At 46.9% G+C, this 136,409-nt stretch overlaps 7 protein-coding genes across 7 annotated transcripts in view; 2 read left to right on the plus strand and 5 right to left on the minus strand.

Moving 5' to 3' along the window:
* Positions 1-789, minus strand: part of LOC129327862 (uncharacterized) — a 23,056-nt gene extending 22,267 nt beyond the window's left edge. Inside the window, exon 1 of the mRNA XM_054976612.1 lies at positions 723-789. The gene's annotated coding sequence lies outside the window, so the exon portion shown is untranslated. The remainder of the gene's footprint in view (positions 1-722) is intronic.
* A 5,067-nt stretch (positions 790-5,856) lies between these two features.
* Positions 5,857-22,534, minus strand: LOC129327863 (gastrula zinc finger protein XlCGF57.1-like). Its single transcript, XM_054976613.1, has 5 exons — positions 22,456-22,534; positions 19,532-20,748; positions 19,168-19,294; positions 15,250-16,288; positions 5,857-6,775 (listed from the first exon to the last, which is right to left on the minus strand). Exons 3-5 carry the CDS (start codon positions 19,199-19,201, stop codon positions 5,857-5,859), a joined length of 1,992 nt encoding a protein of 663 aa, XP_054832588.1. The 5' UTR covers positions 19,202-19,294; positions 19,532-20,748; positions 22,456-22,534.
* Positions 22,535-32,043: 9,509 nt separating this feature from the next.
* LOC129327864 (zinc finger protein 436-like) lies at positions 32,044-36,279 on the minus strand. Its single transcript, XM_054976614.1, has 5 exons — positions 36,232-36,279; positions 36,022-36,148; positions 33,885-33,983; positions 32,270-32,662; positions 32,044-32,099 (listed from the first exon to the last, which is right to left on the minus strand). The coding sequence occupies exons 1-5, from the start codon at positions 36,277-36,279 to the stop codon at positions 32,044-32,046; spliced, it is 723 nt and encodes a 240-aa protein (XP_054832589.1).
* Positions 36,280-44,703: 8,424 nt separating this feature from the next.
* LOC129327084 (zinc finger protein 154-like) lies at positions 44,704-53,073 on the minus strand. The gene is made up of 5 exons (XM_054975520.1): positions 52,944-53,073; positions 49,094-50,123; positions 48,719-48,937; positions 47,966-48,040; positions 44,704-46,712 (listed from the first exon to the last, which is right to left on the minus strand). The coding sequence occupies exons 2-5, from the start codon at positions 49,182-49,184 to the stop codon at positions 45,454-45,456; spliced, it is 1,644 nt and encodes a 547-aa protein (XP_054831495.1). The 5' UTR covers positions 49,185-50,123; positions 52,944-53,073; the 3' UTR covers positions 44,704-45,453.
* An 18,008-nt stretch (positions 53,074-71,081) lies between these two features.
* LOC129327070 (zinc finger and SCAN domain-containing protein 31-like) lies at positions 71,082-78,905 on the plus strand. Its single transcript, XM_054975495.1, has 4 exons — positions 71,082-71,168; positions 73,357-74,129; positions 74,930-75,053; positions 76,755-78,905. The coding sequence occupies exons 2-4, from the start codon at positions 73,392-73,394 to the stop codon at positions 77,810-77,812; spliced, it is 1,920 nt and encodes a 639-aa protein (XP_054831470.1). The 5' UTR covers positions 71,082-71,168; positions 73,357-73,391; the 3' UTR covers positions 77,813-78,905.
* A 10,530-nt stretch (positions 78,906-89,435) lies between these two features.
* Positions 89,436-121,670, minus strand: LOC129327865 (uncharacterized). Its single transcript, XM_054976617.1, has 15 exons — positions 121,395-121,670; positions 119,763-120,229; positions 119,475-119,589; positions 111,206-111,288; positions 110,776-110,902; positions 109,232-110,621; positions 104,223-104,247; positions 103,164-103,304; positions 101,467-101,967; positions 101,157-101,274; positions 98,605-99,068; positions 98,364-98,469; positions 94,801-94,883; positions 94,392-94,518; positions 89,436-91,707 (listed from the first exon to the last, which is right to left on the minus strand). Exons 2-15 carry the CDS (start codon positions 120,171-120,173, stop codon positions 90,470-90,472), a joined length of 4,929 nt encoding a protein of 1,642 aa, XP_054832592.1. The 5' UTR covers positions 120,174-120,229; positions 121,395-121,670; the 3' UTR covers positions 89,436-90,469.
* A 6,856-nt stretch (positions 121,671-128,526) lies between these two features.
* LOC129327062 (zinc finger protein ZFP2-like) overlaps positions 128,527-136,409 on the plus strand; it is an 11,764-nt gene continuing 3,881 nt past the window's right edge. Inside the window, exons 1-5 of the mRNA XM_054975482.1 lie at positions 128,527-128,601; positions 131,853-132,364; positions 132,516-132,564; positions 134,020-134,099; positions 135,369-135,495. Coding sequence (XP_054831457.1) covers positions 131,951-132,364; positions 132,516-132,564; positions 134,020-134,099; positions 135,369-135,495 — 670 coding nt within the window. The 5' untranslated portion in view covers positions 128,527-128,601; positions 131,853-131,950. The remainder of the gene's footprint in view (positions 128,602-131,852; positions 132,365-132,515; positions 132,565-134,019; positions 134,100-135,368; positions 135,496-136,409) is intronic.

Genomic DNA, 136,409 nt, shown 5'->3' on the forward strand with positions numbered 1-136,409 from the left:
TTCCTTGCCAACCAGCAATTCACAGCCTTTAGTACCACATTTATTTATTTCATTTATACTTTGCCTTTCTTCCCAATGGGGACCAACGAGCATACTTTATTCTCCTCTTCTCCTTTTATCCTCACAACAACCCTTTGAGGTAGGTTAAGCTGAGACTGTATGACTGGCTCAAGATCAGCCAGCAAGCTTCCATGGCAGTGGAGATTCAGATCTGGTTCTCCCAAAACCTAGTTTAGCATCATACTGGCTTTCACATGACACATTCCTTCACCTCCTTGGAACTTCTTCCAAGAAGTTCATAATAGCGTATGGAGGATATAATCTGGATTTCCTCACCCTCTCACACCAACCTTGCAAGGCAGGTAATTATGAGAGATGAGAACAAGCCCAGGGGGTACCCCGGTGCTTTGTGGCCCAAGCTGGGATTTGAACTCAGGTCTCCCAAACCCAAGTATAACTCTCTCTCTACCAGTTACACCACACTAGAGAAAAGCCAGCGTACAGATCTATCGCATGAAGTATTCACCGCCCTGTCCAGCCACCTCACCTATCCAAGACTTCAGAGTCTTGGATAGCATATGCTCAGTTTCCAAGCAACGGGCCTTTTCTCCTCTCCCAAACTCTCCCAGCAACACTTGCAACACAGTGCTCTGCAGAAACCCTCGCCTGTGACTCCAGCTTGCTTGTGGCTTCCATGCAACACCACGCCAAAGTGTATTTACCCAGTCCGGACAGCAAGATCCTTGGAAGGAGCCTAGGAAACCAGGAGGCCAAACTCCCCTCTTAGCCACAAAGGAAAGGAAGAGGAAATGACCTCCTCCATTAGCAGGCACATTCTTCTTCCAATGGCTTCTCTGGTCTGCTCTGGGAAGCTATGCTCTGTCAGTTTAACCCTTTAGAGCACCTCTCCGATACAAACAAAGTGCATTTCTTGAGGAATCCATAGCGAGCACCTGTTGGGTCCTATTTCCTGTCCTCCACATTTTCTTTTCATGGTCTTTGTGCATTTAACAGCTCCATAACAGAAGAAAGTTTAACAGCAAATGAGTTACGGCATCAGACTAGGATCTAGGAGACCCAGGTTCGAATTCCCACTATGCCATGGAAGCTCACTGGGTGACTTTGTGCCAGTCACATTCTCAGCCTAACCTACCTTATAGGGTTGGTGTGAGGATAAAATGGAGGGGAGGAGAATGGTATAAGCTGCTTTGCGTCCCCACTGGAGACAAACGTGGGATATATGTGAAGGAAGGAAGTTTTGACTGGGGCAGGCTGTATTTGTTTTCCTCTCTTCCTTAGAGGGCTGGAGTGCATGCTACTCGCAATCTTTAAAGCAACCAATGCACCAGGAAATGTACCAGGCCCGCTGTAATTCAGTAATTCTATTCACACTGGAGACTTAGCCCTTTTGAAAACAGTGTGGCTTCTTTCGGATAAACATGCATGGGGCTGCGTTGAGTGATTGCCAACTCTTTCTTTCTTTCAGAGCTCCAGTGCTTTCCCTAGCCAGAGCACTGAAGGTACGTGAAATCACAGAATCAGAGTTGGAAGGGGCTAAACAGACCTTCCAGTCCAACCCCCTGCTCAATGCAGGATGAGTCTAAAGCATCCCTGACAAATATTCATCCTGCCTCTTCTTGAAAACTGCCAGTGAAGAAGAGCTCACCACCTCCCTAGGCAGCTGATTACACCTTTGAACTACTCTGACGGTGAAAAAGTTTTTCCTAATATCCAGTCGGTACCTTTGTGCATGTAGTTTTAGCCCATTGCTTCAGGTCCTACCCTCTGCTGCCAACGGGAACAGCTCCTTGCCCTCCTCCAAATGACAGCCTTTCAAATATTTAAAGAGAGCAATCATGTCCCCCCTCAACCTCCTCTTCTCCAAACTAAACACTCCCAAGGGCCTCAGCCTTTCCTTGTAGGGCTCAGTCTCCAGACCCCTGATCATCCTCGTCACTCTCCTTGAGATGAAAGCATAGAAAATTTTGCTGTTGCAGTGAGAGGAACTGGTGTACTGGACTCTTTGGTTTTTCGTCCTGTTCATTTAAGTTGCATTTTGCTTAAGGTGTTTGTTTATTGAAACTGTCATTTTGGCATTTTTGTCAGCCTCTTTAGGTCCTCCTTGGGGAAGATAGTGGGATACAAATGCAAAATAAATAAAATAATTGTTACAGTTACCTCTCCCACTCAGCAGTTTCTGAACACATGACAAGTGTTCATGGGATTTACTTTCCTGAAGAGACTAAAGAAGCACACATTAACATGTTGAAGAAGCCATATGACTTCCAGGAGACCTCTCCTCACTACATCACCACCAGAGCGGTCTTGAAGATAAAGAGGTGCCATCTATTGTGAGAAAGTCAGAGGGAATGCACTTTGCAGCATCTGCAACGGCCAAATGAACCCCAGAATCAGCTAAAGCCAAAATTACCGAAGTCTTGCAAAGACACGATCAGATGTTTTCTACTTAGTCCCAGGGACCTACTTTGGCCAGACCCAAAACTCAAATAGGGGATTGTGCCCTTATTAAAATCAAGATTCAAGTCCAATAGCACCTTAAAAACCAATAAGATATAATAATCATAACATAACAGCAACAACAACATTTGATTTATATACTGCCCTTCAGGACAACTTAACACCACACTCAGAGCAGTTTACAAATGGTGTAATTATTATCCTCACAACAATCACCCTGTGAGGTGGGTGGGGCTGACAGAGCTCTGAGAGAGCTGTGACTGACCCACGGTCACCCAGCTGGCTTCAAGTGGAGAAGAGGGGAATCAAACCCTGTTCTCCAGATTAGAGTCCTGCCGCTCTTAACCACTACACCAAACTGATCCAAATATCCAGAGTATAAGCTCTTCTAGCACAGAGCAGTGTCGACCTTGGTTAGGAACTGGATGGGAGACTTCCAATGAAGACCAGGGTTGCAGATACAGGCAATAGCAAACCACCTCTGTTAGTTTCTTGCCATGGAAACCCCACCAGGGGTAGCCATAAGTCAGCTATGACTTGACAGCACTCTCTGCCAGCACAGGGCGCCCTTCCCAGCCCACTTTCTCCGGCATCAGCAGATAAATGAAACTCTTCCCTCTCTAAAGATCCTTTTCCCCTTTGACTCTTTTCTCTCCGAGTTATTTTGTTTCTCTCTCCTCATGGTTCAGTTTCACCTGGTTTGAGGACCACATTAGCACCGGTAAATGTCAGGGATGCTCCCACCGCTTTCTATTCCTTTTTGCTCATTAAATACTGTTTTAAAACCGCTCTGGTGTTTAAAGCCTCAATGGGCCAGTTCAGGCGAGGTTCAGGTGGAACCTACCTCACTGGGAGGGCTTGCCCAGGCCCTAAACGGACCCCAAGGTGCAGCAGACCCAAGCCCTTCCTCTGAACACCACGGCCGCATGCTGGGAGCCCACAGCCTTGTCTGTGAACATGGCTGAAAGCAAGCCCAATGTGGAAGGCACAACTGAAAAGATATGTGCCCCAAAATAAAGGACCTCCAAATTTTGTGGGGAATTGGAAAGAAGGCTCCAAACATAGCTATGTCTACATCTGTCTACTGAAAAAATCTTACTTTTTAAACATCACCCATAACAACGTGTGTTTGTTGTGTTCTTCTGCTGTCAAAATCTCCAAAAATCACAACATTGAAAGACAGAACCTTGTCAAAGAGCTACCCACTTGGTTCTGAGATTCAGAAAAAGAAAATCTCTAAACTGAAATACAAAATGGCCTTGCAACAGTCACTATTCTTCAGGCCTGCGGTGCAAATCAAAGGATGTAAATACTTTAAATACATTATTATCAGTGTGAGGTTTTGTGTCTGACTCCGTCTCCTCCGGCAGCCATTTTGTGGTTGGCTCCTCATCTTCTGCGCACACCACACTGTCAGAATTCCAAAGTTGCCCGCAGGCCTGAAAAGGTTGGGGATATCTGGGTTAGAGTGACAGACTTGAATCTGGGAGACCCAGGTTTGAATCCCTGTTCTGCCATGAAAGCTTGCTGGGTGACCTTGGGCCAAACATGCACACCCTGAGAGCCAAAGGAAACATGATGGAGAACTCATGGCTGACACAGACTCTGTGGTTGCCATTTTAAAGCATTTTTAAAATGCCATGCAGGTCTGAGCATAGAACTCTTTCCTCTCCACCCCACACCTGTTAAAATGCTGAAAAACAGCCATGGGGGAGGGGCACATACACATGCAGGGCCACAAGTTTTCCCTCACATTTAGTTTGACCCTCAGTCATACCTACATCACCGGGTTGTTATGACAACAAAATGGAGGATAGGAGAATGAAGTAAGCCGCTTTAGGTCCCCCTTGGGGAGAAAAGTGGAGTATAAATGAAGTAAACAAACACTGTGAAAGAGGCAGGGCTAAGTTTATTTATTAAAGCTGTTTTTAACCCTGTCTTTCCATCCAAAGACAATGAAACAATGCTCATTAAAATGATGTAACACAAAATAGTACCATTATTACATTATAAAAGCAACGAAAGACACTAGAACCCATAGAGCAGAATGGAGAAGCTACAGGAGGCAGTGTGGTTGGGCAGTTGGCTCTCTCGAACGATTGAGTCTTCAGTGCTTGCTGGAAGGCAAGGAGTGATGAGACCAGGCAGGCTTCCCTTAGGAGGGCATTTCACAGATTTGAGGGGCCACAACCAGAAAGGTCCCACATCATGTGCCCACTTGCTGAGTGCCTCAGAAGGGACATTTGTAGCAGAACATTAAGGATTCACTGCCCACACACACACACGCACAAAATTGTAGGAAGAACTTCATGTTATGAAACCTCTCATAACTAAGTTACAGAGGACAGAAGAGCTGCTGGCATACCAGTGTTCTTCCAGCATTCAGTCCTTGCTGACATCTCCAACTAGGAGGGCTAGAGGAAGAGGGACAAGCCCTGAATGTCCGATCCTCGGCTAACCAGCTTTGGATGAGAAACAAAATCTCTGGCAAGGAAACTGCTCACCAGAGGAATACGCTGGGAACCCAATCCTTGTGGGGCCCTAAGCCAGCCACATTCACCAAAACTATCAGGAAATACTCTCAGCACTCAAGAGAATATCCATTGCCACCAGCTAGTAGCATGTATGTGCAAAACAGAAATGTCCAGGAGGGCATCTATTATAAAGATAATGTGGCTGCCATTTTAATTGCCTGTGAAACTGTTAGGCAGTTTCCTTTTTTCCTCCCCTTTCATACTGCAGCCTGAATTAGATGTATTATACCGTCTTTCATTGTTCTCTTATTGTGACATCCAGTTTACTGGATAGAACAAGGTTCATATCCAATAGTATCTAAGACCAATAAGATTTCCAGCTTTCAAGAGTCAAATGTCCCTCCATCAGATACTAGATGTATCACATTATTTTTATTTCATCATTATTTAAGAGAGTGATCCAGGCTTTGGGGGATGTTATTTAATATTTGTATTATACCGATCTTGAATTTAGTTTTTTTATAATCCTGTAAAGCAGCTTGAGTTTCGATAACAAAGGCAGATGGATAAATGAAGACAATGCATAAATAAGATAAGATTCAATGAACAACCCTTGCTGGTGGGATTTAGCCAAACCACCTTCACAACTACCGCTGGCACAAAATTTTGTCACTGTGACCGGAGATGGGGAGGAGAATTTCCTGTCTGCAGTTCCTTCCCTTTAATAATATAAATGAAGTTTTTTATTATTTAATAATAATAGAAATAATTTCTATTATTCAGTAATAAACATTACATAATAATTATTAAATAACAATAGTAGAAATAAAATAATAATAAGTCTGTTGTAGCATACAATACATTTTAAGACACCATCAAACAAAAACAATGCTGGACCACTCTTTCAGCAGTGGGACTGAACAGCACATAGTGCGCTTTGCCTGAAGCTGTCTACACATTCCAGAGACTTATGTGCATTTCCTCCTGTGTGGACTCTTTGATGCACAGTGAGATTTGTGCTTCGGTTGAAGCATTTCCCGCACTCTGAACATTTAAACGGTTTCTCTCCAGTGTGGATTCTTTGATGGGAAGTAAGAACTGACCTGCTCCGGAAGCTCTTTCCACACTCTAAACACTTGTATGGTTTCTCCCCTGTGTGGATTCTTTGATGTGTAGTAAGTTGCTCGCTCTGACTGAAACGCTTCCCACACTCTGAGCATTTGAAAGGTCTCTCCCCTGTGTGGAGCCGCTGATGTCTGAGGAGGTTTGATGCACTGCAAAAGCTTTCTTCACATTCTGAACATTTGTAGGCCTTCTCCCCTGTGTGGATTCTCAGGTGTTTTTTAAGGCTTGATTTATCACAAAAGCTCATGATGCAGTCTGAGCATTTAAATGGTTTCTCTCCTGTATGGATCCTTTGGTGTGAACTAAGACTTGTGCTCCGACTGAAACTAATTCCACACTCTAGGCACTTAAATGGTCTGTCTCCTGTGTGGATTCTTTGATGGCAAGCAAGTTCATCTTTCTGACTGAAACTTTTTCCACATTCTAAGCAAGTATATGGCTTCTCTCCCACATGGGTCCTTTGATGTCTAATGAGGGTGATCCTCTGACAGAAACTCTTCCCACACTCTGAGCAGGTGAACGGTTTCTCCCCTGTGTGAATTCTTTGATGGCAAATAAGGTTTGTGCTTTTAATGAAGCTTTTCCCACACTCCAGGCATTTATAAGGTTTCTCTCCTGTGTGGATTCTTTGATGTGAAGTTAGGTGTGAACTTTGAATGAAGCTCTTTCCACACAGAGAGCATTCATACAGATTCTCTCTCGTGTGGATTTTCAAGTGAGCATTAAGACTTGATTTCCAGCCAAAGCTTTTCCCACACAAATGGCATTTGTTCCTCTCCTTCCCTTTGACTATTTTCCCCTGGACTGGGATTTCATGGATGTCACTGTCTTGAGATGCGGAGGATTCCTTCCTTGTTTTCTGCCCTATTCCACTTTTCCATTTCTCCTCCTTTCTTTCTGTATGTCTGGAATCTTCCTGTGACAACTCATGTGTTTTTTCCTCAGATGTGCTTTTCCATATTTCATCTGCTAGAATAAAGAGAGAAAACTAGTAGGATCCTAAAAGAATAAAAGGTAAAGTGTGCCATCGCGTCAGAACTGACTTGACTCACAGCAGCCCTATGAAGTTCCACTTTGTGGGTTATTAAAGGCAAGAGAAGAGTAGGGGTGGTTTGCCATTGCATGTCTCTGCTTAGTGACCTTCGGCTCCCTGGGTGGTCTCCCATCCAAATACTAAACAGGGCCAACTCTGCTTAGCTTCTGAGACCTGATGAGATCTATCCTGGGCCAACCATGCCAGGGTAAATTGTGAGTCATCGAGTTGCAGATGGCTTATGGTGACCCTGAGACAAAGGGGGTTTTCAAGGCAATATAAGCAGAGGTGGTTTTGCCATTGTCTTTCTCTGCATAGCAACTCTAGACTACTAGGGCTTTTTATCTGTGAAAACAGCCTTTTAACTGCTGCTAAAAATGAAATAATAGGATAAGACTGCTAAGTGAGATTGATTTCTGCCCTGTGTTTATAAGGTATAAGCCAATGTAGTTTACTTGTAGTTACTTGGACTATAACCTAGGAGACATAGGGTTCAGTTCTATAACTCCACCATAAAGCTCACTGGAGGGAACTTAGGGCAGTGACTTTCCCTCAGCCTAACCTACCTCACAGGGTTGTTGTGAGGAGAAAATGGAGGAGATCATGTACAGTGCCTACTCTGAGCTCCTTGGAGAAAATGTAACATTTTAAAAAAAACTAATAGGTTAAAAAGGCAGGATTCTTTGAAGGGCAGTAAAGATGTGCCTGCCATTGGAAGCTCTTTTCAGCGTGTGGGCATTTTAAAAGGTGGATTCTTAGATGTGAAGTAAAGTGTGAACTCTGAATGAAGGTCCTTCCACAAATCGAGCATTCACAGAGATTCTCCCCTGTGCGGATTCCCCATTGAACATTAAAGCTTCAGTTTACAATGGTAGTTTTCCCCCTCACACAGCGCACTTGCGTCTTTCCTTTCCCTTGACTATTTTTACTTGGATTGGGATTTCAGGAAACTCACCACACTGAGAATCAGATTTATTCTCTCTTTCTTCTTTTATTTCACTTTTCCATGGATACTCTTCTTCTGCACATCTTGCTTCTTCCAGCGACATCTGCCATGTTTCTCCTTCAGTTCTGCTCTCATGACCTGCTGTAATAAGAAAGAAAATTGGTTAAGATCCTAAGGCAGAAGCAGGGCCTCCTGTTAGGGAATACACACAGCTAACAGCTATTAGAATGTACAGAAATAAAAAGCTCTCCTGAAACAGAGTTCTGTCCTGGATGGGTTCTTTGATGGGCAGTAAAGTTCAGCGTGCAATAGAAACTATTTCCTCACTGTGAGCATTTAAATGGTTTATTCCACTCAAGTGAGAATGAAAACTTAGTTTATATTCCAAACTTTTCAGTTTCACCACCCAGGGCACTTACTCTTTTCCCTTCCTGTTTCTCTTTTTTCTTGGACTGGGACTTCCTGGAAGTTGCCATCCTGCAAAGCAGAGGATCCAGTCCCCGTTTCCTGTTTTATTTCAGATTTCCACACTGGCTCCTCTTCTGAGCATCTAGTTCCTTCCAATGACACCTCGTGTAATTCTCCCTTATTCTTGGTCTCCCAAACATCTGCTGAAATAGAGAAAGCTGGTAAGATCTTTTACCTGGGACCAAAACCATTTGTTTTGTTTTATTGACTTCATTTATACCTGTTCTTCCTTCCCAAGGAGGACCCAAAGCAGCTTGCATCATTCACATCATCTCCTTTTTTATCCTCACAAGAACCCTGTGAGGTAGGTTGGGCTGATAGAGAGCATGCACATGACTGGCCCAAGGTCACCCAGCAAGCTTCTATGGCAGATTAAGGATTCCACCCTGATTCTCCTTGGTCCTAGTCCACCACTTAACCTCTGAATCAGACCAGACTAACTGCTGTTAAGAATGAATATAGGGCATTAAACGGCAATAACTTCTGCCCTATGTGGCTTCTTTTATGGGCAGTGAGGTTGTGCTTGAAATCGAGGCTCCTTTTTAACTCTTTGCATTAAAGGCTGTTTGCATTAAAGACCGATTCACAGCTGCAGTTTTACACACACATACACGTGGCACTTACTCGTTTCTTCTCCTTCATCTGTTTTTTCCTGGATTGTAAGTGCATGGAAGCTGCTCCTCTGAGAAGCCGAGGATTCAGTCTCAGCTTCCTGCTTTATTTCAATTTTCCATGTCTGCTCTTGTCTTTCTAGGCGTCCCATACCTTCCAAGGAGACCTTGTGTGGTTCTTCCTCAGTCTTAATCTCCCATCTATCACCTTTTGGAATAAAGAGAGGAAAATGGTAAGATCTTAACTGGTAGAGTTTCCTATCTAGGAAAAAAAACCCTGGCCGCCTGCTGTTTTATGTTCTTATGCCATAGTGAGTAAAGGAAACCTCCATATTCAGAGGCAGTCTACCTCTGAAACACAGTGCAAGAAGGCAGCAGCAGGTATGCCTCTGTGCTCTGTCGTTGGCCCTCCAGGACAACTTGCTGGCCACTGTGAGACAGGATGCTGAACTAGATGGGCTACTGGCCTGATCAGGCAGGGCTCTTCTCAGGTTATTTTGCTATTCTGAATAGAAAATTCTAGGGATTTTCTTATTGGATAACAGAGGTTGCCTCCTGAAATGAAACACATTTTTTTTAATTGTGGGAAAAACTGGAGATATGCATCTCCCTCACAAAGACTCAGCTCTTGGATTTCCTAGTATGCTCAAAGGAAAGATGCAGGCTGAAATCTTCTCCCTTAACACGTACCCAGCAAGGTAGTCTCATGGCCAGCCTCCTGCTTGATGCCTGGGAATGGTGGCCACCCTCTGGTGTCCAGTGGAGCCTTCTCTGCCACAGGAAAATTGCTGGCAACTTCTGCTAGAGGATCCTGCCCCTGAAAGAGCAACGAAGGTCTCAAATAGAAAGGGGGAATGAAAAAGGTTTTGTGATCTCTCTTCTTCAACAATGGTCAGATACATTTGGACAACTGGAACGGGTATTCGGATATTCCTCCCCGCATCAGTGACCCCTTGGATGAATCCGCTCTCACCTGCTGGTCCTGATACTTCTCCTCTGCCTGGCTCAGGAGGAAGCCTTCTGCCAGGGCCACTGCCTGGGAACTCGTCTCTGGTCCACATTCCCTGACCCAGCTCTCCATCTCCGGGGGCAGGATGGCCAGAAACTGCTCCAGGATCACCAGGTCCAGGATCTCCTCCTTGCTGTGCCTTTCTGGCTTCAGCCACTGGTGGCAAAGAACATGGAGGCAGCTGCAAGTCTCTCGGGGCCCCTCAGCTGCCTGATAGCGGAAGTGCCTGAATTGCTGGCGCTGCAAATCTGAGCTGGTGGTTTCTTCACCAAAGATCTTCTGCGCAGTTCTTTCCCCGAATTCCCCCCTGCTTCCAGCCTCAGCGGCACCAGAATCTCTTCTCACTTCAAGGCTACCTGTGCCTGCTTCTTTCATCTTCCCTCCTTCTTCCAAGGCAGCATCCAAAAGAGGCAAAGGAGCCACTTCCTTCCCCCCTCGATTTTCCCCCCTAAGACAACGGCTGCCCTGCTTACTGGAGCTTCCAAATCCCTGCAAAGCCAACACAATGTTGATCAGTTTCCACTTCCAAGGCAGGAGGACATTTATAATCACAGAAAATCCTGTCTAAAATCTTATCCTGCAGAAAAGTAGATTTGCATTGGAACTGCAGGGCTCTGCCCCTAAGAACCGTGGTCCCCTTCTTCGCTCTTCCTCTCTCTCTGCCTTCCTTTACTCATTTAGGTAATTACGACCCTTTTTTTCTGCCCGATGTGGACTCAAAGCGACTTCACAACATCGTTCCCTATTTTATCTTCAAAACAACAACCCTGCGAGGCAGGATAGACTGAAAGCAACTAGCCCAAAGTCACCCAGCAAACTTCCATGGCAGATGAGGGGATTAGAATCTGGGTCTCTCAGATCCTAGTCCGACACTCTAACCACTACACACTGGCTCCCTTGAGGCCTCTCTCCCCAAAACACATCTGTTTCTCTCTGAGTTATTAAACTGGCTAATCAGTGCTTTGCGCTTTATAAAATCACAGCTTCACGTTTTCTAAAGAGATACTCATAAATGATGCCATTTAATTCATTCTTTGAAATGTTAAAGCACAGCAGAGGCGAGCATGTTGGTTTTGGACCTGGGACACCCAGATTCAAATTCCCCCTTGCCATAAAATTCATAGAGCAACCTTTGCCGCACCTACCTTACAGGGTTGTTAGGAGGATAAAAACGGAGGTGGAGAGAGAGAGCCATGTAGGCCACTCTGCTGTGGGGACAGCTGCTCCTAAAAAAGGAAATGATGCTCCCCCACCAAAGTTTTCAGGACTGGCAATCCCCCAGAATTACAGCTGATCTCCAGCCTACAGAGATCGATCCCCTGGAGAAAATGACTGCTTTGGAGGGTGGACTTTATGGCATTATACCCCATAGAGCTCCCTTCCTTCCCCAAACCATGCTTTCTTCAGGTTCCACCCCCAAATCTCCAGGAATTTCCCAACTGAAGTTGGCAACCCTATTTGCAGAAGATAAAAGAAGTGAGTGAGCTAAAGTTCAAAATGGGTTAGCTGCACAGGTGCCACCTCCCCTTTCATGGCTGGGAGAGAACAGCAGAGAAGGCAGCAGCTGCCTTCTCCCACTCTCCGCTCTCCGCACTGTGGCCCAAGGGGGAGCACATTGGAGGGGAGATTCTCCCATCTTTGTTATGGTGCAGAGGTGATGCAGAGTCTGATGAGGACACAGCTGGGAGAGGGCTGTCAAGATGGGGGGGGGAGCTTCCCTCTGACCCCGCCTTGCAAGAATTCACCCAAATGGACTCACCAGATCCCTGAAGGAGCCACTGATGCTGCTGCTGGGAAAGGGGAGGGGGGTACAGTCTCTCTCTCTCACACACACACCCATGCTTCTTGCCTCTCTAGGAATTCAGATTCTCTGATTTTAACCCTTAGCTTGTTTCTCAGTTTCAAGTAAAGATGACATCGGCTACTTTTATTCATTTGGTAATTAAAAAAAATAATAATTCCAACCTTTCCTCTAAGGACCCCAAGGCAGCGTATAATCTTCTGCATTACGGCATGCCTTAGAACACTTTTTCTACCCTATCCAAGAACGTAAGAAGAGCCCAGCCAGATCAGACTGGTGGGCCATCTCGTCCAGCACCCCATCTCACACAGCGGCCAACCAGTTACTCCAAAGGGCCAACAGAAGGGCCTGCTCTGGAGGCCGAGGCCTTTTCCTGATGCTGCCTCCTGGCCACTGGCATTCCGAGGTTGACTGCCTCTGAACGTGGAGGTTCCCCTTTAGGCACCATGGCGAGTAGCCGCTGATAGACCTCTCCTCCATGAATCTGTCAAGTCCCCTTTTAAAGTTGTCTATGTCTATGGCTCTTACTACATTCTCCGGCAGTGAATTCCCACTTCTGTAATCCGCATCCTACTGTGTTTTTACTAGCTGTCTTGTGCTCTCTAACTGAATCTTTTATTATTATTATTTTTTTAAAAATGTTATCCATCTGGAGTCTCCGTGAGAAAGGTGGGCCATAACAAAGTAAGAAAGGAAAGGGGAAAAAAAGAGTTCAGGAGACCCTTCTCTCCTTGGGCAGGAAGCTTACTTCTCCATGGGTCTAGGTTGGTCGAATTAAGGTGCTAGAATGGGGAGAATCTCTGAATTGAAGGTGAATTGGGGGAAGTTGGTTCATGGCTCAGGTGAGGTTTCGATTGGGCCCTTACATACATATTAACCAGGATCCCACCTCCCACCCCTCTGGAGTGAGCCCTCGGCCCTTCCCAAGTTATCTCTCTCATACATCATTTCCCTTGCCTGTCCTTCAAGGTAGCACCCTTGTTGTTCCACAACCACCCTATAAGGTAGGGCAGGGCAACAGCTCTGTGAGGCAGGCTTTTCTACTCTTCTGGCTGTGCTTTCCAAATAGACCAGGCTCAAAACAGTCAATGGGAATCAACAGGGTTATAGGAGACCCAGCATTGCTGATTGAGAAGCAAGTTAATGCAACTTCTCCCCCCGCCCCCTTACAACTCAGTTTAATCCAGATGATGGCCTCCAACCTGGACATAGACAATCTGGCCACCTGGATCCATGTCACCGTAACATCAATACTGAGCTATTGTAATGCACTCTATATGGGTCTCCCCTCAAAGTCAGCTCAGAGACTCCAGTTGGTGCAGGACACCACTGCTTGGCTACTAGCAGGAGCTGGTCAGAGCATGCATACTACTGCCATTCTGTAACCACTCCGTTGGCTGCAGTTCCACGCTGAATGTAATGTACCTGCTATCACATTCAAGGACCTTCATGGACTTGGTCCCTCTTTCCGTTTGACCACCTGTCCCCCTATGCTCCGCCACAACACTTTTGCTCATCTGAGCAGGGCCTTCTGCAGATACCAATGCAAATAGGCAAAATCCACACACACATTCTCTGTGTTGGCCCCCACCTTGTGGAATGGCCTACCTGAAGAGGTCAAGAAAGTTCTCACTCTCCTGGCTTTCCCCAAACTATACAAAATTATTTAGTTGGGCAGTTTTACCAAAATAATGGAATAGTTCAGAACGATACTTTGGTAAAGGGATAGGAACTGTGGCCTATACTACTGTATGCAGCCTATTGCTGTATATAGGATCCTACAATGTAATTTCTGCACTGTTTGACATGAAAATTCTTAAGCTTTGTTTCAGCTCTGTTCAGATTTCTGGTTGGTTTCAGGTTTCTGCAATCCAAATCTTATAGCATGGTTCATTGGATGTCCCATCCTGCAGACTGCATTGGCCTGCTCTCTGTAATGGACCTTGAACTTTACTGAGGAAGGCAGACTATAAATGATGTAAATACATTTTTAAAAGAAACTGTCAGGGAGGGAGGGGCTTGTTTCTTTTTCCCCTGAGAGGAAAAGCAGTAGAGAGGACAAAAATCAGGAAAACCAATTTTTTAAAAAGATCAGTGAAGAGATCAGTGAAGAGATCAATCGTCTCTTCTCAACTCTGAGGAAAATACCCACTTTTGCTTCCAGATCCCTTTAAGGCCTGGTCCACTCAAAACACCTGCATACACATGGAGCTGCCTTCTGCTGAGTCAGGTCAAGGATTGCCTACTCTGACTGGCAGCAACTGTCTGGGATCTCAGGCAGAAATCTTTCACATCACCTATGACCTGAGAAACTTTTATCTGCAGATGCCAAGGATTGAACCTGCAACCTTCTGCACGCCAAGCAGATGCTTTACCACTGAGCCACAGTCCCTTCCCAGAGTGTGGTGGTGAAATGGGCTGTACCACTTCTGATTTCAGGAGTGGTCAAGAGTGTCACAAGTACAGATTCCTTGAGGTGGGAAACACCATTAGCACACCAGGGCAAATGGTTCTGGCCACAGCCTTAACATTCTGTGCTAATTGTCCACTTACAGAGAATTGCTGGCAGAAGGGAAAGTTTGAAAGAGTACACGCTCCCCTGAAGCCTGAAGTGGTACAGTCCATTCTGCCCCTGCAGCAGTCCACATCTTTCTCAAGCATGTGAGACCAGGCTTAAGAAAGACAGATCCAGTATATGCATAAATTGGGGTTAGAAAGCAGCCCTTTCTCGTGGGATCCTGCCCAGACCATCTTCACAGACCACCACCGGACAATTTGTGGTCATGACGGTGTGGCAAAGAGGGAGCCAAGAGAAGTTCAGTGCCCATTTAAAAAAAATAATAGAACGCATCCCTTTTTGCGCTGTTGCATGTAATACTTTTATTTGAGTGAATCAGCAAACTAAATGTTTACAAAGTATGTGCAGGCTTGTAAAGAATTTTGCTGCACTCTGCCACTGTTGGACAAATAAGGTGTGAATTGTTTTTTGGTCACAGGACTGTAGAATTCAGTGTGTTGAAACTGAAGGGCTGCGCACACGCCATGGATCTGCATGCACACATGAAGCTGCCGCATACTTAATCAGACCATCAGCACTTCAAGGCCAGTGTTGCCAGCAGCTCTCAGGTGGAGGTCTTTCCCATCACCACCCACTTGATATTTTCAGCTGGGGATTGAACCGGAGACCTTCTGCATGCCAAGCAGATGCTCTTGCACTGAGCCACGGCCCCTCCCGGCACTGGCTGCTGCATGCACTCTTTGATGTGCTGTAAGGTTTGTGCTCCTGTTGAAGCGCTTTCCACACTCGGAGCATTTAAAAGGTTTCTCCCCGGTGTGAATTCTCAGGTGATTCCTGAGACTGGATTTATCACAGAAGCTCTTGCTGCAGCTAGAGCACTGATACGGTTTCTCCCCTGTGTGGATTCTTTGATGCGTAGTAAGGTATTCACTCCGACAGAAGCTCTTCCCACACTCCGAACATTTGTACGGTTTCTCCCCTGTGTGGGTCCTCTGATGTCTGAGGAGGTTTGATGCGCTGCAAAAGCTCTCTTCGCAATCTGAGCATTTGTATGGTTTCTCCCCTGTGTGGATCCTCTGATGTCTGAGGAGGTTGGATGCGCTGCAAAAGCTGTCTTCGCAATCTGAGCATTTGTAGGGTTTCTCCCCCGTCTGCGTATTTTGATGTGAAATAAGTCTTGCACTGCAACTGAAACCCTTCCCATATTCTGAGCATTCAAATGCTTTCTCTCCCATATGAATTATCTCGTGGTTTCTAAGGCTTGACTGATCACAAAAGGTCACACTGCAGTTCGAGCATTTAAAGGGCTCCTCTGCTGTGTGGATTCTTTGATTGCAAGTAAGTTCCTGTCTGTGACAGAAATTCTTTCCACACTCCAAGCAAGTTTTTGGTTGCTCTCCCATGTGGGTTCTTTGGTGTCTTATTAAGGTGATCCTCTGACAGAAACCCTTCCCACAGTCAGAGCAAGTGAACGGTTTCTCTCCGGTGTGGATTCTTTGATGACATATGAGGTTTGTACTCTTAATGAAGCTCTTTCCACACTCCAGACATTTATAAGGTTTCTCCCCTGTGTGGATTCTCCAGTGAGCATTAAGGCTTGATTTAGAACTGAAGCTTTTCCCACACAAATGACATACATTCTTTTGCTTTCTTTCATCTATTTTTTCTTGGATTGGGTTTTGGAAGTCCATTCCCAGCCAAACAAATGATTCGGTCATCAACTTTTCTTTGACTTCGGTTTTTGCCACCTGCTCACCCTTTTTGTGGCCATCTCTTTCGAAGGACAGCTCACATTGTTCTCCCTCACTTTCCCACCAATCAGATGCTGTGGAGGGATCAAAAAAGAACATTTTGAAGATAGTGAAGGGAGGGAAATTGAGCCTGGACTCTAACATAGATGGACATTCACTTACAGAAAGTATGACACAAAGCTCCATTCAAGCTCTGTTCAAGCAAGAGGCAGGAGGGAAGGATTCTGTCCTCTTCCTGCTCCCCTGCACTCCACTTTCCACTCCAAACCCATATGGCTATTACTCCACCGTGTTCCTGTAAGCTCAGGAATATATTTTTTTTGCAAATGGCTGCTGGAGGGGAAGGGAGAACTGGAAGACCTGCAGGCGTTGGGCATTTTCAGCTGACACATCCCGGTATGGTGGAACAGTCTGAACTTGGATTATGGAGACTCAAGATTCAGCCACCAGCTAAGCCGCAGAGCTCATTTGTTGGCCCTTCAGCCAGTTGTCCATAAATTACAGTGAACACACGTACAATCTGTCTGGAGTATACAATGTATTATTTTTATGTGCATTCAGAAATTCCCATGTTACCTTCCATGCACGTACAGTTGAGCGTGGCACTGTAATATGCCAAATGTGGGGCTGCCTTTGAATACCGTTCAGAAACTTCAATTGGTCCCAAATGTGGGGGCCAGGCTGCTGTCCAGGGTTGGTTACAAGGATGTGCTGAAAGATCTGCACTGGTTACCCCTCCATTTAAGGGCACAATTCAAACTGCTGGTTCTAACCTTTAAGGTCCAAAACAGCTTGGGCCAGGGCACCTGAAGGGCTAGCACATCTCATACTATCCAGCCCACTAGTTCTGATGATCTGCCACTCAAGCCCTGCCGCCTGCTCTCCTTCCTTCAGAGAGCAGGCGGCAACTAGAAATAGGTCATGTCTTGTGGTGGCATCTCACCTTTGGAACACCTTCCCCCTTGAAACTCACCTGGCATCTACTTTCTTTTAGGTGCCAGGCCAAAATACATCTTTTTACCCAGGCTATTAATTAGGGGCTTTCGCTTGCCAGCTTTTTAACGGTCTTCTTCTGTTTTATGGATAGTTTTTGTGCGGCTTATTATGCCCAATGGCTTGTGTTTTAATGCTGTGGTTTTTAATTGTAAGCCAGGATTCTGAAGAGGTGGCATAGAAATATGCTAAATTAATAAAGAAATCCAGGTACTGGACCCTTGTTTCATTTTGTAGAGTGAGCACTTGCTAGCTCTTATAGATCAGTGTATGCACATACAGGCAGGATGTACGAGGGTTCACTGTAACATGTGAGCAGGGCTTCAAGCTAACCTATCTGAAATGATTCTATTAACAATCTGTTGTGGCACAAATAAAATAAGAGTTTAGCATTTTAGTGACTGATGAAATTTGCTCCAGCATAAGCTTTCGTGAATCAGAGATTGTTTTGTTGAATGCGCTAGACTGCTCATCCGTTAAGCAGGTATGTTTATACTTAATACCACAACCAAGAAAGAGCATCACGAAGTTAGGCCTGTTTAAAACAAGATCCAATCCAACAAGTAAACCTGCCATAAAATCAAATCCAAAGAAGGAAAGGACTCGGTGAAACTAAGCAGATACAATTAAATAAAATTATAAAAGAGCTAAAGGTTCTCGGAAATGGAGTTGGGTATACTGCATATACGACTTTGAGACATGCAGACATTTGCGGCAGACGATTCTGTGCTGTGTTCATATAACAGAGAACCATTATGCTGGAGTCCAGACATTTGTTCCAATCTAAGGACATGAGAGAGATGTGTCATTTTGCTACTCATAATAGCTTGCCTTTCACAATATGACTTACAATATTCCTTTCCATGATCAGGTCTGCTCCCCTAAAAAAACTTACAATGAAAAGTCATCATTTTAGTCACTAGATGGTATTAATAATAATGGGTGATGGTTGTTGTGGGTTTTCCGGGCTGTATTGCCGTGGTCTTGGCATTGTAGTTCCTGACGTTTCGCCAGCAGCTGTGGCTGGCATCTTCAGAGGTGTAGCACCAAAAGACAGAGATCTCTCAGTGTCACTCAGTGTCTCAGTGTCACTGAGAGATCTCTGTCTTTTGGTGCTACACCTCTGAAGATGCCAGCCACAGCTGCTGGCGAAACGTCAGGAACTACAATGCCAAGACCACGGCAATACAGCCCGGAAAACCCACAACAACCATCGTTCTCCGGCCGTGAAAGCCTTCGACAATACAATAATGGGTGAGGTTGAGAGAGCTCTAAGAGAGCTGTGATTGACCCAAGATCCCCCAGCTGGCTTCCAGTGGAGGAGTGGGGAATCAAACCCGATTCTCCAGATTAGAGTCCCACTGCTCTTAACCACTACACCAAACTGGCTCTCAAAGTGTCAGAGCCAAGTTCAAATCCTCACTGTGCCCTGGAAGCTCACTGGGTGGCCTTCAGCCAGTCACACCTTTGCTGCCTAACCTACCCCGCAGGGTTGTTGTGAGGATAAAATTGAAGCAAGGAGAATGATATAAGCCGCTTTGGGGTCCCTATTGGGAAAAGCTGAAGTGGAAATGAAGTAAATAATAATTACATGAGGCAGCCTTATAACGAATCAGACCCTCACCCTATCAAGGTCAGGGTTGACTCCTCTGACTGGCAGCAGCTCTGCAGAGTCTTACGGAGAGGTCCTTTCACATCACCGACTACCCAGTCCCTTTAACTGGAGCTATGGGGAATTGAACCTCAGACCTTCTGCATACCAATTTCCCAGAGTTGAAACCCTCTCTGTAATCCTAGTCCTACTGCATTGTTACTGGAGGTCTTGTCCCGTTTGATTGAATTGCTGTTTGTATTTTGGAATCCACCTTGAGTCTCAGCAAAAAAGGTGATTTGAAAACACGGCAGAGAAAGGGAGTTTCTAAGTCAATAAATAAGTAAATGAAGATGGGTCCTTCCTTACCCAGAGAGGCCACATTCTGGCAGTTCTCCTCCATAACTTCCCTGTACAAGGCTCTTTGGCCCAGATCCAAGAGATTCCACTCCTCCTCAGTAAAATATAGACACACCTCCTCCAACGCCACCAGACCCTGGAAGGGCAAAAACAAAGAACACACACACACACCTTCGCCTCGAGCCCATTACAGAAGAGTCACTGAGGCCAGTTGATTGGGGGAGACTTTGGATCCTAAGGGGTGGCCATCAAAACCTTGGAAAGGAAGATTTGACGGAAGCAAAGTGAAAGAGAGGGATCCTCTCTGGTTCAGGGAGATGCCAAGTGATGATGGAATCACAACTGCTCGTCTCCCCGGCGGTCCCTTGCTTACCTGCCCCAGCTCTGTTTGATCCACCACTACCACTTCTGGTTCATCCCAAGGAAGCGATGGCACGGAATTGACTGTCGCTGTCTTCACACAGCCTGCAAGGTGACACAGAACCGGCGGGAAGATCAGTCATCCCTTCATACCCCATTTTTATATTTGGTGTGCATTTTAACACCAAATAGTGGTGCATTTGAAAAGGCATCTCTCCACTCCTGGCCACAACGCCAAAAGCCCTTTTGGACATTCTTACCGAAGGAGCTAAAAAAAGTTTTAAACAAACAAACGAGCGACTCTGAGGACAATTGTCTCCTGCATGCAGCCCCAGGTTCTGGAGCTTTACTCGGGTCCAAAGAAGTTCCATGTCTCCTTACTCCACAAGGGGCCATGCTGGTCAGGCTCCGGCACGAGCTCCACGAAGAGCAGCCCCTGTCCGACCATCTCTCCTTCTGGGGGCACAGCAGGAACGTCTATTGACAGGTTCTGTGTCTGAAACATCAATGAAGATCCCAAAGAAGGAACAGGGAAAAGGCCTGGGGGACAGAAAAGAGGAGTGGCCAAAGAAAGATTGGGGGGGGGCACAACCCATCCACCCACAGGGGATTATTAGGATATCCTCACTCGCACTCTCAACTCCTTGGAGAAAGCCCCCTCACCTGTCCTCCTTGCTTCTTCTCCTCTGCCTGGCTCAGGAGGAAGCCTTCTGCCAGGGCCACCGCCTGGGAACTGGTCTCCGGCCCACATTCCCTGACCCAGCTCTCCATCTCCGGGGGCAGGACAGCCAGGAACTGCTCCAGGAGCACCAGGTCCAGCATCTCCCTCTTGCTGTGCCTTTCAGGCTTCAGCCACTGGAGACACAAATGGTGGAGTCGGCTGCAAACCTCTCGGGGCCCCTCGGCATCCTGGTAGCGGAAGTGCCTGAAGTGCTGGCGCTGGGCATCTGAGCCACTGGCTTTCTCTCCCAAGTTCTTCTGCCTCATTCTTTCCCAGAATTCCCCTCTGCTTCCAGCCTCACTAGTATCAGGGCCTTTTCTTGCTTCAGGGTCACCTAGAGCTTCCATCTTCTTCCTCACAGCTCTTTCCCCAAATTCTTCTCTGCGTCCAGCCACAATGGCATTTGGACCAACCAAGTTTTCCATCTTCAGCTCGGGTACCAAGGCAGCCTTCAGCAGGGGCAGGTGGCCTTGCTTTGCTGTCAATGGTTCCCCCTAAGGCCTAAACTCCTGCAAAGTGAAAACACTGTACAGTTGGAAGAGCTGTTGAAGAAGGAATATGGGCAACCCCTATAAGGGACCATGGCATTTCCCGACAGGAACTTGGGAGACACAAAGAGACATTACAGACACTTGAGAAAATCCCACAGTTCATTTACTGATTGAATTAAAACATTTCTATGCCACCTTTCCACCCAAATCAGGCTCCCAAGGCACTGAACAACAAACATTAAAGTCTTTCAACACATTCAGCATCCTGTGATGCTGGGAGCAGTCCCTAACAACTCCACCTGCCCACAATTCTTCTTTCCCTTGACCTCCCACCCCCCAACGCAGCCTCTGCTTCACCCCTTTTCCTCTCCCACACCCCTCAATCAGACCCACTTTCTTGTCCTCTTTCTTGTCTTCCTATAAGCAAAGGAAACCATTTCAGTGATCAGCCCAGATCTCAGTGAGAGACAGGCAAGTTTCAGGGCTCAAGAAGACATGGGGAAGGGCATATGAGTTGAAAGCTATTTTTGTCTTTGGGCTGAGGGAAAGGTACATGACCAGAGTATTTCACATGTCTTGGGTGGAGGGGAGGGAAAACTGAAGTGCTTTATAAGCTACAAAAGAATCAAGGCATACACTATAATGTTCTGTGGAACTCTGAAGCTTACATCCTCCTTCCCAATTTAAACAAATTTCATTATCTCTGCACTGGGGCAGCTGGTGGAAAAGGAAGGATAATCCAAGTTCACTTTCTTTGTAAACAATACAAGGCAGGAAAGACCCCCTTCTAGCTGCCTAATGCAACAGTGTTTCATAGTGGTTAGAGCATCACACCAGGATCTGGGACAACCAGGTTCAAATCCTCATTCTGGCATGGAAGCTTGCTGGGTGACGTTGGGGCCATTCACACAGTTTCAGCCTAGGCTTCCTCACAGGATTTTTGTGAACATAAAATGGAGAAGAATGACATCAGATGCTTTGGATCCTCCACTTGGTAGAGAGCCAGTTTGGTGTAGTGGTTAAGAGTGCAGGACTCTAATCTGGAGAACTGGGTTTGATTCCCCACTCCTCCACTTGAAGCCAGCTGGGTGACCTTGGGTCAGTCACAGCTCTCTCAAAGCTCTCTCAGCCCCACCCACCTCACAGGGTGATTGTTGTGGGGAATAATAATGACATACTTTGTAAACTGCTCTGAGTGGGTGTTAAGTTGTCTTGAAGGATGGTATATAAATCAAATGCTGTTGTTGTTGTTATAGACAGGTGTGGGTTAAATGAAGTAAATAAAATAAAACACAAACACCCTAATATACGAGACTCCATAAAAATCCATAAAGGTTCAGGGATCTCCATTCTTAATTGTGTCTGAAGAAGGGAGCGCCGACTCTCGCAAGCTTACCCTCTGAAAACGTTGGTGTCTAAGGTGCCACCGGACTCAAACCCTGCCATAAAAGCCCAGCCTGTCTCCAGCAGAGGGTCAGCAAGAGGAAGAGGCCTTCCTATCAACCCCTTTTCATCTTTTAAAATCTCTCTTCAAAGGACCAGGAAACAGGGTCCTTTATTTGGGTCTGGGGCTGGAGATGTGCCTGCCAATAGAAGGCTCCCTTCTCAACCCTCCAAAGCCCCGCATGCTTTTTGACCTCTGGCTCTGGCAGGGGGGTTTGAGGGTGGCCTGTGGCCATCTCCCATTGGGGGCTCGCCGCCCCCTCCTCGCTTTCCCGCACCCACCTGCAGCCTTCTCAGTACGCGAAAACTCACCAGGCTGGGCTGCAGATGCTGCGCGCGTGGGAAAATCGAAGCATTCTTTCTCACGGCGGAACAGGAAACGGGGCTTCCTGTTGACAGTCCTGGCTTCCTCGCCGCCTCTCTAGGAAAACAGGACTCGCTCCCTTTTAACTCTCAGGTTCTAGGCAAGCAACAGAAAAGGATGGGGAGTTAGAGTTGGGTTCATACAGAGTGTGTGAAAGCATAGAGGTGACAGATGAACGATGGAACACCTGTCAAGGGAAACGGGGCTCACGTGGCATTCTTTTCCCTGACCTGCATAGCCCAGGCTAGCCCGATCTCCTCAGAGCTCAGAAGCTAAGCAGGGTTGGTACTTGGATGGAAGACCGCCAAGGGAGTTTGGGGCTGCCATACAGAGGCAGGCAATGGCAAACCACCTCTGCTCATCTTGTGCCACGAAAGCCTCATAGCCCCCTGGTTTCCAGTGGAACTAGGGCTCCCAGCCTTCAGCTGGGGCCCAGGGATCTCCCAGATTTACAACTGATCTCCATTCTACTGAGATCAGTTCCCCTGGAGAAAAAGTCTGCTACGGAGGGTGGAATCTCTGGCATTACACCCTGCTCAGGTCCCTCTCCTCCCCCAATCCTGTCCTCTCTGGGCTCCACTCCCAAATCTCCAGGATTTCCCAACCCAGAGTTGGCAACATTAAATGGAACTGATTTATGTAGTCAGAAGATCACTCATAATTCTGGGAGATCTCCTGGCCCCCACCTGGAGGTTGGCAGCTGGACTTGGGGGAGAGAGTATTGAACTCCTTGCTGAATGAGAATCAAGTTTTAAACTGGCCTTTCTCTGTAGGATATCTTCTCCCCCCACTTATCTTGTCTGCAGCTTTGTCTCCATACATCTAACCACTGAACACTTCATGCAACCAAGGAAGCCACCTCTAACTCAAGAGAGGTTTTGCTGGAAGAACTTTTCCTAGTCTGTAAGCACTCCTCTTTGATTTAACCCTTTGATTGACTCTCCACAAGGAAGTGAAGCGCAGAGTCGCTTGGTCCTAGAAAAGAGAACACAATTCTCCCCTCAGATTCAGCAATCTGGACTGGACCAGCTGGGGCACCACTGTTCTTTGTACAAAGAATTATACACCCATTTCATGGGTGCCTGGACTTTGAAATGTGCCACCACACCAAGCTCTTTATGTCCAGGTGTAACCCAGAAGTGTCACTTCATGGGAATATGGGTAAAATGCTAGTGAGAGATGCAATTCAGCCTCTCGCTTCTGACCTTTTCCTTCTTCTTCAGTTCTTAGCACTACAAACTTCAGGAATTCCTGGGGGTGGTGGAGGCCTGCCTTGGAGTGTTTTGAGCAAAAAGCATGCTTTGGACTGGGCGTCAAACTCTGGCAGCTGGCACAACAGCTGGATGTATGATTCGGAAAGTCTGGGGTTTATTTCATAGAGCAGCAAACACCAGTTCCTTATTACAGGAGAACCAGCCTGGTGGAAGGGCCAGGTTAGGACCTGGAAGACTCACATTCAAATTCCTGCTCTGCCACGGGAACTCAGTGGGTGACCCTGGACCAATTACTCGCCCAGCCTAGCCTTCCTCACAGAGTCGTTATCAGGATAAAATGGAGGATGGGAGAACAATATAAGCTGCTCTGGGTCCTTACCGGGGGGTGGGGGGTGGGGAAATGGGTTAAAAATATCTCAATATTCTTTCATTCCTAGCAATGCAAATGTATGGGTATTCCTGGAAGACCTTGACTTTGAACCACACACTCCAAGACACTCTCTTGAATCTGGGCACTTATGAACTTGGGCGATCCAAAACTGTACTTGTCCTTGTCCTTGGGACAATCCAAGTCCCTCAAGGGCCAGGGGCGGCTGGACAGCGGGGGGGGGGGGGGACTGATGGGCCCGTGACCACTTCCTGCAAAGCCCCAGAGAGCAGCCTTCAGCCAGGATCTGCTGCTGGTGTTTGGGGCTCCATGCTGTGTGTATCACACAATGGTGTGTATTTGGGTCAATCCCGTGTACTTTTGCTTTGAGGACATTTTTGTCTGGGCAAAGGGATGAAAAATAAATGAACCACCTCTTCAGACTTCCATTTCTGTGTCAAACATCCTGCGAGGCTGACCTGGCCTGAGTTAACCAGCAGTGTCGAAGTCCCCGAGGGAAGGTCTGAGGGCAATGTTGCCAGAACAAAGTGTGTGTGTGTGGGGGGGGGGGATTCCAGGGAATTCTTCACCATTGCCCCAAAGACTGCAGGGTACATTGCACATAGCAATTTATTTCACCAAGGAACTACAGTCACATCAATCCCAGGGGAACTTCCCCCTCAAATTCCTTGGTGTTTTTAAATGTCAGAGAGGGAGGGAAGGAGAAACCAATCAAGCCAGAATGAGGTCACACAGATGCAATTAAATTGAAATGTTTCACTACTAAAAAGCTATATAAGGACAACGTTGTGATAAAGGTATCATATCTATCCCAGAAGAACATCTTCCCCAATTCCTTATCCTAGGTGCTAAACAATATCACAGAGGGTGGGAAGGAGAAACCCACCAATGTAGAAAGGGGTCAGACAAATGCAATGAAGTTCTAGTAAGGGGTTGGGACAATCCCCTGGTTTGAATCCTTACTTTCCTTTTATCCAATGTTTTTTTTTTCTTTTAAAAAAGAGGTGCCAGAATTTGAGTTGTTTTCTCCTCTCAGCCCAAGCCCCAAATGCTCAGGAGGTGCCAGTACTGCATAAAGAGATGCTGGCACTCTGTCCTGGCACATGTCCCCTGAAAAAAAGCCTTGGTTTTATACAGTGGGGAATAGGAGTCTCTCCCCCCAAAATCTTCCTGAGCCAATCCCCAAACCAAGCTGAAGTTTTAAAACATGTATTTACTGAACAGTGTATAATCATTCTTCAATTTAAATGTTTCTGTATTAAGAAGATGCCCTAGCCTGGATTGCCCAGGTGAGCCTGATCTTGTCAGATCTCAGAAGCTAAGCAGGGTTGGCCTTGGTTAGTAATTGGATGGGAGACCTCCGATGAAGGCCAGGGTTGCAGAGGCAGGCAATGGTAAACCACCTCTGTTAGTCCCTTGCCATGAGAACCACATCAGGGTTCGCCATAAGTCAGCTGCTATGACTTGAGGGCACTCTCCACCACCATATTAAGAAGATTTATAAGGACTAGGTTAAATAAAGCACAACCCACAACTAAGTCAACACAAAAGAGACAATTACTTTTGAGATTCTAACTACGTGCATGTTTGATAGGTGTGCTGTGGTTAAATCATAATTCTAGAGAGATTAGAGATTGAAACAGTTTTTAAAAGAAGGAGATCAGACGCGGGTTGTATGGTCAGACTCGTGCCATTCCCGAGGTCTCTCCCTTGGAATCTGGTAACATACAACAGGTTTTGCGTCTGTTCTTGACCTTGTTCCTCTTGGCAGGAGGCAGCTGTGGGTCAGGTACCACTGAGGCCCCTTTAGCAGAAGCTGTCTTCGGACTGCGCCACTCAAAACTGGATGACTTTCCGGCCCTTCTTTCCTCTCTCAGAAATTACCCCTAGCTTAGCTCTCCTTTGAAAACTGTGAGAGCAGAGAGATGGGCGGAAAAACACATCTGAAGCTACAGACAATCCACATGGGCTAGAGTCCACAGCTGGAATCCTTCCTTGGGATTTTCATCTCCTGAGAAGCGCTTTCCTTACACCTTGGGGACACCTAGTCTTGCAACCCTTTTGAAGGTTTTTGAACTTGACTCAGGTCCAGTTGAGCATCAGCAAAAGACTTTGGGTTGGAAGTTACTTGGCCACTGGGTGGCAGTTTCAGCGTCCACGCATAGTGGCTGTATCCTAGTGGAAGGATGCCGTGGACCTCTTCCACATCCAGTGGAACTGGGAGGGGCTGAAGACCACTTCCTTCAAACGGTGATTAAAATAGGACTCCCCCCAACTCTCCCTTTCCAAGTCTGCATTAGAAACCTGGTTAAATGGCCGCAGCAGAAAAGAATCCCGCGGCATCAAGAAAACAGCCCTCAGGTAGAACGGAGAACGTGACTTCTTCCAAGAGCTGGAGGCTCTTCTGTCCTCATCCTGTTCCAGCTTCTTGCCAGCTAAACATCTTCTCCGACACAGAAGGGCCAGTGGGACCAAAAAGCATCAAAAGAATTGCACAGCCGGAGCACACGGCAAGACTGCATGATGGGCCAGGAGACACTCTGGTCAAGGGTCACCTCGGCTGTGAACTCACTCAGTGGCCTTAGCTACAGCCACTGTAGAAAGGTACTTACTGTACTGGATTAAGCTGTGGGGGACCTGTGGGAGACTTAGCCTTCAAGCTCACTGGGTGGTCCTGGGCCAGACGCGCTCTCACTCTCTCATCCTAATGTACCTCACAGGGTTGTGAGGATTGTCAGGAAATTCACTTTGTTGGTTTCCTGTCAAAACAACTGGCAAAGCAGTTAATTGGGATTTGGTTTTCAATCTATCGGACTTTGGTTTGTGGCTGGCAGAGGCAGTTAAGTTGAGGGCCTTTTTCCTTGAAGGCCCTTCTCCCCACCCCCTTCCTTTTAAGATCAGGGAATGAAATTGTTCCTTGGAAGCTGACATTATTGGTGCCATAGCTCTCAGACTAAGAAGCTAGAGCTTTTCTCGGGAGGTGTCAAGATCTCACGATAAAGGCCTTGGGCTGTCCAGCTCTTCCATTCCAACTAATTAGCACAAGGCTTCTTGGAACTTGGAACTTTTTCCTCCCTCACACCTTCAAGGAACAGTAATGGCAGAACTAGTTTCATAGGCCTGTTCGGCTAACTTATGGGCACCCTGCTGGCAACATGCCCTATAAAAGATAGCTTTTATTCCTTCTTGAGGAAGTGTGTGGATGAGGGGTGTGCACCTCCTAAAAATTCCAGATTCCTACTTTGGATTTACCCGAAGCAGGAAAAAAACCTGTTTCGGGTTTGGGTATTTAAGTCGATTCAGGATTATTAAGGAAGGTTTGGCCATTGTTTCCAATGGGAAACGCTGCTTGTGGCTATCTGAGGGCCTGGGGGGGGATTTTCTTCCGTAATAATCTCAAATTTGCAGGAGACGCTATCCCAACCCTCCTCTCACAATCACCCAAGTTTCAGCGAGATTGGACTTCGGGGGTGGGCATGTTATGGCCCACCAAAGAAGGTGCCCCCAGCCACTGCCCATCTCCATAGTTCCCTAAGGAGAAAATGTGGAGGATCATTCCTAGGTGGCTGGAGGTGGAATTTTGCAAGCAAAATGCACCAAACCTTCAGGGAACCCTTTCCCAACACTCCTCTCATGACCATCCAAGTTTCAGGGAGATTGGACATTGAGGGGCCAGGTTATGGCCCCCCAAAGTGCCCCATCTGCATTATTCCCTACTAGCAACAAAGCCTGTTGTAACAAAAGTGAAGCTTGCCCGCCACTGCTCGATCCCCTCCTCGCCCCCCAGGATCGCAGCTTGTAGGGGGGGGGCAAGGCAGGTGAGCAAGTCTTGCGTGGCTTGCCTGCGCTGAACCATGATTCTTTATGGCGAAAACTAGTGGGGCGTTCTAGGAGGCGGAGTGTGCGTGTGGCATTTTGCAAGCAAAACGCACCAATCCTGCAGGGGACCTACTCCTACCTGTCCTCTCAAGACCACCTGAGTGTCAGGAAGATTGGACTTCGAGGGGCCATGTTACGGCCCCCCCAAAGAAGGTTGACCCCAGCCACCCCACTGGTTTCTACTGCAGGAAAATCCAGACTCCCACAGTAGAAACACATGGACTGTGGAAGCAATGCACTTCCACTTACCATCCACACCCCAAACAGCCCAACAGAACCAAACCGAAGCCCACCAAAAGCCCAACACCCCCAGAGCTGGCTGGCCAGCCACTCCCCATTGTTCTCTATGATGAGAACTTTTAAAATTTCTTTTCCCAGGGGCACTTATGCACAGGGCCTGATGTGAAGTTATCCCTTCAATGACCAATATAGAAAGATCCCATACGAGGACAGATGCTGCCGTTGCGCCATTGGTGAAGTGGAATCACTTATTCATATGTTCTTTCGCTGTCCTTTCCATCAAGTCTATAGGTACAAGTTTATTTCCCCACTCTTAGACCAATTGCAGAGGCAAATAAGACCTGCCTGGAGAAAATCCTAATTGATGAAAATCCAACTATCTCCAGGCAAATAGCCAAATTCTGTCTCCATTTGGTTAAATTCTATAATAAAAAGTATAGTCATACATAGTCTGTCCTGCTCTTTTTACGATTTTAACTATTTTAACATCAATGTTTTAAATATTAGAATTACTGCGGTTCCCAGAGAACTATATACATTTTAAATGCTAAATGTATTTTTCTATGTCCTTTACATTTTTACGCAGGATTTAACTATTCTATTGATTGCTAAGGTTGTATTGCCATTGTTATGGTCTCTGACCGCAAATAAATTCATTCATTCATTCATGCATGCATGCACAGGGCCAGGATGCCACTGCCGAGGCACGCTCCTGAATGCAAGGTCATCCCTGGGAAAGCCAAACAGAACCAAACACACAGAAACGCCCAGAGCAAGCTGCCCAGCCAGCGCCTTGTTCCCTATGAGGACCAACCTTCACATCAGAGAATCACACTAACAAAAATGCAATTTAAATAAATTTACTTTATTAGATTTACTGTAGCAGCTGCCATTAATGTTACATTAATATTACATCAGTATTAAACTATTAAAAGAGGGAACCCCCCCCCACGTTGGCTTCAGCCTGAAACTGTGAGACACTCTTTGGGAACCCAAGGAAATCGCTATGTACAGCAGTAGCTTTCATCATCAGCCAACGTTACTCCCACCCTGAGACAGAGGAAACCAAACTGAACACTTCAGTGAGGAAAGTGTAGTAAGTAAACAACCATCATCAACAGTACACAGCATACGGTTTTAATTCCCTGTCTTCCTGCTGGTGTTCTACCTAAGTTTACTTGTAGGAAGAGCGTTATTCTGTGGATCACAGATTTGCAGAGGATGCAGGTCACAAGGAGAGCTCACCTCATTCATTCTGGAAGTCCACAGCCGAGAAATCGAAGAGCCGCATGTTGACCTTCAGGAAGATCAACTGCTCAACTCTCCAGGGGAGCAGGCGAGTGCAATGCGAGCTGACCATGTCGCTTGCATAGGAAAAGACACGCTCGCTCTCCACGCTCATCGGAGGGCATGAAAGGAGACTCTGCGCCTCGAGGGAGAGGTCTGGCCAGACCACCTCCTTCTTGGCCCAGTAGTTCAGCGGATCGGTGGTAAGCAACTCGCAGGGCTCTGCAAGGTAGTCCCTGACCACTGCCTCTGCCGTATCCTGGCTCATGCGCTTCACGTTCCCAAAGGGGCCGAGGGCACGCTGGAGCATCTCCATCTCCCTGAACATCCCAACGGTGGCTGCGGGGGGAGCCTGCTGAGAAGGGGTGGGAGGGGGACCTGCAGAGCTGGGCCAGCCCCCGGGGCCCTCTGCTCGCAGGAGGCCCCTCTTGGCCTGCCTACGCCTCACCCGCAGACAGAGGGCATCTCTGGTGCTTGCGAGGTTCCCAGCCCGCTCAGCGAAAATGCCCTTGATGCGTGGGTCGCACATGGTCGCCAACAGGTATGGTTCCTTCTCGATGAGTGGCTGCAGATGGGATGTGATACCCTGCTGCAGCCTTGTCACGAGCGCGCACACTCCTGGAACCAGGTCTGCACGTGGTGCATCTGGGTCCACGAAGGAGGCCATGGCACTCTGGAGCGTATGTACCAGAGGAATGACCAGACCCAAGGTCATCGTGTCAGACGAGACCGCCACGGTGAAGTCCTTGAACGGCTTCAAGACCTCCACTGTCTGGGAGATGGTGAGCCAATCCTCTTGGCTGAATTCACCCACCTGCCTCCAAGTGTCGCTCTCTGAGAGCCATGCCTGGAGGGCCGCCTGCTGCTCCACCAAGCACTCAAGCATGGCACAGGTGGAGTCCCATCGAGTTGCCACATCGGTTACCAGGCGATGCTCCGGCACGCCTGTCCCAGCCTGCTTCTGGCGCAGTTCGTGAGTGGACTTCACGCTGCGTGAGAAGTGACTCGTGAGTCTCTGACATTTCTGCAGGAGATCCTGGAGCTCATGAGTTGCAGGGTCCTGGCTTTCCTGGGAGGAACCCATACCGAGCGCATCCTTCACCAGGAGGTGAACTTTGTGGGCCACACAGTAAATATGCTTGTGGCCCAGTTGCGCCACCGCTGCCTTCATGTTTGCGCCCCCATCTGTCACCATGCATCCCACGGTGATGTTGCCCTCGCCTACCCAGTCTTCTAACGCCCTCCTCAAAGTGGCTGCAATGCTCTCCGCTGTGTGCGACACATCGAGAACCTCGGCGTGGAGCAGAGCCTTGCAGTAGCCAGCCCGGCGGTCTCCCATCCATCCCTGCCTGATGCTGGGCATCCCACCCCCACCCTGAAGGTCCTCGGGTTGCCACCAGTGCGCAGTGAGTGACAGGTATGCACGTTGCGTAATAGGACAGGTCCAGATGTCGGACGTGAAGTGCACAGTTCTCCCGGCAACCTGGGACAACTGTGCCTTCACGTGGTCCCTGGCAGCCCTGTATAAAGAGGGCATCATGGTCCTGCTTAGCGTGGTGCGAGCAGGGATTGTGTACCAAGGGTAGGCATCATGAAGCAGCCCCCGGAAGCCGAAGTCGTCCACTACGGAGAACGGCTGCCCGTCGATGGCAATCATGTCCATGATCAGCCGTGTGATGCGCCTAGTAGCCCTCTGGATCCCCTCTCTGGGCACACTAGTGCCCTGCATATCAAGCATCTCCATCAGAGAGGCTTGCTGTCCCTGCCCTACAGGAAATTGTGGAGGGAGAGCACCAGAGAAGCCTGCCTCCTGCTGGTAAGTTGGCAGCTGTGTGGTCCCACCTGAACTCTCCCCCCGAAGAAGCACCACCTGGTGTTGCCGCTTCACGTGATTCCTCATGCCAGACGTGGAGAGATGATTCACGTCCCTCCCTCGACTGATCTGTGCCCTACAGTGCTTGCACTGAGCAAACCGGCGGTCCTCCAACCTCTGGAAATGTTCCCAGACGTCGGAGGAAATGGGGGCACCACGCCGTGCAGAAGCTGCGTGTTTGGGCTCCCCAGGAGATGCCTCTGCTGAGGTGCTCACGGAGGGCTCACCATGCCCTGGCTTAGCAGTCAAAGATGGCTGAAGCTGAAGGGGAAGAGATGTAGCCTCCACACTCTCTTCCTCTGGCATCCTCTTCTCCTGCATAGCCGTGAGAGGCCTGCTGCTGGCCTCAGAGAACGCTGGGGAAGTCCCACCGATGGCGGGCCTCTCCAACATCCTCCGAGTCCCCAGGGTGAGCGTGAGGGACGGAAAACTCATGTTCCCCGCATCTACCTCAAGGGACTCCTCATGCTTCCCCTCCTCCCACTGCTGCGTCTCAACAGCTGGAGGAAGGGGAGCCTCAGCAGCAGGCCCCTGCCCAGGGCCAGCTTCTGCTTCAAGCACCTGGGTTGGGGGTGACTCTCCAGCGCCTGCATCAGCAAAGAGGGCCTTGCCAACCCTCTTGCTGTCACCCGAAGCCAGGCTGGTGAACGGCAGCGGCGCTGGGGAGGTCCTCCTCCTCCACTTAGGTGCAAAGTTCTTTCCACATTCTAAGCATTTATATGGTTTCTCCCCTGGGTGGATACATTGATGAATGATTAGGTTGGCACTGTAACCAAAACTCTTTCCACACACTGGGCATTTATATGGTTTCTCCCCAATGTGGATTTGTTGATGGGAAGTAAGCTGGGTACTCTGAGCAAATCTCTTTCCACACTCCAAACATTTATATGGGTTCTCCTCAGTGTGTGTACGTTGATTGGTAGTAACATCTTTACTCCAAGCAAAGCTCTTTCCACACCCCAAGCATTTATATGGTTTTTCCCCTGTATGGATTTGTTGATGGGAAGTAAGGGTGCCACACTGATCAAAGCTTTTTTCACAGTCTAAGCATTTATATGGTTCCTCTCCTGTGTGGATTCGTTGATGGGCAGTGAGCTGTGTACGTTGAGCAAAGCTCTTTCCACACTCCAGGCATGTATATGGTTTCTCCCCAGTGTACGTACATTGATGGGTAGTTACATCTATACTCTCAGCAAAGCTCTTTCCACACTGTAAGCACTCCTTGTTCTGGGGACAATCAGGTTCTGGAATAAAGAGAAAAGACTGGTAAGATCTTGAAAGCAGAAGCAGAATCAAGGAAAGAAGGCCATTAATGAGCCTCCTTGCTGGTCTCCTACCTGGGTGGGGGAGCTATATAACCATCCACCCTCCCCCCACGCATGAGCAGTCATAAGATATTGATCCAGTCCTCCACCCTTTTTATATATGGTGAGCAGGTGGACTTCTTGAGATGTTTGTGTTTGGGACCTATGATTTTACTGTATTTCTCTATTTTTACTCCTTATTGTAACACATTCTGAGCTCGCTCGGGGAGAGCGGGCTATAAATCAAATAATACTAAGACTAAGATTACTACTACTACTACTACTACTACTACTACTACTACTACTACTACTACTACTACTACTAATAATAATAAATTACGCTTGACAATGACTGAACATAAATATCTTGATGGAGAGACAAGTTATGCCACATATAAATCAGCTTTTATTCTTCCTTGGAGTTTTGTTCCATCACAGACAGGGCAGGTGACTCTCTGGAACCTCCATGTTTAGAAGCAGTTGCCTTCTGAAGGCTGGTTGCCAGCAGGGCAATCCCAGGGGGCGGCTTTGGTTCCTTTCCTCTCCTCATGAACCTTCCAGGAACTCTAGTTGGCCACCGTGGGAAGCAGGAGGCTGGATGAGAAGGGACTCTAGCCCATCTATTTCTATAGTCGAACACAGAGCACAATGGCTTTCACTCGACAGCCAGTAGGACCCAAATTTAGACCCAAATTACGGGCACCTAAGCAGAGCTCCCAATTTATAAAGCTCACTGGGTTGGTCATCAGCCAATCACTCTTTCACAGTGATTTTTGTCTCACAGGGTCATTGGGCAGGTAACTGGAATGACCTCGCAAATGCTGCTTGTACTAACAACAACAACAACAACATTCAATTTATATACCACCCTTCGGGACAACTTAACGCCCACTCAGAGCGGTTTACAAAGTATGTTATGATTATCCCCACAACAAACATCCTGTGAGGTGGATGGGGCTGAGAGAGCTTCTAGAAGCTGTGACTGACCCAAGGTCACCCAGGTGGCTTCGACCTCCCTTTCACATCTGAAAAACCTTTCCTAGGTGTTCTCAGTAGTTTCCTCTTGAGAAATCTCTCCGTTCTCCAGCAGTTGAAGGTTTGCCAAAGAGGTCCTATCCAGATACATGAGAAAAAGATCGGCAACGCAGAAACAGATACATACCTGCTGATCTCTCTCTTTCATCTAGGTCCTGGAAAAATAGGTTGCTGTTTCCTTGCAGCTTGGAAGTAGAATCAGGTTTGGCAACCAGAAGTGCTTCTTCTGGGGAAAGAAACGGACCAGTTAGTTCATAGGAGGGGAGTGGGGGCTATTGCTTGGATAAAGAAGCATCTCTCTTCTGATGGTGGCCCGGAGTGGAGAAGAAAGGAGCAAGGAACTTCAGCCCTAGCCCTGACAGAGCCACCAGAATGGAGTGCCTCGGCCTCCTCCAAAGGCAAGTAGGAACCACCCGCCCAGTCTGACACCATCTAAAGCGGCTCTGATCACAGGTGATCAGGTGGTGATGGATCCTGAAGACCAGGAACTCCTCCTAACAATCGGAAAATTCGTTGAACACACATAAATATGATTTTACTGATTAGAACAGTTTTTTCCCCCACTCCTCCTGGAGGGGGCTCAAAACAGCATTTTCCTCCAGCCCAGCACCCTTCTGGCAAGACCTGCTCCTTTGATTTTCCTATAAGTGAGACACGTAGGAATTTAGAAGGTGAAGCTCTTTGTGACATAGACCAAAATTTCAACTACTAAAACCCTGATTGTCTTGGTTCGTTCTGATGCGTTGGAGCACTGCCACCTTGCTTTCCCACACGTGTGGGCCAAGCCTAAGCCTACACCGGTGTAAAGAGAATGAACACAGCAGATTTAACCAAATCCTTCCCTTTGCCCCCCTCCCCTCCTCACGTCCCATGACATTTCCTTGCCTCAGAGCAAGGAAGTGTCATCTTGTACTTTGTAAATGCACATCGAGGGCCCTGTGTAAACACCAATATTCTTATTATTTCAAATGCTAGTTTCCTCGACTTCTCCGAAAGGCCCCTGGGGAAGCCAAGTTGACCTCCTGGAGGCCAATCCTCTCTCCTCCCTGTTTTCAATGGACTTCTACCTGCACTCAGGATTTTGTGACTCTGAAGAACAATGAGATGTTTGTTTCATTCAAAGCCCTTCATCGCCTAGATTCTTTTGGACACGGCCTTCTGCAGATATCACCCTGCAGCTGGGCTAAATCAATACCTGCTCCTACATGAGCAATGTCATGTCTGTGTACAGCCATGTCATGATTGTTTCGTTGTTATGTCACTGATGCCACAGTATATTGAATGTTTGATGCTAACTGAATGTATTCTCTCCTTAGCCACGTTCTTTCCCATATTATAACTGTTATTTCTCCAGGCCTTCTAACTAGAGGGGGCCTCTCAAGTTATCTCACAGAACTATGCATCTCAAAGCCAGAGACAACGTTGGAGATTCCAGACGCCTGCTACATTGCTCAGATGCTGGGAACCTGTTATTGTGTACTCATTGTTTAACCATAACTAAAAAGAGTTTTTTCTCACAGAACTCGAGTGGAGTTGCGCGCCCAAAATCCTGACAGTTATTTGGGAGCGGGAAAATCAAGTATAACAGTGCTTATCTGCTTTGCCTTGTCACTTCTACCAAGCTCCGTGATGAAGTTCAGACCTGAACTGTAAAGATCCTAATAAAGCCTTTCTACTGGAACCAATGTGTGTTCACTGGAGAGGGGCTGAGGGGTCTACCTGCCAGGAACTGACAAGCTTTCTCTGTGGCAGCCCCCACCTTGTGGAATGGCCTGCTTGAGGTCGAGAAAGCTCCCACACGCCTGGCCTTCTGCAAACTATGCAAGGCTGAAGTACTCAGGAGGGCTTTCTACTCAGATTATAAGGCAATGGCATAAGAAATAGCTCAAAGAGATAGCATGGAAACGGACAGGCACTATAGACTAGACTATTGGGTACTGTCTGCTGATGTAGATGCGCTCCCACTGGGCGATTCAACGTTGCTAAAGAGGTCATGTTAATTACTTACACTTCAATTCAGAAAAGTTTCATCTTTGTATACAGCTTTATGCTTGTTTTCAAATTTGCTGCTGCCGTATCCTATTGTATCTGTTTTTCATTGACTGTCCTAACTGTTGGTCATACCGTACTTTGCTCAGTGAATGTCCTAGCTGTTGATTATATTCCACCTTGGATCTTAGTAAGAAAGGCAGACTATAAATAGCAACAACAATAACAACAATAATAATTCAGCACCTGTCACTCAAGGGAAAGGAGAGCCTTACCCAGAGAGGCCACATTCTGACGGTTTTCCTCCATGACCTCCTTGTGAAGGCGTCTTTGGTCCGGATCCAGCAGGGCCCACTCCTCCTCCGTGAAGTATACAGACACCTCCTCCAAGGTCACCAGGCCCTGAAAGGAGAAAGAGGAAACCCCCTCTCCTTACAGATAATGTAACAATCCTTCCCCTTCTAAGCAGACTCCAAATGGACTACAACTAGATGTTCGCTTTCAGAATTCAGATCCTCATCAGACGATTTCATTTTCTGTCTAGTGATTATCACAGATAGCAGCCAAGGGAAAGAGAGAGAGAGATACTCTCCAGCTTGGGGGGGGGGCAGGCCCCCGGAACATGATCCGCAGCCCCAGACTCACCCCTTCTGGCTGCATGGAAGCTTCTTTCTCGTTGCCACAAAGAGATGGCAAAGAATACATCACTGGTTTCAAGGCACCACCTGGAAGGATAAAAGATCATTGGAAAGCATTCAGTACTTTCTAAGTAGTTAGCATTTCAGTTCCTAGGGTGGGGGGAAAAAAGGATTTTCCCTCTCTTGGCTTCTAATCACAAGTACCCTTGTATCCTAATTCTTTTGCTTCTATGGTTAAGATCTCCACAATCCCGGCATAATATCTCCTCAATGCTTATAATTTTGTGCCTCTTTGTCAGCCCGATGGACTCTTCTCATTTTTTGACATTGTCATTATTTGACTTTGGAGGCAGCTTTGTCTTCAGCTCCCTTACTGTTCACCACAGAGGTGAGGTGGACAGGAAATGTTTATGGTGTATTTTCTCCAATATGTTTAGTAGCTTCCTGCTTACAATGTTATCCTGGGTAAACGATATAAATTCCTCTCAGTTTTCTTCACTCACCACCACAAACCTACTCGCATTTTTACAAAGGCAGGCCTCAAAGTTACCTGACTGGTTAACCAAGTTATCCTGGCAGGCATACAATATAATCGGAGATGGAGTATGCCTAAACCACTATTCTTCTGGTTACCTTGCACTGATTTAAAACTGCGTCTAGGTTTTTGTTTTTAAAATGGAAAGTTGGACTGGGAGGGGGGTCATAAAAGCAGTCCACAGAAGTACGCTTAGTGGGAATGATACCCCTTTTGATCTTACCCGGCAAAACTGCTCTGTGGTGATGCTCCTGTACAATGTTCTCCTGCACCTGAAAAAGAAGAGGGGAACCGAGAAAAGGGAGACGAATAAGGAAAGGAATAGACTAGGCTGAGTTCTAAAGAAGGTAGCACAATATATGAGGATTCTGAGGGACTCCTGGGTCATATTCTGGGACCCACACACTACCTAGATGAAACCCTCTCGCCTGCTGCTCCTGACTCTCGCCCTCTGCCTGGCTCAGGAGGAAGCCTTCTGCCAGGACCACTGCTTGGGAATTGCTTTCCAGCCGGCGTTCCCTGACCCAGCTCTCCATCTACGGGGGCAGGATGGCCAGGAACTGCTCCAGGAGCACCAGGTCCAGCATCTCCTTCTTGCTGCACCTTTCCAGCTTCAGCCACTGGTAGCATAAATGGTAGAGCTGGCTGCAAACCTCTAGGGCCCTCAGCCTCCTGGTAGCAGAGCTGCCTGAAGCACTGGCACTGCATATCCAAAGGGAGGATGTTGTCTCCCAGGCTGTTCTGCCTGGTTCCCTCCCACAGTTCCCTTCTGCTCCCAGTTTCAGTGGCATCAGGATCTTTTCTTGCTTCCGGACCAGCTGGGTCTGGCTCTTCCCTCATCCTCCTCTCCTATCCAGACAGCCTCCACCAGTGGATCACCTTCCTTCTCTGCCAGATTTTCTCTAAAGGCAACCGCCAGATCTATCACCTGCCGCAAAGCCAACACTGACTTTCTGGACTGATATAGACGACATCTGCAGCTGAAGAGGGGAGTTCTGACTTCAGAAAGATCATGCTGGAATCAAGTAAATAAGAAGTTGAACAGAGCAAGTGAAGAGGAGCTTCAACAAAGCAAGCAAAAAGGCTCTATTCTGCTTAATAAAAGTACAGCTAAACTACAGACAAAACCAACCAGAGAACATTGCCTGGGACCAGGAGGGGCTGCCAATTTACAAAGCCATATTGAATCTTTGGGGTTTGTCACAAGTTGCCTAAGGCAGATTCCATGGAGAGACAGAAAAAACATTCTGTAAGTAAATAAATAAATAACTTTGTCATACAAGGAAGTAAAGCCAGGCAGAGATCTTGCAGTTTTGTGGCGGATTTGAGAAACTCAAGTCTGAGCTTGCCAACCTCCTTAAGAAAGGATCAAAAGAGGAGATTCTACAAACCGAAGATCTTACATTACTGGAAACAACTGAAGTGTGCCAAGCTACAGAAGTAATGCAAAAGAGAGCTGATTTGTTGGCAGGACAGTTATGCTGGGTCTGAAGACAAAATGTGTCCTCGGTAAGTCATAGCAGAATGAAATGGGGAACCCTCCAAAAATCCAACCTTCCTCTTTCAGAATGGCAAAAACAGCCCGAGGCCCTGTGGGCGCACACCTGCACCACATTTGGTTAAGCGTTTGCAGACAGCAGCAAAATGCAAAGAAAAACATTTTAGGAAGTGTTTTTAACTTTTAAGCAAACCAGAAAGATGCCTCTTGTCAGTATTAGCTTCCTCCCCACTCTAAACTTGGGTAACTCTCGAGAATTGCTTTTTCTGATACCTTTAATGCAGAGCAGGATGTAGCAGGTGCTTACCACAGGCCTATCACCCTCCCAGAGACAGCCATCTGCCCCTCCTGGCCTTCTGTTTACTTATCATGGCCCCATCTTATGACCAGCACATTCCAGATTGTGAACATCTAATGCCCCCGTGTGGCACAGGTTCCTTGGAGACTTGAGCTGGTCCCTGTCTCTACACCCCTCTTTATGCATTTTAAAATTTACTGTATAATAATAATATTTTATTTATGTTATTATTACCGCCCTTCAGGACAACTTAATGCCCACTCAGAGCGGTTTACAAAGTGTGTTATTATTATCATCCCCACAACAACCCCTGTGAGGTGGGTGGGGCTGAGAGAGCCCTGAGAGAGCTGTGACTGACCCAAGGTCACCCAGCTGGCTACAAGCGGAGGAGTCGGGATTCAGGAATCAAACCCAGTTCTCCAGATTAGAGTCCCGCTGCTCAGTCTTAACCACTACAACAAACCGGCTCTCCCTCTCATATCTGTTTCTCATTGACTGTCCAAACTGTTGCTCGTACTGTACTTTGCTCAGTGAATGTCCTAGCTATTGGTTATATTATATTGACTTGCAGTGTGTACTCCATCTTGGAGATGGAGAAAGGCGGACGAACAACAACAACAATAACAACACGACAACAACCTGACTCTGGGTCTGTGCTTAAGACCACCCTTTCCACTGTCCCTCTCCCCCACCTTTCCTTTACTTCCTCCCCCTCCTCACTTTGATCTCCCCCCTTTCTTCCCCCATCAGCCTCCAACCCCTCTACAAACATCTGTATTTCCAAAGCAGACACCTGACGACCCGTCCGAATGCAAACGATCCCCAGGCTAAAGGCCCAGCCTTGAACCCTGCTGCCCTCGGGAACAGGGGCCAGCAGGCACCCACATGTTTTTGCAGGGGGGGAACGCAAGACGGTCTCCGATGGCTGGATCATGGGGAGGGGGGAGGCGACACGGACGGGGGCTCTTTTCCCCAGCCCTTTGTCTGAATAGCAGGAAGGGGCTTTAGGTTGCCCCCCACCCGCTTCTCCTCCCCAGCGCCCCCCTCCCCAAACACTCTCTGATCTCAGCTTCATTGAAACGATCTTGGCACTCACCGGACTCCAAAACTCCAGGCGCGGTTTTTTTCGCAATGGAAAGGGGGCGTGGTAGGAACTGCCCATTGCCCATCCCCTTTTTTTCCTTTCCTAGGGGAGGGATTTCCTGGTGACTTTTGATGCCATTTTTGGCTTTCTCGCTAGAGGAAGGGGGAGAAGAAACGGTTCGCAGCCGAGTGGGCCCAAAAACAAAACTCAGACCCCGAACCACGCAGTCCGGCTTTATCTAGGACCAGCCAAAATGACGCAAAACAGGGTGCAAGCTTTCGAGCTCATCAGAACTCTTCATCAGGTTGGATGTTACAAAAATAATTTTTAAAAAACAGGACACTGGCACGAACAAGTCTTAAGAGCCTAGTTTAGGTGGGTAGCTGTGTTGGTCTGCAGTACAGCAGCAGGATTTGACTCCAGTGGCACTTTGGAGACCAACAAGATTTTCAGAGTGTAAGCTTTTGGGAGTCAGCGCTCTTCTTCAGACACAGGTAGGAATCGTAAGAAGGGGAGCTCTGACTCTCGAAAGCTTACACTCTGAAAATCTTGTTGGTCTCTAAAGTGCTGCAGGACACAAATCGTGGAGGTCTTAAAAGCTCAGGCTGAAACATTTGCTTCCCCGTTTCATTTTTTAAGCATCCGGCCTGATGAAGAATTCTGGCGAACCAGGAAGCTTGCGTGGTGTTTTGTGTCATTTATGGTTGGGCCAAATAAAAAGCATCACACTGATTGTGTTCTTGTGTCTGCCTAGTGTGACCCCCTACCTGCATGTGATGGTCTATCCTCCCCCAAAACATATGCTAGAATAAAAACTGGTTATTTTATTTGACACTGATTTAATTTAATACCGATATTCCACCTTTCTCATGTTACTTTTTAAAATGCCATAAGACTCTGGTTATTGTTATTTAAAACTATTGTGTTACAAGTACAAATTCCACAGCTGTCATCCCCAACTGAGGTGGGGAGAACTTCCAACAACCCTGCATGGGATTTATTTATTTTATTTTTAACCTGCCCTCCCCACAAGCGGCTCAGGACAAAGTACAACATTGATTAAAATCAATTTAAAAACAGATAAAATTCTGTGCCCCTTTTGGGGCAACCAGCGGGAGTGGACTCTCGTATATCCCTTGTAGAGGGAGACCAGTGGAAGAAGGCTCAGCAATGATGGGCTAAAATTAGCCTCCACCATATGCCTGGCAGAACTTCTCTGTCTTACAGGCCCACCTAAATGATACAAGATTCTGGTGGGCTTGAGTGTTCTCAGACAGAGAGTTCCACCAGGTTGGGGCCAGCCAAGCCTCTCTAGGGCCAGGGACCACCAGTAGATGTTTTCTGGTTGAACGAAGTGCTCTCTGGGGCACATACAGGGAGAGACGGTCCCTTAGGTATGCTGGTCCCAGTCCGTTTAGGGCTTTATACAGTAGGTCAAAACCTACACCTTGACCCGGATCCGGAATTCTACTGGGAGCCAGTGAAGCTGCTGCAAGATAGGTGTATATCATTGTGGTTACGCAAAGAAATATCTACGAGCCAGTCTGGTGCAGTGCAGAGCTTCTCAAAATTTGGAAGAAGCTCCCACTTCTGGACTTCGCAAAACCCACTTGCCAAATAAGTCCATGCCACCTTAATAACAACCAGGGGAGTAGAAAAATGGCTGTTCCCGTAACGAACCAGTGGAGAAACAAAGGAGGGGAAAACCCCACGGGAAACTGAAAAGACTCACAGTCCACCACATTATTTTATATAACAAAGTGAAAATTTTTAAAGTGCAAGTGCTACTGTAACCATTCAATATTTATACAAAAACATTGTACAACTTCATAAATTATGGAGAATCCAGCATAATAAACTCTACAAGTATAATTGATGCAACGTTTAGAATGACTGCCGCGAGAGAGAGAATGCACCGCCGCCTTAGTCCGGGATGACTGTTATGTAATAAGCATGTGCACCTATACCTCTGATGGGATGTAAAGCACGCTCCTGAAGAAGTGGGCACGAAATCTGATGTTCGTAGCCGGCCCCAGATTGAGCGTGATGGAGGGCTTTTTTAAGCTGCCTGCACATCTCTATCCACCTCGTCGGAGGAATTTAATATATTGAAGGAACCCCATGAATTGAAAGAACACAGAGAATACATCTAAAGGACTTTTTTACCTCCAGAGGATTTTGTTGTACCCGGCAGTCATTCTAAACGTTGTATCAATTATACTTGTAGAGTTTATTATGCTGGATTTTCCATAATTTATGAAGTTGTATAATAATGTTTTTGTATAAATATTGAATGGTTACAGTAGCACTTGCACTTTAAAATTTTTCACTTTGTTATATAAAATAACGTGGTGGACTGTGAGTCTTTTCAGTTTCCCGTGGGGTTTTCCCCTCCTTTTGTTTCTCCACCTTAATAACAACAACAACATTTGATTTATATACTGCCCTTCAGGACAAATTAATGCCCACTCAGAGCGGTTTACAAAGTATGTCATTATCCCCACAACAATAATCACCCTGTGAGGTGGGTGGGGCTGAGAAAGCTCCAGAGAGCCTTGACTAGCCCAAGGTTGCCCAGCTGGCTTCAAGTGGAGGAGTAGGGAATCAAACCTGGCTCTCCAGATTAGAGTCCTGTGCTCTTAACCACTACACCAAACTGGCTCTCTCTTCCCTGTCCCCAGCGCAAAACCCACAAACCTCACATCAGTTCATGCTGCTTTTTTCCTTCATGTTTAGCATTTCTGATTAAATAGCATTGTAAAGGAAAAGTCCTACAAGAGCTATTAGCCGTGATGGCTGAACGGGGTCTCTATGGTTAGGAGCTCAGAGGCAACAGCAGGGGAGAGCCATGGCCAGTTTGAAGGCCTTCTGGAGGGGCAGCTGGTTGGCCCCGGAGTGAAAGAGGATGCTGAAGAAGATGGACCAGTGGTCTGATCCAGCAAGGATGGTCATATGTTCTTTCAGGATCATTAAATGCAGGACTGGATTAAGACACGTTGAGGCCCTAATCTTATGTCAAATATAAGAGGACCCATGGAATTACCATAGGGCTGCCATCCTCCAGGTGGGGCCTAAAGATCTCCTGAGACTAGTTCCTCTGGAGAAAATGGCTGCTTTGGAAGCGTGACTCTATGGTATTATACCCGGCTGAGTTCCTCGTCCTCCCCAGGCTCCACCCCCAAATCTCCAGAAAGTTCCAAACCTGCAGTTGGCAACTCTAAATTATGGAATAACATGTATTATTCTGGGTTTTTTAAATATTTAGATTTGTCAGCTCTGACTTGAGAAATTCCTGGAGTTTGGGGGACGGTGCCTGAGGAGGGAGCTTGGCCCGGCTTGGGTGTGATACCAGAGTCCGCCCACCAAATCCAACATGCCCTCCAGGGGAACGGATGTCTGTCGTTTGGAGACCAGCTGTAATTCCAGGAGATCTCCAGGCCCCGTGTGGGACTGGCAACCTTAAATTTAGAGGGCCTTCATCAACCAAGTCCCAACCCTTGTAATTTCCTTCGCTTGTATGTAAATCCAGCTCTGCTTAAAGCAGCCGTCTTCAAACTTTCTGAGATCTATCAAGGACAGGAACCAGTGAACTGCAAACACATGGCAGGAAGTCACATGACAGCGCGGTCATGTGACAGGAAGAGGGGAGCCAGAGGTTTTGTCTGCAATAAGGCAATTCCTACTGGGGGGAGCTACTGACAAATCCCCAGTGAAATAGCTAAAAAGACTCACAAGACCTCGATTTGAATCCCACCTCTGCCATGCAAGCTTGCTGGGCAACGCTGAGCCAGTCACCTCTCAACCTAACCTACCTCACAGGGTTGTTGTAAGAATAAAATGGAGGCGAGGAGAATTATGTAAGCCACTTTGGAGGAGAAAGGCATGGTATAAAAGAAGTGAATAGACAGCAGCAGTTCCCCTCCTACGATATTACTAAGCCCCCACATTGTATTCCTGTTGGTTAACTGGATACATCTTACAATCATAGAACTGGAAGGGACCTCTAGGATCATCTAATAATAACAACAACAACAACATTCGATTTATATACCGCCCTTCAGGACAACTTAAGACCCACTCAGAGTGGTTTACAAAGGATGTTACAACAACAAACACCCTGTGAGGTGGGTGGGGCTGAGAGAGCTCCGAGAAGCTGTGACTGACCCAAGGTCACCCAGCTGGCTTCAAGTAGAGGAGTGGGGAATCAAACCCAGTTCTCCAGATTAGAGTCCCGCGTTCTTAACCACTACACCAAACTGGCTCCAATCCTCTACACAATGCAGGAAATTCACAACTATCTTCCCTCCCCACACTCCAAGTGACCCTTGCTCCATGCCCAGAAGATGGCAAAACACCGTCAGGATCCCTAGCCAAAATGACCTAGGAAAAATTGCTACCTGACCTCAAGGTGGCAATTGGCCTTACTCTGGGCGTGTAAGAAGGCACCACAAGAATGAAGCACTGATGTAACCCTTCCTGCCCTCCTCCTCACGATCTGCCCAGGTTCACAGAATCAGCATTGCTGTCAGATGGCCATCTAGCCTCTACTTAAAAACCTCGAAAGAAGGAAAGCCCACCACCTCCCGAGGAAGCCTGTTCCACTGAGGGACTACTCTACAGGAAGTTCTTCCTAATGTTTAGTCAAAAACTCTTTTAATTTAATTTCAACCTGTTGGTTCTGGTCCGACCTTCTGAGGCAGCAGAAAACAACTCCGCGCCATTCTCTATATGACAGCCTTTCAAGTATTTGAAGTTGGTTATCATATCACCTCTCAGTCATCTCTTCTCCAGGCTACAGATGGAAAGAGAGATTATAAAATCATCGCCCATTTCTCTATATGAGATGCCTCTGTTCTGGGTAAATAAGACAATACATCTTTTGAGAAATGCTTTATTATTTCAAAACCTCTTCTGTTAGAGAACGTATATTTTTTAAGACAAAGATTCACCATGTGGGAGAAAAGTTTTCGTTCCCCTGTGGAACAATATTGGTTGCCGCAACTGTACACAAAACATTATTCAACAAGCCAAGTGATAACAACATACTCAAACTGTCTATCACCAAATAAGAGCAGTGGAAACTGTTCTTTGTTAAACAAAAAAGATCCACCAAGCAAACGGCCTTTCTGGTCCACCATCGTTTTCCAATACCAGCCAAAATCCTCTGCTAGTTCCTAAGGAGGCCTCTGCGTATGACTGCACCGAAGAGAAAAAGAAGAATGTGAAATCAGAGAAGCGATTAATAGAAAAACAGTCGGTATCATACTACCCTTGTGCAGATCTCCGGTGTGACCATGTTTGAAATAATGTTCACAGTTCTGGTCATTCCATCTCAAAAAGATAATGCAGCAAGATTCGAGTCTAGTAGGACCTTAGAGACCAACAAGATTTCCAACAGATACCATCTTTGATTCTCAAAAGCTTATACCCTGGGAATCTCGCTCTTCTACTGCAGTCCAACACAGCTACTCACCCAAAAGAATAGCGTAGAGCTTGAACTATCAGTCACTCAGTGAAATTGACTGGCAAAAGGTCCAGGCCAAACAAAATGTATTATTTCAAATAACGCCTCACTAACCAGGGTCATCGCCATAGCTCATATTTTACACGCAGAACGTCTCATGGTTGATCCTGACATCTGCAGTAAAATGACCTTAAGTAGCAGGGCTATTTTTAAGGAGACTGCTAAAATAAAGCCTCACAAACTGGGTGGCATCCAGTGGAGGGTGTCGCTGCTCTTTGCCATTCTGATTTAATGGGAGGGGATTTGAACATGGGAGCTGCGAATTGCCAAGTGTGGCACGGGTTTCCGGACTTGGCATTTCACTCTTTCCATACCCCAAGGCATGATATAATTTTGCTGCCGCATGGACTCTTTGATGCGACGTTAGATTGGTTCTCTGATTGAAGCGTTTTCCACATTCCAAGCATTTATACGGCTTCTCCCCTGTGTGAATTCTTTGGTGCCTGACAAGGTTTGATGTGCTACAGAAACTCTGACCGCAGTCTGAACATTTGCACAATCTCTCCCTTGTGTGAACTGTTCGATGTGAAATCAGCTGCGCATTCCACCTGAAGCTCTTCCCACACTCTGAACATTTATATGGTTTCTCCCTTGTGTGGGTTTCTTGGTGTCTAATAGCATTTGCCCTCTGACTGAAGCTCTTGCCACATTCTGAGCATTTATACGGCTTCTCTCCTGTGTGAATTCTCTGATGTCGAACAAGGTCTGACATATTTAAAAAGCTCCGATCGCAGTCCGGGCATTTATGCTGTTTCCCTCGCATATCAATTGTTAGATGTGAAGTTACATGTGCACTCTGACTAATACTCTTTGTGCTTTCTAAACATTTAGACAGTTTCTCCCCTGTGTGAGTTCCTTGGTGTTTAACAAGATTTGCCTTCTGACTGAAACTCTTACCACACTCAACACATTTATACGGTTTCTCGCCTGTGTGGCTTCTTCGGTGGGAAGTAAGATTCTTGCTTTGACTAAAGCTCTTTCCACACTCCAAACACGTATATGGCTTCTCTCCTGTGTGGGTCCTTTGATGTGAAGTAAGGTGTGCTTTCTCACGAAAGGCCTCACCACACTCTGAGCATATGTAAGGTCTCCCCCCTGTGTGAATTCTCTGGTGTACGTTAAGGCTTGATTTACTGCTGAAGTTTTTGAAACAGACGGGGCACTCATTCCTTCCCTTTCTGTTCTTGGTTTCTTGTTGGATCTGGATCAGCTGCAAGTCCCCTCCTACAGAAGCATGAGATGTGTTTTGCCAATTCTGTGTTTGGTTTCTCTCCTGTATCTTTGTTCCTTCTTGATGTGTGACATTTTTATCCACCTCTGGCTGCCAGGCTCTGTCTACCAATACCCCATAAGGTTTCTGCTCATTCTCATGTTTCTGCCCATCATTTCCTGGAATAATAAAGAGATTTAAAAAGAACACAGGTGAGTAATGGAGTCTACAATGAGAGAACAAACCAAACCTATGTATGTGCTGTTGCAACTGACCTATGGCATCTCCAGCAACAGGATTTCAAGGTAAGTGAAGAGCGGAGGTGGTTTGCCATTGCCTTCCTCAGCAGAGCAACACCTGTCTTCCCTGATGGTCCCCCATCCAAGTTCTGTCCAGGGCTGACCCTGCTTAGCTTTTGTGACCTTACAAGATGGGGCTATGCCACGCCACTTTCCCTCCCAAATCAAAACGACTGTTCTGCAAAAGAGGTAGAAAACCGTTTCTGCTTCCAGACCCCTTCCAAAGATTTAATAAAAAGGCAAATTCTGCCACAGATTGAACAAGCTAGAGAAACATAGGAGATCTGGACATTTGGACCTATTGGGAATTTCTGTTCTTTCCAGCAAGCTCCAGCTAGCACCTGAAGCTTCTTTCCTAGTAAGGAAAAGCAAGTCAGGAATGGGTGAATTGCTTTGCTCCTGCGTAGAAAGAAAAGGCTTCTTCTGAGCTTAGGAGAGGCTCTGCCCCCCAGATGTAGCCTCTTGAAGCCTGGGGATCTGTTCTGCAATAGTCACTAGAAAGAAGCTAATGCTAAAATATCCTCCACAGACTCTGTGGCTGCCAGAAGCTGTATGGCTATTAGAACTCTTAGAGGTTTTTGTCTATCTGGAACGGGGAGACCATCAGCTACCATGTGCCTTGGGGAGATGTTCTCCAAGACTGATGGCACTGGAGTAATACATTCCCTGAGACCCACTCCAATCAATGTCCCAGCTGCCACATTCTGCACCATTTTGAAGTTCCTGAATGTTTTTTAAGGGCAGTCCCATGCAGAGTACATTGCAGTAATCTAATCTTGATATAACCAGGACGTGCCTGACAGTGGCCAGATCTTTCCTACACAGGAAAGGCCACAGCTGACTAACTAGTTGAAGCTGTTAAAAGGCGCCTCTAGCCACAGCTGTCATCTACTTATCCAGCAAGAGGCCTGCGTCCCATAGCAACTCCAAACTACAGACTGGTTCTTTCAAGGGGAATACAACCCCAACCAGAATGGGCGATACCCTAAATCCTGGTTCAGATCTTCTGTTCACCAGGAGCACTTCTGTCTTGCTGGGATCAAGCTTGAGTTTATTAGCCCGCATCCACTCCAGAATTGATTCCTGGGACTTCTTCAGGCACAGTTCGAAGGATCTTCCTCCTTGTTACCTACCTGCTGTTCTCTCTCTTTCTGTGGAACTCTGGGCAAGCCCCTTTTCTTCTTCAGATCTGGCCGTCAAGAGTTCTCCTTGGGAGCAAACAAAAGCAGATTTGTTCCTCCTAGCAATTCCGGCTGCATAATACATTATAAGCCAGCCTGATTCTGTGTACCTTCCCTCTTTCGTTCTCAATCAAATGCAAAAAAAAAAAGCTAAAAAGGTTGCTCTCCTGCAAAATATTTATCACCTGTGCTCATACGTAGCAGGTTGGAGACCTGAACAGGAGGTTGGAAGCATCACTGGGTGCTTGCAAATACTGCTCCAAACTTGGGCCAAAACGCTACTTAGGAATGCAACTGTGAACAAGGGGCAGCCCGGTGGGAAGAGCCCTCACTGAAAAGTCCACCTCTTCCAAAGGGCAGGCAGGAAGCAACCACTCCAACAACCCACCTCCAGCAAAGGATAGTCAGGAGGCATCTTCTCCGGCAAACCCACCTCTTTCCAAAGGGCAGGCGGGAAGCAGCCACGGAGACTCCCCCAGTCTGTTGCCCACCCTGGTCTCTGAATCGGGAACGAGTTCTGCTGTCTGCAACGAGACACTGAATCTTGGCCAGGCCAGAGGGAAAGGGCTCAGGAGGGCCGAGATCAGGTATCCTGGCAGGACAGACTAGCTGGACACCGACTCCTGCTTCATTGTTAATGCATTCAGTGTTCATGAGAGTCACGGAGACTCAGCATCTATCAGCTGAAGCGAAAGGAATCCTTACCGAGAGAGGCCACATTCCCAAAATTCTCCAACATGACGTCCATGGCCAGAGCCCTTTGGCCCGGGTCCAGCAGCTCCCACTCCTCCTTGGTGAAGTCCACATCCACTTCCTCAAAGGACACGGGACCGTCCTCAGTCTGAGCTGGCTGCCTAGCGGCTGCTTCTGTTCCACCACAAGGTGGGGAAGAGGTGGAAAGCGCAGGCGATATTCTTCCAAAGCCTGGGAGGGAGAGGAGGACAATCAGGTCTCGCAAGTACAGGACGAAGGACTAGGAACAGTAGCAAGGAGCTTCAGGCATCCTGGACAGAAGGACAGAGAAGGTCCCAAGATAAATAAAACTGATCTTGGGACCTTCACAGCACAAGGAATCCTTACCTGAGGAGGTGTCAGGCATTCGACATTCCTGCTTGATGCCTCTAAATGGTAGCTCCTGGCAGGTTTTTGGCGGATCTTTGAATGAATCCATGAATAGTCCACGTAGCTGAAGCAACAATCCAGAATCCCGGGCCGGGAACAAACAGAAGAATCAGAGGAGTAAAGGGAACGATCCCGGCCCTCCACTCTTTGCTGCTACCAGTGGGGCTGGAATCCAGTTTGGGATTCCCTCGGATCATGGAACATGACCCAGAAGGGGCAGGGAAGCACCCAAATGCCACGTGCGGCACTTGGCCCCTGGAAGAGGCTGCCTGGAGAGGGAGGGAAATCTCTTCTGCATAGGGATGGGGCAGAGATGCTTCAGGGATAGACTCAGGTTCCCAGCTGATTCGGTCTTGCTGGGATGAACCCACTCACCTGCTCTTTCTGCCTCTCTGCCTGGCTCAGGAGGAAGCCTTCTGCCAGGGCCACCGCTTGGGAGCTGCTCTCCGGCTCGCATTCCCTGACCCAGCTCTCCATCTCCGGGGGCAGGATGGCCAGGAACTGCTCCAGGACCACCAAGTCAAGGATCTCCTTCTTGCTGTGCCTTTCTGGATTCAGCCAGAGGCTGCAAAGTTCGTGGAGTCGGCTGCATGCGTCTCGGGGCCCCTCGGCCTCCTGGTAGCAGAACTGCCTGAAGCGCCGGCGCTGTGCATCCCAGCCAAGGGCATCATCACCCAGAAGGCTCTTGGGCCTTGTTTTTCCCCAGAGTCCCCTGGCACCTGAGATTTTTCTTGTCCCCATGCCTGGTTCTGTGCCCTGCTCACTCGTCATCTGTATGTTCCCGAGGGCCATCTGCTGCGGCAGCAAAAGTTCTCCAGACTCTTCTGCCTCTTTTACTCCAGGGGCAAGAATGGGGAGGGGGGAAGGGAGATCTTCAGCTGCTGAGAAACTTGAAGCGGAGAAGTTTTTTCCTGGTTGCGAGTTCTAATGCTGCCAATGCAAGCAGAGGCAAATCTGGATGTTTCCAGCTACCAGCTGGAGCTTCTCCCTGAGGAAAAGAAAAACCAGCCCTAAGAATCACTGAGAACCCAAGATTGTTCTCTCCCTGCCCTCCCCCTCTCTGGGTTTATACTTTAAACAAGGAGTCTAAGACAATATTTACCTCAAACACTCTTTGGTCTTATTATATCAGCCACCTTCCCCTTAGTCTATTGTATTCACACTCACATGGTGAGAAATAACACTCTTTAGAGAGGCAGCTGTGTTTGCCAGGTGCAGCCCAAATGACGGTCTTGTGGCTTCTGAGAAACCAACACATTCACTGTGGCTTTAGTTTTTGAGAGCCAGAATCTTTGTGCATCCATCCAAGCGGGCCGTGGCTCACGGAAGCTTCCATGAGAAAAAGGTTCTGGCACCCTCTCCCCTTCCAGAGCCTTTCTGCTCAACCCATTTCCCTCTCAACTTGCGGGGACCGAAGTCCTTTCCCAACCACGGCCTTGGACAGGGTCAGCCAATTCCTCCCACTCTGCTGCTGCGGCTCTCCAGGGTCTTCCCCAGCCCTGTCCAGGGGGGCTTAAACTCGGAGCTCTGCACACAGGCCCTGCGCTCTGCTAGTTATTGGTTCTCCCTCAAATTATTACAGGATGTAGAGATGGCCATAAGCTTGGAAGGCTTTGAAAAGGAGGCTTGGTAAAGCCACAAAGTGGCCACTCAAGAGCCACAACAGCCGCCTGGGACAGAGGTCAGCAGCTGCTGCCTTTGCCTTCCTTCCTGAGAGATTGACCAGCTGAGGAGGGAGCCCAAAGCTTTGGGGTGTGTCGGAGGGGGAGGGGGCCAGGATCCCCAGAGAACTGTGGACCAGAAAGGTCTGGATTCCCAAGCTCTGACAAAGAGAGCCGGCATGTGTGAGACATAAGAAGTCAAGAGTGGGAAAGGCAGATGTGCAAGCCCACACTGGGCAGGGTTGCCCACTCCAGGTTGGGAAATTCCTGGACTTTGAGAGGCGGTGCCTGAGGAGGATGAATTTTGGGGAAGGGAGGGAGCACCGCAGAGTATAATGCCACAGAGTCCACCCTCTTAAGCTACCATTTCCTTCAGGGGAACAGACTCTGTAGTCTGAGATCAGTTGTAATTCCAGGAGATCTCAACCTCCCCTGGCAGTTAGCAACGCAAGATCACAGAGCTTATTGAACTGTAAAGAGTCCAGTAGCACCGTTAAGACTAACCAACTTTATTGTAGCATAAGCTTTCGAGAGCCACAGCTCTCTTCATCAGATGCATAGGTGCTACTGGACTCTTTGCTATTTTTCTACTGCAGACTAACACGGCTAACTCCCCTGGATCTTATTGAACTGCGTTACCCAGTTTATGTGACGTATTAAACAGCTCCTGTTTCATTGTTCTTTGATGGGAGGAGACCATTTTTATTGCATTGTTCATTGTATGTAGTATATTTTTGTACTGCCTTTGATAATTCTGTACTCCCACCCTGAGCTTCTGCTAGAAAGGGGGACAACGAACAAAGTGAATAAATAAATCTTGAGAAGAACAGCTAGCGAACTACAGCAGACCTAGAAGTGAAATGTCATCTGCAGGGATGCTATTCAATGGGGTGGGGGGAGACAGTCTAAGGAGTTGATACTACCAAGGAGACATTGTTATATTAGAAGATTACCTGCATGCAAATGGCAATTTTGGAGTAAAATTATCTTGCTTAAAGAAGGAGGGGAAATGAACATAATATTTCAGTCGATTAACTACTTGTCAGGGGTGGCAAAACAGCATGGTACAGCCAGATTTCTGAAGCTAAACAAGGTCTGGACTACCAAGGAAGGGAGACCACCGAGGAAGACTCTGCAGAGGAAGGCAATAGCAAGCCACCTGTTTGTCTCTTGCCTTGAAAATCCCTTGCTGGGGACACCATACATTGATTTCGACTTAATGGTACAAACATACATGTGGAGAGTGCTCTCAAGTCATAGGTGACTTATGGTGCCCCCTTTTGGAGTTTTCAAGGCAAGAGACTAACAGAGGTGGTTGGCCATTGCCTGCCTCTGCAACTCTGGTTTTCATTGGAGGTCTCCCATCCAATGACTAACCAAGGCTGATCCTGCTTAGCTTCTGAGATCTAACAAGATCAGGTTCACCAGGTCAGGGCACACACATGTATAATTACTTAGCAATTCACTGCCATTCACACATTATTCCCAATCCAAGCCCCAGCCCCTTCCGATTTCTCCTCTCCCCCAATCCGTTCTCAATCAAGAAATTTCATAGAATCATAGAGTTGGAAGGGGCCATACAGACCTTCTAGTCCAACCTCCTGCCCAGTGCAGGATCAGCCTAAAGCATCTCTGACAAGTATTCTTGAAAACTGCCAGTGAAGGGGAGCTCACCACCTCCCTAGGCAGCTGATTCCACTTTTGAACTACTCTGACTGTTAAAAAGTTTTTCCTAATATCCAGCTGGTACCTTTGTGCATGTAATTTAAGCCCATTGTTTTGGGTCCTACCCTCTGCTGCCAACCGGAACAGCTCCCTGCCCTCCTCCAAATGACAGCCTTTCAAATGCTTAAAGAGAGCAATCATGTCCCCCCTCAGCCTCCTCGTCTCCAAACTAAACATTCCCAAGGCCCTCAGCCTTTCCTCGTAGGGCTCAGTCTCCAGACCCCTGATCATCCTCGTCGCTCTCCTCTGCACCCTCTTGATTTTGTCCACATCCTTTTTGAAGTGTGGCCTCCAGAACTGCACACAACACTCAAGGCAGTATAGAGAGGGGCTATGACCTGCGATTTCGACACTATTATTTTATTATTTCTACCTGTTCTTGTATGAAATACGTTTTGCACTAAGTCAGACGCTTGGGTCACCTGTCCGCTCCTTGCTGTCCACTCCAAGGAGGGAGGGGCTTGCCCGGGAGCCTGCATTTGCAAGGGCAGGATTGGTCCTGTGGCACTTCAGCATGCAGGGCTGGAGTTCTGCCCCGGGGGTGGCCCCCTCTTGCCCCTTCCTCTGCCCGCTTCTTCCCCAAGACCTTCTCGCCACTCACCTGTTCCCTCCCAGTTTCCCCCAGCCTCAGGGGCGGAGCAGGAAGTAGCTTTCCCAGTTCACACCCCTCTTTCCCGGATGCCTCTCTAGGAGCCGTTCCAGACGGTCCCTTTAACGCTTGCAGAGCCGCTTGTGCTCAAAAAGCCCAGCGGATCGCTTTCTCTCTCTCTCTCTCTCTCTCTCTCTCTCTCTCTCTCTCTCTCTCTCTCTCTCTCTCTCTCTGCATCGGCCCCATTAGCCTTTTCCAGGAAAAAAAGGGAAAAGATGGAGAGGCAACAGATTTATAACTTGGATGAAGAAAATTTCTGTGGACAGTGAAGAAAGCTGACAGGAAGAAAATGGATTCACTTGAAATGTGGTGCTGCTGGAGGAGAGTTTTGCGGACACCACGGGCTGCCAGAGGACAACGTTGTAGCTTTAAAAGAGAAAGAGGGTGCTTTTTCTAGGCTGCCTGACCACAGGGCGCCTGCTTAGCATGCAGAAGGCCCTTGGGTCAATCCGCAGCTCCTCCAGTTCAAAGGATTAAGTAGGAGGTGGTAGGAAAGATCTCTCTCCGAGGTCCCGGAGAGCCGCTGCTAGTCTGAGTAGACAAGAATGACGCGGATGGACCAACAGTCTGAGGGCCAAACTACAAGTGACGAATGACACAGGTTGGATCCTTGTCAGCTTCCCTCAAGTTTTGATGGGAAATGTAGGCAGCTTGGCGGAATGTTGGACAAGTGACAGGTGAAAAATCCACTGGACAGCAGTCGAAGAGCCAAGCTGCAAGACCAGGGCACCTACATTTCCCATCAAAACTTGAGGGAAGCGACAAGTGTCCAACCTGTGCCATTCGTCACTTATAGCTTGGCCCTGATTCAGTATAAAGCAGCATCACGTGTGTTCGTGAGTATTGTAAGCCAAGAGGGACAGAGGGAATCTTTGTGAAGGGGGATTATGATAGCTTTGGGTAGCCCAACACATCTCTGGGGGTCAATTTCCACTGCCTCTGAGAATAGCCGCCAGTCACAGATTCTGCAGCCACCTCTAGTTGAGGAGAAGCCCAGCCCATGGGGATGGAAACCTCCAGTGCTATTCAGCTGGGTTGCTAGGTGGCACATACCAGTGTGTGTGTGTGTATTCACACCATTCCCTCTGTGACTTCAGCAAAACCGTTACAAAACAAGAGCTGGAGTGGTTCCAGCCACACCTCGAGGACTTAGTAGAGTGTGTTCCACGTCACCATCTGCCTGTGGCATCATCAATCACTTCCACGTTTCATTCCCCCTTAAAAATCTTATTCTCTTTGCATTATGTCTTCATTGTTTTTTCTTACATTATGAGGCACCTTGTAGGTTATCTGACCATTTGTATCTGATGAAGGGAGCTCTGACTCTCAAGACCATGAGTGATTCCGCACACATTGGATAATGCACTTCCAATCCTCTTTATAAATCATTTGGAAAAACAGGGTTTCTCACCTGTAACTGTTGATCGTCGAGTCTCTTCTGTGCAGACACACATTGGGACTGCGCAGGCGCAGGCCAGCCGCGGAGAAGATTCTTTTAGCTTCTAGAAATGTGACGGGGACGTTCGGGCCCACCGTGCATGCGCGCCGGTGTTCCCGCCAATTTTGAAGTACAAGTACCCGAACGTCCCCGGCATTCCCTCAGTTCACCTGAGCCGCCGGAGAAACAATGGAGTAAACCAAGCACTCACAGCGGGGCAGGCGGGAGGGAATGTGTGTCTGCACAGAAGAGACTCGACGATCAACAGTTACAGGTGAGAAACCCTGTTTATCGTCATCGTCCTTCTGTGCAGCCCCACATTGGGAGAATAGCATCTCACCAATGGGGGCGGGTGTGAGTGTCTAGGTGAACAAAGAATGCAGAACAGCCGTGCCAACAGCGGATTCACGGCGTGCATTCACGTCTACAGAATAATGTTTAATGAAAGTGTCAGCGGTAGACCACGTTGCAGCTTGGCAGACGTCCTGGAGTGGCACTCCTCGCAGGAAGGCAGCAGAGGCAGCTTGTGCTCGAGTAGAATGAGCAGTAATCAACAACGGGCACCGGACTCCAGCTTGCTGATAACAAAGTTTAATTGCAGACACAATCCAGCGAGAGATGGACTGGGCAGAAGCTGGCGAGCCCTTGCGAGGGCCAGAGTAACACAAGAACAGGGCAGGAGACTTCCTGAAACACTTGGTGCGATGTAAATAAAACAATAAAGCACGTTTCACATCCAATGTGTGTAGAGTACGTTCCTCTGGGGAAGAGGGAGTAGGAAAAAAGGAAGGAAGGACCACCTTTTGACGCAGGTGAAATTTGGAAACCACCTTGGGCAGGAACTGCATACTAGTGTGGAGCATGACCGTACCGGGGAAGAACTGCAGGAAGGGGGGGTCACACCTCAGAGCAGACAACTCCCCTACCCGCCTGGAGGAAGTGACTGCTACCAAAAAGGCCACCTTCTGCGTGAGCAGAGGCAAGGGACAGGTAGACAGGGGCTCAAAAGGGGAGAGCATCAAAGGGAGAGCACCAGGGTCAGGCTCCACTGAGGAATAGGATGGGCCCTAGGAGGAAAGGACTTTAATAGGCCCTTCAGGAACTGTTTGGACAGCCAATGTGCAAACACAGTCCTCCCATCAATCTGCTCATGGAAGGCAGAGATAGCAGCCATGTGCACCTTAACACTGGAGAACGCCAGGCCTTGGGAGCACAGGTCCAGGAGGTAGTCCAGAATGACAGGCAGCAGGCAAGTGAAAGGGGAAACCCCTTTGGGGGCTAACCACCTAGAGAAACGTGACCACTTCCTCTGGTAGGACAACCTGGTAGACGGTTTTCGGGCATTCAAGATCACGTTAAGCACCCTAGCAGAGAGGTCTAGTCTGGGGCGCAGAGGAGCCAGGCAGTCAGATTTAGCACTGCCACATCGTGATGCCACACCCCGTCCATGAGTAACAGGTCTGGGGCGTGTGGAAGCGGGAGACACCGCCCCTGTGACAGGGAGAGCAAAAGGGGGAACCAATCCTGGCGAGGCCACCGAGGGGCAATCAGGATACAATGGGTTCGGAAGGCTCTGATCCTGGAGAGGACCTTGTGAAGGAGTGGGAAGGGCGGGAAGGCATAAAAGAGCCCTGGAGACCAGGGTATCTGGAAGGCATCCCCCAGTGAACGATGGCCAATCCCGGCCCGGGAGCAGAACAGGGGGGCCTGTGTGTTGTGGGCTGTGGCGAAGAGGTCGACGAGCGGGGTGCCCCACATGCGGAAAACCACGTGGAGGTAAGCCCTGTTGAGGGACCACTCGTGTTGGGGCAAAAACACCCTGCTCGGCGTGTCTGCTGCTGTGTTGCTCTCCCCAGCTATATGGACGGCCTTGGGCAGGACGTTGTTGGTAATGGCCCAGGTCCAGAGCGTAGTCGCTTCCCTGCAGAGCTTGAGCGAGACCGTTCCTCCCTGCTTGTTGAGATAGTAACAGGCCGTGGTGTTGTCCGACAGGACCTGCACCCTCTTGTTCCGAATGACATCTGCAAAAGAAGCAAGGGAGTAATGGATCGCTCTAAGCTCTAAGAGGTTAATGTGCACCTCAAGGGAGGACCAAACACCTTGAGCAGACAGGCGTCCACAACGCCCTCCCCAGCCTAGATTGGAAGCGTCCGTAAAGACGGTGACCCCCGGCAGGAAGGGACCAAAAGGACAACCCTTGGACAAATTCTCAGGGACAGTCCACCACACCAAGGACCGCTGTACCACCCTCGGGATGGAAAACCCACGGTGTTGACTCATAGCGAGAGGGTTGAAAACCCGAACAAACCAGTTTTGCAGAGGCCGCATGTGCAGGCGTGCAAAACACACCACCCCTGTGGAGGAGGCCATGAGGCCCAACAAGGTTTGAATCAGGAGGGCAGTTTGGAACCGGTTATGCACGAAGTGGCGGGCCAGGGAGGACAGCCTGCGCAAGCGGTCCGGGGGTAGATAAGCCCGGCCCAGCAGAGAGTCAAAGTGGACCCCGATGAACCTAATGCTCGTACCTGGGGACAAAACAGACTTCCCCAAATTAACCACTAGCCCCAGGCCGTCTAGCACGGACAAGGTGAGGGCGATAGAGGCCCAGAGGGAATCAGAGGAGGGACCCACCAGGAGCCAATAATCCAAATATGGATAGACAAAACAGCCACTAGACCGTAAATGTGCCACCACGGTGGCCATACATTTAGTGAACACCCTGGGCGCCGAGGCCAGGCCAAAGGGCAAGGCTGTGTACTCATAGACAGCGCCTCCACAGGTAAAACGGAGATATTTCCTGTGGCCCTCAAAGATGGAAATGTGGAAGTAGGCGTCTTTGAGATCCAAAATGGCCATCCAGACGCCTGACTCCAAGAGTTCCAATACTCGTGACAGAGTAAGCATCCTAAACTTTTCCACCCTCAAGTAAGTATTAAGGGTCCGAAGGTCCAAAATGGGACGAGACCCCCCATCTTTCTTATCCACAAGAAAGTATCTTGAGTAAAACCCCCAAGGGGAAGTAGAGACATCGACCACCCGGACAGCACCTTTGTTAACCAGCTCCAAAACATTATTTTGTAAAACAACATTACAACAAGGAGCACAACGAGAGGGGTGCGAAAGAGGGGGTACAGTGGTGAACGATAACTTATAACCACGGGCCACAATAGAGAGGACCCAAGTATCGGTAGTAATGAGTTGCCAACGGGGCAAGAAAGGCCGTAGCCTGTCCAAGAACAAGATAGCAAGAGCGTCCTTGGAGGCCAACGGGGAAGCGTCCTGGCATAGTCAGAAGACCGAGGGCTTCTGCGCCGAAGTCGAGGGCTTGGGCGAGGGAGGCTGCTGTCGTCCCTTGGACCGGCCGGAGCGTCTCGAAGAGTGGCGCTGCTGGCCAGAGTAGGAACGGTTGCCATAGGATTGGCCCGAGAAGTACCTTCCTTGGCGCTGTTGGAACTGCTGGTAGGGGGACTGATAGGACCGGAACTTGCCGTACCGATATCTCGGACCCGACTGCGGAACCGAAGGCGCAACCCCGAGGGACTTGGCCGTCTGCTGGTTCTTCTTCATGAGAGAAAGGGACTCATCCGTTTTCTCTGAGAAGAGCTGGGGACCTTCAAACGGGAAATCCTCGACTTTGGCCTTCTTCTCGGGGGGCAGGGCTGTAGATCGAAGCCAGGCGTGCCGACGCAAGAGCACTGAGGATGCCATTGCACGTGCAGCAGAGTCGGCGGCGTCTTTGCCAGCTGTCATTTGTTGCTTTGACAACCGGAAAGCCTCAGCCTGGAGAGCCTTGACCAAGTTACGGCGGTCGTCGGGAAGGTCAGAGAGGTAAGATGACAGACGCTTCCACAAGAAGAGATTGTAGGAGCCCATTATCACTTGGAAATTGGCGATACGGAACCCCAGGGAAGCCGAAGAATACACCTTCCGACCAACGCCATCTAGCTTTCTGCCCTCCCGATCCGACGGAGCCGAAGAGGAACCGCGTCGGAACCGAGCTTGACCCTCCTCGGCTACGATGGAAGAGGGTTTCGGATGGGTAAAGAGGTAAGGGCAATCCTCCTGTTTGAGCCGATAATATTTCTCGACCTTCTTGGCCGTAGGCGGCACGGAAGCAGGGGTCTGCCAGAGCGCGAGGGCATTGTCGACGAGATCCTCGACAGGGGGGAACGCCACCGAGGCAGGAGACCCAGAGTATAACGGCTCCAGCAGCTTGCTCTTGGGTTTAGAGGTTGAGGAGGCGACATCAAGCTCCAGTGCGGCAGCCATCCGGACCAGCTGCTCCGCGAATACTCTGTAGTCGTCATTAGGGGACGACGAACGGAGCTCCCCCACAGCATCATCAGGGGAAGGGTTGGAGGCCGCGTCCGAGGAGTACTCTGATGGAGACGCCAGGCCCTCTTCATCCTCGGAGTCGGAGAAAGCCGCCGGGGTCTGCGTCGGAACCGAAGGGCGCTCCGTCGGAACCGAGGTACAAGGCTCGGGAGCCGAAAGATGGCGATGCGGCCGAGCGGCAGGCGGAGCAAGTGGCAGAGTCGACGGTGCCGGAACCGAGGTCAAGGGCGCCGACGGGCCAGGCAGGAAGGGGGCGGACTGTTGGATCCAAGCCACGAAATCTTGCCAGGAGGCCACGTTCCCAAAGCCCGGGACAGGCTGCCAAGGAGGTAGAGCAGCAGGCACCGGAACGGATCGGTGAAACGGCGCCGGAACCGACAAGACTGGCTGCGACGGAACGGAGACCTCCGACGGGACCGGAGCAGATGGCAGGGAGCGTTCAAACTCCTGGAACGGTTCCGAAAAACAAGGGAACGATTCATAGTCGTCCGGAACCACCGGAGGAGGCATACGAGGAGGCGAAGGGGTGTGCAGGAGACTCCTGACGTCCTCAGCAGGAGGGGCAGATCTGGGAGGCGAACCAGCCAACGATGTCGGGGCCGGCGATAAAGCACGGCTCTTGGATTTCGATCTGGCCTTTGCCTTTTTTGGCGGGGGCTCCGAAGAAGCCTCAGTGGCCAAAGGTTTCGAAGAAGGCTTTGAAGAAGCGCGTTTCTTCGCCTTCCGACTGGACGGAGCACTCACGGAACCGGAGGCAGTCAAGCCCTCCGGAACGGACGGCCCCGTCGGATCCGAGGGGAGCGGTTCCGGCGACTTACGTGGAGCCGGCGAGGGAGCGACAGAGCTGGGCCTGCTCCCGGACGATCCAGAAGGTTTGGGCGGCAGAAGGTTGGCGTCCCAAAGGAAGGCTCGGAGCCTGGCCTTGCGGTCGTTCCGCGCCTTCGGGGTGAAGGCCATGCAGAACTTACAGCGCTCCACGACGTGCCCCTCGCCCAAACAGATAAGGCACAGGTCATGACCGTCTGAGTGGGTCATTTTAGTGCCACACTGCTGGCATTTTTTAAATAGAGAGGAATGGGACATGGTGGAGGCGTTTCCCAGAGATGAAGGAGGAAACGATAACTCACAAGCGAAGAAAAAGTCCGAAGACGCGAGTGACAGCTAAAGAACCTTTTCGAACGGCGGCGAAAAAGGAACTGAGGGAATTCCGGGGACGTTCGGGTACTTGTACTTCAAAATTGGCGGGAACACCGGCGCGCATGCGCGGTGGGCCCGAACGTCCCCGTCACATTTCTAGAAGCTAAAAGAATCTTCTCCGCGGCTGGCCTGCGCCTGCGCAGTCCCAATGTGGGGCTGCACAGAAGGACGACGACGATCAGATATTTTTGATGTGCGGAACAAAAAATCCACCTCAAACGATTGATAAAGTGCATTGAAAGTGCATTATCCAACGTGTGCAGAATCAGCCCTTATCCCCTGGAAATCTTGTTGGTCTTTAAGGTGATACCAGACTTGAATATTGTTCTTCAAGCTCTTATTTTAGATTTCTGCAATCCTTTTCAGAGTACATTGCTTACTAGATGTTGCGCCCTATCAAGCCCATTGACTTACACTGTGCAAACTGCCTTGGGTCTTAATGAGAAAGTCAGACTATAAAAGCAATAATATACATTTCAGTAATGGATAAATTAACCCTCCTTCCTGTCCAGCTTGCAGGGAGGCAGACACCAATACAAATGGTGTGAAATCATCTAAAAGAATGAACCGTTTTGAAATGCAATATTGAAACAACTTGGCAGATGTGAAAATTAGTAGACTGGGGTAAACAAACATCTATTTCTCAAAGGAGAAGTAGGACCGCCCCCCGCAATCCCACCCTTGGTCATTCCAACAACTGCAGACATAAATGAGTGCTGCACTGCAGTTCTCACAAATGCTAACATTCAACAAGCAGAAAATGCAACAATATCATACAGATCTTGTCCCCAAGACTCACACAGGACTTCAAAGCAATCTACTAGATATAATATCGGCCTCCGCTCCAGCAGAGAATCCGGTTGGCTGACTCTCAAACTCTGTACTGAGCAAACAAACTCATTTTTGAAGAAACCTTTTAACCGCTTGGTGTTTTATGAAGGAGCTGATAGGTTTGCAAGGCGACAGAACGGTTTGTGTGTGTGAGTAAAAGAACAGCCTGCTCCCACGAAGGAAAGCTGTTAGCTTAGGGCATCGTTTACAACAAGCGAAGTAAGCATATGAATTATGAACAAACTGTTCCTGAATTAAAGAGCAAGTGCTGTTTTAGATCAGAAGTGCTTAGCTGGATCAGACATGTTTACTCAGCTGTATGAGGCTGCGGCTCAGGTGCAGAGCCTTTGCTTAGCGTGTAGAAAATCCCTGGTTTGATCCCCAGCATCTCCAGTTTTAAAAAGGATCAGGTCGTAGATTCTGTGAAAAACCTCTGCCTGAGACCCTGGAGAGCCACGGTTAGTCTGAGTAGACAACACTGACCTCGATAGCCTGAGGGTCTGACTCAGTGTAAGGAAACTTCATATCCTCTAGTCTAATTAGTACCCTGTTGCTAACAGCAGGCAGCTAAATATGTCTATCTGAGCAGAGCAGGAAACCGTGTTTTTTGGACCACAGTCTAGTATTCACAGGTATACTTCCTCTGATTATGGAGGTTCAACATAGAAGGCTATCCTCGATCGTTTATCTGATCCTATATTAAAGCCACAAGCCAGTATGGTGTAGTGGTTGAGAGTGGCAGGACTCTAATCTGGAGAGCTGGGTTTGATTCCCCACTCCTCTGCTTGAAGCCAGTTGGGTAACCTTGGGTCAGCCACAGCTCTCTTAGAGCTCTCTCAGCTCCACTGCTCTGTGTGGGCATTAAGTTGTCCTGAAGGGCGGTCTATAAATCAAATGTTGTTGTTGCTGTTGTTGTTGTTGTTGTTGTTGTTGTTGTTGTTGTTATGAGGTTCTCTGAATCTCTAGCTTTCATTTTTTTAAAAAAAAGTAAGTCTCCAGCCCCTTCCATTACAGAGATATGGCTTTTCTCTTATATCTTCACAATGCTTGGGCAATTAGCCCAGCCTAGCACTGGACCTTTCTACTCCCCCCCCCCCCACTAAACAGCACAGATTACAAACTATTGTTCTCCCTCCTCCCAAAGGAAAACAAAAACCTGCAACACAGCCACTGGAACATCTTGCCACTTGGGATATTGAGAGAGCATGCCAGCATAAAGGTCTGGTTGTAAAACAAGGATACCTTGGCCTTTACATAAAATTCAATGGTTAAGGACTGGGAGGTTATTAGTAATTTAAACAAAATGTAGTTTAAAAGCATAACAATCACATTCTATAAAGTGACAAAGTAATTGCAGTTAGTTCAAACATAAAAGGAGGAACAAAGTTACAATGATTCCAGGTTTTTTTTGGATTATTTTCTTCTGCATCAGTGGAAGCTGCAAGTCTGTCCCTAGGGTAAGGATGGTTCATGGAGGGAGGTTGCCAGGAAACAGGATTTATGCACCCAATGAATGCCTGGGCACAAGACTGCTCAGACTTTTTCAGGGTTCGGGTAACAGCTAAAGTTTGTCTCTGATACAGTTTCATTCCCAATATTTGCAAACAGGAGGAAGATGTGCGTTTTTTTAATGTTAGGAACATTTATCAGAGTGGGTTCTCTGTTCAAGATGGGTAGCTGTGTCTATAGCAGTAGAAAAGAGCAAGTGTCCAGTAGCACCTATAAGAATAACAAAATTTGTGGTAGGGTATGAGCTTTTGTGAGCCACAGCTCACTTCTTCAAATACCTGTTCTCTGTTGTTATTTGGTTTGACTGGCTGTAGTCTAATAATTCGTATGCTTTCACCTAGATTTGAATATACTTGGCTTGCAGTCTTGTCCATACACCAAACATGATCCCTAGAATTCTCAGAATATTCCCCTGTGTGGATTCTTTGATGTGCATCCTCTGAACGAAGCTCTTCCCACAGTCCAAGCATAAACTTCTTTTTGCCCTTGGGTGAACTCTCTGATGTGAAGGAAGTTTGGCTCTTCCTGGAAGTTGTTCCTCATTCCAAGCAATTTTATGGTTTCTTATCTGAATAGGGAGTACAAAGCAAAGTTCATTTGGTATTTGTTGCTCCCAGTAATGGGGTGGGGAGGCAAGTGGGGGAGACTCTAATACCTGAATAGCTTGGGGAAAGGAACACTGCCAGGAAAATCATCATTTATTATAACAATAACATTTTCATAGTAACAAATATTCAACAAATGTGTAAACTACACAGTAAAAAAGTTCTCAAACTACCAGCACCTGCATTTATATCCAATAAATATGTCAGATTTTGTCATCTGCTTACTGATTGACTGAAAGTTTCATTTTTCCTTTTTAAAAAAATCATGTTTGTAATCTGCCTTGGGTCCCAGTGAAAAAAGGCAGACTATAAATGAAAATAATGATGATAATAAAATAACAGTTCAAATAATGATACTTAGAAAATATAAGATACAGGATTCCAGCTAGCTGGCTTGTTAGCTAAATAGTAGATAGATAGAGAAATAGATATAAAATTGTTTAAATGTCTCTGTTCAATAGTATATCTGCCAATAGTGCATATAGTAGAGATGTATTAGTTCTTCAGTATCCTCAAAGAATTAATTCCGTCACAATTTAATTAATTCATTAATCCTCAGAGAATTCACTATTCATGTTCGCAGTCAGAGTTTCCAGTTATAAAAATTAAGGGTATAGAATTGTGCTTTGTTCTGGGATTTTTTTGTCCCAGCGCATTATAAATAATACTCATTTCTCAGTAAATTTATTACCAGAAGAATTCAATCTTAATCTTAATGTTAATTTTGACATTAATGCAAAATCCCAATTAGTGGAGATGGATTTGTCTTTTCCTCCAATATGCAGTACCAGGAATTTTGAGTGGGAATTGTAGGTAGCATGAAGCCTTCTACATCCCCACCTTGTCCTCCAACCTCCCACCACAGCAGATGTACTGGCGATTTACTTACTGATGGACACTGTGATGATCCTTACAATGGTCAGGACAGGAGCCACAGCCAAGAAGCCAATCCCTACATCAATGGCTCCCACACCAGACACTACATGTGAAATAAGGGGAAAAGAGCAAAACGATTTCAAATCCCCCTCTGTTATGGAAGAGAGTTTGATGCCCCTAAAAGATGGGAGTCACTTGCACAGGTTGAAAGCTCAGGTTTCAAACAGACGATCAGGCAGCCTCAAGTTTCAAAACCATCTTCTCTGTTTTCTTATTAGAATTTTAAAGGGAGGGGGAAAAGACATGACACAGACATACCTCCACCCCTTAAAAAGGTACTACAATACCTTTGAATAGCTAAGTCAAGTGGACATTGAAGGGTTAAGGACACTTTCACTTTCCTGCATGGTCCCAAGGCAAACTTGAGGCTGTATAATTTTGCATTTTATGGGCCGAGGAAGATGTCCTGTCTTGTATTTGAACCCTCAGCCAGGAGGATGGTTTATGTCAGGGTTGCCCAACCTGGTGCCTATGGGCACCATGGTGTCTGCTGACACTTTACCTGGTGCCCACCAAGTGTTTTTAGAAAGAAGGTGGGGCTGTTGCACAGCACAGCTTCTAATTGGCTACTAATAGGGTTGCCAGGTGTCTGGTTTTCACCCAGACAGTCTGGTATTTGGGGAACTGTCCAGAGAAAATGTTCTCCCCAGACCAGACATCTGGCCCCTCTCCTTCCCCTTTCCCTCTCCCTTCTCCGGCTGTGCAGTTCCATTGTCATGCTGGAGAAGTGGCCAGCCAGCCTGGGAGCCCAGCTCATCTCCTGCAGCTGTGCAATGCCACCCAGAAATGACAAGTATGGAGTTGGATGATGATATCCCTTCCTGCTGAGATCAGTAAAAATCACCTGTTTGTAGGAGGAGGGGGAAGAAACACACAATCCCTCCTAGGGTTGCTAGTCTCCTGATGGGGGCAAGATGTCCTCCAGATCCAATTTCTGGCCATTGGGAAGTGAGGTCACACCTCTAGTAACTGCTGCTTTCAGCAATTCCTAGAAATGCATGATGTCACTTCCTCAGTTCCCCTGGAAGTGATCTCACACTGTCATAAATGACCAGCCCACATGACTTTCCCCTCCAGGTGTCCTGCTGGTTGCCAAGCCAAGCCTGGCTATCCTAATCCATCCTTATCAAATATTTTCCGTGTTTACTTACCCAGGAACAAAATGAGAATCCCAGAGAGCATCAGGGTGATAACCAGGCCATCAAAGAACAGGCTGTCACTGGACACTGAATATACGATGGGAGACAGAAAAGGGAAATGGCAGAAGGGAACTCAGTTCCACACAAACACACCCCATCATGAGAATGGGTATTAGGCTGCAGAAAGCACAAACTTGCCTTGTCACCTGTGCTGAAAGGTGATGCGGTTAAGTCATTTTAGACTGAGGACAAGCTACCTGAGTATTTTGGCCCCACTCTGTCTGAGACCCCTCTGTCTCACTTCCAGGATTGTCAACTTTGGGTTTGGGAAATCTTGGAGATTTGGAGGGTGGAGCCTAGGGAAGGTGGAATTTGGGGGAGGGACCTCAGTGAGGGATTATTTATTTATTTATTTATTGCATTTCTAGACCGCCCTCCCCGTCAGACTGGCTCATGGCAGTGTAACAGCATAACAATTTGTAACATACAGTTTTAAAACAACAAAAACATTATAAAAACATTAAAACACTATTCCATATACAATGCCATGTGATTCTATAGTCTGCTGTCTATTGCCTCCAGGGGAACGGATCTCTGTAGTCTGGAGATCAGCTGTAATTCTGGGAAATCTCCAGGGCACCACCTGGAGGCTGGCAACCCTACCCACTTCCCAAGGCCCATCTGCTCATTCCTCTGTCACATTTTGCTTCCCTCCCCTTCCCAGAGGATCCACCAAAGGGGTCCATCATCTCCGGTGCTTGGACAGGTCCATATGGAGCTCTCAGACTATGGATCTCAGATAATGAATTGGGTCTCCTTAGAGGAATGTGGGAGATGCACAATGAGATGAGAGGGTTGATTCATAATACAGTTAATTTTAAAAAATAAACTTGTTTGTACCCTACCCGGGAATTTGAGAGGAGTGGGCTTGGAAGCGAAAGTCTCCCATCCAAGCACTGGCTTCAGCCGCTACACCTCCCAGACTTTCCCACTCACCACAGACTGTTCCTGCTGCTCCTTTTAAAATAGGAGATGAAATACTTACAGATTAAAAAGAAAATGATCCTCATCTGGTTCAGCAGGCTAGGATGATCCTTCGCGATGATCTTGACAACCGGTTCTGTTAAGAGTAACAGGAGGGGAGGGCTTCAGATGTTGGATGGAAGGGTGCCTACCTCATGTTAGTGTTGGGCCCTGTGCAGGCTCTGTTGGATTTGGGGTGTACTTTGCCCATGATGGCTTGGGAGAGGAGGGAAAGCAGTGTTGCCAACTCTGGGGTGGACAATTCCTGGAGACTTTGGGATGGAGCAGGGTATAATACCATTGAGTCCACCCTCCAAGGCTGCTATTTCCTTCAGGTGAATTGATCTCTGTAGTCTGGAGATCTGTTGTAATTCCAGAAGATCTCCAGACCCCACCTGGAGGTTGGCAGCAACCGCCTCTGGTGGGTGTTGGATCACTCTCCCACTCAGCAGTGGCCCAATCCTGACCATTTTGGGCCCATTTTTGGCTATTTTCAGCCCCTTTTTACCATTTTGGGCACAAGTTCTGCCCTGAATGGCCAGGATTGGGTCCAAAACAGCCAGGATAGGTGATGTCAGGGGGTGGGGCATATGCAAATCAGTTATGCTAATGACACATACCCAGTGCTGGTAAAGGATGTGGCATATGCTAATGAGGTGTGCTAATGAGTTCCTCCAACTCTTTTTTTACGAAATGACCCCTGGATATACCCATTCCTTCGCTTATGAGAAATATATGATTCTTCTGTGAGAGCTCTTGCTGTATAATGCATGTTACTTTAAAAAAATTAAATTAATTTTTTTATTAATTTGGAATGTTGTGTTTTATATATTTTAGGTTTATTGTTTATACCTTTTGTGTTGTACTGTTAACCATTTAAATAAAGAAAATAAAATGAAAGACCAAAAAAAATAAAATTTTAAGGGTAAGTAAAGGTCAGCCAATGTTGTGTAATAGTTATAGCCTTGGATGTAGACGGAGGAGACTGGGTTCAAATTCCCACTAAGCCATGAACCTCTGACTGACCTTGGGCAAGCCATTCTCTCCTGGCAAACTTACCCCACAGGGTCAGAGTGAGGATAAAACGGTGGGAAAGAAACCCACGTTCCTCATTGCACTCTTTGGAAGAAGGGTGGGATAAAAATCTAATGACAGAGAGATAGTGGGGAAGGATGGGGGAAGGGAAGATGGCAGGGGACAGCCAGGAGAAAGAATCACAGAACCCGCCACCCCCACATCAAATACTTTCCACTTACTTATCACAAAGACAATGAGTCGAGCCAGAAGAAGAAAGTTCGTCAAGATGATCACCACATGGAGGAACTTCACACAGAAGACAAAAGCTGAAATGAGGGAGGGGGGAGTAAAATGATGAAGGGAGAATGCCTCAGTCCAACCATCTTCCCCTTCTGGGGAGGTGAGGCTCCTCTGAGGGCCAAGCTACACATGACGAATGACACTTGAACGGCAAGTGGATTGAGTGGAGGGCAAGTGAACAGGGAGAAATACACTTGCCATTCAAGTGTCATTCGTCATGTGTAGCTTGGCCCTGAGTCTGAACGTCAAAGAGCACACAGAGAGAAAGTGAGGGACGCATGACTGATTGGGCCCTAGTCATTCTTACTATGAATTAAAACTCATGGACAGAGAATCAGCAGAGTTCTTAGGATTACACTGTAAAAATGGTAAGAGTAAAGTGACTTTAACAAGCCTCCACTAGCCACCAGTCAGGGATGGTCTAGTTTTTGATTTTCTATATTGAACAGGGGGTTGGAATAGATGACCTCTCATGCACCTTCTAGCTCTAGAACTGTGTGACTTTCCCTCCATTATAAGACAAAATCTTAACCGATCAGAAGGGGGGAAACTGGGGGACACGCAGACCTGAAGTTATCCTCTTGACATTTGCATCCCAAAAATGAATTTGAAAGTTAATGTAAACAAACAAACGACTAGGCCTTGAACCAGGCAGAGCTTGAAAGAGAGAAGGAAGTTTTCAAAGTAATGTGTGCATTAGAAAAAGATTTTTTTTAAATCTTTCCAACTTAAAAGCAACTCCTTTCAATTAATAAATGACACAAAGACACTTTATTTTTCGTCCTGCTCCTTTCTGATGCTAGCAAATCCACTGTGGCCTTCAATACACAGCTCGTTGCCAGGCAACCACATTCATTTCCCTGAAACTCAAGTGGTGTTCTTTGGAAATGTATTAGGGGGTTTCTCAGGAGAGGAAATCTTTCCCTGAAGAGGCAGCTGATTCTACCTCTGAACATACCCAAGAATTCTTTGCACAGTGCAAAGGCCCCAGTGAGGTTCTTCTCTTCATTTAAGCAATTTGAGGAAAGGGGGCAGCCCCCCCCCTCAAATGCCCTGGCTCGAAACTGAGTGATACACCACCCTCTCCTGCTTACCTGGCAACAAGCCGACCGACCCAAGGGCGCCCATCAAGGTGCCAAAGAACAGTGAGGCTATCTGGGGGTCTTCCATCTCTGCTCCCCACTTTCTCCCTGCCTGGGACCAAGCAGTCCCTCTTCCAAGACCTCCTCTGAAATCCATTGCGGACAGACAGGCTCTGCTCAACCAGTTTACCTGGGGAGGGAAACGAAAGTCGAAACAGGTTTCAGGGAAAGGGAATGACTTCATCTCAAATTCAACTGGGGAAACACACTTGGCTTGGCTTGAGGCAAGGGTGCCCTCCAGTGCCGAATGGGCAATTTTTCTTTGCTGATGGAGGTATTTATCTTATGCAGATATTCCAGCTTTGCTTGTCTAAGGACATTTTAAAAATTACTGTGTTGATTATCTTATGTAGTTCTTCCTTTCAATAACCTTTCTATACAGTTTTATCACCTCTTTTCTCCAAAGAGCTTAGGGTAATGTACCTGGCCTCCTCCCACATTTTGTCCCTCACAACAACCCTGTGAGGTAGGTTCGGCTGATAGAGAGTGCTTGGCCCAAGTTCTCCCAGCGAGCTTCCATAGCAGAGTGGGGATTCGAACCTGGCTGCCCCAGATCCTTGTCTGAAACTGTAATCACTGTGCCGTGCTAGAGTTCCCACAGGCAACATCCCGCCGCCATCTGGTTGTAAAGTCTCTGTGGCGATCACGTGCAGTCCATATTGTCTAGTTTGGGCCTAAGGTTGTGTGCCTTCACTAACAAATATTGATCATGATCTACATCTCATTCATCTAGCGTTTGGAGATTGGTTGTAATTCTAGGAGGTCTCCAGGTCCCCCTGGAGATTGGCAACCTCCATCTGAGATGGCCATGAAATAGTCTCCTTCAGATAAATGAGACGAGTGCTGGGGAGAGTCAGTAGGAAAAAGAACCAGTCAGGAATCAGTGCTTTACTCTTTGCTTGGATCTTGTTTTAAACTGTTGTAATATATCCCACCTTTCTGGCAGTTTGTAAGCTTTAAGTATAAATAAATTCATCTGCCTCCTGGATATATATTCAATTGCATCTGAAGAAGTGAGCTCTGATTCACCAAAAAATTATTCTGGAATAATTTTTGATACTCTTTGAAGTGCCTTTGATATCCCTGTAGGATCAAGAATTAGGAGCCTGCTTGCCTGCCTCCGTGCTCTGAATTGACAACAATGGGAAAACCACACAAATGTGTGCATTTCCCCTGTGGAAAACACTTGGATTTTTAAACCAGTGTCTAGAACTCTGGTCTGCCAGAAAAGCACCAGTTCAGATATAACAGCAAATTATGGGTCAGTATAGAAGTTGATACAATTATCTTGTGATTCAAGTGGCCTGGGGTGGGAGACTCAGGGTTGCCAGCTCCAGGTTGGGAAATTTCTGGAGATTTGGGGGGTGGAGCCTGGAGAGGGCAGCGTTTGGAGAAGGGAGGGAAGGGACCTCAGCAGGTTATAATGCCATAGATGGTACCCTCCAAAGCAGCTATTCTCTACAGGGGAATTGATTTCTGTCATCTGGAGATCAGTTGTAATTCTAGATCTCCAACCATCACCCAGAGGCTGGCAACACTAGCGTGGAGGGAAGCAAACCGAGCTTGAAATTCGTTAGCAGAGGAGCAAACTCAGTTTGCCACTGCATCTGATTTTGTTTATGTTTGTTCAATCACCAATAGATAGAAAACTGCTGGAATTTGAAATGTGTTTTTTTCTTCTAATTTTGTAGTGGGATTTGAATTATGTGCTCAATTGCCCACGGCGCCAGGATACAAAACAGCATTACTACAAATCTCCAGGAATTTCCCAAACAGGAGTTGGCAACCCACACGGTTGTAAGACCCCATCTGGAGGTTGGCACCCATTGCCAGCCTCCAGGTGGAGCTTAATGATGTTCCAGAATGACAACTGAGCTCCAGACTATAGAGATCTGTTCCCATGGAGGAAACCACAGATTTATGGGACATTATACTCCACAGAGGTCCCTCCTGTTCCCAACCCCTTCTTTCCTCAGGCTCCACCCCCAAATCTTCTGGAATTTTCAAACCCAGAGTAGGCAAGACTGTACTCAGCACTCTGCTGGTTCGACTCCCACTACAGCCCTGAGTTTGGTAGGTGGCCTGAGATAAGCCACTCCCCTCAGCCCCACCTCCCCAGCTGGATTGTGGAGATAATAACAACACTGACCTTGTTTACTGCTCTGAGTGGGGTAGTAATCTGTCTAGAAGAGTGGTATATAAGCACAGATATTATTTTTGTTGTTGTTATTATGTAACCACAGCCAGCTCTTTCATCTCTGAAATTAGTGGGGTCTAAAAGAAAGGCACCTTTCTCCCAACTCTTAAAAAAGTATTAAGCCATATTTATTAAAGTAAGAATTATTGTTATTCTTTCTCTCTATCAGTGGATGGGTAAAGGGTTAAGAAGGCGACAGAGCTGAATTTCCTAGACAGAAGACTAAGGGAGAGGGGGAAATACTGAAGTCCTCCACCGCCGCTGCCTCCCATTTGGGGATTTCTCTTTCCTTGTAGAAGAGGAGCGGGGACTGGAGGATGCCTGGACAGGTAAAGAACTGCAAGGTGGGGAGAGAGGAGGTCCCTGCTGAATAGGCAGCCCTTCAAGGAGGGGGGGTGTCTTTCTGGGTCCCACGTGCAGAGCAGGGCCAGGAAGCCTCTTCTCTGTTCTGAAGGAGGCTTGCCAGCACTGGCTCTCAATCTGTCCCCTGGAGCTGACTTGGGAGTGGATCTGCAGCCAGGAGGGAGTCTCAGAGCAGAACCACAAGTGACAAAAGGCACAGATTGGACACTGGTCTGCTTCCCTCAAGTTTTGATGGGAAATGGAGGCAGCTTGGCGGAATATTGGACAAGTGACAGTTGAAAAGTCCATTGGACAGCAGTCAGAGAGCCAGGCTGCGAGACCAGGATGCCTACATTTCCCATCAAAACTTGAGGGAAGCTGACAAGTGTCCAATCTGTGTCAGGCGTCACTTGTAGTTCTGCTCTCATTATGTGGGGTCCAGGACAGATCCCTGCAATATCCCTCCTCACCTAATCGCTCCGGAGTAAGGCAGGGTAGGTTATCTCCTGGACACTTGGCAACCCTCCTTTAAAGGCAAGTGGTTCTCATACTGGACAGGGAAATAGAGCTGGCTTCGTGGGGATCTCCAGCAGTCTGCAATTGAAAGGAGGGGCTAAGAGGAAATGGAAGGAGCGCTGGGGGCAAAATCAAATAACTGGTGGTTTGGGGGGGGGGTATAATTTCACCATCCCTTCTCCAGAAAGAAATCCCCCCCTTATGATAAAAATGTCCAGTCCCTTGAAAAGAGGCTTAACATGTGGAAATGGGCAGCTGAAACTTTCAATGGCACGGAAGTAAACGACATCATCAGGTATATAGGGTTGCCAATTCTAAGCTGAGAAATTCCTGGAGATTGGTGGCACTCGAGGAGGGCAGATATTGGAGAGGGAAGGGTGTGGTGGTGTAGAGTCTACCCTCCAAAGCTGCTGTTTTCTCCAGGGAAACTGCTCTTGGTTGTTTGTTTGGTTGTGTGTTTATGTCATTTACAGTCCGCCTTTCTCACTGAGACCCAGGGCCAAGCTACACATGACTAATGACACTTGAACAGCAAGTGGATTGAGTGGAGGGCAAGTGAACACGGAGAAGTACACTTGCCATTCAAGTGTCATTCGTCATGTGTAGCTTGGCCCTCAGTATGAGTTTAGAACAATCAGTATCAAGGACATTTCCATACAGTATCAAGGACATTTCCACACAACGTCATGGACATTTTCATAAACAATGCCATAGGGTAAATATAAACACGTTTACAAAGTCCTACCATTAGCAAGGATCCAATACAGAGTAGAAGAAATGCTGAAACTGAACAAAATGAATTCTAGGACTGACATTAGACAACATGAAGCATGGTAGTGCAAAGGATTACATATTTAAAGCAGCAGATAGTATGTAAGGCAACATGGTGAAGTCTATGGTCCCTAACTCATTACTGAAGCACCTGAGACCCCATCCCTACAATACAGCTCTCCTATCTGAGTAAAAAGCCTTTATGAATAATCCTGTTTTGCATCGTTTGTGGAAAGCCAGGAGAGCGGGGATGAGTTGAGATGGGAGAAGCCCTCCTGCAACCTTGCGGCATCATATGGATGGCTGAAGGAACCCATATCAGGCATCCTCTTTCCTTCTTGCTGTCTGTGGACCTCCACCTTTCCTTGAATGGGCAATGTTTTGAGTCAGAAATAAAAAGTGCAGGTCTATTTTCTAAAAATCCACTGTTTTGGCCACCCCACAAGTTCACTCAATGGTTTCAGACAACTTATAGATCTCCCAGCCTCACTCGTCCCTCTCCATCTGCAAAATGGAGATCATAACATTGACCTATTTTGTAAGGGTGCTGTAGGGATTTCTGAGACCTGTGTACATGAAGTGCTTGTGAGGTAGGTAAGGCTGAGTATTTGTGACAGGCCCATGGTCGCCAAAAAGCTTCCATGGTACAGCGTGGGGATTGAAACTTGGAGCTCCCAGATCACAGCCCAGCACTCTAACCACTACATCACACTGGCTCTCAATGCATATCAAATCAATGTGTGCATAAAGGGAAGAAGAGACATGAGCATACTACCGCCTCCCCTGCCTAGGCGCAGTATGGGAGCATAGCATCTACATGTGTAGGCCTCTTCGCCATGACTGAAACACACCATGCTCATATGCTCATTGTGTAATTTATTTCCACAGTTTCTGACAGAAACATTACTAAGTGGCCACCCAGGATGAAAATGGAAGAGCAAGGCACTACAATACAGGAGGCATCAGAGGGGATAGGAAAATCCCCTCTCGTCCTCCAGGCAGGGAGTATCGGGGAGTTCCTGACAAAGAGACCAGGAAATCTGATGCATCAGCAACAGAGGGAGGGTTCCCTTTCCCTTGTACAGTGGGACACTCAGTGGCAGAAGTTCCTCAGGATGCTGGAGTCCTCTCCATCTCCATGGGGAATCCCACAGGTGCCAGAGAAACCTTCACCCTGGAATGAGGCCAAGGCCTTTCTGACCGCCTTCGAGCAAGTAGCTGAAGCCTGTCAGTGGCCTGAGGAAGAGTGGGTGACCCGGCTCCTACCAGCCCTCAGCGGAGAAGCCAAGATGGCCTACATCAGCCTGGATGTCAGAGACAGAGAGGATTATGGGAAGGTGAAGGCAGCCATCTTGCGAGAGGATGCCCTGAGCCGGGAGAAGCGGCGTCAAGAGTTCAGGTGTTTCTGCTACCAGGAGGCTGAGGGGCCGCAGGGCGCTTACAGCAGACTGCGTGAAATCTGCCACGGGTGGCTGAGAGTGGAGAATCAGACCAAGGAGCAGATCCTGGAGCTCTTGATCCTGGAGCAGCTGCTGACCATCTTGCCCCTGGAGATCCAGAGCTGGGTGAGAGAGCAGGGGCCTGAGACCTGCTCCCGAGCGGTGGCCCTGGCTGAGGAGTTCCTCTTAAGACAGCGAGAGGCCAAGAGGCAGGAAAAGGAGGTGAGGCCATTCTGCTACATGGGCCCTGTGGGAGGGCCTGGAGAGGAGCAGGGGCTAAGATCTCTGTTGGTACCAGGAGGTTGAAGGGGAACAACAGGGCATGAGTGACTGACTGATCCGTTGCCTCTGCATTCTGCAAGCTCAGTCCAGATGAGTTGGGGGGATACTATCTCTCAGTCCAGGATAAAATGATTAAGCTGCTTCGGATGGGGATCATATTCTCACTTAACAGAGCAGAACCTCATATATTTTTGCAGTTATTTTAAATTATTTATTTACAATATTTATACCCCACCTTTCTGTTTTCATTAGAACCACCAAGGTAGCTAACACATTAAAAATGTATGCAATAAAAAAACAAATCTTTAAAACAATTAAAACAAAAACTAAAATGCATCACTCACACAATTAAAACTAAACTAAAATGCACATAACATAAAACTGGCAATTTAGAAACAGGGCAGGGCAACAATTAAAATGGGGGGTTAAAAAGTTAGGGAAACTTTGGAATAAATTAATCAAGTTAAGCAGATAGATCACAGTGTCTGTGAGTGTGCCAGCTGGATCTCTCCTTCTCATGTGAATCGGGCTGATTCCTAGTTTCCTTTTTTTGTTTCTGGCCCCCAAAAGTTATTCCTCAAAAGTTTGTATCTTCATGAAGAAAACTCCTGATTTCTTCCTATTTCATTCCAGTGGATCAACTCCACTCAGGAGGACTGTGGAACTCTCCCTTCTGTTGCAACCCCCCCAGACTCAGCTCTGATGCTCTGCCCTGAAAGAGTTCTTCCCTGCTTTTGTAGGTACCTTTGAAGGAGGCAGTGGCTGGGGGCATCCCCAAGGCAGGCCAGCCTACATCTGAGAACAAGCAGCGACAGCTGTCTGTGGACATCAAGAAAGAAAATGGTGGAATTGCCAGCCTGCGGGGTAAGGAAGGAGGGAGGCCTTCTGGGGCCTGAGATCTGGAATGCTTGGAAGCTCCTTCTGGGGCCAAGCTCAACACTGGCTCCTTAGGGGGGCTCTTCTGCCTTTAAATTCTGCAGACTGCTAATCTGTGCGGGCAGCGGAGGTTAGGAGGGCTCCCACTTTCCTGGCATTCCACAAACTGAGTAAAATTGAATTATTCAAGAGGACATTTTCATGAAGATTATATTATAGGCTATATTATAATGGAATGGTTCAGGAAGATGCATGAAAGGAAAAGGACAGTTGTATAACTATTGGTTCTTGTATGTATTATCCTCCTGTTACATAATTTCTACTTCATTATACACGTTGTGTTAATACTTTTGTTTCAGCTTTGTTCCAGATTTTCACTTAGTTTTAGATCTCTGCCATCCCCAACATATTACATTGCATATTTGACGTCCTATCCTGTTGATTGCATTGATATATACCGTGTAATTCAGCTTGTCTCAGTGAGAAAGGCAGACTATAAATAATATAAATTAAATATATTATAACTAGCAACAGAGCCCATTGTAAAAATAAATACAACAGGCTCTAGCAGTGGGGCCAAGGCCCAGCTGCCACCACAGAAGTAGTGGGAAGGCTGCATGGGTGGGGGGAGGCTGGTGCTGCACCTTAGTCCCCGCCAGCTCGGCAATCCTGCAGCTGCTACGAAGGCAGCAGGAAGGCCATGTGGGGGGGCTCCTCGTGCTGCACCTCCCCACTCACTCTGCAAGAAGGCCTCTGAGGGGCTGTGAAGGCGACAGGGAAGTGCTCCCATGCTCCGCAGCGGCCCGTTCCAGGCCAATTCAGGCTCAATCTGGGACAATTTGGGCCACTGAGGAGCAGCGGCCCGTTCCAGGCCAATATGGGCCCGATCCAGGTTGATTTGGCTTGATATAGGCCGAATCAGGCCTGAATCGGCCCTGCCCCATGGAGCATGGGAGCGCTCCTGGGGGCGGCCATGGCCCGTGCGATGATGTCACTTCCCAGAAGTGATGTCATCACACAGGCTCAGGAGTGCCCCCACCTTCTGATATTAGGCAGACGGCAATCTGAGAGATGCCTTCTTACTGGTGGCACAAAAACTGTGGAACTCTCTCTATAGAGAGTCTGTTCACTTCTGTTTGCCATCTACTGCCAGCAGATGAAGGCTTTTTAGCTTTATTTGGTGTTCCCTTTTCCTGACCAATATTTTTAGTTGTTGGTTCTATGTCTTTTAGCTCTGGTTTTAATTGTTTTAATGTTTTTTGTTTTAATGGTTTTTAAGATGATATATTATGTTTGTTTCAATTTGTTAGCTGCCTTGGTGGCCCTGATGAGGGCAGAAAAGTACGGGGGAGGGATTTTGTTAAATAAATAAATGACTGGCTATAAATTAAAATGTGGCAACCAGAAACAGAAGGATTGTAAGCATCAGGAATTAAAAGCAGTTAAAGGACACCACTGAATCCTCCAATTTTTCAAAACCAACACAGATTTTTGGTGAGAGAAACTGGCTTTGGAGGAAGGAGGTCGTTCATGATTTTGCAGTCGAAATCATGCTTGCTCCTTGGTGGGATATTGCCCACGCACTTGGGGCAGAAACCAGGTTCTGCCAAAGGAAACAAAAGACACAGAAACAGGAGTGCCTGGTTTGACACTTGTTAACTGGATCTCTTGGGATTTTTTCTTGGGCAGGTGATATGCAGGAGAATGAAAATGATGGGAGATTAGAAGCCTTACTGTTGGGATCATGCAAGAATGAAGATTTGAAAGGAAACATTGTGAATCGAGAGGGGCGAAAGAGACAGGACAGAAGCCGCATGGTGGCAAAGAGGGATAAACCCCTTCCTTGCCAAGGAGTGCAATTCCAGGACATTCCGGTCCAAGGAGAAAAGGTAATCCAAAAGAAGAGGAACAAGGGCCTTAGTGCTCACTGGAGGATCCAAGCAGGGGGAAATTGGAAAGACAGCATGGATTCAAAGAGCTTCGGTCAGAGCATGAACTTTATTTCACCTCAACAGAATCATCCAGTAGACAAGCGGTATAATTGCTCAGAGTGTGGGAAGAGCTTCAGTCGGAGAACGACTCTTGCTTCCCATCAAAGAATTCATGCAGTGGAAGAGCCAGATAAACTTCCAGAGTATGGAAGGATCTCCAGTGGGAGATTACCCCAACAAGAGCATCAGATAATCCACACAGGAGAGGAACAGCATCAACACAGAGAGGCTGGGAAGAGCACGGGCAATTGTATAAGTCTTCCCAGGCATCAAATTACACACACTGGGGAGAAACGGTTTAAATGCTCAGTGTGTGGAAACAGATTTAAGTGGCCCTCACAACTGCAGCAGCATCAGGTAATCCACACAGGGGAGAAACCTTACGGATGCGCAGAGTGTGGAAAGAGCTTCTGTCACCGCATCAGCCTCACAGTGCATCAAAGAACGCACACTGGGGAGAGACCTTACCAGTGCTCAGAGTGTGGAAAGAGGTTCAGTCGGATATCATGCCTTCAGCAACATCACAGAATCCACACAGGGGAGAAACCTTATGAGTGCTCACAGTGCGGAAAGAGATTTGGATTCAGTTCCCACCTTCAGCGGCATCAAAGGATCCACACGGGGGAGAAACCGTATCTGTGCTCAGAGTGTGGAAAGAGGTATAGTCAGGCAACGCACCTTCGCCAGCATCAAAGAACCCATATACCAAAAAAAAACATAGTTGTCTCTGCCCTCGTTGTCCAGCCGGCCAACTAAGCTCTTACTCCCAAGCCTTGTTCTCTATGTACAGTGGTAGATGTTCACTAGAGACAGGGCTTTTTTAGTGGCGGCACCTCACTTGTGAAATGCTCTTCCCCTTGAGGCCAACCTGGTGCCCACGCTACTTTCTTTTAGGTGCCAGGCACAATTGTTTGTTTCCCTAGTCTTTTAACTGAACATTAAGCATTGTTTTATAGTCTGTTTTAAGCTGCTTCATGTTTTATGTTGTTTTTCTGCTATGCTCTGTGTGGATTTTAATAACTTGCAATGATACTTTGTGTTTTTATTATGTTTTATTTTGAAAGCTGCCTCAGGCAGATTCTTTGGAGAGGCGGTTCTGAAATTCTCTAAATAAATAAAATAAACAAACTTCCACAAGATCTCTTTATCCAAAGATGTTATCTACTAATAAATTATTGGCATAGATTTAAGCCCTGAAGAGATGTCTAAAATTACAATCTTGAGCCACATTTAAAATACAGGATTTAAGGAAGGTTTTTTTATGTATAGGTTTTGTATATGAATTCAGTTTATGTCCTCCTATAATGTGATTATTGCAGATTTTGAATTGTGTTATTTTTTCTTTTATTTCATGTCTTTCTAGTTTTTAAATTAAAAAAAATATTTATGCTATTTATAGTCCCCCTTTCTCACTGGGACTCAAGCGGATTGCGCAGAGTATGACAATACAATCAACAGGATGGGACAACGCAATAAGATTTGGATTATACTTATCGGGAACTAACCTAAAATATGAACTAAACTGAAGCAAAACTTAAGTATTAATATGATACATTAAATGATGCAAAAATCACAATAGTATCCTACTTACAACAAGAGAGTACGGATTATTCTCGGCAGTATAGACTGCAGACCCTCACCCTTTACCCTGGTATCTTTCTGGACTGTTTTGCTGTAGCACAGCCCTATTACCTGCGTAGAAAAGCCCTCTTGAATAATTTAGTTTTGCGTAGTTTGCAGAAAGCCAGGAGAAATCAAGCCAGAACTGCAGAGACAATTACAGGTCTTGAAAGTAAATAAAGACAAGAACGAATAGTGTATGTTTTGTCGAAGGCTTTCACGGCCGGAGAACGATGGTTGTTGTGGGTTTTCCGGGCTGTATTGCCGTGGTCTTGGCATTGTAGTTCCTGACGTTTTGCCAGCAGCTGTGGCTGGCATCTTCAGAGGTGTAGCACCAAAAGACAGAGATCTCTCAGTGTCACTGTGACACTGAGAGATCTCTGTCTTTTGGTGCTACACCTCTGAAGATGCCAGCCACAGCTGCTGGAGAAACGTCAGGAACTACAATGCCAAGACCACGGCAATACAGCCCGGAAAACCCACAACAACCAGTGTATGTTTTGCTGAAGATTCATCAAAGTAATCGTTTTTATTCATATATTATTGTGTTATTTTGCTATTTAATATTTCTTCCAATGACACTTAAAAGTAGATATTGCTGGAACATGTGGAATTATTTAGAGTTTCTGAATGTCTACAACATAAAGTGCAATATCCACTCATTACGATTGTTTTTGTCTTCTACAATGCAATGGAGGGATGGGGTAATTGTTCTCTGTTTCATTAGAATCTTCCATGCATCTGCATAGTGGCTGCTTGAGTGTGGGGCTAAAAAGCACCCTTTCTTTGTCCCCTGGTTAGGTGTTGCCTTCTTATCTAGGGACAGAAGCTTCATACTTTTCTTTGGAATCCGATCCCATTCTGTTTCTTTGCTATGCCTCTTTAAACTAAAAGGTACCCATCACTGAACATTTAAAAAGCCAATTTTAGCGTAAACATTTACTTTAAAGGATTTTTTTCCTGTTAACATTAGGAAAGCAGAGAGAGAGAGAGAGAGTCATATGTCTTTGAAAAATCTTTATAATTTTTCATTTTACACATTAGGTAGTTATTTGCAACATACCCCAGGTTCCCTCATTTAAAGAGCAAGGTCTCCAATGAGCCCTACACCTGTTTGATACATTTAAAGACCAACTAGCTGGGTGGAGGTTGTCTGAACAAGTTCTTAGGGACCTCACAAAAGTCTCCCGGGAGCATCTCGAGTGGGACAGGAGGAGTAGTTTCATCTTGCTGCCCACCCCTGCATTCCATGGACTGAAAAACATTTGCTATTCAACCAGTATGTTGGGTTCGGAGACGGGTACCTTAGGAGATCTCTTGGGGTGGTAGCGTGGCGGTGTGGTTTAGTCTCACTCCAAACATGTGTACCCCACAAACTCAAAAGCTATTCCTGTTGGTCCAAGGCAAGGAGACATGTTCAAAGAGGGGTCACAGGAATCCCTTAAGGTGTCTCTTGGGAGGCCATGATGGAGGATGGTGTGGTTTAACTTCAGTCCCCACTTTGACCAAATTGAAACCCATTCCTTTTGATCCAGGATGATGGGATGAGTTCATAGAGGGATCACACATTCTCTCCCCCCACCAAGGATTCCAGGAGATGAGGTGCTATCATCTATCCAACTATCCAACTTTCTACCTGTTCATCCTACAAACTCAAAACTGTTTCACATTGTTCAAAAGCAATGAGATGAGTTTGTTTGGGGTGTGTGTGTGTCACATGACATCCTTAAAAGCTTCTTGGGGGGTCACATAAGTCAGATGATTTCCTCCCGTGCGTGTGTGTTACGTGCCATCAAGTCACTTCCAATTTATGGCAACCCTATGAAGAAAGACCTCCAAAATGTCCTATAATTAACAGACTTGCTCAGATCTTGGAAACTGGAGGATGTGGCTTCTTTTATTGCGTCAAGCCATCTCATTTTGGGTCTTCCTCTTTTCCTACCGCCTTCCACTTCTCCTAGCATTATTGACTTTGCCTGAGAGTCTTCTTGTGATGTGACCAAAGTACAATAGCATCAGTTTTGTTATTTTAGCTTCTAGGGAGGGAGTAGTTAGAATGTCAGGCCAGGATCGAGGCAATCCAGGTTCGAATCTCCACTCTGCCAGGGAAGGTTGCTGTCTGACATCAGCCTAATCACACACTCTCAGCCAGACCTACCTCAAAGGGTTGTTGTGTTGATAAAATGGAGAGAAGGAGAAATATGTAAGATACTTTGTGCCCCCACTGAAGGGAAAGGTAGCACAGACAGGGAGAATGGAACAAAACAGAGGGTGTTGAAAATCTCCTTGAGTTATCAGAGCCAGTATGGGTCTGTAAGTACAGTGTCAGAGTCTGACTGGGATCTGGAAGATCCAGGTTTGAATCCCCACTTTGCCACTGAGTGTTTCTGGCTGACCTTGGGCCAGGCACACATTCTCAGGTTAACTTTCCTCACAGGGTTTTTAGGAGGATAAATTGGAAGAGAAAAAAATGTAAGCCACTTGGGGTCCCTGCTGGACATCTGTTATCAATCTAATTTTGCCTACCAGAGTGTTCTCCATGAAACAATCACTAAGCACAAACTTTCATGGCAGATAACTGCATACTCCAAAACATGCCAATATGCGGATAATTGCAACTTTTATGCAGATAACAGGCTTTTTACTCAGATCAGAGGGCTGTATTGTAGGGAGGGGGTCTCAGATGCTTTGCTAATGAGTTAGGCACCATAGACCTCACCACTATGAGTCAAGCTACAAGTGACGCCTGACACAGGTTGGACACTTGTCAGCTTGCCTGAAGTTTTGATAGGAAATGTAGGCATCCTGGTCTTGCAGCTTGGCTCTCCGACTGCTGTCCAATGGACTTTTCAACTGTCACTTGTCCAACATTCCGCCAAGCTGCCTACATTTCCCTTCAAAACTTGGGGGAAGCTGACAAGTGTCCAACCTGTGTCAGGCGTCACTTGCAGTTTGGCTCTATGTTGCCTTACATATTATCAGTTGCTTTAAATATGTACTCCTATATACTACCTGTGCTTCATGTTGTCTAATGTTAGTACTTGAATTGCTTACGTTCTGTTTCAGCATTTCTTCAACTCTGTATTGGATCCTTGCTAATGCTATGTCATTGTAAACTTGTATTTATTTACCCTACGGCATCATTTATAGAAATGTTCGTGACGCTGTATGGAAATGTCCTTGGTACTGATTGTACTAATCTCATACTGTGTAATCCACCTTGAGTCTCTGAGAAAGGCGGACTATAAATGCTGTAAACAAATAACTGCATACTCCAAAACACGCCCAATATTCTTCTGCAGAGTGCAAAGCCACTCAGCCCACAAAAGTTTGCCTGGGGAAAAGTTTGCAATGGTGGGACATTTCTGCCAGAAAGCCTCCAAGTCTTCCATACTCACCCCATGGAAACGCCAGAGTGCCAAAGACACCCAGGAATAAGCCAAGGACCAAAAGGGCTACCTGAGAATTGCCCATCTTTTTTCCACTGCTGGGAACAAGAAAGGCCTCTTTCTGTGGGGCAGCCTCCCCCCAAACTGCTCTATATACTGGTCTACCCACAGTGGGTGGATTCTGCTCAGCTGAAAAGCTTTGAGAGGAAAAGTTAATTGAAAATGATTTGCACTTTTCAGATGCAAACAGAAACGAGACAATTGGTATGGCACTGGAGTGCCCCCCAGCATCAAAACAGGCGAAGAATGTTTTCTCTCTCAAGGATGCAACTTCGCTCAGGAGTGAGCATTCCAGAGTCTGGAACTGAATGTCATGAGATTTATTTTTTTACTTCACTTATATCCTGCCTTTCTCCCCCAGAGGGACCCAAAGTAGCTTCCAATCTTTCATTTTATCTTCATAACAACTTTGTGAGGCAGGTCGGGACTCAGAGCGGAACTACAAGTGACAAAAGGCACAGATGGGACACTTGTCAGCTTCCGTCAAGTTTTGATGGGAAATGTAGGCAGCTTGGTGGAATGTTGGACAAGTGAAAGTTGAAAAGTCCTTTGGACAGCAGTCGGAGAGCGAAGCTGCGAGACCAGGATGCCTACATTTCCCATCAAAACTTAAGGGAAGCTGACAAGTGTCCAATCTGTGCCTTTTGTCACTTGTAGTTCCGCTCTCAGGCTGTGTGTGTGGCCAGCCCCCGATCACCCAGCAAGCTTCCGCGGAACAGCAGGGATTTGAAGTCGGTCTAACACTCTACCTTCTTGATATTTATGTATGAGCACGTCTATTTATTGTAGTACACATATTTATTGAACTTTACATGTATCTTTATATCAAGAACTGTGATTGATTGCTCTGGTTAATTGCTCCACGGGAGGGTTTCCCTTCTGCTGAATTAAAACCAGTATCCCCAGTCACTTGACAAGTAGATTCTGGAGTAAGAGATTCCACCTGGAGTGGGTTGATTTTTTTTAAAAAGCGGCACACAATATACCTTGGTCATTAATTGAATGGGCAGGCAGAAAGTGGATCTTATTTCTAAAAAGATGAGAACATCACACACCCCATCGTGCACGTCTGAGAAAACCAGTCAAAGTGCAAAGATCGACGATCCTTCTTCCAGCCCACTTCTTCAACTTAACAGAGACCAAGAGGAATGCTTGCTGTTTGCCCACAGTGGTTCCTTTGTTATGATACGTTCAAATACTTGCATTATATCAGTTCTTCCAACAGCCCTGTGAAGCAGGTTGGACTGTAAGGCTAAGCTTGCCAGAGGCCACACAGTGATATTTTGTCTTCACCACAAACTCAACAACTTCTGCTATTTTGCTATTTGAGGTATAAACTCAGGAAAAAAGGCAACTTTAGAAGGGAAGGGTGGGGCATGGGAGAAAAGGGCTCTTCAAGAAGGGACGATACTTTGCACTTCCCAGGGAGTTTGCTCTCACGAGTTGGACTAAACCACCTCGCCCTGATCCAGAGAAGCCATTCGGAATTGTGCTTCATTACAGCCTCCCCCCAACTCCCACTCATAGCTCACTCTTCCCCTCGCAGCCCCATTCTGAGAAAAATGGCGTAGGGTCACAATGCCTCTGAGAACATACAGAGTGAGTTTATTACAAAGGGCAATCTCTCCCCCCACAAAGGTTCTAATTTACACTCACAACAGCTCTGTTGAAGACCAAGGTTTTAACTGAAGCTTCCTGGCTCAATCATTTTATCTTTCAGCCTAACCTACCTCAGAGGATTGTTGCACAAGCAGAAGGGGGTAGGTGGGATGTATGATTGCCATCCTCCAGGTGAGGCCCAGAGATGTCCCAGAATTGCAACTGATCTCCAGGCTATAGACATCAGTTCCGCTGGAGAAAATGGCTCCTGTAGAGGGTGGATTGCATGCCATTATATCCCTCTGCAAGACAGGCAAGAAGCTAGATCCAAGGTGTTTGTGTGAACCTTTACAGCTTTCCATGGCTTGAGTTTAAGCCAGTTTCTTCTTTTATGAGGTTCCTTGTGCATTCCGATGATCTAATGGGATCTGACACCAAGTTCTGTCTCTTAAACAACAGTACTGAAAGATTTGAGTCCAGCGGCACCTTAGAGACCAACAAGATTTTCCAAGTGCAAGCTTTCGAGAGAGAATGAACTCCTTTCTTCAGAAAAAGGGAGCTCTGACTTTAGAAGGCTTACAGACTGAAAATCTTGTTGGTCTCTAAGGTGCCACTGGACTCGAATTCTGCTGTTCTACTGCAGACCGACACGGCTACCCAGTGAAAATATATTGGAAGCACAGCCTTTTTCTGTGAAGGCTCCTAAGCTGTGGAATTCGCCTTCCCATCAAGCTTTGAAAGTTTTTTATTCCACCAGGAATTTGGAGACGGAGAGAAGCTGATCAAACGGGGATTTCAGAATAGGAGAAATATGTTTAGCTGTCAGTACCAGCTGGAGTTCCAGAGCAGTCTTCAACTTGTTTACCTTCATCGCTGCAGGCAGGCCCTGGCTCAGGTCTTCAACAGCAGCATCAGGATGCCATAAAGAAATTAAATGATTTGATATAGGAAAGCTAAATAGCTGCCTGGGTCTGCCTCCTTGCATGGATTCTTTGTTGAGCTGTAACTGTTCCACTCTCCCTGATGGTTTTTACACTCTGAGCATTGATATGGCTTCTCCTCTGTGTTGATTCTGTGATGGGAAGTAAGGTCTGAATTCTGAGTGATGCTGTTTCCACACACTGAGCATCTATATGGTTTGTCCCATCTGAATTCTTTGATGGGAAATGAGATCTGTATTTTGTCTGAAGCTCTTTCCACACTCTGAGCATCTATATGGTTTCTCTTATGTGAGTTCTTTGGTGGGAATCAAGTTTTCTTCTTACCCTGAAGCTCTTTCCACACTTGGAGCGTTCATGTAGCCCTTTTCACATAGCCTTTGTATACCATTTTGGCTGCTGGTTGCTAATGGATTTTTTAAAACTTTTCAGACAAAGCTGCTTGTATCCCATTTGCTATATGTGGTTGAGCCTTTAAAAAAACACCATTTTCTCCCATTTTTAATGCACTTTCCATTAACTTCAGAGTAATGTTTGTAATGTCTGTAATACTTCTGTGCTGCTTTTTATCTCCCAGATCATTTCCATGTGTTCTTTTTTTTTAAAAAATGCATATAGATTAGCACTATAGCACTGTAATAACAGGTGTGTTACCCTAAATGGGGGTCTCTTTGTGAGCTGGGGGAATTAGCATACAAGGAGAAACATCGAGAGGGGGTAACTAGCAGGATCTCCACCAATGTATACCGTCATTCCCTTAGAGAACTTGCTGAAGGAACTAGGCATGCATTCAACATGAACGGTTTTATTAAAGGGGTAGCAAAAGCAAACACAGAAAATCACACACAACATACACACAGAGCTAACTAGAAGGCAGGGAGGAAAAAGGAGAGCAATTCAGGGTTGGGTGATATTTACCAGTCTAGGAGATAGAGGATGTTCGTGCAGAGTAGCGGCTGAGTGACCACTACTTCATGATAAGAAGGCTCAGATGTGATCTGAGGGTGCATGGATGGGTCCCAGAACACACAGACAATGACAGAGGGCAGTCCAGTTATATTGTGGACTATATCCTGGGGCAGGATTGCATCTTCTTTCCACCCACCCCCCAAAATAGCTTAACGGTTGTCTCCAGAGGTGAGACGACAAACTGGGAAAGGCTTGATTGATCATACCTGGGTGAAACTATAGGTTAAAAAGTAGTGATTGATGACCCACAATTAGTGGAAGGGAAGAGTTATCATGTCCCTGAATAACTCTGATTAGGAAGGAAGACAGGGAAAGATCGGAAGAGTGTGGATGAGATTAATTCAGGAACTCTTGGAAGCAGCACCATTTGAAGTGGCCACAAATGATTCTGTTTGAAATGATCCCCATCTCCACATTGCTCTACGTAAAGTGAGGCAGCAAACTGATAACTGGGTTAAAATGGAAATGTGCAAGGGGCCCTGTGTGGATTCTTTGATGGGAATTAAGGTCTGCATTCTGCCTGAAGCCGTTCCTGCCATCTGAATATGTGTATGGGTTCTCCCATGTATGGATTCTTTGATGGAAGGTAAAGGTTGAGCTATAACTAAAACACTTACATAGTTTCTGATATATTTGCAGTGAAAGCTGCAACCAAAGTTCTTTCCACACTGAGCATTTCCGTGGTTTCTCTCCTGAGTGGCTGAGATTGATTTTAACTGGGCAGCCTTTAATCCTATAACATAATTGACTTAGCCGGTTTCGACGACTCACATTGATTCCACTGAGCAGGTGCGGAAGTGCGCCCCTAGCGGGGGTACAGAGGTGCTCAGTGCCAGCAGCCCCCTTGGGGCGACTGCAGGATGGAGGAGCCTCGCACCTTCGACCCTCCCCGTGCGCCTCCCGCCCGCAGCAACCCGATAGGGGTGGCTGCCGGGCAGAGGAGCCTGGAGCGCCACCCCCTCATACTCCCCCGGCGAGGGGTGGCTGCCGGGTGGAGCAGCCTCAAACCGCAAGTCCCCGTGCATCTCCCGCCCGCAGCACCCCGATCACCAGCCCCTCACGCTCCCGGCTGCAGCGCCCTGACGACCTGATCGGGGTGGCTCCTGGGCGGAGCAGCCTTGAACGCCGGCCCCGTGCACCTCCCGCCCGCAGCAACCCGACCGGGATGGCTGCCGGGCAGAGCAGCTTCAAACCGCCGGTTGCCGCCTGCCCCCAGCGACCCAATTGGGGTGGCTGCCGGGCGGAGCAGCCTCAAACCGCGAGCCCCCCGTGCGTCTCCCGCCCGCAGCGCCCCGATACTCAGCCCCTCACGCTCCCGGCTGCAACGCCCTGACGGCCTGAACGGGGTGGCTGCTGGGTGGAGCAGCCTTGAACCGCCTGGAGCTGCTGGCCCCGTGCCTCTCCCGCCTGCAGCGCCCCGATTGGGGTGGCTGCCGGGCGGAGGCGCCTGGAACCACTGCCCCCCGTGCGTCTCCTGCCAGCAGCGACCCGATCTGAGTGGCTGCCGGGCAGAGCAGCTTCAACCCCCCCCGCCCCCCTGTGCCTCCTGCCCCCAGCGACCCGATTGGAGTGGCTGCCGGGTGGAGGAGCCTGGAGCCATCCCCCTCATGCTCCTTGCCAGCAGAGCCCCAATCGCTGGCCTCCTCTCCTCACCAAAGCCACGATCCGGGGGGGGGGGGGTGTCAGTGGCATGGAAGCTTCCCTGGCCTCCTCTCCCCCCCAAAGCCATGATTCTGGGGGGAGGGGCGGTGGGGCACAGAGGTGGACAAGCCTGGCTCTCCTGCTCCCTCCCCAAAGCTGTGATTGTGTGTGTGTGTGTGTGTGTGTGTTGGGGGGGGGGATTCTGGAGAGGCTGGGGCTGGGGGAGAGGAGTGGCCTCAGCAACTTATGATTGAGTCCACCCTCTGAAAGGGCTATTTTTCTCCAGGAGAACTAATCTCTGTGGCCTGGAGATAGGGTTGCCAGTCTCCAGGTAGTGGCTGGAGATCTCCTGGAATCACAACTGGTCTCCAGGCCACAGAGATCAGTTCACCTGGAGAAAATAGCTACTTTTGGGGGTGGACTCTATAGAATTATGCCATGCCGAGGTCCTTTCCCTCCCCAAAACCTACTTTCTCCAGGTTTCACCCCCAGATCTCCAGGAATTTCCTAACTTGGAGCTGGCAACCCTACCTGGAGATCAGCTGTAATTCTGAGAGATTTCCAGCTACCACCTGGACACTGGCAATCCTAGGGGCATGCGGCAGCGGGCAAGCCTTGCCCGCCTGCACTCCCCACAAAGCCATGATCATTAAGGGAAGCGGGGGGGGGGCAGGCTTGCCTGCCTTGCCCCCCAAAAGCCTAGATTTGCCAGTCTCCAGGTGATGGCTGGAGATCTCTCAGGATTACAACATATCTCCAGGTGACAGAACTTAGTTCCCCTGGAGAAAATGGCTGCCTTGGAAGGTAGGCTCAACGGGCATTATTTCCACCTGAGGTCCCTCCCCTCTCAAAGCCCACCTTCTCCAGGCTTCACTGCCCCCCATCTCCAGGAATGTCCCAATCTGGAGCTGGCAACCCTACAAGTCCCAATGGGGAGGTGAGGGGGCCATGCAGGGGCAAAGGGGGCCATGGCAGCGGGCATACCTTGCTCACCTCCCCCCAAGTTACAATGGGGGCAAGGGCAGGGGGCCCGGAGGTGGGCATGCCACCCGGCCCTCCTTCTCCTGCCCCAGATCCGGGTGCTGGGGAGGGGGCAATGGCCATCCAGGGCCCCCTGCCCTTTCCAGAGCCTGCTGTATTTTCTGCTACAACGAGCTTTGTTTCTAGTGCTTTAATATTTTACCATCCTTTATTGCTGAAATGTTTTAGCAACTTCTATGGCAATTTTAACACATTTGCCATTGCGGTGGTTGACTGAACTATTTTTATTATTCTGTTGGTATTTTGTTCTCCTATTGATGTTTCTCTTTTTCATTGTGATGAGATTTACTCTATATCCATATACGAAGCAAGTCCCATTAGGAAAATCTGAGACTGTTTCTGTTCCAGAACTGTAGTGTGATCCCACAGATTTCTGCTTACCCCTGGGTTTCCTCCCTGCTTGCTTCAAAATTTCAGGAACATTTACATCTGTCATAAAGAGAGAAATATTTAAAATAAAAGCAGGACAGTTTTTCTGCATGGGTTTTCCTGTCAGTTCTGGATGTGTTTTACCCTGATTTCCACACTCATTTTTTGTTTTTAAATTCTTGCTTGTTTTTGTTTTTTCCAGTTTTTCCCGTTTTTTTCTGATCACTTTTATCCTATTTTCTTTTTTTTAAAGGGACTGTTCTTTGCAAACATAAAACAATGATGTAAATCATACATCTACAGTCATGCACTATAGCCATTCTCTACAAAGCCTACTCTGAGTCGCCTTTGTTCCTCATGTGTATGCCCATTCTCACCCACCTCCAAACCACAGGGGGTATGGAGAAAGTCACAAATGTTAAAGTTCCAATTAATCTTCTATTTTCTTTCAAAAAGTAACTCCAATCAGGAGGGGAAAAAAGAAACAAATGTACTGGAGTCTATTCCCTAGCAAATAATTTCAGATCCAGCAATGAAAGGTCAAAAATATAGGGAATAAAGTCCAGTAAAAGAAGGGGGGGAATTATGCCAGAAAGTGTTCCGGGAAGATTCCAAAGAGGAGGAAAAAAAGCAGAAGAGTCTGTCCTCTCATTGGCCAGAGTTTAAGTTATCCAGTCTCAAAATACAAGCACAGTTTAGAGGAGTTAAAAGAGAGAGCCCAGTTTATAAACTTTTGTTTATTTAGATCTTCTATTTCCAATTAAAATAGCAGAGCCAAGAAAGATAAAAGAAAAAACAACACATAACTCCTTCCAGTAGAAAGCCGCTGCAAGGGAGGGGAAAGGAGTGCAATCTATCCCTCTCCCTTTCTTCAATCTTTTTCGAGTAATATTTTAGTGGCAGTTTTAACACAGAAACCCAAAACAGTGATCTGTGAAAAAAACTTATATTTGAGAACAAGAACAAGCTCAGAATAACCAAACATTCACAAAGATAGAGAAAAAAAAGTTACATAGCTGTGGACATACAACTGTTATCAGCATGGGTAGCTGACGAGTCGTGTAATCCACCTTGCATCTGAGGGCCAAGCTACACATGACGAATGACACTTGAACAGCAAGTGTATTTCTCCCTGTTCACTTGCCCTCCACTCAATCCACTTGCCGTTCAAGTGTCATTCGTCATGTGTAGCTTGGCCCTCAGTGAGCAAGGGGGACTATCAATAAATAAATTAATTTAAAAATAAATGTTTTGGGACACTTTTACAGACAAAGGAATTTTGACAAACAACTGATGTAAGGGCAGAGATAACCTGCTTGACTTTACTATCACTTGAGTGCACACCAGAATTCCAAGTTCACTTGTTTGTCTAACCACTGTCCACTTGATTTATCTTGTACCTAGAAACTATGTGGAATTGCAACCTCTGGTGACATGTGACAAGCATTTTTACAGAACAAAGAAATGTTACAAAGAAAGAAATGCATTATAATGAACTGGCTACATCACTATATGAATATACCATTGTAATAAAAGAGCAAGATTCAAGTCCAGTAGCACCTTAAAGACCAACTAGATTTCCAGTGTATGAGCTTTTGAGAGTCAGAGTGCTCTTCATCAGATGCAAGAGTTTTTCTGAACTTCCAGCTTTCACTTTAAAAGAAAAGTCTCTATCCCCTTTCATTGCATAGATATGCCTTTTTGCTTTCTCTGCAAGGGAAGGGGCTTAATCTTAAAGGGTTGTAAAAGACATGTACAAACTGAAGCCCATTCCACACACTGAAAATTTATAGGGTTTTTCTTGCATGAGTTCTCAGATGGGAAATAAGGTTTCCATACACAGTGAAGCTCTTCCCACACACTGAGCATTGATATGGTTTCTCACCTGTATGGATTCTTTGGTGGTGAGTAAGGCCTGCGCTCTGTCTGAAGCTCTTTCCACAGTCTGAGCATTTAAATGGTTTCTCTCCTGTGTGGATTCTTTGATGGGAGGCAAGAGTCTCTTTGCGACCAAAGCTCTTTCCACAATCTGAGCACTGAAATGGTTTCTCCCCTGTATGGATTCTTTGATGGGAAGTAAGATTTCTTCTGTCGCTGAAGCTCTTTTCACAGTATGAGCATTTAAATGGCTTCTCTCCTGTGTGGATTCTTTCATGGGAAGCAAGGGTCTCTTTGCAACTGAAGCTCTTTCTGCATTGTGAGCATTCATACAATTTCTCTCCTGTGTGAATTCTTTGATGGGAAGTAAGGCCTGAGCCATCCTTGAAACTCTTTCCACACATTGAACATTTATATGGTTTCTCTCCTGTGTGGATTCTTTGATGGGAAGTAAGGCCAGAGCCATCCTTGAAACTCTTTCCACACTCTGAACATTTATATGGTTTCTCTCCTGTGTGGATTCTTTGATGGGAGGTAAGATTTGAGCTATAACTGAAACTCTTTCTACACACTGAGCATCTATATGGTTTTTCCCCTGTGTGGGTTCTTCGATGAGAGGTAAGGTTTGAGCTATAACGGAAACACTTTCCACATACTGAGCATTTATATGGTTTCTCCCCTTTGTGGATTCTTTGATGGGAGTTAAGGCCTGAGCCTTCCTTGAAACTCTTTCCACACACTGTACATTTATATGGCTTCTCCCCTGTGTGAATTCTATGATGGGAATCAAGCTCTGAGTTCTTCCTGAAGCTCTTTCCACAATGTGAGCATTTGTGAGGTTTCCCCGGTGTTGGCAACATTTCCTGTAAAATAAAGTTTTTGCTCCCCTTGGAGTTTGTCATACACGCTGACTCTTCAGGCAGCTTTTTCTGATTTTGCATTCTCTGAAGTGACACAAGGCCTGATTTCCCACTTAAGAGTTTTGTATGCTGAGCAAAGTTTCTCCTTTTGCTTCCATTATTAATTTGTTTTTGGACTGGAATTGCATCAAAATTGGCACCTTCAAAAGCAACGGATTTCTTGTTCTGCTTTGATTGTGCTTCAGTTCCCCTTTTCTGCTTTTCCTCATTTCTCTTGCATGGTTGCCCTGAAGGAATCAAGAAAGAAATCAGGTGAGAGAGAACCTGGACCTCAACAGAGAAATGAGGCTCAGCTGATACAGTGAAGAGCTACTGGATCCAATGTCACTGCTGGAGAAGCAAGTTAATACAGCTGCAAAGAATATTGTTTTCCAACTTAGTCTAGCCTGGATGATGGGCCCCTACCTCATCTTGTTCCATCTGGCCATCTAGATACATCCTGTGGTAACATTAAGACTAGACTACTGCAACGCACTGTACATAGGTCCTCTCTCATTATCCACTTGGAGACTCTGGTTGGTGTGCAGGACTCTGCAGCTCAATTATCCACATAATAACCAAACGATAACTCAGCTGCAGCATTCTGCACCATCTGAAGTCTCCGAGTTGACTTTGAGGGGAGACCAATGCCCCCTTTTGGATACACACTTTAAGGGGGTTTGAGCTTGTCAGTGAAGGTGAGAGCAATACTGTCAAGAATTGGGACTCTTTTAAGATTCTAAACTCCTAGCAGAGCCACTCAAGGCAGAAAGGTTAAAGCTGAGGCACCAACCTCAGATGCATCCACCCCCCTCCAGAATCAACCGTCACATCTGCAGAAAATAATTGACAGCTCCAATGCTGATGGGGGTGGAGGAATCCTTGAAGGGTCGCGCAGCAGAACCCTAAGATTCAATACGGCTCAAGAGTGCCTCCTACAGCATCTGGATCTTGGACCTCCGGGGCTTACATGAGAGTAATGCTTTATACTGCGTTCCACGTTGGAGCCACCTGGCCAACTTAATCCTTTTTTGACAAAGGGCTTGGGATTGGCGGTCAGGGTTTGGGTCAGATTCCCTTTTTATCACAGAAGTGCAGAGCCACTAATATGGCAGGACCATCCTGGAAATAATTTTCTGATTGGTGGACAGTCTCTGATATCAGAGATGGAGCTTTGCTTGGGATTGGTTAGATTTGCTAATCAATCTCACTGCGGAGGCTGGCTTAGGTTAGATGCCATTGCCCATGAATATCTGGGAACTCTGGACTTTTCTCTGATCCCAATTTTGGAACATCTGGAGCCCCCAAGACCAGTGGGCCAGGTGTTAAGGACCTCTCCACTATCTTGGCACTGCAAGGAACTCTGTATATGCTCTGAGGAACCTGCTACAACCTAGTTGTGTGCTCACCTGAGTTAGCTCAAAATTATTGTTTCCGAGACTCTGTGCTGTGTGATAGTGTTTTCGTATTTTCTATTTTGTCTTCCTTCCTGTCCCTTTTGAATGCACCTCTCCCCCCTTTATTTCTATAATAAACCATCTTTCTATAAAGGCATGTTTGGCTTCTATACATTCCTCTGGAATATTTGGTACAATACGTTCCTCCAGGATATTTCTCTGAATCTCTTCCCTATGTGCCAGACACTTTGGGCACTACCTAGTTTGTTATAAGATATTTTTTCAGGGTTTCCAACATGTTACTTTATTATTTTGCTAAGAGTGAGCTGGAAGGGCACCTTCTCAGCGGGTCAGTCTAGATGTTTTCTGGAGATCCCTGAGGAGTGACAAGCAACTACCAAGGAAACCTTGGTCTGAGGTTGTTCCCTGCAAGGAAAGCCACTTCTCCTAACTGGAACAGGTAGTGCCTGGGCAGCAGCAACCGTAGGGTGTGACACCGGCAGAGGCTCTTTCATAGACAACAGCAGTGACAATACAGCAAACCCTGGTTAGTACTATGCAGGCCATGGTAAACCATTTCCAATAATCTCTTACCTCAAAAACCCTATGATGAAACAACCCCAAGTGAAAGACGATACAGCTGGAAGCTAGGAGCCCAGGTTGGATCACAGTTAGCTAGCATTGTTCTTAATGACACAAACCAAAAGGACTTTCAGTTGCCGATGTGAACAGAAGCAAAAGGAAAGTCCAAAGCTGTATGACACATACAATAGGAACACGGATTTTGAGAAGTTACTCCTGGCTGACTTGGTGAAAAGCCTAGAGGTTATACTAGATCCAACACGGCTGCTAGAGAACCAAGTAAATGCAGTGGCAAAAAAGGCCTTCTTCCAACTTAAGACTAACCTGGAAAATGGCCCCGCTACCTGAAAACTGATGGTTGTTGAGGATTTTCCGGGCTGTATTGCCGTGGTCTTGACATTGTAGTTACAGCCTGGAAAATCCTCAACAACCATCGTTCTCCGGCCGTGAAAGCCTTCAACAATATACCTGAAAACTGCTGCTGTAGCCACCTGGATTCATGCCAGGGTAACCCTGAGACTCCTAGTCTCCTCTCAAAGTCAACACATCCAAAGCCTCCCACTGCAGCTTCAGTCAAGGGGTACTAGAGGGGCTCCATGCCTCTGTGAAGAGAACCCCCAGCTCTGTCCACCTGGAGGAGGAGGAGGAGGAAGGGAGAAGATTCAGAAAAGGAAGAGCGTCGAAGAGCTGAAATGATTCGGTGGCGTTTCCAAACTGAATTTGTAAATGTGCTACTGTAGATATATTGACCTATGACCTCCCAATGGAATATGAAGAACTAAACTGAATATAGAGAGAAAGTCAAAGAAACAGACTTGCTACTTATGTCTGCAGTGACCTCCCTGCACTGCCTCGAGCGAGACTGACAAGAGCATCAATTCCTGCTCTCCATATCAATAAAAAAAGAGCAACTCTCCATATCAATAAAAAAAAGAGCAAAGGAGGAGCCATACCGAGAGAGGCCAGATTCCTGCAATTCTCCTCCATGACCTCCCAATACAGAGCCCTTTGGCCCGGATCCAGCAGACCCCACTCCTCCTGGGTGAAAGAGACGGACACCTCCTCTAGAGTCACAAGAACCTGAAAGAGAAATATTCTCTCTTCACAATGTCACAGTCCAAAAACAGAGTGAAGTGGGGAGGGGGAGTTCTGAACACATGAAGCTGCCTTATGTTGACTCAGACCGTTGACCCTCCAAGGTCAGTATTGTCCGTTCAGACAGCCAGTGCCTCTCTAGGGGTCAAGGGGAGGATCGAAAGCTTCATCAGAGTCGATAGAACGGGAAAAGACAGGGTCCCCCTGGACCCAGGGGACGGGCAGAAGACAGAGGCCCCTTCGATGCCCCCCCAATTCCCTCCCTACCTGCTCTGGAGGTTCAGAGGCAGCTTCCAGGCCCCCACAAAGGCTTGAAGGTCCAGAGCCACCTGCTTGTGTCCTTCCACCACCTGCGAAAAAAGCAAAGAAGGTGAGAAGAAACTGATCCTGCTAACTTACCTGATAGGTTTTGATTCTTACATTCCAAAGGCTGAAGACCTGCATACTTCAGAGAGTTCAGTCTTCTTTCCCCTCCTGTTCCATCTCTTGATAAATACCATGTGAGAAATCATTTGCAGTTTCAAGGTGCCGATGACATCCAATGCTACCTTTTTTTGGCCTAAATTGCCTGGGGCTGCTGTAGCAGCCCTGAATCACGGCCTGACTGATACAGTCAAACAGCTAAGGGAAAAGAAATACAACCTGAATCCTGACAAGATGGAGGTGAAGTCCTGGAAGATGTCATTCCCTGTCATTCCCTGGGGTTCTGCAGCCCTCCAATGACTCTGTGAAGAGTCTGAGAATTGTACAGGACCCAATGTTATTGCTGGAGAAGCTATGGGTCCTGAAACAGTTGGTGGAGAGAAGTTTGGTGCGAAGGACTTCCTCAGGATAGACACCTCCCCTACACACACACGTTTTACCTCTCCTTCACAATATGATTTCCAACTTCCCACCCCACCTCTACTATATCAGATTTGCAGGGATTGGATACAGGACTGAATATTAACCCCACCTGAGACTAGATTGATAAAAGTAACAGGCTTAAGATGGCTTGCTTTTTAAAATGAACAAGAAGGCAAGCTTATTTCATGAATAACACACAACTGAGCTAAATATTAGCACTGACCTAAGAGTTGTGCCTCTAGGACATGCCTCTCCGGTAGGTTTATACTGATACACACAGCCCTCTGCTGCTGTTTCGATCCACCCCAGACTCACTAAAACCCTGATGGTCTCCAGTGACACCATCATTCCCTAGCATGGGACTCTTCTTTTTAACTCATCCATGAGAGGAAGAGGTTTTGGGTTTCCACAGGCTCTGTCCTGTCCCCCATCCCCCATCCAATCAAATCTCTGTGCTAGAGAATCTCTATATAAAGCCCTCAGCAGAACATATTGTTGGTTTTCGACTAAACTGTTCCCAATATGCTGATGACACCCAGCTCTATGTATTATTATCCAAATTTCTAGTGATGCGGTAGAGGGCCCAAGACGCTGCCTGGCTGTTGCATTTAAATGGCTAAGAGTGAATAAATTTTAACCCTGGAAAGACAGGGATAAGTCTAGTCCAGAAGGCTGAGGTCTTGAAGGACATGGGGCTCCCCACTTTTAATGAGATCTAGTTGACAGTCTCCGATTCCATTCAGAGCCTAGGGGTTATACTGGACACAGCATTACTTCCGGAGAAGCAAGCCAATGCAGTTGCAAAGGAAGTTTTCTGGCAGCTTTACCTAGCCTGGAAGCTGGCATTACTTCCGGAGAGGCAAGCCAACGCCTGGAAGCTGGCCTTGTCCTTGACTTGGCCGATCCAAGCCATGGTTACCTTGAGGCTAGACTACTATAATGCACTCTGTATGGGCCTTCCCTTGAAGACAACTTGGAAACTCCAACTGGTACAGAATGTAGCAGCCCGATTACTAGTGGGTGCTGGGCAGAACATGCATACCCTACCCTACCCTACCTGCAGGCAGTCCACTGTTACTGACTTCAGTTACCAGCCTCAATTCAAGATATTGGTGATCACCTACAAAAGCCCTTCATGACCTAGGACTCACATACCGGCGGGACTGCCTCTCCTGCTCTGCTCCACTACCACAGCTTTGCTTGCCTTGAACAGGGCCTTCCTCCCTGCAAAAGGATAAGATTGTCAACTGTCCATCATGCACATTCTCTGTGTCTGGTATTCTGATATGATCATGTAGGTTTCACTGAGTCTATATTAGATAGCCACACCCAAAGACTCCTGAATTTCTCAGATTTGGGTTGCATAAAACAATCTAATCTTTCTGAATGTGCTTTGGTAAAATTCGTGAAATCATATTTTATCTTTTAGACCTAATATATATAGGATAAGGGATAATGACATGTGTGCATATCTGATTCATATTTTATTTATATATGGATCTGTAATTTGTATCTTTGTGATATCTGTATATTTGACTATTGATTTTAAACAAAAGTCTGGAAGACAACAATGAGTGATTACTGGCTGGGATACAAGGTTTTCATTTTACACCTGGAATAAATAAACTTCTGATTCTTCTTCAGTCAGAAGTCTGTCAGTATGTAACAAAAGAGGCTGAGGAAGAGAACAGCTCTTTCAATACATTTCTGTGTTTTAATAGTCAAGGTGTTGCTTTAAAAAAGACATCGAGACTTGGAAGAGCAGCCATCTAGAAACTAGAAAATATCCTTAAGTGTATGGAAGTATTGCTCGGGACCAAGATCAAAATAATTCATACTATGGTATTCTATGTGTGGGTGTGAAAGTTGGACAATGAAGAAAATTGATTTCTTCAAAATATGGTGGTGGGGGAGAGTTTTACAAATACCATGGACGGCCAAAAAGACAAATAAGTTGGTTGTAGCTCAAATCAAGCCTGAATTCTCCTTAGAAGCTAAAATGACTAAACTAAGGCTTCCATGATGTGACTTTGGTCACATCATGGAAATAATCAATATTTGTTTTATATACCGCCCTTCAGGACAACTAAATGCGGTTTACAAAGTATGTTGTTATTATCTTCACAACAATCACCCTGTGAGGTGGGTGAGGTTGAGAGAGCTCTGGAAGACTGGCCCAAGGTCACCCAGCTGGCTTCAAGTGGAGGAGTGGGGAATCAAACCTGGTTCTCCCGATTAGAGTCCCACCGCTCTTAACCACTACGCCAAACTGGCTCTAGACCCAACATGAGATGGCGGGACTCAGGAAAGGAAGGCCAAGGCCAAGGCCTTCAGTCTGCAAGACCTGAGCAAGGTTTTCAATGACAGAACAGGAGACTGTTCATTCATATGGTTGTCATAAGTCAGAAGACAGATGTAATCTGCCTTGAGTCTCAGTAAGAAAGGCAGACTATAAATAAACAAAATAAATATTTTTTTTTAAGGAAGCTTAAGTAAAGCTTTGATACACCCTCAGATTTTACATTTACACTTGCCTTAAACGATCGCTTCTCTCCCTAACGGAACCTCCGATTCTGTCTTCCAAATCTGGCCTCTTTGGACTAAAGACCTCCCCATGTCAGATTTTTATGCTCTCCCAGCAGGGAGCTCCTATTGGCTGATTCAGAGCACTTCCTTGATTGGTTCCTGACTCCAGGGTGCATGTCCATGCTCTGCCTATCACAGGCAGGTATACAAACATTTTAAATCAATGATTTAAGTGAATTCTTCCCTCTTTGCTTAGTTTGGCGCTTTCCACATTCCTCCTTGGCTGAAGCTCCAAAGGTTGTTCTGGAGGTACAAAGTCTTACACACTTGAAATTAAATGCACGGTGAACTACAGCGAAGGCTGGAACTCAGCATCTTTTCCCCGAGGTAATATAAAAGCATCATTCCAGAAATGCTGACTCTAGAGCCAAGCAGAAAGGCACAGCAGGAACCCTTACCTGTAAAAGTGGCACTTCTGTTACTCTTCCATGTTGTTCCCCAGGTGAACAGATCAGATTGCACCTTCTCTGCTTCGGGAAAAGGAGCAGCCCCTTTGGGCTCCTCCTGTAGACAAGGAGAGGGATTAGAACAGGAAGAGGGAAGGCAAACACCGGGGAAGGGACAGAGAAGGGGGCATTTCTAGGTTGGGCACTTGGGGAAGAAGGCTATTCTGCTCGTTCGAGATCTCAAAGACCTCACCTGTTGTTCTAGCTTCACATCCTTTTCCTGGCTTAGGAGGAAGCCTTCTGCCGTGGTCACAGCCTGGGAACTGGCCTCCGGCCTGCATTCCCTAACCCAGCTCTCCATCGCCGGAGGCAGGACTGCCAGGAACTGCTCCAGGAGCACCAGGTCCAGCATCTCCTCCTTGCTGTGCCTTTCCGGCTTCAGCCACAGCTGGCAAAGATGGTGGAGTCGGCTGCATGTCTCTCGGGGCCCCTCGGCTTCCTGGTAGCAGAACTGCCTGAAGTGCAGGCAACGAACAACTGAGCTGGTGGTGTCATCAGCCAGGACTTTTGGTACAGACCTTTCCCAGAATTCACCACTGGTCCCAGCCTGGATGGCCTCAGGGCCTCTTTCTCCTTCACGCCCACCTGACGTTTGTTTTCCCGTCTTGGCCGCAGACCCAAGAAGGCAAGAGGAGCTCCTTGCTCGGCTCTCAAGTCCTGCAAAGCCAAGATACTTTCTTAGCAAAGGCAAAAGAACACTGCAGTATATCAGGGCCTCTCATCCGTGAACTCATCTATCCCACTTTTAAAGACTTCCACATTCATGGCCAGCATCATAGCCTCAGACAACAAATCCTATAAGTATATCATTAGTTGAGTGAAGACGGCAAAAGAACCTGGATTTGAGTCTTAATGGCTGCATGAGGTAAAAATTATATTCTGGGCAGAGATTATAACCGACAAAGGAAGTTTCTTAGATGACCCAAGGGTGTTTGCGATTGAAACTTCCCAAGCCCCCAGACCACAGGGTTCGACTTTCCTGACAGAGACAAGTCTCTTGAAGCAGTCAACCTCGCTGCGCCATGCCGCCGACTCACCAGCAAGTGAAGCACAAGAGCACCCATGGGCACCACTTTGAGGACCCCTGACCTACTGCAATGAACCAGATAAGACCTTGCACATGAGAATCAAACCAGACCTCTCCCAGAAGATGCTGCTGGGTGGAGGAATGGATGAGGTTATGGAACTGGGCGCCACTTTGGAAACAAAGGAGTGAAGATGGGTCTTTTATTCCCTCCTCCTTCTTGAATCATCTTCCCACCAATTGCATTGGGGGACTAAGTTCTGGGAATATGGGAGAGGGAGAAAAAGGCAGCTCCGCTTCCAGGCCCTATTCTTCCCTTCACAGCCCTTTACGGTCTAGCTTCTTCAAGGACCAGCTCTTCCTTTGTGAGCTGAGCCCTTCCTCAGATGCTCTGCTCTATCAAGCCCCCCACCCAAAAAAGCAGGGCCTTTGTGGCTGTGGCCCCCTGGCTCCCACCCCCCACCCCCGCCTTTGCAATTTGCCTGGGAACAGGCCTTTTATGTTTTGGGGCACCACGTCACAGATACACTGTTGAGATTCAGTTTAATCGGCCATCTTTTAATACAACATTTCATCTTCTATTACCTAAGATTCGAGTCCAGCATCAACAAGATTTTCAGAGTATATTCTTTTGAGCATCAAAGCTCCCTTTATCAGACACCATCTTTGCATATGTTCTTCTACTGGATGCCCACCTGAAACATCTATCAACATGTATCTTAGCATCTTTTAGGAAAGCTTTAAAACGTTTGTCATTGCTGTTCCTACCTAAATTATTTTTATTACTGGATGCTCTTAGCATTGCAAGTGTTTGTGATTTATATTTTAATGAGTTTGAAAGATGAGAATGTTGGAAGATGGGTATTTGGATCTGACCTCCCTTCTGTGCCTGAACATTTCCCTTCCGCCCACTCCACGCTGCAGTCCCCAAGCCAGCCCTGTGGTTCTCCTAAACTCACCCTGCTGCAGGTGTGGGGGAAAAAAAATAAAGGCCACTTTCCCACCAGGGTGGCGATGGGCAGCAGGAAGGGACTGCACCCACCTCATCCTTTTTTTGCTGCTGCTCTAGGATTTCGGACTTGCTCCCCTTAAACATTCTGGTGTTGTTGATCAGAAAAAACTGTTTGCAGCTATGCAAATCAAAAATCCAGAACACGAGCCACATAATGCCTTTTATTAGGGGCCAACCCAAATGAGACACAGCAGGGAGCAAGCTTCCGATCTGAAATGGATCTTGGAGGTGCCTTTTTTTACCTCGTTTTTGGGATCTGAATCATAGTTTCAATATTTTCTCTCTCTCTCTCTCTGCCACTGAAAGGTTTGTACTTATAATTGTGATATCAACAGAATTTTGCCTCAGAGGGAAGGACTTTGGACACACCCCCTGGGTTTAATGCAGCCTAACAGTCCCAACAAGAAGTTGGATTTAGGTCCCGTCGTTTGAAATGATTTGGCCACTTTAAGCCGTAAGTAACATTCTTGATAAACGGGCCTGAGTCAGCATTTTGCCAACAGAGAAAACTCCTCCTTAGTGAAAACTCAAAAGGCTCTTGTGGATGTACAGTCTCTATCCTCCTGAAAGTAAACGCACTCTGAAACTGAGGCTGAAACTCTACATCTATTTCATGCAGACCTCCTGCAGAAACAAACAAGCATCCCAGAAATGACAGGCCTATTCTAGTGATGGAGACCAAGTGGCAAAGCTCAACAGGACTCTTTACCCAGCGAGACGGCACATCCGTCATTCTCCCAGGTGGTCTCCCCGGTGAACAGCCTCTGCCTCAGATTGGATGGCATCTTCTCGGCTTTGGGGAAATCAGCAGCCCCTTTGGAAGGCCCCTGAAAATGCAGTTGAGGGGAGGGAATTAGGGAAGGCACAAAGCAGGCAAACACCTGGGAAGGGAACGAGAAGGGGATATTTCTAGACAGATTTCATAAGAAGGTTGGGCAACTTGGAGAGGAAGGAGTTTTAGAATAGTATTTCAAACGTTCAACTCTGTGGATTTCTCACGATCAAAGACCCCTCCTTACCTGTCCTCTGTGCATCTCCTCCTCTGCCTGGCTCAGGAGGAAGCCCTCGGCCAGGGCCACCGCCTGGGAGCTGGTCTCTGGCCCGCATTCCCTGACCCAGCTCTCCATCTCTGGGGGCAGGACGGCCAGGAACTGCTCCAGGATCACCAGGTCCAGCATCTCCTTCTTGCTGTGCCTTTCTGGCTTCAGCCACTGGTGGCAAAGAGCGTGGAGTCGGCGGCAAGTCTCTCGGGGCCCCTCGGCCGCCTGGTAGCAGAAGTGCCTGAAGCGCTGCCGCTGTACATCCCTGCTGGTGGTGCCCCCATCCAGGGCCTTCTGCACTGTTCTTTTCCAGAATTCCTCTTTGCTCCCAGCCTGGGTGGCCTCAGGGCCTCTTTCAGCCCCAGCCCCAGCTGAGTCCAGCTTTCCCATCTTGGCCCCGGATTCAAGAAGGCCAAAGGCTCTCCTTGCTCGGCTACCACATCCTTTCTGAAGGCCACAATAGAAAAAAACAGGCGGGTCCTGCGAAAGCCAAGAAGATGCTTTACTAACTAAGGCAAGAGAAAATAGTGCTAGAGTCCTTCCAGAAGTTGCAGGGCCCTTGCGGTTGTGGCACCCTGTTCCCCAAATTCTCCCTCTATAGCAATTTGCCTGGCAACAGGCCTTTTAGGTTTTGGGGCATCCCAGTCAAAACAGGGTTATTACTGAGATTTTCACTGGCCAGCCTTTAATTCTGTAATATTCTATTAACTTCTATCACTCAGTTTTTAAACCTTTGTCATTGTTGTGGCTGCCTGAATTATCGTTATTACTAGATGCTGCTTTCTTTGTATTTGTGCTGCTATTGATGATTTTGAATTATGGATTTACTCTCTATATTATCTTTTTTCTCTTCTCCCAACTTTTCTCTCTGATTGCCAAAAAGCAAGATACTGGTATTTTACATATTCACAATATTCTAGGTCAAAAACTAAGGCATCCCTCGTAATACTGAATATATGCCAAACAGTAGTTTTATATGCAAAATTATAAGCTGTACATTGCATGCTGTTAAAGCAATAACACAAGTGGTGATTAGAATTAATTATATTTCAGTTTACCAACAGACTTCTGACCAGCCCTTAAAAAAACAGGGGGGGGGGGTTGTAGGGTAAGGACCACTCATTATTTTGCCATTGGTTCAAACTTTTTTCATGCAGGCATAAATGTTTGAAATAACAATCGAATAGGAGTTTCTGGCCCCTCGGGTATCATTTTCCACTTCTGGTGAGCATTTTGTGAAGCAGCCGCTCTCTGCTCAGGGCTTTGCACCCCGAATGCCCGGGGGTCGCTTGCAGCCACAGGAATGCGCATCTTTTACAAATTAACTGCTATTGATGGCAAAGCAGATCCGAGACTTGGGGGAGCCCCTGCTTACTCCCCTGGGCTGTGCGAATCCAACCCCCCTCCGATTCCTCTCGCCCCTGAAGGCACCTGCTGGGGAGGGGGGTCTGCTCAGCCGCCTTTTCGCCCTGCTTTCCCTTGCGCCCCCGCCCACAGCCTTCCCTCCCACCGCCCCATCCAGGCTCTCCGCTCCTTCCTTCCACTGGAAACCGTTCTCAAGAGCTGGATCGGGGCCTGCCTCCGCCCTCCCTTCCCCGCCTGACGATTTCCCTTCCACCCACCCCACATGCCCCAGCCCTGGGAGCCCGCTTGCCCTGAGCCCGACCTTCACTCACCCGGGCCGGGAAGGAGGAGCCGAGGCTGCCGCACGCGTGGGAAAAACAAAGACCGCTTTCCCACGGCGGGGACTGCGGGCAGGAAATCACCTCTCCGGCCTTCCCTTTCCGGTGCTTCTCTGGGACGCCGGGCTCGCTCCCCTTAACCATTCAAGGAGGTTTGCGGGGCAGGTCAACTGGCCTCGCTTGGTTCTTGTCCTTATCCCTAAAAGGAGGCCGGGAAGCGCTCCGTCTTCCTTCCTTTTATTGCTTCTCGCTACAGCCCAGAAGTTTGGCGCCCCCGAGCATGTGCAGAGTGCTCCTCCTTCTGCACAAATAAAGGACGTTTCGCGGGAAAAGAACCCACGGCCCAAAGGCCTTCAAGCATGTGCAGAGGGCCTCCGCCGAACTCCCACTCAGGGTGGATCGTTTTATGTCATGGGGGGGGGGTCACAATGCCTCTGAGAATGTGCAGTGACTCTTTTTTCTGGAAAAACTGGGTTCTGATGAATAGTCACAACACCCCTATGATCATAGATCATAGTCACAACACCCCTATGAGGCAGGTTGGGCTGGAGGAGAATAAGAGCCAAAACACACGAGAAGAAATACCCAGATTCAGCACGGGTTCTCTTACCTCAAGGTTTGCAGGGATCTGTAGGCGTCCTGGAAGCTTAAAGTTTAGCATTTACAGAGCAGCAAGAAGGGAAATACAGGCGCCTGTATTTCCCTTCCCCTTCCTGCTGCTCTGTAAATGCTAAACTTGTTCTCTTACCTCAAGGTTTGTTGGGAAGTGTAGGTGTCTTGGCAGCTTAAAGTTTAGCATTTACAGAACAGCAGGAAGGGGAAGGGAAATACAGGCGCCTGTATTTCCCTTCCTGCTGCTCTGTAAATGCTAAACTTTAAGCTTCCAGGACGCCTACAGATCCCGGCAAACCTTGAGGTAAGAGAACACGTGCTGAATCTGGGTATTTCTTCTCGTGTGTTTTGGCTCTAAGTGGCTAGGGGTGACTGCGAGTTCCATGGCTGAGTAGAGAACCTGGTTCCCCTCCGTCCAGAGTTCAGTGCTGCCCTCCTTACACTCATTAACACTGGAGGCTTCTGGCTGTGAACAGAGGGTTGCCAACAGCCCTGGAGAGGAAGCATTGACTCCCTTTTGAACAGGCTTAAGGTGTGAAAATGGGCCCCTGAAGCAGTTCATGCCATGGGAGTAAATAACATCACTTGGTAAATGAAGCTCTGTTTGCTAAGGGCCCTGTTTTCTTCCCGGTTTGCAGGGTGGCGGCACCTTCAGAAAGCTTTGCTTCCATGGCTGGAGCCGCATCTGCCCAGAGCATCAGAAGAGGCCACCCTGCAGATGTGCTAGTCCTAGAGCATGGAAGGACTTCATCAGGACAACTAGCACCTTGTATTGTCCCTGGAAACTAATTGGCAGCTTGCGTGGAGACTGTGAAAAAGCTATCTCGAGCAGGGGACTTGCAAGGGCTTCTCATTCCCCCTCCCCCACTATTTCCCCTTCCATATCTTCTCCTTTCCCCACTTCCTTCTTCTCTTTCCCACTAACCCTCTTAATGTTTATCTTTGGCTGTGTTATTATTTATCAGTTATCCCATAGCCCATCTTTTTCCACAGTGGTGACCCGAAGTAGCTTTCATCATTCTCTTCCCTTTTATCTTCACAGAAACCCTGTGAGGTAGGTTAGGCTGAGAGTGTGCAACTGGCCCAACATCACCCAGCTAGATTCCACCGCAGAGTGGGGATTTTTTATTTTTAAATTATTATTATTTATATCCCGCCCTCCCCACAAGTGGGCTCAGGGCAGGTTACAACAATAAATAAAATATACAGAGATAAAATCACAACCGTTTAACACAGCCTTCTAATAAAACAACTGCTCACCGTATAAAAAAATCATATAGCCTCTGACCGAGGTGGAGGTGTGGTTTAACCACACATGGTCGCTCATATATGGAGGGTAGATGGTCAAGACCCCCTTACAGACATAGGGGAGACCGGGAGAGAGGCTGGAATCCCTGATAGCCTCAACCATACGCCTGGTGGAACATCTCCATCTTACTAGCCCACCTGAAGGACACAAGATCTTGGCGGGCCCAGGTGTCCTCAGACAGAGAGGTCTCCCAGATCCTAGTCTGAAACTCTAACCACTACTCTACACTGGCTGCTGTGGAGGAGCTAGTGTTGAACAGTAGTGTCAGTCTATGGAAGACAGGATACGTTGAAGAGGACTCCCAACCCTTGCAGCAAGAAATCCAAGCTCTCTTGAGTAAATAGGTCTTTACTGAGCTATCACAGGCTTCTTGGTACATATGTCCATAGGTTACACAGAAGCAATTAAAGGTGTCTGGCTGTACATAGGTCTCTTGTTAAGAATGACGCAGTGAGCAGAACCCTTTCACATGTTCCCCCCACCCTTCCGGCTCTTCCGGCCGCATACCATCAGTAGCGGGACGGAAGGAGCTGTCCCAAGGCCGCTGCGGCGAGCCATCCGAGATAAGGGCTCGCTCATCTTGGGATCTGGAAAGCAACAGGGAGCAGGTGGAAGAGGCGATTGCAACATATCATACACGGAATAACAATATGGCGGGACAGTGGGCAACAGACCTGACAAGTAACAAGAAGCCTGTCTTTGGTGACTCATGCAGGTTGCATGGTAGCAAGCACTTGCTATCCAGCCAGACCCGATGAGTCCTTCCTCAAAGCCCAAAGAAGCCCTGAAAAGGGCCCTGCCACTTCACCTTGCCTCTTACTGACAGAAACAAAGACTTCAACCAGCAATACTGTTGTGGTTGCCTACTAACAGCTACGTATGCACTTTCCCTTAAAGCTACAGCACTGCTTCTATTATGTGCAGGAAAGGGTTAAATCCCAGTATGTTTTTTTCAGGCGTCAGATTTTGCTGCAATTCTGGGGCTTTTCTCAAGTTTGTAGCAAGATCTGTCTTTTCTGTTCATGGCTCCTGTCTCCACATTTAAGTATTCACAGATTTAAATATATAAAGAGTTAAACACAGGGCTTTTTTTCAGCAGGAACACGGTGGAACGGAGTTCCGGAACCTCTTGAAAATGGTCACATGGCTGGTGGCCCCGCCCCCTGATCTCCAGACAGAGGGGAGTTGAGATTGCCCTCCAGGGGCAATCAAGATTTTTCTGCAAATCTATGTCCCCCCCCCTTTGTTGGAAAACCTCACTTCAGTGTAAGTAGTCCTAATTTTCAGCTATAAGCATCCACACCTCTGAAACACTTGTGAATTAGAGAGGCTACAAATGGGCTCCTTACCTATTCTAAATATTCTGTGAAACAATGCAGGTGGGGGAACATCACAACCTTCTTTGTCTTCTCACAGGGTGATTGTTGTGGGGATGTTTTGTATTGCATTGCACTGAACTTTTAAATATCGGGAACTGTTGATGATTTTAATGTAAAATGTTCCCTGTTGTCAGCCACCCTGAGAGTGGGGTATAAATATCATAAATAAATAATAATAATGATACACTTTGTAAACCGCTCTGAGTGGGCGTTAAGTTGTCCTGAAGGGTGGTGCATGTTTGCTGTTGTTTTCTCTGCCTTTTTATCACTAACAAGATCTTCAAGCTGGAGGTCACTGCACCATCTCACCCACACCTTCCCTGTATTTACTTTAATCCCAGCTCCCTTGTCCTCCTTAAGGGAACAAAGTGAAGTGGATTTGGTTTAGTTTAGTGTGTTTACTTGGATACAGTCCCCCTTTTAAATCTCCCCTCACCACAGTCTCACACTGACCCAAAGAAACCCTCCCCAACATTCCCACACTGGCCACTACCCCAGGAGCAGGCTGGCCAGCCGTCCCCCATTGTTCCCTGTGATGGGAACTTTTAAACTCTCTTTCTCCGGGCAATTATGCACAGCCCAGGGGTGCCACAATGGTGGGCACACTCCTGAGTGTGAGCTTGTCCCTGTGAAAGAGCACCTGAACCACAGACACCCTCCCCCAAATTCCCCCACCACCTACAGAGATGGCTGTCCAGCCAACCCCATTGTTCCATATGATGGAACCAACTGCACAACAAAGAATAAAACACAAACACACACTGAATAAAGTTTTTTAAAAAATATTTTCTCACTTTCAAAGTACAAGTAGGCAAAGTATTGTGACACATTACACCAGCAGTCCCCCACTCAGAAAAATAACACAACTCACTTAACATCAGAGAATCACAAAAACACAGATGTAGGTTATACAGCAGGGGGGCATACCAAAGGGCATTCCACCATTCCCCTACACTAAAATAACAACCCACTTCACATTAAAGAATCACAAAACACAATTCCTGTCAAAAACACTTTATTTATTGAACAGCTCAACTTTAGGTTACACAGCAGGGGGCCACAACAAAGGGCATGCCAGCAGTCTCTTACACAAAAATAACACATCTCACTTCACATTAAAGAATCACAAAAACACAATTGCTGTCAAAAACTATTTCTTTAACTGCTTTAAGTTACACAGTAGGAGGGCACAACAGGGCATGAAAGCAGTCTGCTACACAAAATAACACAACTCACATCACTGTTTTTGACAGCAATTGTGTTTGGGTGATTCTCTGATGCCCCCCCTCCAGACTCCCGGAAATCCGGGAGAAGGTTTTCTCATTGAAAACAATGGCCGAATTGTTTCGGCAATCTCTGTTTCAGCATTACCGAAATTTTTCAGTATTCAGAAAAAGTTTCAGTAATACTGAAAAAAAACCAGAACGGCCCTGATTCGGTATTTTTAACCTAATCAGAATACCGAATTGCACACCTCTAACCAAATTATGAATTAAATATGTGCTATTCTAATTCTGTGTTAATTTTCACACACCATCTGTTGGTATTTAACCAAACAAACCAAATGGAGTTGGAATTAAAATTAAAAATTTCAATTTACTATATGTTAAAGTTATAAACAAACACAACAGTGAGCTGAAATTAGGAGATCTCTATCCTCCCTTCCCCCAAACCCCGGCAATTAATGCTAACTTAAATTATAGGACTTAGTAAAATGTTTCTTGTAAAGCGTAACATTTATAGTACAGTTCCTCTACAGTTATTTCTAACAGGAATCTTGCTTCCTTTACTTGGCGAGAATTCTTGTGGCATCTTCCTCTTCTGAGATGTTTTATCAATCTCCATTGCAGCACTTAAGTTAATATTACATAGAAGGGAAGATCCTGAATCTGAATCAGATACAATATAATGTTTTCCTTGATGCTGGACAGAAAGTTTTGTATAATTTAACCATCTGTACTGGATCCTTGCTTGCTGCAGGGCTTCTGTTGTTTCTTTGAGTTCTTTTATTTTATTTAAGATTTCTCCAGGCAAGTCTGTGAAAACTTGTATAGGGGTGCTATTGAGAAGTATTGAACCTCTGCTTCTTGCTTCCATTAGAATTTTCTTGCGAGTTCTTTGGTCAGCAAACTCTTCCAGGATATCTCCTGGCTTTGTTCTTTGAACCTACGTGGTAGGCTTTGATGATCAATGGAGCCACCCCTTCTTCCAGGGCAAGGACTCCTGCAAGCCATGAAGTTAGCCAGGCGACTAGATCTTCATTAAGAGTTAAAGACTCATCTATGCCTCTGAATCAGAGGTTCCACTGCTGTGAGTTTATCTCAAGTGAGAGGATTCTGTCTTGAAGACTTTTATTTTCGGTTTGCATTTCTTTGATAATGCTGTGTGCTGAGTTGCTGAGTTCAAGCGCAGATTCAGCTATTTGAGTGGTGCTATTTAAATTCAAATTGATTTCAAGTAGCTGATCATTGATTGGGCATAAAAGTAGTGCTGTTTCTTTAAGCATGCTAATTTTTAGGGCTTTCAATTGCAGGGAGAGATCTGGCTTGGAGGGTTGATTTTCGGCGTCTATAATCGCCCCATTTGCCATTTTGGCGCTATTCCCGCCAGCTGATTTTTGCGGTGTTGTTTGACTCAGGGAATTAAAGAATTCCTGCAGCTTTTTGGCTGTTTTGCTTGCTGACTTTTTATCTGAGTCTTGTTTGCCCATTATTTGCAAAGTTTAAAGAAATGTTTAGCTGCTTACCGCCATGATTTCAGGCTAGGGAAGACCAGAGCTCTCTAAAATGCGCCCGACTCCATTGCTGCCATAGCCACCCCCCCTTTCTACATTCTGAACATCTACATGGTTTTTCCCCACTACACATTCTTTGATGTTGTATAAGTTTGTCCTTCCTTCTGAAGCTGTTTCCACATTCTGAGCATTTATATGGAGAGTTTTTTTATGGTAAGCAAGCGCCGAACTCTGCCTGAAGCCCTTTCCACATTCTGAGCATTTATATGGCTCCTCTCTTGTGTGGACCCTCTGGTGTTGTATAAGACTTTCCTTCCTTCTAAAACAATTTCCACACTCTGGGCATTGATATGGTTTCACTCCTGTGTGTATTCCGAGATGGACACGAAGGTGTGCATTCTGAGTGAAGCTCTTTTCACACTCTGGGCATTGATATGGTTTCACTCCTGTGTGTATTCTGAGATGGACACGAAGGTGTGAATTCTGACTGAAGCTCTTGCCACATTCTAAGCATGTATGTAGATTTTCCCCTGTGTGAATTCTTTGATGTGCTCTAAGTGTTCCACGCTCTGTGAAGGTTTTATCACACTCTGAGCATTTATATGGTTTCTCCTGTGTGTGGATTCTGTGATGAGAAGTAAGGTCTGCATTCTGCCTGAAGCTCCTTCCACATTCTGAGCATTTATAAGGTTTCTCTCTTGTGTGGACCCACTGATGTTGTATAAGAATTTCCTTCCTTCCAAAACAATTTCCACACACAGAGCATTGATATGGTTTCACTCCTGTGTGTACTCTGAGATGGACACAAAGGTGTGAACTCTGACGGAAGCTCTTTCCACACACTGAGCATCTATATGGTTTTTCCCCATTGTGTGTTCTTTGATGTTGTTTAAGTTTGTCATTACTTCTGAAACTCTTTCCACATTCTGAACATTTATATGGCTTCTCCCCTGTGTGAATTCTTTGATGGGAAATAAGCTCCGAACGCACCCTGAAACTCTTCATACACTCTGAGCATTTATATGGTTTCTCCCGTGCGGGTCTCATTTGATGAGAAATAACTTCTCCGGTCCACTTGAAGCTCTTTTCACACTGTGAATGTAAATGTGGTTCCTCCTGTGCCTCCAGAGCTTCCTGTAAAACAAGGCTTTTTCTTCCATTGGAGTTCATCGCACTCTCTGATTCTTTCAATAGCTTTTCCTGATTTTGCATTCCCTGATGTGAGTCAAGGCTTGATTTCTCAGCTAAGAGTTTTGTACATTGAGTGAACCTACTGCTTTTGTTTCTTTTATTAATTGGTCCTTGGACTGAAATTTCATGGAAATTGGTATCTCCAGGTGCAATGGATTTCTTGCTACACTTTGATTTTCCTTCTGTTCCTCTTTTCTGCTCTTCTTCCCTTCTCTGGAATTCATGCCCTGTAGGAACAAAGAAAGAACCTAGGTGAGTGAGTAAGAGAGATGCTTAGAAATAGAAAGTACCAGTCTTATGCCAGAATGGATCACTGAGAGACCAAGAGCATCAATTCCTTCGTTCCGTATCAGTCAGCAAAAGGCAAAGCGGGAGCCGTACCAAGATGGGCCAGATTCCTGCAATTTTCCTCCATGACTTCCCAGTGCAGAGCCCTTTGGCCCGGATCCAGCAGAGCCCACTCCTCCAGGGTGAAAGAGACAGACACCTCCTCTAGTGTCACCAGCCCCTGAAAGAGAGAAATATTTTCTCCTCACAGATCAAGTCCCAGTCCAAAAAGGGAGTGAAACAGGTGGGTGGAAATTCTTTTGAACACATGAAACTGTCTTATGCTGACTCAGACCACAGATCCATCAAGGTCAGGATTGTCCATTCAGACTAGCAGTAGGTTAAGTAGAGGATCCATCGCTTCAGCCATGCCATTCCTAGTGAGCCATTTCAACAGAAAGAGAAAAGACACCATTCCTCCTGGACCCAGGGGACTGGCAAAAGTTACAGGCCCCTGGGATGCCCCCGAAGATTCCTTCCCTACCTGATCCAGTGGCTCAGAGGCCACTTCCAGGCCCTCACAAAGGCTCAAAGGTCCAGAACCATCTGCCAATGTCCTTCCATTGCCTGTGAGAAAGCAAAGGATTGCATTTCAAAAGTCAGAGACTAGTGTACTTCAGAGAGCCCATCCTAGTGTAAGTTCCTCTTTGCTGCTTAAGGTAATCTAGACAAGTATCTGACAAAGGGAGCTCTGACTCTCAAAAGCTCAGACTCTGGAAATTTTGTGGGTCTTTAGAGTGCTACTGGGCTTAATTCTTGCTGTTCTACTGCAGACCACTCTGGTGGTGCACCAGGGTATAAACGAGTTGTCTGAAATACGCTTACTCAATTACATAGTAAGATTTTCACTTCACCATGATGCGGTGCTTATGTTTTGTACTCCAATACCCATAGCCAGTTTGGTGTAGTGGTTGAGCCAGTTTGGTGTAGTGGTTAAGAGTACAGGACTCTAATCTGCAGAACCGGGTTTGATTCCTCACTCTTTCACTTGAAGCCAGCTGGGTGACTAATCCATCATTCCACCTTAAATCCTGCCACTTTATCCTTTGGGAGAACCTTATGGTTATTAAGGGCTTGGGTTTTTTTCTCCCGTGTATTCCTTTCCTTCTCCCCCTTTAGTCCCATTATCTTTGGTTCTCCTTTAAGAATATTTTGTTTCAATTTCCCCCTTCCTTTCGTCTTTCTGTCTTGCGTTCTCTACCAGTCTGCATAGGGTTTTGTGATGCTCGGCTCAGGCCCTTGATGGCCCAGGCTGCCACAGCCTTTTGCTAATTTACCCATGCATGCTAGACCCATCCTGGTTCTTTAATGTGTTTTTTTTTCTTGGTGTTGGTGGGGGGCTGTTTGTCCACCCACCCCTGTTTCTTTTTGTGTGTTTTGGGGCGGCATGCTACATTTGGGGCATCATACAAGGGCAAAGGGGGGGCAGCCTAGATCTTAAACTCCTGGCATGTACTTGGAATTTATATGGTGGAAAGGCAGGTGGTGAGGCACGGAGCAGGTGGCAATGCCCACCCACAAAACCGGGATCAGAAGAGGTGGCAATGCCCACCTGCCTTCCCTCCCCTTTCTAGAGCCCATTGTATTTTTCTCCACAACGGGCTTTGTTGCTAGTAATAACATACTTTGCAAACCGCTCTGAGTGGGTGTTAAGTTGTTCCAAAGGACACTATATAAACCTAATGTTGTTGCTGTTGGTGTTATGTGCTTTGCCACAATATTTGGCCAGCTGATTGCATCTGGGCGACGGTCCATTAGGAAAAGACTGGGCTGCACCTGTGTTGCAGAGGACCTCTCTAAATTCAGATCACAGAGAGAGAGAGAGAGAGAGAGAGAGAGAGAGAGAGAGAGAGAGAGAGAGAGCTAGACCCATGTGACCCACACTTGAAAGGCTGCAGGACCAGCTCCTGAAAGTCACCAACCCCCTTGACCACCCATTTTACAGATTTGAGACTGGAGAACTTTGCCTGGCTCAATCTTGAGGGAAATCCAATCGTGGGAGACAACTCAGAAACTGACCAGCAAGTAGTTCCAGAGGACTTTGGACCATTGTCAAGTAACCTCCAGTGGCAAGTAACAAGAAAGACATCCATTAGTATTACCATTGACCAAAAATTATAGATGCCTGTAGAAGCCTTGGAGGAATTGTATGTTTTAGTACTGCTCTTTTTCTTGGACTTCAGGAATTTGTTTCGGGGGTTGTTATATTCATTTATCTGGTTTTTGACATTGCGGTAAAAGTGTGGAATGACCAAGATCCACCTGTCATACAACTGGTGAGTTTAATTGGTTTTTTAATTCCCACAGGGCTTTCTGTAACACCAAGATATATACATGTTAATAGAGAAGGAAGTTTGTCCACACGTTTGATATCCCTTTTATTACTACCAAGTCTTTAAGGACTTTTGTAGACACTTTGCCATCTATCAGATTCTTGATGATCAGTTAGTCGTGGGCTCCATTCAGGCTCATAGCCCAGCAGAACCAGAACTAACTGGCCTTTGATATAGTGTTCCATTAGAATACCCAAAACGCTGCTTCCTTCCATTTTTTATGACTCAAAGAGCCGATGCTTTAAGATTGGCGGTTTATTTAAATCATCACCTGTGTTATCCGTATATTAAAACCTAGGCCTAAAAATAGAAGGAATAGATTGGTCTCAATAGTTTTAATTGAACATGCTTTTCATCCAGGACCAAATGAGTAGATAAGAACAGTGTCAGGTTCTTCCCCTGGAGCTACTATGCCGGGCACCGGCATGCCTGATCTGGACTCTGGGAGGTCGTCAGGGACAATGCAGGTTCTTGCTCTGTGAAAGGAGGGGGGGTATACATAACCCTTGCTCCCTCTCAGTCTACTTGCAGGCCTGCTCAACTTGATGGATTCCTGGCTGCCCCCCTTTCTTCTCACCTTGCAAAGCCTTCGGCCTCCTCATCTCCCCTAGGCTTGATCTTGCTCCTCTCCTCCCTCCCCCACGCTCTTCCTCATTCCAGCTCCTCTCTCACTCTACCAAACTCCATCATGCTCCTGCACAATCCACACCATCCTCCTTTTCCTACTTCCTGCTCCTAACTTACCACCTCACCTTGCGGGAGAACTTCTGTTATATCCCTTCACCCATCCCGGGCTCCACCTGCCAACCACGCCTCCAGCCCTCTGGCCAGGGCCCTGGCTGTCCTAGGCAGCCACACCTGTGCCTCCTTTGCTGGCTGCCAGGCTTTCTCTGCTAATTGCCTCAGGCAGCCTCACCTGTGGCTGCTTTACTCCCAGCCTCACATGGTTCTGGCTAATCCCTTCTAGCCTGCCTGTGGGTTGGGGCATGGCCTTGTGCAGCCTTTCCTCTACTGCTGACAGGCTTGCTGCTGGCTGGCTGTCCGTGCCTCCTGTGCCTTCTCCCTCTGGTCTGGTCCCCTCCTGGTTGTCCTCACTCTCCCTGCCTGGGCTCCTAGCCTCCCACTGGAGGGTGGGGCTAGCTGGCTTCCATCTGCCCTGTCTAACCCTCTGAGGCAGGTTCTGACCCTGGGTGTCTGTTGGGGCGGCTGAGTAGCTGTCTCCCAGCTGTCTCCTGTCCCCTCCTCCGGGTAAGTCTGCGGGCTGTGTCTCAGAACACGGACAAACAGATCTTGCTTTTTATATGTAAAAAAATTGTAAGGTTCTTGATAGATTTCACAGGAGCTTTCACTACTTATAGAAAGAGAAATAACCAGCCTATTCTTGTGGTTATTAAAGTATAGCATACTCAGAGATCGAATCTCTGTGGTGCTTGGTTTTGCTTGCCTTCACACTCTCAAGAAGTAAATCCTTTCCTTCATGGGTTAGACACATTTCAGTTTACCTTGAGAAGAATTTGCACAAAATTTTTCTCCAGATATTAGTATGGGGTTTTATTGTTCTAATTGATAGAAGGGTATGTGCACATTTTTATGCAAATACATATTTAACTCTTAGCCATGTTGTGGTATTGTTATAAATTGCATTAGCCCCTTGTTAGCTTTGCACTGCAATGCCTGCATCTACAGAAATAAGTTTTGTTCTCATTCCTTGTCCCCTTATTATCCTATAACATAATTCTCTTAGCGTCTTTCCGACGACTCACATTGATTCCACTGCGCAGGTGCCCTCTTGCACGTCCCTAGCAGGGGAAAAAAGAGGCTGGATGGAGGGTGGGTGGTTTACCTGCTGTTTGCAGTCGGAATGGGGGGGCGGCGAGGTGGCCTCAGACCTGTCAAGCCCCACCCCCCGAGGCTGCAGAAAGGAGAGTCACTTTGCTGGCAGCAGCCATCCAGCGCCAACGGGCCGGAACCAGTCGCTGTCGGGTGCAGGAGCCCATCAGGGAACTGGCGCTGTCCCAATGCTCCCTGCTCATAGCGGCCAGATTGGGCCCCGTTGGGGCTGTGATCCTGGAGAGTGGGGGCAGGGGCAGGCAGGTCCGGCTCACCTTCCCTCCCTGCCAAGCGGTGATTCAGGGGAGGGGGGCAGTGGCGGTGGCAGGCAAGCCTCGCTCGCCCTCCCTCTCCCCCAAGTTACAATCCTGCTGCAGCCCCAATAGAGCTGGAGAAGGGGTGTGAAGAGTGAGCCACCTGCCGCAGCGTCAACTGAGCCCAGGAAGGGGCGGGAAGGGCGAGCCGCTCTCCCCAGCTCTCCTTGCTTGCAAGCCCTCTCCAGGCCCCCTCCAGCCTCCCAAACCTCTGTGGCCTCAGAAGGGCCCGCAGCAGGTTGGCTCAGCCCTTCCCAGCCCGATCGGGATGGGCCACAGCGGGAATGAAGGACAGCCGACTTTGAAGCTCTTGCCAGCTGCGATGAGGTTGGCACCAAGGTGGGAATGCCCAGCCCTCCTGCCCGCCCTCTCCACTCCAATCCGGGCCAAGCACTGGTGGGCAAGCTCGGCTGCCCAACTGCAAGCCCCCCCAGCCCACTCTCCCCACTCCGATTCAGGTGTGGCAGCAGCAGGCATGCTCGGCTGCCCCCTGCCACTCCCCCCAACCTGCCCACCCACTCTCCCCACCCCAATTAGGTGCTGCCCCACACTATGAACTTCCCTTTGGCCCTCCTTGGCATTAACTTTCGAAAGTGCTGGTGCTCAAACCAGCCGGATTACTTGAAAAATGCGGGCTGCCCAAGAGGCGAGGGAAAACATTCTGCACATGGGACTTTAGCTCTTACTGATAGCTTCGAGCCTGCCCGCTGGCAATAAAACTCTGGAGGGAGGGGTCTGAGCGGGTGCAGGCTTGCCTGGGGCGGCTCTCCGCACTCCAGGGACTCCTGACACACTGGGGGGGGGCACTTCTAAGTCCCAACCCTGCCTGCCTCACGGCTGCCTGTCCCTTCCCCTTCCTTGCACCACCCACCTGCGATCCGGCTCCAGGCTAGAGCACCACACCTTCTGTCTGTCCCTCGCAGTGGCTGTAGCCTGTGTAGGTTGGCACCCGCTGTCAGGGGCCAGCCATGGCGGGGACCCTGAGCTGGGTGACTGTCAGTCCCCCCGCCCGCCTTGGGCACCCCCCACCTCTGGCGGCCCGCTTGGCATCTGCGCTCTTTTCTGGGACCTGAGCACTTTTCCTGCTTGCTCTGCGGTGCCTCTCCAGTCCCACTGGGCACCTTTCCAACAGTGCTCCTGCTCGCTACTTCCTTCTCTATGGCCCTGGCAGCCCCTTCCTGAGCTTGCCACCCTTTGCCACCTGGCTGCTTTTGGTACCTTGACTCTTGTGCACAGCCCCCCTCCTCACCCGTGCCCCTCTCCCCCGCCCTTCCCTGAGCCCCTCACTGGCCACGATCTCTGTTTCTGCACGGCCGATCCCTCCCTCGAAACTCTCTCAGGCATCGTGGTGGCTCTGCTTCTTTCCCCACCCCAGCCCTCTTCCTTATCAGCTTGCCCGAATGACCCCCTCCCCTTTTCCCCACTGTATGGCTGGTGCTGGAGCTTTGTTTTATTTTAAGCATATTTATATCTCGCCTTCCTCTCAAACAAGCTCAGGTCGGCTCACAACAATAAAAGACTAATGGAATTTTAAAAACAGAATAGAATTACAGTAATTAACTGCCTGTCTCTTCCAATCAATCAGTGAATTCTTCTAGCTCGACTCTCCCGCAATGTTTCTCTGCTCCCCTCCTCCATTACCCTCCTATCACCCCCATCCTTTTTGTTTATTGCTACTAGCTGTGAAAGGCCCCCTGCAGGGCATCCCTCTGACCTTTCTGCCTGCCTGTTTCACCGTGCCCCCCCACCTGTCACTCCATCCTCCTTCCAATCAATTCTGGTTAACCCAGAAGTTACTTTTCTCCCCCGGAGCCCCCTTCCCTTGGGAAATAACGTTGCATTGTGCATGACAATATAGGGTAACCTGGGAGTGTGAAGACTCAAAGAGCTGCAAACTCTAGAAATTTTTAAATGTGCATCCAATGAAGTGGGCTTGGGGCTTAGAAAACCTGCTGCCACCGTGCATTGGTTATGCTTGCAGGGGCGACATAATCCTTTGTGTTTTAGCTGGGGAGCGGCTGCCAGTCAGAGTTTAGGATTGATCCTTGGAGTTGGGACTGATCCTTGGATCAATCCGATCAGGCACAGTGGTGGCCGGCATGCTCGGCCCCCTGCCAGCCCCACCCCCAGCCTGCCCGCCTGCCAGCCCCAGTTTTCTAGAGCCTGTTGTATTTTTTCCCACAATGGGCTTTGTTGCTAGTTAAAAATATAACTGGAAGCATACGTCCCCTAGGACTTATATACACCAGTATGACCTGACCAAATGTGTAGAATTTGAATTTTCTGTGGGTGAGAAATCAAAGTGGAGTATGGTGTTAGGTCTGTGGTGGTGATGGCCCAGACATATGTGCAAGCAAGAAATCAGAGGAAGTAAGGACTAGATGGTTCTGAATGGAACTTATGTTAAGTGGATGGATATTGAAAGATAGATAGATATATATACTCTTTTTATGACCTTTTTGCTGAGGAACATGTACGTATAGCTCCTTTTAATGGTGTGGCCCTCTATATATGCTAGTTACCCAGGAATTTTATTTTTGTTTGGGTTTTCCCTTTGTTTATTAGTTGGTATGTACAATATACACTCTTGAGTCCCAATCAAGCTAAGCAGCCCTGTTTTACATTTATATAAGCTCTGGTAAGCCATTATTGGGCACGTGGCCACAAAGCATCGGACTGATGTACAGCAAACAACAAATGATCAAGCAAAAGATCTCCGAACTAGACTCTTCCATAAAAAACAATCCCTCTACACAAACCAGGAGCTGGCAGATTTTCACCCAAACCAGAGAAACCATCTATTGCACCCTACTTACTGAACTACAGAAGAAGAAGAAGAAACTCTCAAAACGCTTGCATATAACAGGGAACAAGACCACTTCAGATCCACCTAGCAACATTATCAACCTCTCCAGCCACAAGCTGAGCCAAGCAGAGGAATCTGTCCTCTCACGTGGACTATCTTTTTGCCCAGCCAGACCCACACAAAACATACAACTCTCTGGAGACCTGGAGGCATGGACCAAAAAGGGGGATCTATTTATGGGATATTAAAGAAAAGGATCATGCTCATATACTTTGATTTCTATAAAAGCATAATTTTTAAGCTGGTCCCACCTGACACAGTCCTCAAAACAATTTCTTCTTTTTATTAAACTGTACTGTATTGTTCTATGACATTATGTAAACTAAGAAAAGACACTGACAATAATAATAACATTCAATTTATATATTGCCCTTCAGGACAACTTAACACCTACTCAGAGCAGTTTGCAAAGTATGTGATTATGATCCCTACAACAACAAACACCCTGTGAGGTGGGTGGGGCTGAGAGAGCTCCTAGAAGCTGTGACTGACCCAAGGTCACCCAACTGGCTTCAAGTGAAGGAGTGGGGAATCACACCCGGTTCTCCTGGTTAGAATCCTGAGCTCTTAACCACTACACCAAACCGGCTCTCAGTTTGGGTAACTTGGATGGAGCAGGCTCCAGAAGGAAACTTTTGAAGGCCATAGTCTTCCCTTTCAGTGTCTCTCCTCTCAGCCTTGAATATGCCCCTCTGATTGATAATAAGAGGAGCCAAACAATTGTTAGTTCTCACTCTTTTATTTATATGATGGGATATTTTTCACTACTGACATGTCACTCTTCTAGATTGATTGTAAACCTTCAGAATTCCATTGCTTTCCATTCGTTTGCCTTTGCAAATTATTCTACTGCAGCAAACAATATTGTTTTCTTTACCACGTCCATGGGAGGGTATAAATGTGAATAAGAAATTTGTTGGGCACGCACGCACCCTTGTTCAGAGTTTGCGTCAGTTTATTTTGAGTGTTACTCTCAATAAACTTTAATTAGCAATTGTTGTCTGCCTTGACAAATAATAAGAGTCATAGTGTGAGCAAGGGACTCCTGGCCCCTATTGGCTGATTCATAGCATTGCCCTGATTGGCTCCTCTCTCAGGGGTACATTTCCATTCTCTGCCTGTCACAGGTGGGTATACAAATATTTTGAAGGAAATTAACGAGAGTATTTTCTTCCCTCTTTCATTATCCCAGCTCTTTCCACATTCCACCTAGGCTGAAGCTCCAAAAGCTAAAATGGAGGTACAAAGTCTGATACATTTGAAATTAAATATATTCTAAAGAAACAACTGAGACTGGAATGAAATATCTTTTAAATTCAGAATTCCCGGGAAAATAAAAAAGCAGCCTAGAAATGGCACCTTTGTACTAAAGGAGGAAACCGAGCAGAAAGGTGTAAGAAGAATCTTTACCCAGCAAGTTGGCACCTTGCTCATTCTCCCATTTGGTTCCCCAGAAGAACGGCCTCTGCCCTGGATTGGATGGTGCCGCCTCTGCTCCATCAGCCCCTCTGGACAGCCCACGAGACTGCAAAGAAAGGGAAGAAGGATTAGAACAGGAGGAGGGCAGAGAAACATCTGGGAAGAGAATATCTCTAGGCTGATTCCTTGAAAAGGTTGTGCACTTAGACGGGGGAGGAGTTTCTGGATTGTCTTTTCAATATTCTGTTCGTTGGAGTTCTCAGGATCAAAGACCCTCACCTGTCCTCCTTGCTTCTCACCCTCTGCCTGGCTCAGGAGGAAGCCTTCTGCTAGGGCCACTGCCTGGGAACTGGTCTCCGGCCTACATTCCCTGACCCAGCTCTCCATCTCCGGGGGCAGGACGGCCAGGAACTGCTCCAGGAGCACCAGGTCCAGCATCTCCTTCTTGCTGTGCCTTTCCGGCTTCAGCCACAGCTGGCAAAGATGGTGGAGTCGGCTGCATGTCTCTCGGGGCCCCTCAGCCTCCTGGTAGCAGAACTGCCTGAAGTGCAGGCAACGGACATCTGAGCTGGTGCTGTCATCAGCCAGGATCTTTCCCACAGGTATTTCCCAGAATTCCTCTCTGCTCCCAGCCGGGATGGCCTCAGGGCCGTTTTCTGCTTCTGGCCCAGGCAAGCTTTGATTTCCCATCTTGACCCCAGAGCTTCTTGCTCAGCTGCCAAGTCCTTTCTGAGGGCTCCTAAGTCCTACAAAGGCAAGAAAACGCTTTCTTAGCAAAGGCAAGAGAAAAATCACTGAACTTTAGAAAAAATATCAAAAGCAGAATATATAACAAAGGGACCTTAGACAGTAAACATAATATCAGAAACAGAATAACAGAGTAACATTAGAGACATAATATCAAAACCAAAATATAAGGCAAAATATTAAAACTACATATTTCTCCTCTCCATCCCCCACTTAATTATGCTAAAACACATTATACTCACCATTTAATATTCAACATTTTAAGAAAAAACCTCTCTTATCTTTCAGCCACATAGACAAAAAAAGTTCCATTTTTCCTGCAATTCTGAAATTGGCCTGTTATGCATATAGGAAGTTAATTTAGCCATTGACACATATACATACAATTTATTCATCCATTCAGTCACACCAGGACAGAGTTCCACCTTTCAGTTTGTTGTATATACTACTCTCGCCATCGTCACCATATATTTAAAGAGTTCACTATGTTCTTCTCTAATATTCCTTGGTAAAATATAACATATTTTGGGGTCTAGCACAAAGCGAAGCTTTAATACCTTTTGCATCTCTTTATATATTTTTAGCTAATATCTTCTTGCTTTCTTGCATGTCCACCACATATGATAAAATGTTGCACATATACATTGACATTTCCAGCACCTTCCACTATAGTCCTTACTAGCTCTTCAATTTCCTTAGGAGTAATATACCATCTAAAAACATTTTATACCAGTTCTCCCTTAACATTTGACAATCTGTACATTTAACTCCTTTAGTCCATAAAGATTCTTATTGGCTCATAGAGATATTTTCTTCACAGGTTTCTTCGAAGACAAGATGGCACTCATTTTTTGAGAGATGGACTATTAAGAATATGGTTTCAATGTAGAAACAGACTAAGTCTGCCAACTTCACCAATTGTGTCACCAATAGACTATGATATTACTACAAAAAACAGAATTGATCATATAAATTATGAATATATGATGGACAAACAGAAAAATAAAAACATGGAAAGAAATTCATGTTTAAAGAAAAAACATTCCATGGTTGATGTATCATCAAGTGGTGTCCAAATTCAAAGAGTAACTATCCAAAGAAGGTGGTCAATTAAGAGAAAAAAAGTGTTCGAACAACTAATCAATGAAGATCCAAACACTTTACCTTCTAGCTTCTTCAAGGACTATCTCTTCCCTTGTGAGCTGAGCCCTTTCTCAGAGCTCCGCACAGGTCCAGGTTCTGAAAGAAAAAGCAGGGCTTTTGTGGCTGAGAACAATCTTTTATTTATTTATTCATTCATTCATTGGTCAAATCCACATTCACCCATTACCCGCATGTTTATCGGATATCTTCCGTTTGCCTCCAATCCGTGATTTTTTCCTCTTCGTTCACATTCCTGCTTCCAATCCATCTTTCTCATGCATCCCTCCGGTCACATGGCTGCTCGAAAACTGCTTTTTTGGGCGGGACCTTTTTTTCCCGCCCATTTTTTTAAAAATTTTTTTAGCGCTTTTCCGTTATTTTGATCTTGCCTTATAAAGAAACATCATTGAAGATAATGATGCCTCTCTTTCCACCACTGACAGCACTGATGGCTCTCTCCCGTTTCTTTTTTGGAAATTTGGAAGCATGTGGGAAGCTTTCGTGGGCATTTCCTATGCAGGACAGTTCAGTGCCTGAATTTTACTGAAGTTTCACTTCCTTGGAGTGTCATTATTTCGATATTTCGTAATTTCGATATTACAGTAATATAAAATAAAAAAAATAAAAAACAGTTAAAAAGGAAGTTTCGCGAGTCCATTCTGAGGATGGATTCACCCCAAAATGATTTTTCAAACTACCAGATTTGATTCAGAAACAGCATAATCAATAAATCCAATGCTATGAAGTCAAAAATAGTCTTTTGCAGACTACGGAGCACTTGCAAGTTGAATCAGCCAATAGGAACTCTCGGAATGGCCGGAGAGACAGGAAGGGGGTGGTTTTTTAAAAAACCGCGTAAATTCCGCATTTGTCCGTTCACGGCCACCGTGAAACTCCCATTGAAAACCTGTGACCACATATTCGGGAGAAATGCGAATAAAATGCGTCTGTTTAATGAGGTAATGTGACCGGCACTCGGGATTGCGTGGGGAATGCGGGGAACATGCGACTTAGAATGAGTAATGTGGATTTGCCCATTCATTCATGCTTCTATTCTGCTCTCCACACAAGTGGGCTCAGGGCAGATCACACCATTTAAAACACAATACATCTTACTATATAATTGAGTAAGCGTATTCAAGATGCTGGTGGCTGTAATTTATATAATGCCAGTTATTAAAGTTATATATTCATTGATATTCATGCACTGAGCACTTTAACATCCTATAACATAATTCATTAAACGGGTTTCCGACAACTCACTGGCTTAGGCAGAGCAGGTGCAGTTTGTGTGCCTGAAGGAAGGACTTCCCACCCCCCTTCCTTGCTCTTCCTTGCTTTGATAGGCTGGGGAAGCAAAGGGCCTGCCTGTCAAACCGCTTGCTCTAATCAGGATGGCCAGCTGCAGGAGGGGCAGCCCCTTCCCTTCCCTGCCCCGCTGAGGTCGGCTGCAGGAGCAAGCCTGCCTGCCTGTCAAGCCAGGCCAGGCTGCAGGAGGAGCAGCCATTTGCCTTCCCTTCCCAGCCAGGATGGGCAACAGGGACAAGCCCACTCATTTGTCAAGCCTGCGGCTAGGCTGCAGGAGGGGCAGCAGCTTCCCTTCCCAGCCAGCATCGGCTACAGGGACAAGCCTGCCCACCTGTCACACTGCAGCCAGGCAGCTGGAGGGATGGCAGCTTCCCTTTCCTTCCCTGCTGGGATCAGATTCAGGGACAAGTCTGCCCACCTGGCAAGCTGGCAGCCAGGCTTGCAGCTGGGATTGAGAAGGGCAGGATGGGCAGCCTTTCCCTGCCCCACTACGGTTGCAGCCAGGCAGGAATACTGGCCCATGTGGGCAGCCCTCCCAAGCTCCTGCTGGCCCACTTGTTGCAAGGAGGCCATGAGACTGCAGGGCCTGTGGGGGCAGGGCGGAGCGGGGCAACCAGAGTAGCACTGGCACCCTGGCCTCGCCAGGCAGGGGGTGGGACCAAACCAGCCACACTCTGCAGAATTTCCTTAAAGGGCCAGGGAGGGGCTGCGGGCATGGCAAAATCCAGCAGCTCCAGAGAATCATCCCTCACGAGTGAGAGGCTGGGATATCCTGTAGGTAAGTAGAACCTGGTTGGGTGTGTGTGTGCTGCCTAACCTGTACTCCCCGTGTGGGGTTGCCAGCTCCAGGTTGTGAAATTCCTGCAGATTTTGAGAGCTGAAACTGGGAGGAGAGGCTTTAGGAGGGAAGGAAACTCAGTACGGTATAATTCCATAGAGTGCACCCTTTAAAGGAGCCATTTTCTCCAGGGGAACTGATCTCTGTCAGCTGAAGCTCAGTTCTAATACCAGGAGAACACCAGCCGCCACCTGGAGGCTGGCAACCCCATCCCTGCGCCTAACGTGAGGGTCCCTGAGGGGAAGGCAGAAGCTCCAGGGGTGCTTACATCTGAGTAGACCGTCTTACAGTTCTCCATGCTCCATTGTTGTCTTCTCCATCACTGGGGGGAGGGGGGCAAGGAAAAATCCAGACAGGCCCCAGGAGCTCCAGAGAACCATCCATCAGGTGTGAGAGGCTGGGATATCCCGTGGGTGGCTGGAGCCTGTTGGTGGAGGGCTGCAGAGTCTTTCAACAGCCTAACCACTACTCCCTGTGTGGGGTTGCCAGCTCCAGGTTGTGAGATTCCTGGAGATTTTCAGAATTGACACTGGGGAGGGCAGTTTGGGATGGACCACAGCATGACAAGTTAATTCCCAATTCTGACAAAGTCTTTACCCAAAAAAAAGGTATATAAAGAAATCTCAACATTGATGACTGATCATTCTATTTCGTAATTTTAAAAAAACCAACCAACAATAGCTTTCTAGAGCCCATTGTATTTTTTCCACTATGGGCTATGTTTCTAGTAAAATTATAAAAATTATAAAATTAGATTAGAATTTTCCACTGTGTATTGTAGAACTACTGATGTATTGTGGGGACTTTTGTCGGTATTGTTGTGCTGATTACCCGCGATTATCCCTTTTCGTTGTTAGGGATCAGGAGCAGAGTAGGTGGCAATGCCCGCCCGCCCCCCCCCCTTCTCCAGCCTGTATCAGATATGGAGCAGGTAGCAAAGCCCACCACCCCTTCATGTGGCCCAGATCAGGCATGGAGGAGGTGGCAATGCCCACCCCCCCCTTCACCAGCCAGGATCAGTGACAGAGGAGGAGGGAATGCCTGCCTGTCCACCCTCCCCTTTCTAGAGCCCGTTGTATTTCTTCCCACAACAGGCTTTGTTGCTAGTTACTAAATACAATTCCATAAAACACATAAAAGCATTACAAAATCATAGAGTTTGATATAAAATTACAATAGTTTTGGATTACAATATTTTTTGAAATGAAAACCTGGAAATAACATGGTTGAATTAAACCTTTCCCAGCCAAAATGCTCCGAGAACACCACGGAACAGACCAGAAGGGGAAATAAATAAATTCCTTCATTACTTGCCTATTTTTAGAAAGTTCTCAGGCGCTGCCTCCTCCCCCTTTCGCCCAATAACACTGGCCATGGAACACACAACTGGGACACTGGAGCAGGAAGTGACTCTCCCCGGTCAGGTGGCCTCCCCCCCCCCCCCCGTTCTGGCCTCTCTAGGAAGGGAGACTCTGTTCCTTTAACCCTTAGGCGGACTCTCCAGAAAGCGAAAAGGACTCGCCTCTGGCTTCGCCCTGCCAGAGGGTGCATTTGAGCATTGGATTAAAATAAAACCATCCTCACCTTCGAGATCATTTTCTGAGTATATACACAGCACTAGGATTTTGTTATAAAGTCCCCCCCCCAAACTCACCATCAAATCACATGTCATGTCCATAGCCACAGAGTGCCCCACAAAAATCCCAAACCCACTGCTTTGAGGGACCACCATAGCTCAACAATGGGGCTCCAAAGTAGGAATCTTCAGGTTTCTTGTGTTCACTCATGTGGCCATGGATGTGTTGAGTGATATGAGGACAAGTTTTGGGGGACCCAAGTAAAAATCCTGAGGAATGAGCTGTGCCTTGGATCCACTTTTTTGCTCCGTGGTAGTGCCAGAACACACAGGTGTCAGAACACCTCTACTGCTCCTTTCCCCCATCCTTACAGCAATCCTGCAAGGCAAGCTGGGGGGATCACCACGTCTGAATCAGCAGAGAGTGACACCTGTTTTGGCTTCCATGCTCTTTTTGATCCCCCTGAGTTGATCACTTTCCACCTCCAGGCAGACCTCTACCTGGATCAGAGATCAGCATACAGCCCCCACTGCTCTTCCGAGTTTCTCGGCTTCAAGTGTCAGTCTCTGCCGTGGTCTCGTTTCTCCCAAGGGACACCTCTTCTCCCTTGGCCCTGCTCTACAGCCTTGTCTAAAGGAAGAGGGTTGGCATTGGAAGTCCTGCTAGACGTGATTGCTGTGATCCCCGGAAGGGGTCTGGTCAGCAGCTGCTGGCTGGTTTGCTCACTGTGGTGAGATTTGGGGGATCTGCCTGCCATGCCCTGTGGGAGCTACCACCTTGAGAGGCCCCACAGGAAATGTCCAGACTGGAAGCTGTTGGTTAGGATCCCATGCGGCAAAGACGTGCCCATATCTTGTTGTGGGGAGGGGGAAGAGGCTCTTCTTTTGGGCTTAAACCAGGATCACACAACCCTTGTGTCCAGTACTGGAATGCACTTGACGTGAAGCTGCCTCTTAAGTGTGCTGAAGCTTCCCTTAGTGTATTGTGTGGTGACTGGATTCCTCCAGGGGGCTCCAATCTGTTAGAAGCACATCCTCCCCCCCCCCCCCCGCATTGTAACCGCTGCCCTAGTTGCTGATCCACTTCCAGACCCTGTTCGTACTGTTAAAGTCCTAAAAAGTTTGGGACTGGGGCATCCAAAGGACTACGAGCTCCTGTACATTTCTCTGTATAAACTGAGATCTTCTTCATAGGCCCTGCCTTCATTTGCTGCTCTCCACAGGAACAGGGCCTTTTCAGGTGTGGCACCCCCAGGTGTGAAATAGCCTCTTCTCAGTCATTTGCTGGTTGACCTTCTTGTATCAGTAGCCCACTTCTATACCTGACAAACTTAAGTTTACACATCAGCTCTGCTTGACATTGTATTTTTGTTGCTGCTTACTGTTTGCATTCGTTTATTATACATTGTGTTTCTTTTGCAGTATGTGTTTGTTGTCGCTGAAATATTGCTTGCTCGATTGACTGTTTCAGGGGTTTTTTTTACCTTTAAAGTAGACAACGCAATTCTAAGGAGACTTGTTGCAGTTTTTAAGGTTAAAATAGGATGCATTACATACTACCCAAGTATCTGTTTTAATTTCTGTGTGTAAAACTGAAAGCAAGTATTTTGCCTCGCTCTTTCAAGGATTTAGAATTCTCGCCTAAGACAGACAACTCGCACCACAAACAAAACCCAGGCTTTCTATCCATTGTTAAAAACTAAGGTATAATGTTACATGGAATGGTGAATGGGTGATTTCATGCCCAGAACCACCTTTGAACAATTGGAACAGAGTTCGCTACACATATTCATTGGAGAAAGTGTTGTCCTATGGTAACGTTATACCGATTGAGGTTACAAGCCAGAAGGCTGCTCACGCAATTGCATCCACATAAGCCACCCACACCCTCTTACTCCTGCATTTCTCAGTTTTGGATTTCAGTGAAACTATCTTGTCTGCAAAGGCTCTGGTAGGAATCTTAGAATTTGTAATTCATTTTACATTCAAGTTTTATATGTGCTAGTGTTCTTTGTACCTTCGTACTAATTTATGTAATGGTTTCAATAATAATTAAGATTATTTCTGAATAAAGGTTTAAAAGATAATACTGAGTATCCATTGGCAGCGATACAAGGCTTTCAACAATACCCGGAATAAATAAATTCCTAGTCTCCTAGGTCCAGAGGCTGGTACTCAGTAAAGAGCGATCATTAGAAGACAGAAAAGAGCAAGAATCCAGTAGCACCTATAAGATGAACAAAATTTGTGGTAGGGTATGAGCTTTTGTGAGCCACAGCTCACTTCTTCAGATACAGCTAGAATGTGAGTTCATCTGTCCTTATAATTTGGGTATTGGAATGATTACAAAAGTCTAATGATAATAGCCACTGAATGATAATGGCAAGTGTGATTGAACTGAAAATAATAACAAATCTCAAGACAATGCATCCACCTGGACTGAATCAAGACAAAGGCTTCTTGTATCAACAATGCTAATTTCTTTACACCCACTACCCCTCTGCATCCCTCATCCTATTCAATCAGCCCTCACAGCTCCCCCACAGAAAATACAATTTTGTTTACACTCAGACAACTCACCCAGATTTTTTTTCTTAGACAAAGTTTTTCCAGCAACCGCAGCAGTACACAAGAGCAATTTTAGTGACAGCCAGTCAACAGCGTAGGATCCTCTTGCATGGCTTCATGAGAAGGGAGAATCACTATAACCACAGGAACAAGTTGGAGCTAGAGAGATAAGGAGAAGGACAGATCAAGATGGGTAGCCGTGTTCGTCTGTCTGGAGCAGTGGAAAAGAGCAAGAGTCCAGTAGTAACAACAACATTTGATTTATATACCGCCCTTCAGGACAATTTAATGCCTACTCAAAGCACTTTACAAAGTATGTCATTATTATCCCCACAACAATGAACACCCTGTGAGGTGGGTGGGGCTGATAAGAGCTCCAGAGAGCCGTGAGGCCAAGGTCACCCAGCTGGCTTCAAGCGGAGGAGCGGGGAATCAGACCTGGCTCTCCAGATTAGAGTCCCACGCTCTTAACCACTACACCAAACTGGTTCCTGTAAGTAGAACCTTTAAGTTTTAACAAAATTTGCAGTAGGATATGAGTTTTGGTGAGCCACAGCTCACTTCTTCAGATACCAAGGACAGTTCCATTAGAGCGGAAGGAGGTGGGCTTTCCCCGAGGTGGTGGGTGCGTGATTCTGATGGTGCTGCCTATAGAATAAAAATGATCCACAGCGTGGCGGTGGTTTGATTTTAATTCAATGTACAAATGCACCCTCTGGCAGGGCGAAGCCAGAACAGGGTCTATTCTGCTTTCTAGAGAGTCCACCTAAGGGTTAAAGGGAAGGAGTCTCCCTTCCTAGAGAGGCCAGACAAGGGGAGGCCACCTGACCTGGGACAATCACTTCCTGCTCCAGTGTCCCAGTTGTGTTGGAGTGGCTTGTGTGTTGTTGGGCAAAGAGAAAAGGAGGCAGCGCCTGAATATTTTTTTTGCAACACAGGTAAGTAATGCTTGAGGTTGACTCAGCCTTTCATCCTTCCGAGGTCAGTAAAATGAGTACCCAGATTCCTGGGGGTAAAGTGTAGATGTCTGGGGAAGGCGATGGCAAACCACCCTGTAAAAAGTCTGCCAAGAAAACGTTGCAAAGGTTGCATTTTGCAAAATGCCTTCCAGCTGTTGCCATTATTAACCAGAGGAATCCATTTATCTGAAGGGCTTTCTGCTTGCTCTCCTGAAAGCCCTCCTTGCTGGGGGTGGTACTGAATTCTTCCTGGAATAAGACATGCACCTTCTGCCATATTTTCTCTGGGTCATGCCGCTGTCTGCAAACTCTAGCAAAAGGCCTCTGTTTTCGATGTCTGTTTTATTTTTATTTTATTTACATTATTTATATTCTGCCTTTCCCAAGTAGATTCAAGGAGAAATATACAATGCAAGTCAATATGATCAGTACCGGGAATATTCAGTACACAATACAACTGGGTGTGCATTTGAAAGCAAGAATAAATCTGAGTATGAAGATGAAACACTACAGAAACAAAACCTACATAATTTGACATGAACATGTTAATCAACACGGAAGTTGTGCATCAACACTGATATATAGAACCCACTCTCTGAGCCATTTGACAGCACAGAGCTGTTTGCTGAGTAGAAAGCCCTTCTTAATACTTACAGCACAGATAGATAGGCAGTTCCATAATTTTTTTTCATGAGCCTGATGTTGCTATAGTGCTATTTTGCTCCCACACTGCTTTCCTGTTTTTTTTTCTTGCCATTCTGGAATAGCAAATGTGGATTTTTGGAGGGCCCCCTTCTTACCTCTGGGATGGCTTACTGAAAGTACAATTCTGCCTACAGGTTCAGCACAAGTATTCCTTGCAAGCAAATTTGCTGTCTTCTAGGTGACTTCTGGAGCCTGGCATACTTCAGTTGCCTTTCCTAATGTAAGACCTTTGACTTCTAGAAGTCCATCTTCCTTTAGAAATCGTGGAAACCTGGGACAATCCGCTCCCTTATGAAAGAGTCACTAAGCTCTGCCAAGTCAGACTTGCGTTTCCCAGATCAGCTACAGATTTCTGAAAGATCTCTGCCTGGCTTTGCATTCTTGTATGTCAATGGCATTTGTTTCTTAGAGAATTTCTATGCTGCACTCCAGAGAACCTAACTGAGGCTGCTAAAAAGCACATAATAGAGAAAACATGAAAGATTAAAATGTGTTAATTAAAAACCCAGCATAAAAAAGAGAGTATAAAAACACAGATCCTTGAATGAAAATGAATAATACCTTCTAGACTGAACACACCCTGTCAAAGTTAGGTTCAAAGTTAGGGCCTCTTTCTGTTCTCTGGCTCCTCCACGACTCTGCTGTCTTCCATGAACTGCTGTTGAAATCTTCTCCGGTTGTCAGTAGCTTGATTAGAGAGATCCAGCATCTATGGGACTCGAAGTTGCTCTTTTCTGCTTCTGGTCCGCTCTTTCTAACTTCACAATAAATATGCACCCCACTCATGGTACCATGTAACACTCTCTGGCTTCTGAACACTGCAGGAATCTTTAGTCTATGATTAAAGCAATGCTTTTGTTAAGCAGAGCAGAGCCTTTCTGCTTGCTCTATGGAAGCGCCTCCTCACGTGTTCTGTGAGAGCCAGTTTGATGTAGTGGTTAAGAGCGCAGGACTCTAAACTGGAGAACTGGGTTTGATTCCCCACTCCTTGATTTGAAGCCAGCTGGGTGACCTTGGGTCAGTCACAGCTTCTAGTGCTCTCAGCCCCACCCACCTCACAGGGTGTTTTGTTGTGGGGATAATAATAACATACTTTGTAAACCGCTCTGAGTGGGTGTTAATGTAACCTGTTTTGTTCAAGGGCAATATCAAATAAATACATTTATCTAATTTGAGAACTGGGAGAGTTCATGTCTATGACAGTGTGATCCCACCTTGTGACACTTGCATTTATAAAAGATTACAATGAACAAACATGAGAAAAAAACATCTTATTTGGAACAATACAATAATAAAGCATATATAACAACAATCATGTAACAAGACAGGCCTGTTTTACTCAAGCAGACCCCGGTCTCCGTCTTTCTGACTTGTGTGGTCAGTCCCTTGAAATGCAGCAACTTGTAGCTGTGCTCCACCTTGAGATGCCTTCTGTTCTTCACAGGAGTCCCATAACATTAACACAGAGTTCATACAAAAGAGTGTTTCTGAGGACAGAGGGCTTCTCCCTGCAGCTTCAGGCCCTCTAGGCTCTCAGGGAAAATTATACATGTAACATTCATTTCAAATAGTCCCAACAATAATCAAAATACAACTAACAGCCAATTAATATAAACACAATCTTCCCTTCCAATAATAAGTATGAGAAATACCTAAAACATGAATAGAGAGTTCATAGAAAGGAGTGTTTCTGAGGAGAGAGTGCTTCTCCCAGCAGCTTCAGGCCCTCCAGTCTCTCAGGGAAAATTGCGCCTTTTTTTCCTTATAAGGAATACCCCAACTGTCTATCTCCCTCTAGTGGGCAAGGGTTACATTAAGTCATCTTGAAGGATGGTGTCTAGAATAGCTCAATTAATTAAGTGCACCTGGTGCTTGTGCTCTGACTAGGTGGCCTTGAGAGACAGAAAGCTTCGCTTTCTACATGTCTTCTGTCTCGGCTCTCTGGCAAGCTCCTTTGATATCACACTGAGCTCTGATTGGTTAATTATGTTTTAAATGCTAGCTCCTTTTATGTTTTTTTTCCCCCTTCTTCTCCTGACACAGCCCACCCAGGGGTAGGCTGTGAGTATGGGCACCTGAGCTACTGGAGTATGCAAGTTAGTCAGTCATCTGTCTAGCTAGTCAGTTTTAGCTTAGATTAGAATGAAGTTGTCTTTGTTTTGTTTGTCATTGCTTCTGCATTGAGAGTGCCTACTGCTATTTTCCAGGCACTCTCAATAAATAACTGTTTTCCATTTCATTCCTGTGTCTCGAGTGCTTGACTTGCGGTGTGCAAGGCCCCCCAGATAAAGAACCCAGAGACCAGTGAGTCTCATACAAATAAGTGGGGTATATCCCTCTAAGAAGGCTGCTGGGACTCGGTGTGGCTGTTTGCAGCACTCAGTACCAGGACTAGAGGGTTTGCCTACTCTAGACAGGTGGTATATAAATCAAATGTAGTTGTTATCATGATCATGATCATGATGAACACCTTTGATTCTGATATATCCATGTATATATTTCCAGCAACTGTCTTCTCTTTGCAGGAGGTCATAGATCCGGCACTTGTCTTTACAGAAGAATCGGGCAGAGGAGGAAGGCGATCCAGTGGTCCAGGTGGAGTCTGTCTGGAGAGGAAGGAAGGATGAGCGGAGAGCCAGAATCAGTTGGTCCAGAAGCAAGAAAAGGCCCTGATGCTACTGAGACTGGGAGCAGAAGGGAATTGTGGGAAGGCATAATATGGAAGAACTTGGGAAAGGATTTTCCCCTTTCAGATGTGCAGTGCCAGCAATTCAGGCACTTCTGCTACCAGGTAGTGGAGGGGCCCCGAGTGACTTGCAGCCAACTCCACCATCTTTGCCACCAGTGGCTGAAGCCAGAAAGGCACAGCAAGAAGGAGATACTGGACCTGGTGATCCTGGAGCAGTTCCTGGCCATCCTGCCCCCAGAGATGGAGAACTGGGTCAGGGAATGTGGTCCAGAGACCAGTTCCCAGGCGGTGGCCCTGGCAGAAGGCTTCCTCCTGAGCCAGGCAGAGGAGAAGAATCAGGACCAGCAGGTGAGAGGGGATTCATCTGGGTAGTATGTGGGGCACAAGATATGATCAACAATACCCTTGAAATCCATATGGAGTGCCCCAGCTTTGTTAAAACCCACGCCCCCAACTTTTCCCTGTTGGTTTTCTCAACAGTCTCCCCTTTCTGTTTCAGGTGCAGGAAAAGATCACGCATGAGTGTTACCAAGGAGCAGCTTTTCGGGGTAAGATCAAAAGGACTCGTCTACCCACTAGATGTCCTCCTTGAGTGTAGGTGGGCTGCTTTTACCGCCCCCCCCCCAAGTCCCGTGTGGGAAGGATGCTGCATTCCAGCTTCCCGCTTTAGAAATATCCGTTTGGGGAAGAAGAAAAAAAACAGAATCGATTTATAATTTTCACTAAATAATTGGAAGAATAATGATTTAGGCTATATCCTATCTCCAATTTTATTATATGCATACCAAGGTATCATGATTAACCAGTTGAGTATTTACTTTCTAAAAATGCCAGTAGGTTTGTGGTTAAGGATAAAGAAAAATTATAGGGATTTATAGTTTACCATGCTCTTATCGCAAGTAAGAATCTCCTAAATGTATGGGAGAAAATACAACAAAAATATTTCTGGCCCACCTCGCCTCCGGTATCAGCAGTAGGGACGTTGAGAAGAATGCGGCCTCCTAACCCCCCAAAAATGACAATTAATATAAATTAATGTTAAAAAATTGGCAAGATAGTGCATTGGGCCAAACAGAAGAAGCAATGATAATCCTTGAGGAGATCTTAGGGCATCGTAACATAGTTCAAGCTGAGGCTACCTGGTTCGGATCACTTCAGGATTTCATGGTCTCCATAGCAACCAAAGGCCTGTCTCAGGTAGTAACAGGCCCCACGCTCTGCACAGGGCTGCTGCTGTTTTGCTCATCGCTTCTCAGATAAAATGTCTTTCCTGTGTTCTGACTTGGACCCTTGATGAGCAGTGACGGGGTCAGGTGGTGGCAGGGTGCAAACTTGTCTGGTTGTTTGTCATCCTTCTCATTTTAATCATTTTTAGAATGTGGACAGGGTCCTTGAAAGTTTGGACGCAGGAGATGTCACTCCACCAGTCTCAGATCTTCCATTCTTGAGGAAAGAGAATGAAAGGGCAGTGGCAGGAGAGCTTTACGCTTTCCAGGACCAGGCAAATTTTTAGATCCTTTTCAATTGGCCTGTAGGCCTGGTTATGGGAGTGAAACAGCCTTGGTCACCATGGTGGATTACCTTTGCCAGGAGATGGACAGAGGGAATGCCTCTATGTGAATTGGGCAGTGGTACACCAAGAGCGGGGCTGCCTTTTTCTGTATGTGCCGATCTTGCGTCATGCCAAGAGATTCCGGGGTGTGGCAGCCGCGATTCTGTCAGTGGGATTAGGACTGCTTCTTCCTTGCATTTCAGAGGTCTTCCTTCTTCCGTCTGAGAATTCTGAACCTCTGGAAAAACAGGCCATAAGATTATCTATGTTACATTAGCAAAAGCAGATTTTGCTAACATACGGAATTTAAAAAAATCCTAAATGAGGATGCAAGTGTAATTGTGCCCATGAGCTAAGAGAGGGACAATCTTCTTCTCCCATGCAAGAAAAAGTGAAATGCTAAATTCTTGGAAAGTTTATGATGTTTTCCAATTACCTTTGATCCCTCCAGGTAAAGCCTTGAAACCAATGATGTGTTCTTTACCATCTCTTTGCAGCAGAGAGGAAGCAGCTCCTGTACGGATAGATGGGGTAAGTGTGGAACTGCAAATCATGACCCCGGGTGCCTCCCTGAACCTCTTTCTCACCTTCTTCTGTCTCCTGACCGTGCTGTTCATTGGATGGAAAATGGAAAGATCTGATGATAGTTTGTCTCCTGGGTGCAACTGTCTAATAATAATCTTTTTGGGTTGTGCTTAGAAAGGAAGTATTGTTACATTATTTGAGAGGAAAGAATCATAGACTCATATCACAGAATCAGAGGGGGAAGGGGCCTCACAGACCATCTAGTCCAACCCCCTACCCAATGCAGGAACAGCCTAAAGCATCCCGGACAAGGATTAGTCCAGCCACTCCATGAAGACTGCCAATGAGGGGGAACCCCCCACATCCCTAGGCACCGCTGAATTATTCTTAATGTGAAGATGTTTTTCCTAATGTCCAGTCGGTGCCTTTCCTCCTGTAGATTAAACCCTTTGTTTTGAGTCCTATCCTCAGTTGCCAACAGGAACAGCTTCCTTCCCGAACTGACCACCTTTTAAATACTTAAAGAAAGCAATCCTCTCTCCTCTCAATCTCCTCTTCTCCAAATGGAACATTCCCAGGTCCCTCAGTCCTTCCATACAGGATTTGGTCTCCAGGCCCCTGATCATCCTGGTTGCTCTCCTCTGAACCCGTTCCAATTTGTCCACATCCTTCTTAAAATGAAGCCTCCAGAAATGCACACAATACTCCAGGTGGGGCGTGACCAACATAGTATATAGTAGGACAATGACATCCTGTATTTTGGATATTATGCCTTTGTTAATACATCCCAAGATTGTGTTTGCCTTTTTTTGCTGCTGTGTCACCCCTGAGTGCTCATATTTATCCACCCATATTCCAAGATCTCATTCAGACACACAGGTACCCAGAAGTGTATTGCTCATCCAGTATACATGCTTTGCTTTTTGTTACCCAGGTGGGGAAGCTGTTAGTTACCCATGTTAAATTGCATCTTACTCAAATATGTCTACTTTTCCAGTGTGTTCTGATCTCATTGATTTCTATCTCTATCTTCAAGGACATTTGCTATTCCTCCATTTGGCATCATCTGGAAATTTAATGAGGAATCCTTTCACATCCTCATCCAGATCATTTATAAAAATATTGAAAAGCATTGGGCCCAGAACCGAGCCCTGTAGCACTCCGCTGGACACTTCCCTCCAATCTGACATGATGCCATTGACAACTCCTCTTTGGGTGTGGCTATCCAGCTAGTTCGCTATCCATCTAAAACAGTTTATTTTTTTATTTTTTCAGGCTCTGGTGACCTTTGAGGAGGTGTATGTCCATTTCAGTGAGGAGGAGTGGGCTCTGCTGGATCTGGACCAAAGAAGCCTTCATAGGGAAGTCATGGAGGCTAATCGTCAGACTGTGGCCTCTCTGGGTAAGGCTGCCGTTTGCCTCAATTCTCCGAGCATGAAGGTAGAAATGGCTCTTTCTAAGAAGGACTCCTTTAGGTCTCTTCCAGTGGAGACTGTCCATAGGCAAGTAGGGCAGCTCCATGCATAGAAAAATTTGGTCTTCTGTGTATCTAGATGTCTCAGCTTGTCTTAGTTTGTAAGTTAAAATCTTGGTTTGTGAACTAAAAGGAACATCTTATGGGATGTCAAGGGGGCCTCCTCATGGGTCTTTCAGAGCAGCCAAAGAAGCCAGCATTTTAAATAGCTTTAATAATATCTCTATTTATATAGAGCCCTCACTATGCATTTTACAAAGTACAAAAAGACATTCCTTGCTCCAAGGACCTGATGGTCTCCTGTTGGGCATGAGGAGGATAACCACGTGGAAAGGGGGATGAAGGGATGAATTGGGGTCATTTCCCAGTGTTCTTTCTACTTATTACCAGTTTAGGCTCAGGCATGGTCAACCTATGCGGGAACAGTGCATGGCAGAGCAAGTTTTGTCTATGTCACCTTTGGAGGGCGCTGAGGCACTATGTCTAAGCTTGGGCTTCCCTTCCCTGTGCTGAAGCTCCATCCTCTTATCTGGGCCACCACTAGAATCAGCATACGGATACTTCTGGATCCAACCTCTAGCCCCCTCCACTCCCGTACAGTCCCTGTTCCGTTTCCTTCTCTGAAAGGCAGACTTCTGGTACCCAGACTTAACTCTATTCTGCAAGGAAAAGGAAATGCATTTTGCCAGGAGCCAGGAGCAAGACATGCTAGGTATGAACCTAGTTACATGGCACAGACTTTTTCTTAACCTTCCTTTGGTGCCCAATCTTGGAAGAAATTTCTACACACTACCCAGAGGTATTCAACATTGATGGATTTATTGAGATGCCTCTCCAGATAA

This window comes from Eublepharis macularius, chromosome 4 (genome assembly GCF_028583425.1).
Source record: "Eublepharis macularius isolate TG4126 chromosome 4, MPM_Emac_v1.0, whole genome shotgun sequence".
NCBI lineage: Eukaryota > Metazoa > Chordata > Lepidosauria > Squamata > Eublepharidae > Eublepharis > Eublepharis macularius.

Coding starts and splice junctions, on each gene's coding strand:
- LOC129327863 (XM_054976613.1), bottom strand. CDS start 19,201: ATGGAGGAGAACTGCCAGAATGTGGCCTCTCTGG. Junction 16,289..19,167: donor CCAGAATGTGGCCTCTCTGG/GTAAGGAAGGAC, acceptor ATCCCTCCACAG/CATCTGATTGGTGGGAAAGT. Junction 6,776..15,249: donor AAACCTTTTAAATGCTCCGA/GTGTGGAAAGCG, acceptor AATCCACACGAG/AGAGAATCTGTATGAATGCT.
- LOC129327864 (XM_054976614.1), bottom strand. CDS start 36,279: ATGAAATCGTCTGATGAGGATCTGAATTCTGAAAGCGAACATCTAGTT. Junction 36,149..36,231: donor CTGAAAGCGAACATCTAGTT/GTAGTCCATTTG, acceptor TTCTCCTTTCAG/GGCCTGGTGACCTTGGAGGA. Junction 32,100..32,269: donor TGGAAAGAGATTTGCTCAGA/GTACCCAGCTTA, acceptor TTTGCACCTAAG/TGGAGGAGGAGGACCTCCCC.
- LOC129327084 (XM_054975520.1), bottom strand. CDS start 49,184: ATGGATTCATTCAAAGATCCGCCAAAAACCTGCCAGGAGCTACCATTT. Junction 48,041..48,718: donor TGGGAATGTGGCCTCTCTCG/GTAAGGATTCCT, acceptor TTTGCTCCCAAG/GAGAACTCTTGACGGCCAGA. Junction 46,713..47,965: donor AGAAAGAGAGAGAACAGCAG/GTAGGTAACAAG, acceptor TTATTATTCCAG/GAAATGATGGGCAGAAACAT.
- LOC129327070 (XM_054975495.1), top strand. CDS start 73,392: ATGAAAATGGAAGAGCAAGGCACTACAATACAGGAGGCATCAGAGGGG. Junction 74,130..74,929: donor CCAAGAGGCAGGAAAAGGAG/GTGAGGCCATTC, acceptor CTGCTTTTGTAG/GTACCTTTGAAGGAGGCAGT. Junction 75,054..76,754: donor TGGAATTGCCAGCCTGCGGG/GTAAGGAAGGAG, acceptor TTTCTTGGGCAG/GTGATATGCAGGAGAATGAA.
- LOC129327865 (XM_054976617.1), bottom strand. CDS start 120,173: ATGGGAAATCAAAGCTTGCCTGGGCCAGAAGCAGAAAACGGCCCTGAG. Junction 99,069..101,156: donor CGGATGTGCCGTCTCGCTGG/GTAAAGAGTCCT, acceptor TTGGCTTTGCAG/GACTTGAGAGCCGAGCAAGG. Junction 98,470..98,604: donor ATGTGAAGCTAGAACAACAG/GTGAGGTCTTTG, acceptor CCTTGTCTACAG/GAGGAGCCCAAAGGGGCTGC.